The sequence below is a fragment of the Mauremys reevesii genome, linkage group 3 (assembly GCF_016161935.1).
Source record: "Mauremys reevesii isolate NIE-2019 linkage group 3, ASM1616193v1, whole genome shotgun sequence".
Taxonomy (NCBI): Eukaryota; Metazoa; Chordata; order Testudines; family Geoemydidae; genus Mauremys; species Mauremys reevesii.
In genome coordinates, this window is record NC_052625.1 from 198147087 (window position 1) to 198291265 (window position 144179).

The following is a 144179-nucleotide window of genomic DNA, read 5'->3' on the forward strand; positions in this document are numbered from 1 at the left end:
CTCGTCGAAGACTGGGGGACTTCCCGAATGGCCAACAGCAGGGCTGGTAGGAACTGGTCCCAGTAGCGGAGCTCCTCTGGTGGGAACTTTCGCATCATCCCCTTGAGGGTGCGATTGAAACGCTCCACCAGTCCGTCCGTTTGCGGATGGTATACTGACGTGCGGAGCTGTTTTATCCCCAAGATGGCGCACACTTGTCTCAACAGCCTAGAGGTGAAATTGGTTCCCTGATCCGTCAAAATCTCCCGGGGGAGTCCAACTCGTGCGAATATTTTTACCAGCTCTTTGGAAATAGCCCGGGCGGTCGTACTTCGTAGCGGGACGGCCTCCGGGAACCGGGTGGCGTAGTCGACCAGGACCAAAACGTACCGGAATCCGGCCGTGCTTTTCGGCAGGGGTCCCACAAGGTCCATGGCAACCCGCTCAAAGGGTGTCTCCATGAGTGGCATAGGGACCAGGGGTGCTCGAGGCACTCCTGGTGGAGCGGCGAGTTGGCATTGTGGGCATGAGCTACAGTACTTCTGGACGTCGGGATAGATCCCTGGCCAGAAGAACCGCCCCAGGATCCTTGCCAAGGTCTTTTCCTGCCCCAGGTGCCCGGCGGCCGGCACATCGTGGGCCAACTTCAGTACGGCCCGCCGGTGACACTGGGGGACTAATAGCTGAACCTGTGGTTCGCGAGTGCGGGAATCTCGGTCTATCCGGTAGAGTCGGTTGCGGCGTAGCTCGAAGTGGGGCCATTGGGCTGCCCGTTGGGGGTCCAGGATGGCCCCATCCACCGCCGCGAGCTGCTCGTAACAGTGGCCGAGCGTAGGGTCGGCTCGCTGGTCGCGGCAGAAATCGGTGTAGAGGTGGGGGTCCCGGGTGGGTCCCGTTGGCCCCTCCGCGTCGTCTGTAGCTGCGGGCTCTCTCTCAATGGCGTCCCCGGTGGACTCGGGTAGGGGCTCCCGGGGTTCCGCTTCTAGGGTCGGTGTAGCTCGAAGCACTTCCTCGAAAGCGGGCCAGTCCCGACCGAGGACAACGGGATACGCCAAGTGGGGAGCAAGGCCAACGGTTAAGCTCCGGGTGACCCCCGCGACCGTCAGGGAGACTCGGGCGCTGGGATACGGCCGAACATCGCCGTGAATACACTGCAAGTGTATCGGTTGCAGACTGGGGTCTGCTCGGGGTCCCAAGCCCTGGCGGACTAGTGTCTGGCCACAGCCGGAGTCGATCAGGGCCTCGACACTCCGGCCCCCAACAACTGCGTTGACGGTGAGTTTAGGATGCAGGGCCGGCCGGGCACGGTTGTGTCCTGCCCAGACCTGTCCGTAGCTACAGTCCATGTTGGGGCAATCCCTCTGGAGGTGCCCCAACTTCCCGCAACCAAAGCATGGACCGAGCTCAGGCCGGTGACTCCGAGCGGCCCTTTGGATTGGACTCCGGGACGGGCTTCGCCGGCCCCGGGCCCGGGACTGGGGCCGCCGGTCTTGTTCGGGTCCGGCTTCCTGCCACCGGGTTCGAGACTCGGGAGCGAGGCGAGCGTGCGGCCAGGCGGTCGCCCGGTGCTCGCGGGCTCCCCCTTTCTCTGGGCGGGCGGCCTCGGCTTAGTGCTGGGCCGCGAAGGGTTGGCCCCGTCGCCGTCTCGGCGGCAAGGAAGTCTTCCATAAGTGACACCGCCACCGCGAGCGTCGCCGGGCGATGGCGGAGCACCCAGGCCCTTCCCCGGGAGGGCAGGATGCTAACAAACTGTTCTAAAATGACTTGTTCGGTTACTTGTTCCGCGGTCCGGTGTTCGGGGAGGAGCCAGCGGCGGCCGGCCTCCTTTAACATCTGTGCCACCGCCGCGCCGGGCGCCGGAGGGGTACGCGTCTGGCCTCGGAATCGTTGCCGGAATGTCTCGGGCTGATGTCCAGTGCATCTAGGATAGCCGCTTCCCTGGTCATAGTCGCGCGCGTCCTCCGTCGCTAAGTCCCGGTATGCCGTCTGGGCCGCCCCGGTCAGGTACGGGGCCAGCAGTGTGGCCCAATGCTCCCGGGCCCACCCTGCGACTAGGGCCACGCGCTCAAAAGTGACCAGAAAGGCTTCGGGGTCATCATCCGGGCCCATCTTAGTCAAGCGGAGGGGAGCCGCCATCCGGGGGTTCCCTGCCCCCTCGCCAACCGGTCCTCCCGTGGGGCGAGGGGGGTTAACCAGGAGCTGTTGGAGCTGGGTCCCCAGCTGTTGTAGCAGCTGCTGCTGCTGCTCCATCTGGGCCGCGTGTAGCTCCTGGGTGAGCCGGAGGTGGGCGGCATCCCGCTGCTGTTGTTGCTCAAGCTGTGCGGCCTGCTGGTGCTGTTGCTGCTGCATCTGAGCAGCCTGCTGCCGCTCTTGGCCTTCCACAAGGCGCTGAAGTAGGCGCTCCATATCCATGCTTGGTCCTCGGGGGGGGGGAGGTAATCCTCTCCCCTCTGCTTTGTTACCCTTGCTCACAGGGTAGGAGTTCGTCAGTGGTCCTCAGAGAAGGCACCAGTGTAATCTGGCGCGTCGGGGCTCAACCCTCCTGCAGACCGGAGGGGAGCCACACCGACTCGCCCCTTGTCCCCTCTACGTGGGAAGTCCAGGCCCTCTGGAGCAGGGGGGCTGGATAACAGCAATCAATTTCAATATAAGTCCAGTCCCTCTGGAGCAGGGGGGCTGGATAACAGCAATCAGTCTCAATATAGATCCAGGCCCTCTGGAGCAGGGGGCTGGATAACAACAATCAGTCTCGATGTAGGTCCAGGTTCAGACCCTCAGGCAGGGGCCTCACCAGGCACAGTCACTAAGTATACGCCCCGGCCCTCAGTTAGGGCGGGCAGCCGGACAGCAGTCCTTGGGCGCAGACCCTTATAGCAGGGGCCGGGCACCCACACAGTCAGTATAAGCCCAGGCCTCTGGAGCGGGGGCTGGGCAACAGTAAAGTCAATACAGGCCCAGGCCTCTGGATCAGGGGCTGAGCGACAGCAGCGACAATATAAGCTCAGGCCTCTGGAGCAGGGGCTGGGCAGCAACAAAGTCAATATAGGCCCAGGCCTCTGGAGCAGGGGCTGGGCAGCAACAAAGTCAATATAGGCCCAGGCCTCTGGAGCAGGGGCTGGGCAGCAACAAAGTCAATATAGGCCCAGGCCTCTGGAGCAGGGGCTGGGCAGCAACAAAGTCAATATAGGCCCAGGCCTCTGGAGCAGGGGCTGGGCAGCAACAAAGTCAATATAGGCCCAGGCCTCTGGAGCAGGGGCTGGGCAGCAACAAAGTCAATATAGGCCCAGGCCTCTGGAGCAGGGGCTGGGCAGCAACAAAGTCAATATAGGCCCAGGCCTCTGGAGCAGGGGCTGGGCAGCAACAAAGTCAATATAGGCCCAGGCCTCTGGAGCAGGGGCTGGGCAGCAACAAAGTCAATATAGGCCCAGGCCTCTGGAGCAGGGGCTGGGCAACAGCAAAGTCAATATGAGCCCAGGCCTCTGGAGCAGGGGCTGGGCAGCAACACGCAGAGGGCTCAGACCCTTAGGCAGGGCTGAGCAGTAGTTCAGGTAGGCTTAAGCCTGAGCGCTGGGGTGAGGGGGAGACTGCCACCCGTGAATGGGGTGGCAGGGGGAACACAGGCCCGCCCACTCCACTGTGTTCCAGCCCGGGCCCTATTAGCGGCTCACGGCTGCTGGTCGGTGGGGTCCAGACCGAAACACACCGACATGGGTACCTCACTGTCCGTAGCCTGACAAGGGTCGGCTATCCCCGGGCTACACTCCATATCCCCCTCGGGGCCTACCTGCACACTTGTATCCGGTTCGGGCCAGCCAAAGGTCCTCGGCTCCTCCGGGTCTGGGCTTGGGGGGAGGTCTGGTAGTGCCTCCGGAAAGTCCGGCCAGGCCTGCTCCGGCGGTTCCTCCGGGAAGCAGGGCCGGGGAAGCCCCGGCGGCTCCTCTTCGGGGGGGGCGCAGGGGCGGTCTGGCGGGTGGTCCCAGTACCTGTCACGGGGCGGCTCGGGCGGCTCCTCCTCCTCGTAGTGGGTGCGGGGAAGCGGAGGCCAGTCTGGACAGCTGCCTTGGTTCCTAGACGGCTCCCGGTCAGGAGCTCCCGCCGGCACGTCTGCTCCCGGCGGCTGCTGGCTCCTGACTGAGCTCTGGCGTCTTCCTTTTATACTTCCTGTCCCGCCCCTTGACTTCCGGGGGGCGGGAACAGGAAGTGGTGTCTCAGCCCACTTGGGCGTCTGGCAAGGAGCTCCCTCTGCTGGACCGGAGGGGAGCCACACCGACTCGCTACAGGACCCTAAAAACATTGTGGTTTGAGTTGGTGATAACGAATTCTTTTTCGTACACAGAGGTCAAATCCAGCTTGCTCTCAGAAGCTGGAAAATTCTACAGTCTAAAAGATAATGAGTAAGATTGTCCAATGTGCCTCATCAACATGGGCTAAAGCAATCGAGTGAAGGAACTTTTCCATATCTACATTTAAGGGCTGAAGTTTCCATGGTTTGGAATCCTAAGTGATGATACGAGTAATTCTGGAATTTGACCCCTAATCCAAACTGACCTCACAGAATACCTACACAGCAACTAGACACCCATGGCTTGTCCATGCCAGGCTCCAGGCCTGTTTCATTGCTTTTTAGATGTCTGGGCTTGGGCTACACCCTGAGAAGTTGGAGTGTCTCAGAGCTTGAGCTGCAGCCCAAGCCCGGAAGTCTATTCAGCAAAGAAACACAAATTACAGCCCGAGCTCTCCAAGCCTGACTCAGCGGGCATGGGCCAGCTACGCGTTTTTTGTTGTTGTTGTTGTTGTCGTTGTGTAGACATCCTGTCAAATACCTGGGGATTTATCGTTCCTTGACCCACCTGGTGGCCATGGTAAATCACTCTGTTTTGGCCTATTTGACACTTTTTAGCCTTAACAGTTAGTCCTGCCTGCCTGATGCGCTCGAAGACTTTTTTCAGGTGCTCCAGGTGTTCTGCCCATGAATCAGAAAAAATGGCCACATCATCTAGGTAGGCAACTGCAGATTCTTCCAATCCTGCTAGGAGACCATCTACAAGTCTTTGGAAGGTGGCGGGTGCATTTCGCAGCCCGAGAGGAAACATATTAAATTCATACACCCCTGCATGGGTGATGAAGACTGACCTTTCCTTGGCGGGTTCATCTAGCGGTACTTGCCAGTACCCCTTGGTTAAGTCTAATGTAGAGATGAACTGGGCACGTCCCAATTTCTCCAATAACTCATCGGTGCGTGGAATTGGATAGTTGTTGGGACGAGTTACAGCATTTAGCTTATGGTAGTCCACGCAAAAGCGTATTTCCTCATCTGGTTTGGGAACTAGAACCACTGGAGATGTCCATACACTGCTAGAGGGGCGGATTATACCCATCTGTAGCATGCTTTGGATCTCCCGTTCTATAGTAGCTTGGGCATGAGGAGACACCCGGTAGGGTGGGATTCTAATTGGGTGAGCATTACCTGTGTCAATGGAGTGGTATGCCCGTTCGGTCCATCCTGGCGTGGCTGAGAACATTGGTGCAAAGCTAGTGCACAGCTCCTTGATCTGCTGTTGTTGCAGACGTCCAAGGGTCGCGGAGAGGTTCACCTCTTCCACGCCGCCATCACTTTTTCCTTCGTAGTAGACATCTTCACACCACTTACCATCATCTCCTCCCTGGGATGTAAACTGACAAACCTTTAAGTCTCTGTAATAAAAGGGCTATAGAGAATTAACATGGTACACTTTAGGCTTTAGGGTTGAGGTGGGGAATGTTATGAGATAGTTAACAGCTCCCAGGCGCTCTTGGACCATGAATGGCCCTTCCTATGCACTTCCATTTCATGGGCCTGTACCACCTTTATGACCATAACCTGGTCCCCTACTTTGAAGGAACATTCTCTGGTATGTTTATCATACCAGGCCTTTTGCTCTTCCTGAGCATCCTTTAGGTTTTCTTTAGCAAGGGCTAAGGAGTGTCGGAGGGTGCTTTGTAGGTTGCTTACAAAGTCTAGAATGTTAGTCCCTGGAGAAGGCGTAAACCTCTCCCATTGCTGCTTCACCAACTGTAATGGCCTCTTAACCTCGTGGCCATACACAAGTTCGAATGGTGAAAACCCTAAACTGGAATGTGGTACAGCCCTGTAGGCAAAAAGCAACTGCTGCAACACTAGGTCCCAATCATTGGAGTGTTCATTTACGAAATTTACGTATCATGGTCCCCAAAGTTCCATTAAACCTCTCCACCAGGCCATTGGTTTGGTGGTGGTAAGGGGTGGCAACCAAGGCCTGGTCTACACTGGGGGGGGGGTCGAACTAAGGTACGCAACTTCAGCTGCGCGAATAGCGTAGCTGAAGTCGAACTACCTTAGTTCGAGTTACTTACCCGTCCTCACGCCGCAGGATTGAAGTCCGCGGCTCCCCCGTCGACTCCGCCACCGCCGTTCGCGGTGGTGGAGTTCCGGAGTCAACGGGAGCGCGTTCGGAGTTCGATTGCTACCCGCCGACTACGGCGGGTAGTGAAGATGTACCCCAAGTGATTCACCCCATGAGCTTCCTACAGGTTTTTCATGGTCCCTGCCAGGAAATTAGTTCCCGAATTGGTAAGGATGTCAGAGGTCCAACCTACCCTGGGAAAAATGTCTGCTAAGGCCTGGCACACACTTTTAGCCCTGGTGTTCCTTAGAGCTACTGTTTCTGGCCGTCGGTTAGCAAAATCCATGAAAGTCAGTATGTACTGATTTCCTCTGGGGGTCTTCTTTGGGAAAGGACCCAGAATATCCACAGCTACTCACTGAAATGGGACCTCAATTATGGGGAGTGGCTGGAGAGGGGCTTTGACCTGGTCTTGGGGCTTTCCCACTCGTTGGCACACCTCACAAGACCGGACATAATTAGCAACGTCCATGCCCATTCCCTCCCAGTGGAAGGACTTCCCCAAACGGTCTTTGGTTCTATTCACCCCAGAATGCCCACTGGGATGATCATGAGCTAAGCTCAAGAGCTTTACCTGGTACTTAGTTGGAACTACCAACTGTCTTTGAGAATGCCAGAAAGAGTTTCCTTGTATAAAAGTCCTTGTTCTACAACAAACCGGGATCGGTTAGAAGAGCTAAGAGGCGGTGGGGTGCTCTGTGCCGCCACCCAAGCTTTCTGAAGGCTGTCATCTGCTTCCTGCTCAGCCTGGAACTGTTTCCTTGATGCTGGACACTTCAGTTCCTCCTTGGATTGTGGACTTGGACTTGGTCCCTTTAGAAGCGATGTAGGTGATGGGGTTGTTTTCATTGATTGTGAACCGCTCTCCGCTGGTGCACTATGTGATATTTCAAGCTCTGGCTGAGCCTCTGGGGTAGGGGTGTCTGCTGCTTCTGCCAGTTCAGGCCCGCTGGTGCCCTCTGGCGTTGGAGTTGTAGATGGGTTTGCAAGCTCTGGAGTCAGTGCTGGCAACGGTTCTGGTGCTGGTTGCTTTGCCAGTTCCAGTTCTGGGACTGTATTTACTACGGCTGTAACATTCATGGGTAGAAGATCCAGTTCCACCACCTCTGTCTGGGTCTCTGGTAACACAGACGGGGCCCTGGTGGACGGCTCAGGAACAGGGATGGGTGTGGAAGCTTGTTTGGCCTGGCTGCGTGTGACCATTCCCACCCTCTTGGCCAGCTTCATATTGTTGGCCAAGTCTTCCCCCAGTAGCATGGGGATGGAATAATTGTCATAGACTGCAAAAGTCCACTTTCCTGACCAGCCCTTGTACTGGACAGGCAACTCAGCTGTAGGCAAGTTTAAAGATTTTGACATGAATGGGTGAATTGTCACTTGGGCCTCTGGGTTGATGAATTTGGGGTCCACTAAGGATTGGTGGATAGCTGACACTTGTGTCCCAGTGTCCCTCCACGCGATAACCTTCTTTCCACCCACTATCAAGGTTTCCCTTCGCTCTGAGGGTATTTGAGAGGCATCTGGGCCGGGAGAGCTTTGGTTTGATTGTGGTGTAATGAACTGTAATCGGTTGGGGTTCTTGGGGCAGTGGGCCTTTATATGTCCCAGTTCATTACATTTAAAACATCGCCCAGCTGACTGGTCACTGGGCCGAGGTGGGTTGCTGGAGACTGGTGGGGTGGGACAATAAGGTGTCTGGGGCTTTCCTTGGGTTGTAGGTGGGGCTTTGGGTTGCCCCCGGTGATAGGGTTTAGTTTCGGTTTGCCCCCTCTGATATTCGCTCCAACTGCTAGTAGTTTTTTTCTTTTCTGCCACTTCCACCCATTTGGCTCCAATCTCCCCCGCCTCGGTTACAGTTTTGGACTTCCCATCTAGGATATACCTTTCTATTTCCTCAGGAATACCCTCTAAAAACTGCTCCATTTGCATTAGAAAGGACAGAGCTTCCAGAGATTCAGCACTTGCTCCTGATATCCAGGCATCCCAATTCTTTCCAATGCGGTAGGCGTGTCGGGTAAATGACACATCTGGTTTCCACCTTAGGGCTCTGAACCGCTGACGGGCATGCTCAGGTGTTAGCCCCATTCTGATTCTGGCCTTGGTTTGAAAAAGTTTATAATCGTACATGTGTTCCTTAGGCATTTCAGCTGCCACCTCTGCTAAGGGTCCACTGAGCTGTGGCCTCAGCTCTATCATGTACTGGTCTGTAGAGATGCTGTACCCATGGCAGGCCCTTTTGAAATTTTCTAAGAAGGCCTGAGTATCATCACCTGCCTTGTAGGTGGGGAATTTTCTGGGATGGGAAACAGTATCCGGAGAAGGGTTGTTAGGGTTGGCTGTTCCATTCTGCTTAGCCTTTTCTAATTCTAGGGCCTGGTTGTGGGCCTCCCTCTGGAGCTCCATAGCCCTCTGGTGGTCAGCCTCTTTGGTTTTCTCTTCTCTTTCTTTCGCCTCCATCTCTTTTTCTCTATCCTCCATAGCTCTTTTGTGGGCAGCCTCATCCCTGGCCATCTGTCTGTCATGTTCCTTTTGGCTCTCCTCAGCCTGGAGTTTGGCTAATTCCAGCTGCTGTTGGATGGGTTTTTTTTCTTTGCCTGACATTTCCCCCCGGGTCTACCTTAGCTATCTGGTAGCGGTGGCGGGGAGGGGGAACAGCTTGGAATCTTTGGTTCCTGTAATGTGACTCTTTAGAAAAAAAAGAAGTAAAACAGGTTTTTGTTACTTGCCTTTGCGAAATGTTAATGACCCTCCAGTGATCACAGCTGGAGCTTCCCTTCTAACAAAAAGCCCTCTGTTAGAATCTCTTATCTGTTTGCCTTCAGGGTATCTCTCCTTCACTGCTTCTCCAGCATCTCAAAAGAGGAAAAAATAATCTGGCTTTTGGTTCCTAAAAAATCCCTCACCGCTGCTCACCATGTCAAGGTTCCTTCCCCACTCTGAACTTTAGGGTAAAGATGTGGGGACCTGCTTAATTACCAGCTTAGATCTGGTATTGCTGCAACCACTCCCAAGCGCTAATTCCCTTCCCTGGATAGCCTTGAGAGACTCTTCACCAATTCCCTGGTGAACACATATCCAAACTAGGAGATGGGGGAAAGCCGACTGCTGCAGAGGAGCGTGTGGATCGGACACAGACTTCTCTTAGGGGAGAGTCTGATGATAGAGAATCTCCAGGTTATAGTCAGGAGCAGAGGACTGAAGAGTACAATGTAAGGGCTGGATCAGATGATAAATAGTCACATAAAAAAGAATCTGGCACATCAGAAAAAGGCAGGCTAATAAACAGGGACAAGTTTTTAAAGTGCTTGTACACAAATGCCAGAAGTCTAAATAATAAGATGGGTGAACTAGAGTGCCTTGTGATAAAGGAGGATATTGATATAATAGGCATCACAGAAACCTGGTGGACTGAGAGCAATCAATGGGACACAATCATTCCGGGGTACAAAATATATCAGAAGGACGGAACAGATCGTGCAGGGGGAGGAGTGGCACTATATGTGAAAGAAAGTGTAGATTCAAATGAAGTAAAAATCTTAAGCAAATCCACATGTTCCATAGAATCTCTATGGATAGAAATTTCATGCTCTAGTAAAAATATAACATTAGGGATCTATTATCGACCACCTGACCAGGACTGTAATAGTGATGATGGAATGCTAAGGGAAATTAGAGAGGCTATCAAAATTAAGAACCCAATAATAGTGGGGGATTTCAATTATCCCCATATTGACTGGGAACATTTCACTTCAGGACGAAATGCAGAGATAAAATTTCTCGATACTTTAAATGACTGCTTCATGGAGCAGCTGGTACGGGAACCCACAAGGGGAGAGGCAACTCTAGATTTAATCCTGAGTGGAGCGCAGGAGCTGGTCCAAGAGGTAACTATAGCAGGACCGCTTGGAAATAGTGACCATACTACAATAGCATTCAACATTCCTGTGGTGGGAAGAACACCTCAACTGCCCAACACTGTGGCATTTAATTTCAAAAGGGGGAACTATACAAAAATGAGGGGGTTAGTTAGACAAAAGTTAAAAGGTACAGTGACTAAAGTGAAATCCCTGCAAGTTGCATGGGCCCTTTTTAAAGACACCATAATAGAGGCCCAACTTCAATGTATACTCCAAATTAAGAAACACAGTAAAAGACCTAAAAAAGAGCCACCGTGGCTTAACAACCATGTAAAAGAAGCAGTGAGAGATAAAAAGACTTCCTTTAAAAAGTGGAAGTCAAATCCTAGTGAGGCAAATAGAAAGGAGCACAAACAATGCCAATTTAAGTGCAAGAGTGTAATAAGAAAAGCCAAAGAGGAGTTTGAAGAACGGCTAGCCAAAAACTCCAAAGGTAATAACAAAATGTTTTTTAAGTACATCAGAAGCAGGAAGCCTGCTAAACAACCAGTGGGGCCCCTTGATGATCGAAATACAAAAGGAGCGCTTAAAGACGATAAAGTCATTGCGGAGAAAGTAAATGGTTTCTTTACTTCAGTCTTCATGGTTGAGGATGTTAGGGAGATTCCCAAACCTGAGCTGGCTTTTGTAGGTGACAAATATGAGGCACTGTCACAGATTGAAGTGTCACTAGAGGAGGTCTTGGAATTAATTGATAAACTCAACATTAACAAGTCACCGGGAACAGATGGGAACACCCAAGAGTTCTGAAAGAACTCAAATGTGAAGTTGCAGAACTATTAACTAAGATTTGTAACCTGTCCTTTAAATCAGCATCGGTACCCAATGACTGGAAGTTAGCTAATATAACGCCAATATTTAAAAAGGGCTCTAGAGGTGATCCCGGCAATTACAGACCGGTAAGTCTAAAGTCGGTACGGGGCAAATTAGTTGAAACAATAGTTAAGAATAAAATTGTCAGACACATAGAAAAACATAAACTCTTGAGCAATAGTCAACATGGTTTCTGTAAAGGGAAATCGTGTCTTACTAATCTATTAGAGTTCTTTGAAGGGGTCAACAAACATGTGGACAAGGGGGATCCGGTGGACATAGTGTACTTAGATTTCCAGAAAGCCTTTGACAAGGTCCCCCACCAAAGGCTCTTACGTAAATTAAGCTGTCATGGGATAAAAGGGAAGGTCCTTTCATGGACTGAGAACTGGTTAAAGGACAGGGAACAAAGGGTAGGAATTAATGGTAAATTCTCAGAATGGTGAGGGGTAACTAGTGGTGTTCCCCAAGGGTCAGTCCTAGGACCAATCCTATTCAATTTATTCATAAATGATCTGGAGAAAGGGGTAAACAGTGAGGTGGCAAAGTTTGCAGATGATACTAAACTGCTCAAGATAGTTAAGACCAAAGCAGATTGTGAAGAACTTCAAAAAGATCTCACAAAACTAAGTGATTGGGCAACAAAATGGCAAATGAAATTTAATGTGGATAAATGTAAAGTAATGCACATTGGAAAAAATAACCCCAACTATACATACAACATGATGGGGGCTAATTTAGCTACAATGAGTCAGGAAAAAGATCTTGGAGTCATCGTGGATAGTTCTCTGAAGATGTCCACACAGTGTGCAGAGGCGGTCAAAAAAGCAAACAGGATGTTAGGAATCATTAAAAAGGGGATAGAAAACAAGACTGAGAATATATTATTGCCCTTATATAAATCCATGGTATGCCCACATCTCGAATACTGTGTACAGATGTGGTCTCCTCACCTCAAAAAAGATATTCTAGCACTAGAAAAGGTTCAGAAAAAAGCAACTAAAATGATTAGGGGTTTAGAGAGGGTCCCATACGAGGAAAGATTAAAGAGGCTAGGACTCTTCCGCTTGGAAAAGAGAAGACTAAGGGGGGATATGATAGAGGTATATAAAATCATGAGTGATGTTGAGAAAATGAATAAGGAAAAGTTATTTACTTATTCCCATAATACAAGAACTAGGGGTCATCAAATGAAATTAATAGGCAGCAGGTTAAAAACAAATAAAAGGAAGTTCTTCTTCACGCAGCTCAGAGTCAAAACTCCTTACGGTACCTGAGGAGGTTAAGAACATAAGAACATAAGAACAATGTTTAAAAGGGGACTGGATAAATTCATGGTGGCTAAGTCCATAAATGGCTATTAGCTAGGATGGGTAAGAATGGTGTCCCTAGCCTCTGTTCATCAGAGGATGGAGATGGATGGCAGGAGAGAGATCACTTATGTTCTTATGTTCTTAAGGAGAAATTAACCATCCCCCCTCCTTTCTCCCACCAACTCCTGGTGGATCCAGATCCAACCCCCTTGGATCTAAAAACAAGGAAAAAATCAATCAGGTATTAAGAAAAAAGGCTTTTAATTAAAGAAAAGAAAGGTAAAAGAAAACCCTTTGAGAGAGATTTGCATATCAGCTACTCTCACAGACAACAGATTCAAAACACAGAGGATGTTTCCCTGGGCAAAAACTTAATACACACAAAAATACCCAAATTTTGATAATTCCCTTCATGGTACCAAGACAAGTTACAAAGAAAATAAACATAAACCTATTTATCCCTTTCTAAAACTTACTACTCTGATAAGAGGCTGGTTCCTTCATCTTTTTCCCTCCAGCTGAAACTGAAACTCTAAACAAAGGAAAACTTCCCTCCTTCCCTTTGAAACATCTTGTTCCCCCATTGGTTCCTCTGGTCAGGTGTCAGCTAGGGTAGGTGATCTTTTTAACCCTTTACAGGTAAAAGAGGCATTAACCCTTAACTATCTGTTTATGACACTGTCTACCTGGTTTTTGTCTACCTGTAAAGGGTTAACAAGCAGTACCTGTGGACACCTGACCAGAGGACCAATGAGGGACAAGATTATTTTCAAATCCGTGTGGAGGGAAGGTTTTTTTTCCTGTTCTTTGTTTTTTAGAGAGTCTCTCTTGGGAATTAAGAGAGTCCAGACATCTTAATCAAGTCCTCCCAGGTTTCTGCAATAAATTCTTCTATTCAAGCTAGTGAGTATTAGCAAGGAACTAGTATTCTCATACTTTTATTTCTGTATTTGCAATTCTGTGTTTTGCTATAGAATTTCTTTAAGTCTGTACTGTTATTGCTTTTACTGAGAAAGAAGGGAGGGGGAATTCCCTCCAGAGATTGATAAGTTTAGACCCTGTATATTGTTCCATCTCGGTTACAGAGAGTGACTTTCTTTTTTATTCTTTAATAAATTCTTTTCTATTAAGGACTTGGTTGGTCTTTCCTTGGGTGGATTCTCAGGGAAAGAGGAGGGGGAGGTATCCCTCTGTAGTTAGATCCCGGTGTCTCTCCTAGGAAAAGGGAGGGGGGAGGAAGCAGGGGGGAATGGTTTATTTCTCCTGGGTATAAGAACTCCATGGATTTGGGGCTCTTGGGATCCCCTAGGATTTTGGGGAAGGATTGTGTCCCAATCCACGTACCTGATTGGGTGGTGGCAGCTTTACCAGATCTAAACTAGGATTTTAGTTTAGAGGGAAACCAAGGCAGGTCCCCACTTTGGAACCCAACAGCTCTAAGTGGGGGTGAGACCTATGACAGACACATAACCATGGAGCATCTGCTGGGCAACTCTGTTCCCACCATATGAACATAGCTGGAGCTCTCCCCTAACACCTGGGAAAGTGTTAGTACATTCTCCATTGGCTTTAACTTATCCATATTGCTCTGGTGGAGATCCTCCACAATATTCACAAGTCTTAGATCGATACCCATCCTTCTTAATTTCACCCAAATTTTGTTAAGATCAATAGAATCAGAGGCCATCTTTAAATCTACAAAAGCAGCATCAAGTTTGTACCTTTAACCACAGTATCTTAATAAATCATAGAAGAGAAAAGAAAACTATTATCATTTATGGCTCCACCAGCCACCTTCCTGAAAAAAGTATTGCTGTTTTTATCTAGCTTCTCTGTGTGTCTGGCGAGAACATCACAGGGAAAGGAGAGGAGTTAGGTGGCCAGCCAGGGTGACATGCTGGCTCTTTGAGTCCCACGGGGCAGGGAAGTATCCAGTTCCCCATGTCCTTTCTCTGTTGAGAAAGTGGCAGGTGAGAAGACAAGTATCTGCCATAGACAGAGAGATAGTTGAAATAGAGGGCACTGACTCTGGGATGAAAGGGACAGCTCACTGCCCTACATGGATTCTCATTCTTGGTCCGCTCTCCTCAACTTTTTGTATTTGGGGCCTAGAAATAAATGGAAATGGGGGGAAAGAAGAAAAAAGTGGCTGGGAGGGAGATTTCAAAGGGGGCTGTGGAGATTTCTGGGGGGGGGGTTATTTTGTAGTCTCTGGACCCTGCTTAAAATAAATCCCCCAAGAAATGTTGAGGTGTCAAAAGCCTTCATAGAACACTTAGACACAAAAGCACACATCCATATGCCAATGCTTCTTAGGTAAAGATGTATTCGAGGATTTCTCTCTGCATTAGTACCCTCATTTAAATTTAATAAGAGTCTTTCCAATGACTTCAAAGGGCTTTCGAAAAGGAAGTAGATGTTTGCTAGATGTAAATCTTCATATTAAAACTTCCTCAAGGCAGGGACTTGTCAACAGTGTTGCCCTGAAACTCTCCAGCAATTTGAATGGTGCTGTACAAATAATAATTATTATTATTAATAGATTGCAACATACAGTGAATAAATGTGATATGATTCAAAACAAGATTTAATCAGATCAGCATTTCTCAATCCATGACAGCCCATAAATAGGGACTCTCTGTCTCTTCTTTATCTTGGAGTCTCTTCTCTCCTGCGACGTTGAGTTCCCAACCAAATTTCAGTCATGAAGATACTTTACCTTCTCTTTGCTGTCTTCTTCCTAGTGCTGCAAAGCTCTCCAGGTAAGATCTAGATGAAATGAAGGGACAATATAGAAGGACATTTGTGAATCTGTACTAAGATTTCCTAAAACTTTGTAACATATTTTTTTCCATCTTTTTTTGGTGTTTTTTTTTCTGGTTTCATGAATTGTGGGACATCATAGACATTTGTTTGCAGAATGGTGCTAGGGTCAGAAGGGTGCCCTTAATTTGCCTATTAAAATCCATTGAGATTTGGCTGAACTATGACCTGCCATAATATGGCCAACGTTCTACTAGTGGGATTAGTTATTGCTCTTACGCTCATCAACGTTTTTTCACAAGGACCTGAAAGAAAACATACAATTATCACCTACAAAGACTAAAGGTGAGAAAAATTGAGACAGAGCCCTGATACAGAGGGATATGGATCACTTGGTAAACTGGGCAAAAGCAAACAACTGTACAGCTAAATAGAAATGTATGGCTTTAGGAACAAAGAATGCTAGCCACATTTACAGGATGGGGGACTCTATCCTTATAAGCACTAATTCTGAAAAAAAGAGTTTAGAGTTGTGGGTGGATAATCAGCTGAAAATGAGCACCCAGTACAATGCTACGGATGAAAGGGTTAATGCAATCATTGGATTCATAACAAAGGGAATCTCAAGCAGGAGTACAGAGGGTTTTTTTCCTGTATTTGGCACATTCAATTGTGACACTTCTGGAAAACTGTGTCCAATTTCGGTACCCACAAGTCAAGTAGGATGTTGATCAGTTGGAGAAGGTTCAGAGAAGAGCCAAAGCAATGATTAAAGGATTAGAAAATATGACGCATAGTGATAAACTCAAAAAGTTCAGTCTCTTTAGCTTAAAAAGAGAAGGTTAAGTGGTGACTTTATCACACTGTAAAATTACATATGTGAGGACCAAATATTTAAAAATGTGCTCTTCAGTCTAGTAAAAAAAGGTCTGATATGATCGAATGATTGTAAGTTGGACCTAGACAAATTCAGACTGGAAATAACATGTACATTTTGAACAATTACATGAACTAGCCATTGCCGCAAATTACCAAAAATCAAGATAGGATTCCACCCTCCATCCACCCAAAAATATGCTCTAATAATTGTTTAGGTGAAGTTCTATGCTCTATTTTATTCAGGAACTCAGGCTGCACGATCACAATGATCCCTTCTGGCTCTGGCACCTGTGAATCTATCAGCACTGAACTTGCATTGTTCAGTGTTCTTCAGCATGTCAAACAGAACTGAACATCTGTACCGGACACAAACAAGATGTGTCCTCTTCCTCTGGCCTAACCCAATGAAAATACCCTTTGTGCTAGGGGATTGTGACATGTGCTGGGAACCAAGAAATGGAATCTAACACATCTTCTGCTGATTAGGGGGTGAACTATTTAGGCTTTTTATGTACTTTATTATTAAGTGTTGTCTCAGCCCCCAGTGAGAGAATACACAGAATAGAAAGCAGATCTATCATGTTGAAGATGATTTTCACAATATCTTAGCGATAATGTCCCCAGGAAATATTGTGCCATAGTCATGTGTTTGACTTCATTACTGGAAATGCCAGTGTGTGGAGTTGGCAAAGTTTCTGCAGAAATGATAATGCACCTGTATGAGTTCTGTTTAACATAATGATTAATAATAAGAATTATTTCTTATAATACAGTTATCACCTGGGAACTCCAGTCATGGACTGGGACCCCATTGTGTCAGGTTCAGTTCTACTGTACAGCAAAGGCAAACTTCCTGCTCCAAAAACATTTCCAATCCAATTATCAGACAAGAGGGAAAACACAGACAGACAGGTGGAACAAAGGACACAATGAGACAATCCTGTTTAGGTCTTGGGCTCGTATCTGTGAGCAGTGGATACAGTAAGGAAAGCACAGGTAAAATCTAGTTAAAATATTATAATCTAAATATCATAAAGGACATTTGGACGACATCTCAAAACGACTGGCCTGTGTGGCATGTCTCAACCTGGAAATTGGCCATTGAAAAAGTATTCCCAAGTGCTGAGTATTCACAAGAACCTTTAGGCAGAGTCTCACAGAGAGTCAGGGATTCAGACTGGAAGGGACTTGTTCAAACCCTTCTGTTTCTAAAAGTCCCAGGCATCCAACCCAGTGCTGAGCTGGTTCAACCTTGCTCAGCCAATCACCATTGATGATACTGCCTGGTCCCTCTCTGTTAGCAATCAGAAAAGGTCAAAACCACATCAGTAGCCACTAAGAGAAGTTGGTGATGAAGGCAGCTACTTGCTTACCACACTGTACAGATGAGGAGCTGTGAAGGACATCCATGCTCAGTGCTACGGTTCTGAAGCCTGCGGTTGGGTAGCCAGCACATCTACTTCATTAACTCACTCTGTTCAGTTCTTAGGGACAGCTGTTACATGGGCTCAGAACCACAGACTTTTATATATTATTATTAAAGATCTAGGGAAAGGAGACACAGGAAGAAAACTGGGCTGACTTGACCTTATCTCAGTGAATGGGAAATTCAGTTAATGAGAAATGCCCGTTATGCTGCAAGCACAGCTCTTGTTTACCCTGCTGTGTGAATGAAAATCAAGACTCTTTTTCTCTGTGCAGGATTCACCAGGATGGTTCTACCTGCTGTTTCTGGTGGTCCCAAGACTCCTACTAACGTCCCACAATGTATAGGTATAGGGGGCTTCTGCTTCGGCATATGTCTCCACCCTTATAAACAGATGGGAACCTGCGATTATGGGGTCCCTTGCTGCAGAATTCCGGTAAGTTCAAATTCTGTTTCTAATGTCGATAGCTGTTGTTTAATGACCTTGGCACTACCCTGTGACATGGAGAAAAGGAACATTTTGTGTTGTCCTGCTGCTGGACTATCTGAGGTTCACATATTAGGATGACATTACAGCTGCTTTACCCAGGCTGCCTATGGCCTATCCACAGCCTGGAGCAGCCCAAAGAATCCACAGTGCTTAGTGCTACAAACATTGTCCCTCTTAGACCTGATAACACCTAGCACCATTCCAGGAGAATGCTTGCAAGGAGGGTAACACAGGGACAATTATGTGAGCCACGATTGCTCAGTTATTATTGAAATTCTTCCTCATCCTCTTTTAAAGTCCCTCTGTGTTGCCAACATAGCATCATAACAACAGCGTCTGTGACTAGACTCTCTCCTATGTCTACATTTTTCTTTCATTTTAGAATGTTTCTTACCAAAGGCTTTTAAGCGAAGTAAGCTGTCATAGGATAAGAGGGAAAGTCCTCTTCTGGATCAGTAAATGGTGTGATAGACCCAGGCCGGTTGGGTACAGCAGAATAGCAGAAGGCAGATATACTGGCCACTGAATTAACAGTTTTCAGTTCCCTGACTGACCAGAGCAGCGGCTGCTCCAGGCTAATGAGAACACCGGACTCTAATTAACCTGTAATGAGTCAGGTGAGGCCATTAAGCTAATGACCACCTGACTCTAATTAAGGCCCTGCTGATACTATAAAAAGGGCTCACTCCTGTCAGGCAGAGGAGAGCCAGGGGATAGCAAGTGTGACTGAAGGGCTGGTTAATAAAGACACCCTCAAACCATTGGTAAGGGAGCCCTAAGGTAAGGGTGAAGAAGGGAGAAGCAGGAGAGCTGTGGGGAAGTGGCCCAGGGAAATGTAGCAACTCTGGCAGTGAAAGGTCGGCTGCCAACAGCTGCTACCATTAGGGTCCCTGGGCTGGAACCCGGAGTAGAGGGCAGGTGCAGGTTCCCCCCCAACCCACCACTAAAGGAACATGTCCTGGGAGGCGAAGTCAGGCCCCTGTCAGGACAGGAGGCTAAACTGTTCTGAAATAAGCCCCAGGGACAACAGAGACTGTGGGAGTTCTCTCACCAACCTCCTTGCTGGCCTATGATGAAAAGGGCTCAGTAGACTGTAACCCTGGCCCTAGAGAGAGAAGGGCTATGTGGAGGGTCACAGTGATCCACTGAGGCAGCATAAACCGCCTAGAAGCGCAGGACCCACGGGAGCAAGGTCAGAGTTCTGCCACAATGGTTAAAAGATAGGAAACAAAGGGTAGGAATAAATGGTCAGTTTTCAGAATGGAGAGAGGTAAATAGTGGTGTCCCCCAGGGGTATATACTGGAACCAGTACTGTTCCACATATTCATAACTGATCTGGAAAAAGAGGTAAACAGTGAGGTGCCAAAAATTGCATATTTGCTCAAGATACTTAAGTCTATAGCAGACTGCAAAGAGTTACAAAAGGATCTCAGAAAATTGAGTGACTGGGCAACAAAATGGCAGATGAAATTCAATGATGATAAATGCAAAGTAATGCACACTGGAAAACATAGTCCCAGCTATACATATAAAATGATGAGATCCAAATTAGGTGGTACCACTCAAGAAAGACATCTTGGAGTCATTGTGAATAGTTCTCTGAAAACATCCACTCAATGTGTAGCAGCAATCAAAAAAGCTAATAGAATGTTGGGAATCATTATGAAAGGGGTAGATGATAAGACAGAAAATGTCATAGTACGTCTATATAATTGCATGGTACATCCACATCCTAAATATTCCATGAAGATGTGGTCGCCCCATCTCAAAAAAAGATATATTGGAATTGGAAAAGATTTATTATGCTCAAATTAATGTTGCAGCAGGGACAGGACTCAGAGAACAAGTTGGGAGGTGTAAAGAGACTTTCCCTGATAGTGTGGGCTTATCTACTCATAAACCGCTACAGTGGCATGGTGACCGGAGGGTTCTCCCACTTGGGCATAAGCTTTCATGGGCTAGAACCCACTTCATCAGAGGGGTGTCAACTTTTCTTACTCCTGAGTGACATAGATATGCTGACATCATCTCCTAGTGAGGACCAAGACTAATAGACCAGGGAGGCAGCTTGAGGGCAGAGGATGTGAAGCTCCCCTCTCCATGGCAGCAACTGCAGTGCTGCTCTCCTGCCCGCTTTACTGAGCATGTACAGAGTTCATCACCAGGTGGACTCCTAGCACAGACCTGTCTGCAAATCAGGATCTGGCTTTAGGCTTACATGAGCTGGGAGCCAGAAGTGGAACTTCTAGGCATTCTTTCATAATAATTTATTCCTCATGTAATTAACTAGTTGTTGTTTTAATTTTTGTCATGGACAAAAGTGTGTTTCATAAAAAAAATTGTGCATAGATGTGAGTTAATTTTTTCTACACTTTAGATATTTTTTGTTTTTATTTTTTATGTCATAAAGCTACTCAAATTTTTAAAGTTCATAGTTTTAATGAAACCCCACAATAGAAATTCTAATTTCTACATATTAAAAAATTTGATGAACATTTCATTATAAAATTTATATCATATTTACAACAGCTTCAATATTTGGTAAACAATTGATTCTTTTTTATGTCTGTATTGAATTTATTTATTTAACTTGTTCGGGTGTTGCTTAATTTTGTAGAATGTTAATAGAAAAGATTTAAAAACAAAATATAAAAATTGCCTTTCTGATTAGAGAGTAAGGGGTAAAGGGAGGGGAGATCTGTTTTCCAAAGTTGAGTATATTTACCTGGAAAGCCAGGTAGGCAGCTAGCTCCCATGTTTAGCTATATTTGACTATCTATTTTAAAACTCTGTAGAAGAATGTTGCAGTAGCTAAATGAATCCCCTGCTCTGCAGTTAACCAGAAATATCTGCATTCACCATTCAATGCTGGAGAAATTCCTGCTCTGACTTTGATTTGAAAGTAAATATAATAGTGGCCTTTTTTTAAAGGATAAAAACACAGAATCTGAGAAATTCTTTCCATTTCCCTTTTTTGCAGTGCCCTGCTTAGTGATGGCAGCAAAGATTATCCATGTAGGATCTCTGGGAATCTGTCAGATGACACCTTGCTTCTGAAATCATTGGATCCTTTTCATCTGGGGTATAAATAATCTTGCAAGCTGGAAAAAATCCACAGGGAGCCCTAGTATCACTCATAATAATTTGTTCTTCTCCTTTTAATAAAATTAACTGGTTGCGGTGGTGTATTGCAAATGTGCCTGTGAATGTTTAAATTGGGATGTGGAGGGCTGTTTTGCTTTTCTTTTCTATAAAAATCCTTTTCTTGTTATTTTAAATATTAAATATATAAAAAAATAAAAAGGACAGTCATAGGTTTAAGCCACCCAGGAGTGTTCCTAGATAAGGGACATACTTCTTTGTGTGTTGCAGTGAGTTCACATGGATAAATCTTTTCCTGTTCCTTCCTCCTTTAACAAATCTGTTTGGTTTGGGTTGTTCTGAGATTAGTTGGGCTCAGTCACAGCTTGGTTGCACAGCATGTAATGACCACTTCAGTGCTCCCTCCCCTCCCTTCCCCAACTCCCCACCATGAGGTCCCCTTCTCTTGTAGCTGAGCTTCCAGACATGGCCATGTGCGGAACACCTTTGCAAGTCAGGGTGTATCTGAGGCAGCCACATGGAGTCCTCCCATGGAGAAGGAGAAACAATGGAACCTTCAGCTGCTTTGTCATTTCTGTGGTCATTCTTAGATGCTTCACCCTAGATGAGAATGTCATGATGCTAGGCACTAAATATAATAAAGGATAGTCCCTGCCACAAAGAATTGACCATTGAAATAAACAGGAGAGACAAAGGAAGTGCCTTTAAGGCCACTCTACAAATGAGGAGACAAGATCAAGAGACAAAAAGTGACTTGTTCAAGGTCACACAAGGAGTCTGTGACAGAACTGGGAACTAAACCCAGATTTCTCTATCCTTTTTAATGACTGAACCAGAAGAGCACCCTTTCCGGTTATGCTTTACGCTGATGGGTTGGACCTGTAGGAGCCAATAGTACATGCAGGTGACAAGCAGCTCTCAGGGTTAGTCTCATTCACATTGTTCAGGTTTGCTGGCAATGGGGGGTTCTCCATGATGTGGATGGGGAAACTCCAGGTGCAGACAGGATGCTACCATAGATCCTGGGGTGCTTCTGTAGGCACTGTAGCTCAGCTTCCCTCTGAATTCCAGAAATAATTGACATATTCCCAGAGTCTTTAAAACAATAGCCCCTTGTCTTGGGAATGAATTTATTGAGATTCCTCAGCTCCCCTTCTAGTTTCAGGGATGCACAGCCCCCCTTGTCTTGGGCCTGTGTGTTCCCAGTCCTGGACTCCCTGGCCTGTAGACCCTCCCCTCAGGCTTGAGGTTTTCCCCAGCCTCCTTCCTTGGCCTGTCTCCTGGCTGAGTGCTTCCCTTGGCATCTCCTCCAGCAGCTCTCTCCCTGCCTGGGCTTGGAGCCTCCTGTTTGAGTCACCCACCTTAAGTCACCAGACCAGACCTGGCCTCTTCCCAGGTGGATCTAATTTCCCCCAAACACCTGTCTGGGGGGAGGCTCTTAGTATTAGGGCTTTCAAGGAACAATAGTTTAGACTGTCCCCTCCCCAAACACATCCCTTGCCCTACCAATCCTGGCGCTCTGTGCATTGGGGGTGCCAGAGACTGCAGATGGGTCATCCAGGGGATGGGAAGGCAAAGGAGGCCTTTGGGGCCTCTCCTAGAGGATTAAGGTACGAGGGGGACAAAGCCTGAGAGTTTCCTGTCCAGGGATAGATGGAAAGGGGGAAGAGGCATATAAGGATTTTTTGGGCTTCGAGGAACGTCAGGGTTAGAGGAAGGTGAGGTAGGATGGGGGGTGGTCAGACGGATGTGGGGGCAGAAGCACGTGAGAAGGACCAGGGGTTTGGGTCCCCTGGGAGCAGTCACCTTGGCGATTGAGGCACCATTTTCTGACACGGACCTCACTGGCAATGAGCGAGCCCCTCCTGTGAGGTGAGCAAGGAGCTGCTGCCTGAGGGAGCTGGACGTTTGGTTGGTTTGGGGATGTTCGGGTGTTGGAGATTTGGGGGGAACCAGGCTGAGCTGAGCCCTGTGTTGGGGGATCTAGTGAGCAGATGGAGAGTTGAAGCGGGTGGCTTTTCTGACCAGGGAAAATGGAACCAATCATTAGAACTGGGAGACCAAATACTGGAGAGAGCTGATGTCATAGGGGTTAGGGCTGTGCCAGTGTCTTGCTCAAGAAACAAGAAAAAGCAATAAGTGGTGATGGGTGGGGGGTTGTTCTGGTTTCTTTACTGGGAGAAATGGACTATCAATGAACACATGGCAACCCCATCCTTCCCTGGGCTTTGCTATAAATGATAGATCCTGGGGGAGGGGAGAGAAGGTATGGATGCCCAGAATGAGGTGTGTAGGCAGAATGAGTAGATAGCAGAGTGTGGGATGAATGGAGGTAAGTGATGCATTAAGTTGTATCTTGGGCAATATGGTGTAATGAGTGTGTGAGTGGAGAGAAAGTTTGAAGTGAGAGCAGCAAAGAGTCCTGTGGCACCTTATAGACTAACAGAAGTTTTGGAGCATGAGCTTTCGTGGGTGAATACCCACTTCGTCGGATCACATGCATCCAAAGAAGTGGGTATTCACCCACGGAAGCTCATGCTCCAAAACTTCTGTTAGTCTATAAGGTGCCACAGGACTCTTTGCTGCTTTTACAGATCCAGACTAACACTGCTACCCCTCTGATATTTGAAATGAGAGTGGGTGTGGAATGAATACTAATGGCGATATATGGTATGAATTCACCGAGTGGGTGTGAGCAGGAGAAAGAGGCAGTGTCCACAAATTCATATATATCTTTATGATATCAGAATCTACTAGCTTGTTGTTTCCTGAAGTTGTCAGGAATGCAGCTGGGAGTTGGAAGGTATGCATTTCGGAGGTGATATAATCTGTCGGGATTGAGCCTCTTCAGACCAACATTTATTATCTCTGAAACTGTCAGGGAGAATTACTTTTTCACTCATTTTATAGTTTCCAAACAGTAAAAATACTGAGCATTTCCCTCACTTTTCCTATCCTTTCTATTCCCTTCTTATGGTGGAGAAAATAAATTAGTAAAAAGGGAAAGAAAGGCAGGGAAAAAATCTGAAAAGTGAGAGTGGAAAACCAAATCTTTTCAGTTTCCAAAACCAAAACCCAAATGAAATTTCAACACGTAGAAAGGTTGTTTTAAAACACAATTGCTACACTGAGATATTTCTCAAAAAATTAAAGAATTTCTAACTGAAAATTTTCCTAGGAAAAAAATCAGTTTTCTGACCAGCTCCACTTAGGGCTATTTGTAACTATGTAGCTACAAGAATGTCACAATGATTCAAATCCTGAGTATTACATAAGCTGCACCACTTGAACGCAAGCCTCCCAGCCCCATAGACAGACTTGAGCTTGCAGGGCTCAAGCGACGGTGCTAAAAAGATCAATGTAGACATTGATGCTTGTGCAGCATAAACATAAGAACATAAGAACATAAGAAAGGCCGTACCGGGTCAGACCAAAGGTCCATCTAGCCCAGTAACTGTCTACCGACAGTGGCCAATGCCAGGTGCCCCAGAGGGAGTGAACCCAACAGGCAACGATCTCTCTCCTGCCATCCATCTCCATCCTCTGACGAACAGAGGCTAGGGACACCATTCTTACCCATCCTGGCTAATAGCCATTTATGGACTTAGCCACCATGAATTTATCCAGTCCGCTTTTAAACATTGTTATAGTCCTAGCCTTCACAACCTCCTCAGGTAAGGAGTTCCACAAGTTGACTGTGCGCTGCGTGAAGAAGAACTTCCTTTTATTTGTTTTAAACCTGCTGCCTATTAATTTCATTTGGTAACTCCTAGTTCTTGTATTATGGGAATAAGTAAATAACTTTTCCTTATCCACTTTCTCAACATCACTCATGATTTTATATACCTCTGTCATATCCCCCCTTAGTCTTCTCTTTTCCAAGCTGAAGAGTCCTAGCCTCTTTAATCTTTCCTCGTACGGGACCCTCTCTAAACCCCTAATCATTTTAGTTGCCCTTTTCTAAACCTTTTCTAGTGCTAGAATATCTTTTTTGAGGTGAGGAGACCACATCTGTACACAGTATTCGAGATGTGGGCGAACCATGGATTTATATAAGGGCAATAATATATTCTCAGTCTTATTCTCTATCCCCTTTTTAATGATTCCTAACATCCTGTTTGCTTTTTTGACTGCCTCTGCACACTGCGTGGACATCTTTAGAGAACTATCCACGGTGACGCCGAGATCTTTTTCCTGAGTCGTTGTAGCTAAATTAGCCCCCATCATGTTGTATGTATAGTTGGGGTTATTTTTTCCAATGTGTATTACTTTGCATTTATCCACATTAAATTTAATTTTCCATTTTGTTGCCCAATCACTTAGTTTTGTGAGATCTTTTTGAAGTTCTTCACAATCTGCTTTGGTCTTAACTATCTTGAGTAGTTTAGTATCATCTGCAAACTTTGCCACCTCACTGTTTACCCCTTTCTCCAGATCATTTATGAATAAATTGAATAGGATTGGTCCTAGGACTGACCCTTGGGGAACACCACTAGTTACCCCTCTCCATTCTGAGAATTTACCATTAATTCCTACCCTTTGTTCCCTGTCCTTTAACCAGTTCTCGATCCATGAAAGGACCTTCCCTTTTATCCCATGACAGCTTAATTTACGTAGGAGCCTTTGGTGGGGGACCTTGTCAAAGGCTTTCTGGAAATCTAAGTACACTATGTCCACCGGATCCCCCTTGTCCACATGTTTGTTAACCCCTTCAAAGAACTCTAATAGATTAGTAAGACATGATTTCCCTTTACAGAAACCATGTTGACTATTGCTCAAGAATTTATGTTTTTCTATGTGTCTGACAATTTTATTTTTTTTACTATTGTTACAACTTAGGTAGCCCACTAGCCCACATCTCCGCTGGAGACACAATCTCCACACTGCTGTGTGTAGCTCTCTACCTCAAGACAAGCTAGCGCAATTCTGTCTAGACTAAGTGGGATGATCACTCCCAGCTGCAGTGTAGACACAACACAGTCATTGCAAGCTCTTCTAGTGTAGTAGAACTTGGGTGAAGGATTTATAATAAGCCTAATACTTAGGCTTTGGTCCCTTTGGTCCCTGCTCCCATTCCCAGAATCTTGGCCCATCATCTCCTCACATAGCCTCCTCCACCTTTTTTGTGCTTTCGGACCCAGTCTCTCTGGTGGGAGAGGAGAGTGGGTCCGTGTGGGTCCCAGTGGTCCCTCTCACCTGGGACCAAGCCTAGAAGATAGGGACAAATCAACAACTGAAACTGTCATTGACTGGCTGGAGCATGGGCAGTGGCTCTTCCTGTGGCTCTGGGCCCTGGGACCCTCTGGCTTCCTGCTTCCCAGAACTTCAAGTTGCCATCTCCCTATGCTGCTTCCCCCACCTCTTCCACTTCTGGGCTCACTAGGGGAGGATAGACGGTGGCTTGTCAAGGACATTCCTGTGAATTTGTAGCCAATACAATGGGGTGTTTGAGCACTCTGCCCCCACCCCTTTATTGTACCACTGAATGTAAGGAATAGGAGGAACCCCCCCCCAAAAGGTATTGTGAATGTGTCTCCATAGAGAAAGAGTATATAATAGAATCAGAAAAATAGAAGATTACGGTTGGAAGAGACCTCAGGAGGCCATCTAGTCCAACCCCCTGCTCAGAGCACAACCAACCCCAAATAATCACCCATACTCTCTCCCACATTCACTTGCTTGACATGTATGCTGTCATTCTCCTCCCTGCGTATACATTAACCTTTCTGCCAGGGTGTGTCAGCAGCAACAAGAGTCGGGTTCAATATCTTGGGGTCCTCCTAATGTTACAAACAGAACTGGTGTGAGCCCCCACTCAGATTGGGAAGCCCCAGTGACCAGAAGTGGATCCAGGGTTTTTGCCTCCCTAGGTGGCAGCGCTCCTCCTGGCATTCGGCGGTGGGTGGGGGGTCGTTCTGCTCCGCATCTTCGGGGCACTTCGGCAGCGGCGGTTCCTGGAGTGAGTGAAATGCGAGTGAAATGCCGCCCTACACATCCTGCCGCCCTAGGTGACCACCTAGGGTCGCCTAGTGGAAGCACCGGCCCTGCCAGTGACCTATGGTGGACCCAAGGGTTGGTTGGGCCTTCCCCAGTCCAGCTACCCAGAGAAGGCACTGAGCCTGCTCTGCAACAGCAATCCTGAGTAACCCACGGTGCTGGACCCCCCTGAGGACACCACCTTGACTCTCACCAGAGGTGGAGTCTGGAAGTAGCCGGGGGCAGCCGACCCTCCTCTGGCTGCAGCACTGCCACAGCCCATGTCAGTGTGTTGCAGCCAGAAACCCCACTGACGCAGCAGTGGGTCTTCTGCTGCTGCTTGGGCCCCAGGCTGGGACACAGTGCAGCGGGTGGGCCTGCATCCCCCCTGCCACCCAACTCGCAGGTGGCCATCTCCCCCTCTCCCAGCCCTTTCGGACCCAAGGCCTGGGCTCACTGTTTATACACTGTTGTTGCTCAGCCTCTGCCTGAGGGCCTGAGCACCTGACTCACCATTGCCCTGCCCTGACCTAGGGCCTGGGCTGATGACTAATTGTGTTTATTTCTGCCCTCACACAGCCTGTGGAGGAAAACTCCTGCAGCCGGACTAATTCCCCACTAGACCTCTTCCCAAACTCAGTGAGGCGGTGGGGTCCCCGCCGCCTCAGAGACAAGCCCCAGCTAACCTCATTCCAGTCCACAAAGTAGTGTGTAGCTACCGGTGTCAGTGAAAAGCTCTGACAGAGAGGAGGCTGTGGGGAAAGAGTTGGCTAATTTCTGCCAGAGTGTTTCCCTGCTGCATCCCCAAGTCTTTTCCAGTAGTGGGGAAATGCCCCATCTATTGTTGGTTCCAATATCTTCAGAAAAGCCAGGTCATCTCTCAGGGTAGCAGGAACCCCCATTGAGTCTACATTTAAAACATTGTTCTGAAATCCTGCACAAAGAAAAAGAACCTTATTTTTTCTTTACAGAGCAGGGTAAATACTAATTGTGATTCCAGTCTGATGGGCATTTCCCATTCACTGATTTTTCCATTCACTGAGACATTTCCAACTCAGCTCAATTCTCTTCCAGTGCACTACTTTAACACAGCTTTAATACAATGGAATAGGATGTCGTTTTCTGCATATTCAATGGCTGGCTCTAAGAAGGGAACAAAGTGAGGTAATTAAACAGAGGTGCTTGCTCACTTGTTGCAGAGTTCCAATACCACAGCTCTGTGCATGGGGGTCCTTCACCCCCACCCTCTCACATTTAAGGGATGGAAAGCTAGTAATTCCCTGTCTCACCAACAGCCTTTAGCTGATGCTGTGTTTTTTTTTTACTATTTATAGGTCCTAAAAGTGATGTAACTGGCAGCATCATAAATGCTGATTGGCTGAGTAGAAGTGAAGCAGGTCTGCGCTGGATGGATGACTGCACATTTCAAAATTAGAGAGGATTAAATAAATCTCTTCCAGTTTGAACTTCAGACCTTTTGTGAGGCTCGGTACAGATATCCTTATGAAGATTCAAAAGACCTGAGCAGAGACAGGTTAGGATTAGCATTAGCTTTGGTTAGCTGCCAAATTCAAATCCTCCATGTCCCAGATTATTATTGCAGGAGCCTGCAAGGACACTGCTTGGTGCAATGAGCCACTCACTGGTTTGTTAGGAACAGCACTGTAATTATCAAATTAAAATAAAAATTAAAAGCAGATAAATAACACATCACAAAGAAATACTCACGCAAGCTGCCTTGCAGTCAATGCCTTTACTATAGTCAATACCTTTACATCCACTAATTCTTTGTGGATGGTCACAGGGCTGGATGCAAGAAGTGCATTCATTTCTGATGTGTTACAGGTCTGCACTGGATGGATGACTGCAAATTTCAAAATTAGAGAGGATTAAATACCTCTTTTACAGTTTGAACGTCAGACCTTTTGTAGGGCTCGGTGCAGATGTCCTTATGAAAGCTCAAAAGACCCAGGCAGCGACAGGTTAGGAATAGCATTAGCTGCCAAATTCAAATCCTCCATGTCCCAGTTTGTTTTTGCATGAGCCTGCAAGTATACTGCTTGGTGCAATGAGCCACTGACTGTTTTTTTAGGAACAGCACTAGGGCTGGATGCAAGGAGTGGTTTGCAAACATCAGAAGGTCTGCAGTGTGCATTCATTTCTGATGCGTTACATGGTTGTCGTTTTCATTTGATAATTACCAGGTCAAAATTATGGTTAATTCTGGTATGGAAGGAGCATGGATCTTCCTTGAGGGAAGGTGCTAATGGGTGTCAAGCATTCCCATTATTAATTCATTATGATTATATTATTCCTTATTAGGTGAGAATGTCCTTGAATCACCGGTGGTGCTGGTTGTCTGCCAGTGTAATTTAAGCTTGCGATGTTCCGATCTGCCTCTCTGTGGAAATGGAGCTGTGTTGAGAGCTGCTCAGAACAGAGCAAGCTGCTAACCTGATCAGGTGTGTATGGAGGAGTCTAAACCACTTGTAAATTTTCTTTACTTAAGACACAGTCTAGTATTTTTGTTTAGGAAATACAACTGGGTGTCTGGGGATTCTTCAAAACACAGCAAGAGAAACCTCCAAAAGTGAGGCCATTTAAGACACTTCTTCTTTCTCTCACATTCTTTGTCTCACACAGTCTCACACACATATACACACACACACACCCCTCCTCTCTACACGAGGCCTGAGTTCCTTCCTTCCATATACTTTGCGTTGTGATAGGGTCTACTAGGACTTTATCCCTTCAGACATCTTCAGGCAAATGTCCATTCTAATGTCATTGGATGAGAGAGAGAGAAGGGAGAGAGAGAGAGCGCGCACAATGGTAAGGTTAGGACACTACAAGTACTAAGGAAGAATTTAAAAGTTTTGTTTATTGTTTTTTATTATTAACAAGTATTTTATTCAAATTATTGTAAGCACTGAGGAGATAAAAATTCCTTGTTAAAAATTCAACACTCCCTCACCGCTTCAGATCATGGTTGAGAAACCCCACAGACATTTCTCTGGGGCCTACAAAGAGCCTTTCTGCAAAAGAGAGAAGATGACATGACGTTCCTGATATTTCTACGGTATAGAATAGGCAGGGGGGAAACCAACCAACCAAACATACAAACAAACAAAAAACAGATTAAAAAACATCACTTCTGGTTCTCTCCTAGTTGTAAAGAGGAAGAGAAGAGTACAGGCCCAATGCTATGTTCTCCTTTACAATTAACCTGCACTTAACCTGCACTTAACAATTAACCTGCACTAACCAGGATTTTGTACCTAGAGTGCATTAGAAAATGCCTGACCTGGTGCATAGCAAAGAATGGTCATGTCTTGCTAGTAAAAGATGAGGGTGCCTGTTCCTCAGAAAAATAATGGAGGCTTCAGTCTCTGAGGGAGGCTGGCCAGACCTCTAAGCCTACGTCTACACTACTGATTTGATTACTACCAGGGATTGAGAAAAAATATTATTTTTCCATGATAAAAATACTTTTTTTATACAGGTTTCAGAGTAGCAGCCGTGTTAGTTTGTATCCACAGAAAGAACAGGAGTACTTGTTAGTCTGTAAATTTGTTAGTCTCTAAGGTGCCACAAGTGCTCCTGTTCTTTTTTTATACAAAAGAGGGAAAATACCGTTCTCTCTCAGAATCTGGAAAATTCTACAATCTAAAGTACAATGAAGTATATTTTCCAACGCTCCAGATTTACATGGGCAAAAACAAAGATGTAAAGAAATTTTTCTATACTTACCTTTAAGGAAAGCAGTTTCCATGGTTTGGAATCCTCCTAACTGATTATATGCCTTACATAAATGAAGGTTTGATAACTCACTAAATACAGATAAAAAATATGAGCTCTTTTCAAAATAGAAAACCAAAAGGCAAACTTAGAATTATGAATCAGAGCCAGACCTTCTTGAGTAATATCTGTCTCTCTCTCTACGTGGCTGATTAAAATGTAATGACAATAAGGGAGTAATACAAAAACTCAACCTAGCTATAATAAATTGGAGTGTCTTATACCATGGAAATGAGTGCACAAGTTGTTCCTCCCTTTCCTGAAGGCAAAAGCAGGACAATCTATAATCTGGAAGAGTACAAATCTTACAACAAAATCTAAGAAAAGCAATACAACTCTACTACTGACAGAAAAAACACCTATCTTGGCTCGTGAAAATGAGGCTGTGTAGCAGATCGAGCACTCACCGGTGCAGTGCCCCCTGCTGGTCATCAGGGAATTAGCTCAATTCCAGCCTTGGAGTGGCTGGCCAGTGTCTCACCTGCCTCAGGCCCTGTGTCCCTCCCAGACCGCGGTGCCCCTTACCCTGGGGTGCTGCCCCACAGAAACATCCGCACTCTCTGGGTCTTCACTCCCAGGGGAACCCCCTCTCCCTATGCCCACCTTGCCTCAGTGGCTACTCCCAGTCATCATCTAGAGCCATTTCTCTGGGGCAGACTGCAGTCTGTAATGGCCACTCATCACTGGCAAGGGGGTTGGACCTGCTGCCTCTGCCTATCCCTGGGCTGCACCTCTGCAGCCCCAGTACCTCCTTAGGCCTTAACAAGGCCTCAGCCTGGGGAGTTGCCCGGCTGGAGCTCCCCAGCTCCTCTTGCCCTTCCCCAGCACTACGCTCCCAGGCAGCTAGGGTAGATTTAGATGAATTAAAAATCTCCTCAAAAAAATATTTTGAACAATCTCTAAGGCTGAGTGGAAGTGATCTATTATTGGGAGTGGACTACATCCACCCTGAGAATTGGCCCTGTCAACACTGGTTCTCCACTTGTGAGGTACTCCCTTCTCTTCATGTGTCATTATATAATGCCTGCATCTGTAACTTTCACTCCATGCATCTGAAAAAATGAGGTTTTTTACCCACGAAAGCTTATGCCCAAATAAATCTGTTAGTCTTTAAGGTGCCACCAGACTCCTTGTTGTTTTTAAGGCTGAAATGTGACCCCAATACCTCCTGCAGTATGTCTACACAGCAACTAGACACCTGTGGCTGGCCTATGCCAGCAACTCGGGCTTGAGGTGCTCGGGCTGTGGAGCTGTTTCACTGATGTGGTGATGTCTGGGCTCGGCTGGAGAATGGGCTCCAGGACTCTGCAAGGTCAGAGGGTCCCAGAGCTTGGGCTGCTGCCCAACCCCAGGAGACTACACAGCAATAGCCCCCCACCCCCACTCCACAGTGTGAGCCCCATGATACTGAGTCAGCTGGCATGGGCCAACCGTGGCTTTTTTTTTTTTTTTTTTTTTGCTGTGTAGACATACCCATAAAACATCTGCAATATTATTTTAGTATTAAAAATTCTTAGCGCTGTGGCAACTCTGCCCCTACCATATGAGCAGGTAAAACACCCTTGAGCAGAGCTAAGGGTCTTTTGTTTTAACTCTTTATGAAAATGGGATCAGTTGTCTGAATCATGAAACTTTATCCCTAAATATGCCAAAGCAGAAATTTGTTCTACAGGGAGCCTTCTATCGTCCACTCAGTTTGCAGAGGGTTCTTTCCAGAAATCACATCTTGATCTTATTATAAATGAGAAGCAGATCTTGAGAGTTAAAATAAGGAAAATTGAAATAACAACCAGCATAGGCCTCTAGGAGTTTGCAATAAAACAACCATGTCATCGGCATATAACATCAGGATAGATCTACCCTTAATGTGCGTTGGAGAAAACAAGTCTTCCTTCAAAACATCCACCACATCATTAAAATATAAATTAATAAGAAGAGGTGCTAGAACGCATCCCTGCAGTTACCCCTAGCAACTGGGAAAACATTAGGGCATTGGCTTTACTCTCCCCGTATTGCTCTGGTGGAGAGCCTCCAAAATATTCAGAAGTCTAGATCAATACCCATCCTTCTTAATTTCACTCAAATATTGTCTAGATTAATAGAATCAAACTTCATCTTTAAATCTATCAAAGCAGTATATCCTTTGTACCCATAACCATGGTATATTAATAAATCCTACGGAGAAAACAAAGCCATTATCAATTGTGGCTCCACCACCTTCCTGTGAAGGGTTAAAATCCATGTGCATTTTATATAACAACCTGGTATATGGATTGTGCCAGCTCTTTCTCAAACCCAAAGTCCAGAGTTTGGTCAAAAAACCACAGGCCTAGCAAATAGTAATTAGCTAAGAGAAAGCTGGGGAAAACAGATAATCTTGTTTTGCTAAAATAGGCCTGGTCAGCAAATTGCCAGGTGCTGGAGCTAAGAACTAAATAATTGTGCTTTATTCAGAGTTGCAAATTGAACAAAGGATTCCTGTTTCTATTGTGTCAGTCTCTCCTGTAGAGAACGTTCTTCCCACAAATCCAGTCTTGAGTTTATGAAAAGTTGGCACATGTCAGTATAAGATGTAGCATCCTTCCACCTCCCTTCCCAGGGACCAATGCCTGCCTTAAGACATAAAGGGGACAATCTTTATTGCTATATACTTTCACTGTTTCTTTGCTTTAACCCCTAGGAATGTACCTGTTGGACAATCAAAGGAGTTGCTCCATTCCTATGGACCCCCAAATCAGAATTCAACATATATATTTTATACTAATAACATTTTATCAAAGTATTAATTAAATGTTAACTTGCTAACTTGAAACCATGGGCAGAGACATTATGTAACCTGTTAACCATTGGCTAATGTGCTATTTTGTCTTGCTGCAAAACCTATCCCGGGGTGTGGAACTACCAACCCTGTCACTATCCCCTGCCCATGGAAAATCTATATATTCTATTGTAATCAATTGATTGACAGTGTCTCTGAGCCTAATAAGCCAGGTGACACTCCACCAGCGCTGTGTGTAATAAACTCCTATGCTTGGCCTCTACACAGTGTGGATTTATGTCCTTCAGTTTGGGGGCTCGTCCGGGATTCAAATTTGTGAGCTGACTGAGGATCTGAGACTGAAATCCAATAAGAGGTGAGTATGTTTACTTTACCACCTCATTAGGCCAGGGATAGAAGTCTCTCATTCCCTTTCAGACACATCTTGTTTCCTTTTTTAATTTGTGTGAAGGACCTTAGACACGTGCAGTCCAAGCAGAGGGGTTAAATAAGGGTACCACTTGGGAGGGAAGACTTGTGCAAGAGGGTCATGTACTGTTTAAACAACTAAGGGGTGTGTTACAGAGGACTTGGAAAAACCACCAGCAAGCGATTGGCAGTGAGTTAAGCCCAGGATTGGCTGGGTACGCAAGCGGTAGGCAGTGCAAACTGGTGGTCCATTTCCTCATTGCACGTAACATTGCAAGTCCTTGGGGTGTGCTCCCCCCCCCCCCCCCCCGCAGGCATGTGACGTACATGCTTTTGAATAGCACAAAGTCTCCAACCAATAAGTCTGGCGTGTGTGTGTAAGTGAAGACACATGAGGTATTAAAAAGGTGGGGAGACGTCCTCATAAAATTCAAGGCTGTGGAGAGTTGAGACCATAGCATAAAAAGGGGGAAAAGTAACTCCTCATATAGGCTGACAAGCATTTGCGGGGGAAGACACAATTTCCCTTCAAGGTCAGCAGCCGGGGTGACGAAATACCCACGGCGTCAAAAAGGGAGAGGCAATAATCAGTCCTCGAGAGTACTTGGAATATAAACATGTCAAAACTCAGCAGGCAGCAGCTAAAAAAGCAAACTACTCTGTAGCCGGACCAGAGACAGATCTGGTTACTTGCTGGAATCATCAGAAAAGTGACAAAACAGACAAAGCAGTAATAGTTATATTGGATATTCTTAACATAAAGGAGAAAGAAACTGCAAATTTAAGATCTCAAAACCAGGCTCTGAAAGATAAGAGCCTGTGCTCTAAAATATGTAACTGACTGGAAATTGGAAAAGATCCCAGAGAAAAAGAATTACCATGCCAGGGACGCACCTCCAGATTGGGAGGGGGAGAGCACACTCCTGGCATTTGCCAGCCAACTGCTCCACCAATTAACTATCTGTGGGAAAACTCAGTAGCACAAAGCAAAGGGGAGGAATCAGAACCCCCTCCATACATTTCTTCACATGACAGGCCAAATTTGAGCACCCACAGAGATAATAAAAGAGCACCACAAGGATTAATTGCCCCAGGGGAGCAAGTACAGCGTATGGCTCCAATCAAAACACAGCTAAGGAGGTTCAGAAATGTTAATGCGGAGGGTGAACCAGTAAGGGGACTTAGAACAGAAACAACTGAAATCTACCGTCCCTTCACCCCCAGGAAAAACAGGCACTACTGTCTGATTTACCCAAACTCAAGCGTGATAACAAGAATACTGAGTTTCTGGGACAAGCTGGATGGCCTGATTGAAATACATGGTCTCCATAGGAAAGTAGCAGCAACCACACCCTCCGAGGAAATTGTAGCGGTTCATGCAGTCAGAACCACTACCTGCTTCACATGCAATAAGCCTGGACATCTGGCACGTGACTGTAAAAATAAAAATAAAATCAAAACATGCAGTAATTGTAACAGGAGCTCGGGGGGAGTAATCAACCCCAGAGCTAGCTGCATTGAATGGGCCGAAGGGTCCAAACAGGAAAGATCATCTCAAAATATAGCTATGATTGGCAGTAATAGGGTAATAATACCAGAGTGGGGGGGAGTCCAGCAGAAACCCTGTGTTCCTTTCACCCTGAAGTGCGGGCAACAGATAAACAAGATTGTGGGCTAGTAAACATGAAGCCTATATCTGTAGCAGGACCAACTCACAAAGCCCACAGGCAGGACCCAATTAAACTGGAAGCCTTAAAGGCAGTTAAAAATATAGTCACTAATTTGGAATCTCGAGGAGTGATTAGAAAAACCACCTCCACAACTAACTCCCCAATTTGGCCTGTCAGGAAGCCAGACGGGCCCTGGAGATTAACTATAGACTACACCCACCTTAACCGGGTGACTCCAAAGGCACATCCGATTGTGGCAAGCCCTGCCACTATTCTGAATTTGCTAACACCAAAACACTCAGTATTTTCAGTCCTGGATGTAGCTAATGGATTTTGAAGTATTCCCCTTGCAAAAGAGAGTCAGGGGAAATTTGCATTTACAGTAGGAGACCAGCAGTACACTTGGACCCGAGTACCTCAGGGGTTCCATAATTCTCCCTCCATCTTCCACAGGGCAATGGCAGAAGTAATAGCACCAGTGCCTTTGGAAGGGGATACTGTGATACTGCAGTCTGCAGATGATTTGCTAATTGCCAGTTCAAATAAAAAGAACCATTAAAAAACCCTAAACAGTCTATTCATGTATCTTCACAAGGCAGGCGATTTTAGGGTTAAAGAAACCACGGGCAGTTAAGGAAGTCCGGAAGGTCCTGGGATTCCTTAATTTCTGTAGAACCTATATACCAGAGTACTCAGAGATGGTGGAACCAATTCAAAACCTCACTAGAGGGGGAAAACCTGCGAATGAGTTAGTGATATGGGGCACAGAGCAAGAAGAGGCATTTATAAAAATAAAACAGGCTTTAGCCTCTGCCCACCCAATACGGGAAAGCCATTCCACCTTTATTGCAGTCACAGCGGGACCCAGTACTCAGCTGTGCTAACCCAGCTTCAGGGAGACAGACAGCACCTGGTAGCATATACCTATCTACCATAAGACCCCCTGTATCCCAGGGATTACCCGAGTGCCTAGCAGCTCTAGATTGTGCTATGTGGGCTGTGAAAGCATGTGAATCATACACTCTCAGGAAAATTAGTGCTTCATACACCCCATACATTTATTAATCTCCTCAACACTGGGCGACTAAGATCTGTAATAGATGCCCGCAGGAATCAGTGGCAATCAACATTGTGCCTTCAAAACCTAACTTCTCCATAGTAAGAGATAAGGAAATAAATGTAGCCGAATGTCTGAACATAGAGGGAGAGGTACACGAATGTCTTATAGATAGAGAAGAGGAAGTGTTGAAAAGAATTAAAGAAGAGCCATTAGAGAATCCAGATATAGTTTTGGATGTAGATGGATCAAGCAAGTATGAAAATGGAGTGCCACACACCGGATGGGCAGTGGTACTCAGTAATGGGACAGTGATAGCGTCAGGTCGGATGGAAGGATCGAAGTCAGCCAAAGAAGCCGAGCTAACAGCCCTCACAGAAGCTTTGAGAGTGAGGGAAGGCAAGAAGCTCACTGTATACACAGACAGCAGATATGCATTTGCAGTAGTGCATGACTACATGGACGTGTGGTCACACAGGGATTTTATAACAACAACTGGTAAGTCAATTAATAATATGAAAACAGTTCAAAGACTAACAGAAGCTGCCACACTACCATCAGAACTAACAGTAGTAAAGATAAAAGCACACAATAAGATCTCGAGTGAGGAACAAAAAGGAAATTATTGGGCAGATAAGCGTGCCCAAAGAAATTGCACAAGGAAGTCCTATTAAGGTTTGTGCAGCTAGAGTGCCAGAAGAGGAAGGGAATTTTAAAAAAAAGCTATATGCAACCATAAGCCCAGAAGAAACAAGTAAATTGGAAGAACAAGGCTGTGTGTATAAAAATCAGCCCTGGTATGGGCTGGAGGGAGGCGGGGGAGGAGCTGGTAGCCCAGAAGTGCATACGGGCTCTACTGCTCCATGCCATCCACTCTCCAGCTCATCTGGGGTGGAGATAAATGAGGGCCACCCTGGAATACTGGTGGTGGCCAGCCATGAAAAAAGATGCTTTACAATTTCTCAAAAGATGTGTGACGTGTGCGCAAATGAATGTGGGTAAAAGGAAAAAGGTGCCTCTGAATCACCAACCACGACCAGAGGGACCGTGGCAATATTTGCAAATTGATTTTACTGGACCCTTGCCACAAAGCAGAGGGTACACTTACATTTTGGTAATTGTTGACACTTTTACCCATTGGGTAGAGGCATTCCCAACCAAAAACTGTACTGCTACAACAGTAGCCCCAATCCTACCAGAAGAAATAATACCCAGGTGGGGATTGCCACTGTCAGTAGACTCTGACCAAGGAACTCACTTTAGAGGGCACGTAATAAAGGAGGCATGTAAGGCACTAGGACTAAAGCAAAGATTTCATATACCATACCACCCTGAAAGCTCGGGAACGGTGGAAAGAATAAACAGAACAATGAAAACAACCTTAACAAACACAGTCCTGGATACAGGAGAAGGATGGGCTCGTATGCTTCCTGCTGTATTGTATCGAATCAGGGGCAGCCCAAATAGGCTGACTCAACTGACACCCTTTGAGCTAATGACAGGAAGAGCAATGAGAATGCCTAGCACTGTGATCCTCCCTGCGGGGTGGTCAGGGCTTTTTGCAGACAGGCTGCGGAACTACATCAAGGCATTGGACAGAGAGTTGAAGGATTTATACAACCAAGTGAATAAAAACCAAATCCATCTTGATAATAATAGCAGTCTTCACAAACCTGCATTTAAAGTTGGGGATTTGGTAATGTGTCCCATTTACCCAGAGGTTAAAGGAATTTTAAAGCCAAAATGGCAAGGCCCTATGAGGATCCTTCTAACTACTAATACATGTGCAAAGATTGGGGGGAAATTGGAAACATTTTGGCGTCATCAAAATCAGTTAAAAAATTTTAAATCAGTATCTGTCAATACTAACAATGTTTCCGCAGTGTCTCCACAGATGTCTCCACAGGTAAACAATAAGAGGTGAAAGAGAAAGGACTGAAGGGTGACCAGGACAACCAGAACGACCATGGCGAGGCTTCTGCTGTGACTCCTGCCATCCCTGTGGTGCATGAGGAAGGACGCAAGTACTGTGCCATGTGTGAAGGGGACTACAAAGTCTTGGGCTATCCCTCCTTTGAACACAATTACATGGCATATTGCCACAATGGCTTGGGAGGAAACACACAGACCTCGATACTGGAATTTGTGTGGGATTTTGTGGGAAAGAAACCAAACACTCATGAAAGATTATGTGCCAATTATACTGACATGGTACCAGTTGAGGTTGGGCCTGCTGAATCAGGATGGGGCTTACCACTTAAAGCATGGATGGAGGTAACCCCAAAGGCATGGCATACATTTGTTAAATGATGGCCCAAGTTAAAATGTCCACGACTGGTAACAATTAACCGGATTATCAGAGACAGAGTGGAACCACCCGACTGTGTGTCATGCCCTGAACAAATCCCTGTTCCAAAACCAGGATTAATAATGATAGGACCAGTCCTACCAGTTCTCACTTCAGTGGTATTCCACACTTACAGGGTCAAGGTGCATACTCCTTTAGAGGAAGTGAACAGACAATGTGCAAAAATCAGGCCTCAAATGAGTAGAAACGTTACTAGCCTAACAAACCAAATTGGTGAGCATTTAACCAGACAGAAGAGGGGATTACTAGATACCCTTGCAGAAAGGTTTGGTGCAGGAAATTCTGTGTATATGCCCATATAATGTTCTAACGAATCTATCTAGGTTCAAAATGGCCATTACTGAGAAACTGGTGCACACAGAGCTGGTCCAGATGAACGGTACCTACTGGTGTGTAACTGCCCAGAACCACTCCATTGAGCTAAATGGAAAGCCCTGCCCCTCGAGACATCCATCCGTGTGCATGACGGTCCCTCAGAAGTCAACCCTGACTGTTGATGGGACACGGCTCCACCGTACTCCGCCAATGATGGGTAACCTAACATGGGATCCGGAATGGCACTACGGCAGTAAGTATCTAGAGGAGGGTCTACAGGCCCTGCAGGCGAAGATCGAGGAGTTGGTGGCCGAGGCCCAGAGGCATATTGGGGAAGGCTGTCTGAGGTACACTCAGATGGGAAACCGTGGACCAGGCCGATGTGAAGTACTCGAAGGCAAGGAACCAGGCAGTGGAGGTTAAAGCAATGATTATGGGCAATGCCATCTCAGGTGACAAGGTCCCCCGGGGATGGATCTGAATGCTATTTTGTCAAGTTATGTGGGGAGTGCCTATCCTGACATTCCTGATGGTACTGGTGCTTTATCGGTGACTCCGCAATAGCTGGGTACATTAAAATTGGTATATTTGACCTTGCGGGTTAGGGAACCCTAGGGTCAAGAGGAGGGACTGAAGGGTTAAAATCCATGTGCATTTTATATAACAACCCGTTATATGGATTGTGCCAGCTCTTTCTCAAACCCAAAGTCCAGAGTTTGGTCAAAAAACCAGAGGCCTAGCAAATAGTAATTAGCTAAGGGAAAGCTGGGGTAAACAGATAATCTTGTTTTGCTAAAATAGGCCTGGTCAGCAAATTGCCAGGTGCTGGAGCTAAGAACTAAATAATTGTGCCTTATTCAGAGTTGCAAATTGAACAAAGGATCCCTGTTGTTATTGAGTCAGTCTCTTCTGTAGGGAACATTCTTCCCACAAATCCAACCTTGAGTTTATGAAAAGTTGGCACATGTCAGTATAAGATATAGCATCCTTCCACCTCCCTTCCCAGGGACCAATGCCTGCCTTAAGACATAAAGGGGACAATCTTTATTGTCATATACTTTCACTATTTCTTTGCTTTAACCCCTAGAAATGTACCTGTTGGACAATCAAAGGAGTTGCTCCATTCCTATGGACCCCAAATCAGAATTCAACATATATATTTTATACTAATAACATTTTATCAAAGTGTTAATTAAATGTTAACTTGCTAACTTGAAACCATGAGTGAAGACATTATGGCTAATGTGCTATCTTGTCTTGCTGCAAAACCTATCCCGGGATGTGGAACTGCCTACCCGGTCACTATCCCCCACCCATGGAAAATCTATATATTCTATTGTAATCAATTGATTGACAGTGTCTCTGAGCCTAATAGGCCAGGTGATGCTCTGCCAGCGCTGTGTGTAATAAACTCCTATGCTTGCCCTCTACACGGTGTAGATTTATGTCCTTCACCTGCAACAATTTTGCTATTTTTATCTAACTTCTCTGAGCGTATGGTGACAACATAACAGGGAAAGAAAAGAAGTGAGGTGGCCAGTCAGGGTGATGCACCCGCTCCCTGTGTCCCCTCTGGGCAGGGAACCATCATTGCCCCTTTTCCTGTCCCTGCAGAGAAAGCAGCAGATAAGGAGACCAGAGCCTTCCATCCATAGAGAGACAGTTGAAATACAGGGTATTGACTCTGGGATGAGAGGGACAGATCACTGCCCTGTCAAAATTCCTCATTACCGTGTTGATGTCCCCCTCTGCCTGGATTCTCATTCTCGGTCGGCTCCCCTCAACTCTTTGTATTTGGTGTCTGGAAATGAATGGAAATGGGAGGAAAGAGGAAGAAAGTGACAGGAAGGGAGATGCCAAAGGGTGTTGAGAACCTTTGTGGGGGGTTGTATTTTCCAGGCTCTGGACTCCAGTTAAAATGAATCCCGCAGAGAATCTTGAGGTACCAAATGCCTCTATAGAACCCTTAGACATTTTCTTTCATTTTTTCTGGCTGCAGTTTAAACCAAATCAATTCGTGTTCTCCAATTCCTGATACAATGAGACAAATCCTGAGAGGTGCTTAGCACCTGTGAATGCCATTGGCTTCCACTTTTGATGCATTAAAATGTATGTCTTTACTTTAGACACTTATTGTTAAAGCTGATGCTTGTTATAAAGGGAAAGAAAGGGAAAATTCATGGTTTTCTCCCGTCAATAACTGTATAATTCCTTAATTCATATATACAGAAAGAAATAGACTCGTACATTCCTGACACACACAATTGGAAACATGATTTACTTTATTTCTCATTTTCAAAAGTATTTTTAACCTCTTTGTAATGGGTTTCCATGCATGAAATTAGGAAATTTCCCTAAATACATGTCAAATATTGTTAAATATTGTAAAAAAAATACACAAATGCACACACCCTACTGCCAATGCTTCCCGGGTACAGCTGTCTTTTGGAATTCTTCTCTGCACAAGGACTCCATTATAAATTTAATGGGAGGCTTTCCATTCTTCTCAAAGGGCTTTTGATGAGTCAGTAATGGTGTAAATATTTAAACTGTAACTTCCTCAAGGCAGGGACATGTGAACTGTGTCTCCCAGAAATTCTCCAGGAATTTTTAGGGTGCGGTACAAATCATAATTACTATCATTAACAGATTGCAGCACACGCTCAATGCATGTGACCTGCTTCAAAACAAGTTTTCAATAAAGCAACATTTCACAATTCCCGGCAGTGGGTAAATAGAGCTTCTCCATTTCTTGTCTATTCTCTTCTCTGCAGTGATATCGAGTTCCCAGTTAAACTTCAGCCATGAAGATTCTTTACCTGCTCTTTGCTGTCTTCTTCCTGGTGCTGCAAAGCTCTCCAGGTAAGATCTTAACAAAATGAAGGGAGAATATAGAAGGACATTTGAGAGTCTGTACTAAGGTTTCCTAAAACTTTGTATCATATTTTTCCCAACATTTTTCTAAAGAGCTTTAGTGCTTACATAGGTTGCCGCAGATACTTGACATTTGATTGTAGAATTATCCTGGGTTAGAAAGGTGCCTTAAATGTGCCTATCCATTCAGATTTGACTGAACTATGAAATGTAATACTACCCCCAACTTTCTAGCTAGTGGATTAGCTCTTGCCACTATGCTGATCAATTTTTTTTTCTCAAAGACCTGAAAGAAAATATAAAATCACTTATAAAGTTTTCAGCTGACACAAATTAAGACACAGGGGACTGGTACAGAGGGATTTGGATCACTTAGTGAGCTGGGCATAAGAAAACAATCATACAGATAAATATAAATGTTTGGCGCTAGGAACAGAGAAGGTCAGCCACCATTACAGGACCAGGGACTCTATCTTGAGAAGGTGTGACTCTGAAAAAAGATTTGGGGGGTTTGGGTGGGTAATCAACTGAACATGATCTCCGAGCGCAATCTTTTGGCTAAAATTGCTAATGCAATCCTTGAATGCATAAACAGTAGAGAGGTTATTTTACCTCTGTATTAGGCGCCTCTGGTTGTAACCACTTCTGGAATCCTGTGTCCAGTTTGAGTGTCCACAAATGAAGAGGGGCGTTCATTTGGAGAGGTTTCAGAGAAGAGACACAAGAATGATTAAGGGTTTTGAAAGCATTCCTTATACTGATAGGCTCAAAGAGTTCAAGCTATTTAGCTTAATAAAGAGAAGGTTAAGAGGTGACTTGATATCAATTTATAAGTACATATGTTAGGAAAAGTATTTAATAATGGGCTCTTCAATGTAGTAGAGAAAAGTATTGCATTATCCAATGGCTGGAAATTGAAGCTAGACAAATTCAGACTGTAAAGAAGCTGTACATTTTGAACAGTGATAGTAATTCACCACCAGAGAAATTTACCTAGGATTATAGTGGATTCTTCATCATTGACAATTTTTAAATCAAGAAAGGATTCTTTTTTAAAGATACTCTGTAATAATGATTTTGAGGAAGTTCTATGGGCTGAGTTATACAGGAGGTCAGACTAGATTGTCACAATGGTCCCTTCTGGCCCTGGAATCTGTGAATCTATCAGCAATGAACCTGCTGTCAATCTGTCAGAACTGAACATGCATTGTTTGGTGCGCTTCAGCGTGCCAAACAGAACTAAACATCTGTATGGGACACATGCAAGAGGTATCTTCCTCTGGCTGAACCCAGTGAAAATACCCTTTGGGCTAGGGAATTGTGAACTGGGCTGGGAAGCAGGAGTCCATGGATTGGAATCTAATGTCTTCTGCTGATTAGGGTGAATTATTTAGGGCTTTTATGTACTTCACTATTAAGTGTTTCCTCATTCCCTCATGAGAGAACAGACCGTCTGAGAATGGAAATCAGATCTTTGATGTGACAGACCATTTCCCCAATATCTTGACCACACTGTCCCCCTGGAAATAATCTGCCAAGTTTGTGTGTTTGGTTTCATTACTGCAGAAATGATATTGCACCTGTATTATTAACATTATTAATAATATTTTTGTTATTTCTTATTATAGAGTAAGTAAGTAGGAGCCCAAATCAAGAACTGGGACCCCATTTTGTCAAGTTCTGCTCCATGCTCCAAAAAATGTACAATCCAAGTCTAAGACAAGAGAGAAAACACAGACTGAGCACAAGGAAACAATGAGACAATACAGTTTAGGTCTTGGGCTGGTATCTGTGAGTAGTGGATATAGTAAGGAAAGCTAAAATCAAGTTGAAAATAATCTAATCTAAATATCCTAAAGGACATTTGGGCTACATTCTAAAAAGGACCGGCCGGTCTGGCATGTCTAAACCTGGCAATTGGTCATTGAGAAAGTATTCTCAAGTGCTCAGTCTTCACAAGAATCTTTGTGCTAAGTCTCACTGACAATCAGGCGTTCTGTCTGGAAAGGACTTGTTGAAATCCTTCTGTTTTGAAAAGTTCCAGCCACCCAACCCAGTGTTGAGCTGGTTCAACCCTACACTGCCAATCGGCATGTATGATACTGCCTGGGTATACCGCTGTTTACAAACAGAATGAGTCCAATCCACTGCTGCAGCCACTAGGGAAGCTACTGGCTTTCCATCCTGTACAGGTGTGGGGCTGTAAGGGACACCCATGCTCAGTGCTATGGCTCTGAACCGTGCAGCCAGGGAGCCAGCACATCTGCTTAATTAACGTTGTCCAGTTCTTAGGGGCAGCTGTTGAATGGGCACAGAACTACAGACATTTATGTGTTAGGAAAGATCTAGTGAAAGGGGGCACAGGAAGATAACTGGGCTGACTTGACCCGGTCTCAGTGAATGGAAGATTCAGTTAATGGGAAATGCCCATCATGCCGCAATCACAGTTCTTGTTTACCCTGCTCTGTGAATGAAAATCAAGACTCTTTTATTTCTGTGTAGGATTCACCCAGTCTGAACCCAAAAACGTCAAAGAATGTTTAAGGGCTGGGGGCATCTGCTTCCCTTTTGGATGTCCCTTTAGTAAACGGATTGGACGCTGCAGCCCTGGGGTCCGTTGCTGTAAAAAAAGAGTAAGTTCAGGATTCTACATGGCAGACATCACTGTGTCAACAGAATATTTGTGTCTCTCTTTTCTATAGCTGCTATTTAATAACCTTGGAGGCTCAGCACACACGGCACAACCAAGGGACAAAGGAAACTGTTGTGCTGCCCTGATTCGAGACTACCTTGGAATTATATGTTAGAATAAGCTTACAGCTGCTCTACCCAGGCTGCCTATGGCACATCCATGGTCTGCAGCAACCCAAAGTGCTCAGAGCTACAGACACTGCCCCTCTGAGCACCACTCCAGGACAATGTTTTCAAGGAGGGCAGCACCAGGGCTGCCCAGAGAGGGGGGCAAGAGGGGCAATTTGCCCCAGGCCCCGGGCCCAGCAGGGGCCCCCACGAGAGTTGTTCAGGGCCCCTGGAGCAGGGTCCTTCACTCGCTCCAGGGGCCCCGGAAAATTCTCACGGGGCCCAGGCCCCCGGAGCTTCTTCGCTCCCGGTCTTCGCTGGTGAGGGGGGTCCTTCCGCTCTGGGATGGAAGGACCCCCCGCGGCTGAATTACCACCGAAGTGGGACCTGCCACCGGAGTGCAGCCGGGTCTTTGGTGGTAATTCAGCCGCGGGGGGGGGGGGGCCTTCCGTTCCGGGTCCCGCTGCCGAAGTGCCCCGAAGACCCACGGCTGGGGCTGCACTTTGGCGGGTCCTGCTTTGGCTGTAATTCAGCGGCGGGGGGGTCCCCGCCGTGGGTCTTTGGGGCACTTTGGCGGCGGGTCCCGGAACGGAAGGACCCCCTGCCGCCGACTTACCGCCGAAGCGGGGGGCCCCCCGCCGCCGAAGACCCTGGGCCCCCGGAATCCTCTGGGCGGCCCTGGGGAGCACAGGGATAATTATTTGAGTCACACATTGTTCAGGTATTGCAGTTACTCTCCCCCAAGCCCTTTTAAAGCCCCTTTATGTCGACAGAATGGCATCATAAGAACAGGGTGTGTGGCCAGACTCATCCCTATTTCTACACTGTTGCTTCATTTTAGAATATGCAAAACACCAGGGAATGACCAAAGTAAAGTCCCCAGGAGAGAGCACAAGGGATGTGTCTCCTCGGTGTCATCGGGCAGCACCTTTGATTCCAAAATGTCTGCTCTTGCTGACTTTAATGCTTAGTTTACCCAAACAACATAGTGGTTTCTGATTTGCTCTTAGGTCTCCTTTGTGGATATCGTTTCTGGATATGAAAGGCCTGCTGTCCTCAGACAGAGGGGAGTTGGTAGGATCTGTTGTGAGTCTCTCTGGAGAGAGAGAGAGTACAGGGAACAGCAGGAGGGCTGAGCTTGACAAAAAGAAATGGTTTAAAAACAAATCCTGCAAAAGAAAACTGGGAGGAGCTCAGAGAAGAGAATTCAGGAACCCTACATGAAAACAGATGAGGGGAAGAAATGTTCACTCAGCCACTGAAGAAGCCCAGAGAGTTTTGTGGGTTTTTTTTTCTTTTTTTGACTCTCCTTTGCCCCAGATGGGGGAGGTTTTGGTTCAGATGGGGGCTAAACAAACCATCCAACTGGAGATACTGAGTCGCTAACGAAGTCTGATCATGAGAAGATCAGTGTGGAGATAACCATGATTTTGTCATAATATAAGAGGTTGGGTTTTTTTTCAAATTACTCCACTCAAAAATGGTAGAACATTGAAATTCAGTTTGTGGCTGGGTCCTCACTGCAGAGTCCATCCAGAATGAACAAAAGGTTGAATATGTGAGAATTGCAGATCCAGCAGGTGCAGTGCAGCATTCTTGGAACTGTGTAACACAATATCTGGGTCCAGATCCTGCAAACTTCAGGAACTATATTGAGCATAAGGTTGCTACTGTGTGTGTTTGTGGGATGGAGGCACTTTTGAGCACATATGTGATGGATGCCTTGCCTTCATGGCCAGCACTGTATGGTTTCAACCAGAGCCATACAGAGCTAAACTCGCAAGTGTCTTCAGCTTGAACAAAAAAAGCCAGTAACAGACTCACAGCCTCCTCCAAGGTGGATGCATAACACACACTGGCCAGTGGGTCACACAGGTATATTATCAGATCTGCTCACTCTTCAAAATAATACAATAAGCACCACTTCACTTTAAGAATTTATGCTAAGTTCAGCGCTTAAGGTAGCTCACCAAATACTCAGAGACATTGCATTTCAGAGCAATTACAAACCTTGGTGACTTCAACGCTAGCATTGCTCAGAATTTCTTTGTACTAGTTTAAACATGAAGTTTCCTAGAGTAAAGTTAACTTGGTCACATTGCTTAACTGTAGCACATATTATCCCTCTTCTTATTACCTGCTAGATCTCCCCTTAAACTGTGCAGCAATCTCTAATTAATGTTGCAGCAGAGACAGGACCTGGAGAAGATGTTGGGAGGGGTGAGAGACTTTCCCAGACAGTATGAGCTTGTCTACACATAAAACGTTACAGTGGCACAGTGGCACTGCTGCAGTTGTGCCGAAGCACGTCAGTGAAGGGCTAGCTATTGCTACAGGAGGGATTCTCTCATCTGTGTAGGCGCTCCACATCCATGAGATGTGGCAGCTAGGTTGACGGGAGAATTCTCCCATCAATCTAGTGCCCTCTAAACTGGGTGGAGTGGTTTAATCACGTCACTCAAGGTTGTGGATTTTTCACACTCCTGAGCAACGTAGTTATACTGACATAATTTCCTACTGTGGACCAAGCCTAAAACACCAGAGAGGAAGCTTGAGGGCAGGGGATGCGAAACTCAGCTCTCCCTGGCAGAAACTGCAGTGCTGCTCTCCTGGCTGGTTTGCTGAGCCTGTACAGATATCATCACCAGGCGGGATTCTTAGCACAGAACTGCCTCCAAAACGGTCTGGCTTTAAACTTATGTGAGATGGGAGCCAGAACTGGAGTTTCTAGGCATTATTTAAGAATATTTTATTGATCAGGCGGATGAAGCAGTATCACCTCTCAATGGCTTCAAAGGCAGATGAAGGCTTCAATGTAGGAGAAACACCCTATCGTCTTGGACCTCCTTGGCACCGGACGCAGTTGCCACTTCCACCAACATTTGTGTGGCTTCTGGTGCACAATGGTTCCCCCTACATTAAACTACTCATGCACAAAAGAACTTTTCATAGAATCATAGAATATCAGGGTTGGAAGGGACCTCAGGAGGTCATCTAGTCCAACCCCCTGCTCAAAGCAGGACCTAATCCCCAACTAAATCATCCCAGGCAGGGCTTTGTCAAGCCTGACCTTAAAAACCTCTAAGGAAGGAGATTCCACCACCTCCCTAGGTAACCCATTCCAGTGCTTCACCACCCTCCTAGAGAAAACGTTTTTCCTAATATCCAACCTAAACCTCCCCCACTGCAACTTGAAACCACTAGTCCTTGTTCTGTCATCTGGTACCACTGAGAACAGTCTAGATACATCCTCTTTGGAACCCTGTAGCGGGGTAGTCACCCCGGTCCTGCCTGAAGGGGATAAAGCAGCTCTGGAGAGGGCTGCAGCGGGGGGGGGGGGGAAGCCAAGCTGATTGGGGGAAGCAGCCACAGGTGGGGCCACACCCCAATCAGGCCACAGCTGGCCCTGTAAAAGGGCTGAGGGCCAGAGGCTAGGAGACAGTCTCTCTAGCTTCCAAGAGAGAGAAGGACCTGGCTGCCTGGCAAGCTGAGAAGGGTATCTAGGGTGGAACAGTGCTGGGGAAGGGCTGAGGGAGCTGGGAAACACCAGCCTAGCAAAGCCCAAGGCTGCAGGCCGAGTTAAGGGCCCACAAAAGGGTACTAGGGCTGCAGAGGGGCAGCCCAAATATAGGCAGAGGCAGCTGATCCAACCCCCCGGCCGATGATGAGTGGTTTACACACTGCCATCTGCCCCAGGAAGCGGGGGCTAGATGATGAGTGGCAGTAGCCACTGAGGCAAGGTGGGGATAGGGGGTTGGGTTTCCCTGGGATGCCGAGACCCTGAACATCAGAAAAACATCAGAATACATCAGAAAAACAAAAGTTTTCCACCAGCCAGTCCCTGGTCAATCATCAGACCAGCAAGGATGATCTACATCGACAAAGAACTGGAAAATGTAGAATATTTTGCCTATCTTAGCAGCTATCTCTCACAGAGGGCAGACAAATGTCAAGATTCAGCCCAGAATTCGCTGTGCCAGCCTTGCCTTTGGCAGACCATCTTGCCAGGTGTTCAACAATCATAACATCAGAACACGTACTAGACTTTTAGTTTATAAAGCAATGGTAATCCCAATTCTCCTCTACATCTGTGAGACTTTGGTGACTTATAGAAAACATCTGAAAAACCTGGAATGCCAGCCCCAACACTTTCTTCGGAAGATCCTCAACATAAAGTGGGAGGATCATCATACTAATGTCAGTGTCCTCACAGAGGCCAACGTCTTCAGTGATTATCCAACACCAGCTGAGGTGGAGCAGGCACTGTGTGTGCATGCATTATGTATGCTTACCAAAATAACTGCTGTACGCCCAACTCACCAAAGGAGAAAGGAAATGGGGAGGCCAAAAGAAATGCTTTAAAGACACCCTCAACATAAACATCAAGAGATGTGGCATCGACACCACACTGGGAGACAGCAGCCCAGGATAAGGATAACTGACAAGACTTGTCAGAGAGGGAATGTCCACTTTTGAGGAAAATCACCTTGACCTGGTCGCAGAAAAGAGCCAGAAAAAAAAGGAAAGACAACTGTCACGCAGCAATCGCCGCCCAACCCTGTCTTCCAACACCACCTGCACTGTCTGCCAATAAGACTATGGCTCAAGATTCGGACTCAGTCACCAAAGGACTCATGGAAAATAAAAATTGAAAGAGATCATCCTTAACCTCGAGGGATTGCTGACGATTGATCATGTAATTCGGTATTTTATTTTTTTTTTAGTTTTTGCTATGGGCATAAGTGTGTTTGATAGAAAAACTGTTTATGGGTATGAATCACATTGTTCTACAATGTATGTATTTGGGGGGTTATTTTTATATGTCATAAAGTTAGTCAAATTTGTTACCCGTCACAATTTCTGATTAAATTAAATGTCTACATTTTTTCAAAATTTTGATGCAATTTCAATGACAAATTTGAACCATATTTACAATAGATCCAATATTTAATAAGGAGTGGTCCTCCCCCCTCCCCCATGATATTATTGATTGATTGATTTATTTTAGGTTGTTGCTTAACTTTTTTTAGAATGTTAATCAGTCTTTCTTACTAGAGCATAAGGGGTCCAAGGAGGAAAAAGTATATTTACCTTGTAAGCCAGGTAGGCAGCTCACATATTTAGCTATATCTGATTATCTTCAGTAAAACTCTGTAGAAGAATGTTTCAGTAGAGAAATGAATCCCCTATTAAGGAGCTAACCAGGAATATCTACACTCACCATTAAGTGATGGGGAAATTCTTGCTCTGCCTTTGATTTGAAACCAAATATAACAATGTCCTTGTTTTAATGGATATAAACACAGAATCTGAGAGTTTCTTTCCTTTTCCCTTTTTTTAAGTGAGTGATGGCAGCAGAGATTGTCAGTGCAGGATCGCTGGGAATCTGGCAGACAACACCGTACGCTTCTAAAATCCTTGGATCCTTTTCATCTGGGCTGTAAAGAATCTCACAAGCCGGGAAAAATACACAAGAAAACCCTTGTATCACCCATAATAGCATATTCTTCTCCCTTTAATAAAAGTAACTGGTTGTGGTGGTGTATTGCAAATGGGCGTATGAGTGTTTTCATTGGTGCACGGAGGCTGTTTTGATATTTTTTTCCATAAAAATCCCTTCCTTCTACTTATTTTAAATTAAATATATTTAATTTAAAATAGTGACTGCCATATGCTCAAGCCACCCAGGGGTGTTCCTAGACAAGGGGACATACATATTTGTATGGTTCAGTGAGCTCACCTGGATAAATCTTTGCCTGTTCCTTCCTCCTTTGTCAGAGGAGTCCGGTTCAGTCACAGCTTGGCTACACAGTGAGCAATGTCCACATCAGTGCTCCACAGAATGTCGACCCTCTCTCTGCTCCCCTCACCTCCCAAATCACACCACGAGGGCCCCTTCTCTTGTAGCTGAGCTTCCAGACAGGGCCAAATGCAGCAGGCTCCCAAGAAGAAATCAGAAGGGCAGCCAAGTCCCAAAGACTCAGGCTTATAGAAACCAGACTAACTTTGCTAGTCTGGGTTTAACTGAGGCAGCAATTTGGGGTGCTCCCATGGAGATGGAGAAACAATGGAACTCACAGCTGCTTTGCATTTCTGTGCAGCAGCAGCAAAATATTGTTACCTCCCGCTTTTTTCCACAAACCAGCTCCATTTCTCATCTGCCTTGCTCCCTATTTTCCCTCACAGCCCTTATCATGACCACTGCTGGGACCAGCCCTGGAGGGACTTGTCTTTTATGGGAAAAAGATAAAAAACTGATAATGGAATATAGTGTAAAATGGCACCTTGTCCCTAGATATCAGCTAGAACAAATGAAAGGCACTTTCTAGGGGAGAAGAAAATAGAATAACAACTCACCATTTGGATTCTGAGATGAAAGCATTCTTCAAAGATCATGCTTATCCGTCTAGGAAAAGGCTAAATTTTACGACAGGATCCTGCAAAGATACCTGGTATTTTCCAAATAGAGTGAAGAGGAAAAGAGTAAAATAAGTCTCTTTCTCCCCGAGCAGGAATAAATTTGACCTCTTGAAGTCGAGGGGGGATTCATTGGACTTTGTCACTTGAGAGGCCTTGGAGTGGGAAAATGTTCACTATGACAAAAATGCTGAAATTTTGTTAAACAAACTGAGAGAGCATAAAGAATTTATCTTTTGGGATGATAAAGGAAGCTTCATGTAACAGTGTGTAGTGGTTGTGGGGTCTCACATGCTTGATTTAGTCAAGGGGGTAACTGGTGCTCATTCTCTCACTAAGAAGAGGCCTCCTAAAGGGTGGGATGTTTTTATGAAAGCCATGGCAGAGATGAATGAGCCCACATCCGTTGTATGACATGTGACCAATAAAGAGCCTTTAGAGCCTTTAGAAATAGGTCCAGATCCTGCCAAGGATCAAATAAGAGTAGAAGCTGAAATTCGCATCACCCCTTTTAGAAATGTACCTCCTACAAATGGAGGCTGTTTAAAAGGCCTGACTGGTTAAGAGAGTGAAAAAATTACTTGAATGAAAGACATGTGCTTTATCTGTTTTTAAACCCTCCAGCTTTTTTGGTGCACAGAATATGTGGAGATATACCTATCTTGTAGAATTGGAAGGGACCCTGAAAGGTCATTGAGTCTAGCCTCCTGCCTTTGCTAGCAAGTCCAGATCTTGTCCTAGAGCCCTAAGTAGCCCCTTCAAGGATTAAACTCACAGCCCTTGGCTTAGCAGGCCAATGCTCAAACCACTGAGCTATCTCTCCCCTCTGTGTTTAAATGCACAGTAAGAGAGACATATCTGGACATGCTGAAACACGTCTGCGGCACATCTGGACACACCTGAGTTTTTCCCTTTTACATATTGCACCACCATATAGTCTTTTTCTGGTAAATCATCTGTAAACAATTTTAAAATTTGATCAAAAGATAAAACCTTACTTAAAAAAAATGCAATCATAGATACAGGTTACAAGTGAGGTTTGTAGCTGTCTCTGGTGAAACAAATTTTTAGTAGTGTTACAGTTTTAAAAGGTCATGATAGATTTAGAAAAGAAGTTACTGTCTGGGGGAAATCGCCAGGTCCCTCTTTTGGTAAGGAGAGGATCAGCCATTGTTCCTTAGGCCTGGTCTACACTAAGGGGGGGGGGGGTCGAACTAAGGTACGGAAGTTCAGCTACGTGAATAGCATAGCTGAACTCGAACTACCTTAGTTCGAACTACTCACCCGTCCAGACGCCGCGGGATCGAAGTCCGCGGCTCCCCCGTCGACTCCGCCACCACCGTTTGCGGTGGTGGAGTTCCGGAGTCGACGGGAGCGCGTTCGGAGTTTGAACTATCACGTCTAGATTAGACGCGATAGTTCGAACTCCGAGAAGTCGAACGCTACCCATCAACCCGGCCGGTAAGTATAGACATACCCTTAGGTAAGTTATGAGTGGAGGTGTTAACAATAAGCCCCAGAGGTCTTCTGGACACAGAATCCTAGAAAAAACATCTATAAAAGAAGCGGCCTTTGATAAAATATGTGTTACCTGCATGGAGTTCATAATCCCATATAGTGAAACAGGAAGCTCTTTCTGTGGTGGACCACGACTACGTTATCAAAAAACCCATAAACCAGAGGTTCTCAAACTGTGGTCCGCAAGCTCTGTTCTGGTGGTTAGTGAATAGCTCCCTCTAAGGTGCATGCCTGTGCAGCTGCACACAAGAGAATGAATGGCCACCTACTGAATTAGTGAAGCATGCAGGTGTAGCTCCACTAATTAGGTGCCTGGATCCTGGAGAAGACGCATATGTAAGGTGAGGTGGTGGCTTTGGGGGGAATAGAGGGTAGGTGGGAGGGGGCAGTGGGGTGAGAAGAGGGGGTGGGGAGGAAATTGGGACATGCAGGGCTGTGGTGGCCAGAGAAAGAGGTGCCTTTCCCCAGCTCCAGGGCTGTGGCTGTTGGGGAATGACAGCCCTTCTTCCCAGCCTCAGCTCTGTGACTGCTGTGGCGGGGAAGAGACCCTCCTCCTTCCCAGTCCCAGCTCAGTGGCTAACATGGCGGGAGAGAGAGGGCACATCCATTGCATTAGAAAGGTAAAACTACTGATATTAAAATATGAGTTGTGTGCTTTTATTTGTAGAACAAAATACTGTTAATTATTATTACATTTCTTTTTATATAGTGCTTATATACAAAGCGCTTTACAATAGTTAGCTAATGGTACAAACAACATTGGGAAAAATCATTGGTCTGCCGAGGCCCTCAGCAATTTTCAAGTGGTCCACATAAAAAAAGTTTGAGAACCACTGCCATACACTATCATTGTAAACTAAATCTCTGCTCTCAGGTTTCAATTTAAAGTTCTGTTAAACCTCTCTATGATCCTTGCCTTGACTTCATTATGGGTAACAAAATGGTGTACACTTTGCTGTTTAATCAAAGACTTTAAAGCTTTGTTTAAAAACTCTTTTCATTGATCTGTCTGTAATTTTTGAGGCCTTGTCTAAATACCTTTTAAACACCTTTGCCACCTCTTTCCCCATCTTATTCTTTAGGGATATCACCCAGATCTATTTGGACAAAATTACTATCACTGTTAAAATATATTTACTACTATCACTGTGCTTAGAGTAGGGGGCCATGTCGACCCAATTCGCCTGCCATTGTATTTCCACATCAGACACAACTTTTTTCTTTTAAATTCCATTCATACTGTCTTGTACAAATTATAAGCATCTTGAACTGTAAGCCAAGCTGCAGCCTGCTTCCTTATCAAAGTTTTACCATGTTTTATTAGCAGCATGAACTAAGGGTGTTACACCCCCAAAACTCCCAACCTCCCAGGATAGTAATACATTTTCCTTAGTATGCCGTCAGTTGTGACCCATCTCACTTTAAAACACAAGCTAGGATTTTTTTTTAAATTATTTTTATTTAACATAGAAGCAAGGCACCATATTTTACATTAATTCTTAAAAGTGGAGTAATATGTGGAACTGTTATAGGTGTTTTTGCATTTTATATTTGATTCCGACAGTGGACTGTGCACATTTTAATAAATATTTAAGGGGTTTTGACCCTTAAGGAAGAGGTTTTGTCATGTACAAAGTTTTTTAATCTATTTTACAAACACCTCCTACATACCAGCCAGCCCACCTTATTTCCAAGGCCTGTCAGCAGCCACATCAGATCTGGTGACTCTTCTACCTTCCTTATCATTTTGACAACTTTGGTTACAGTTTCAGTGGTCAAGGTAAGACCTTTCAGATTGTAGCCTAAATAATTATATTTAGGATCTGTGCCTTGTTCGGTTTAGAATAAATGTCTCATCTCCTAAAAGATTTCTGCATTCCCCCAAACACACAAGTTGTGTGGGAGGGATAGCTCAGTGGTTTGAGCATCTGCCTGCTAAACCCAATCCTTGAGGGGGCCACTTAGGGATCTGGGGCAAAAATTGGTCCTGCCAGTGAAGGCAGGGGGCTGGACTCAATGACCTTTCAAGGTCCCTTCCAATTCTAGGAGATTGGTATATCTCCAATTTGTTTTTTTTGTTTTTGTTTTAATTGTGGCGGCATTGACTAGTTGAGTCTATCATACAGGCGTCATACTTATCAAAAAACTGCCCTTTCAAATAGTACTAAATGGTTTTTACTACAACAGCCCTAATAACAGCAGTCATAACATCATTATTACAGCTCTACTGGTCAACCTCCTTACTTTTTGTAGTGATATTTTAAAAAAATCTTCCTTCTTGCAAAAGCAGCATGTGCATATCTTATTTATTCTTCCTGAAGTATTCTTATATGCTTTAACCTCTTCATCCTCTGAAGATGTCTGTCAGAAGTAAAGAAATAGATATGTTTTAAATTCTTTGTTGCAGCCCATTAAAAATTACAAAAAAAGACAAAAAAAATCAGTCCTACCATCATCTGTTCTGGGAACCACCTGTCTTCCCCTCTCACCTGTCTTTGCTCCATGTGGAAATTAAACATACAGATGTGCTTAATCCCTTATCATTGTGAAGCTTTTTTCTTTCAGAATACTCTAAGCTGTTTTACCACGTCATGAACTTCTGGATCTGCATCTGACAGCCACTTGCTGCAAACCCAGGCTGTGATCCTGCACAGAGCTGGCTTGGTTAAACATAAAAACAAACAAAAATAAAAACATTTTGAGCGCAGAATATAACATTTTTTGTGCCTGTAAAAACTTTCAGCTGCTTTTACTGTACCAAAGTCCCACAGTATTCTTGCCAGCAAGTTAAAGAAGTATGGGCTGGATGAATGGACTATAAGGTGGATAGAAAGCTGGCTAGATCATCAGGCTCAACGGGTAGTGAGCAGTGGCTCCATGTCTAGTTGGCAGCTGGTATGAAGTGGAGTGCCCCAAGGGTCGGTCCTGGGGCTGGTTTTCTTCAATAACTTCATTAATGATCTGGAGGATGGTGTGGACTGCACCCTCTGCAAATTTGCAGATTACACTAAACTGGGAGGAGTGGTTAATACGCTAAAGGGTAGGGATAGGATATAGACAAGAGACCGAGTGGCTAGGCAGCAGTTATGCAGAAAAGGATCTGGGGTTACAGTGGATGAGAAGCTGGATATAAGTCAACAGTGTGCCCTTGTGGCCAAGAAAGCTAATGGTTTTGGTCTGTATAAATAGGGGCATTGCCAGAAGATCGAGGGATGTGATAATTCCCTTCTATTCAGCCTTGGTGAGGCCTCATCTGGAGTACTGTGTCCAGTTTTGGGCCCCACACTACAAGGAGGATGTGGAAAAATTGAAAAGAGTCCAGTGGAACGAAACAAAAATGATTAGGGGGCTGGAGCACATGACTTATGAGGAGAGGCTGAGGGAACTGGGATTATTTAGTCTCCAGAAGAGAATAATGAGGTGGGATTTGATAGGTGCTTTCAACTACTGAAAGGGGGTTCCAAAGAGGATGGATCTAGACTGTTCTCAGTGGTACCAGATGACGGAACAAGGAGTAATGGTCTCAAGTTGCAGTGGGGGAGGTTTAGGTTGGATATTAGGAAAAACTTTTTCTTTAGGAGGGTGGTGAAGCACTGTAATGAGTTAACTAGGGAGGTGGTGGAATCTCCTTCTTAGTGTTTTGTCAAGCCTTCTTACAGGCTTGACAAAGCCCTGGCTGGGATGATTTAGTTGGTGTTGGTCCTGCTCTGAGCAGGGGGTTGGACTAGATGACCTCCTGAGGTCCCTTCCAACCCTGATATTCTATGATTCTATGAAAGTCGCCATCTGCCCGTGACTTTCAGCCTCAGTATCTGCTGATGGTCCCTCAGCTGCCATGTCCACATATATAGGCTCTTCTTCCACCACCACCTATAAAAACATAAATATATTTAACTTCTTATAATTTTTAACACTTTGTTATAAAATAATACAGGCTGTCTTATCTCAGCCGTCGAGTCTGTTTCCTCCATAGCTGGCAAGAAATGTCTCTGCACTCTCTCTTTTTCATCCTTTCTCCTCATTTCCAACTGGTGGTGAAATCAAAAAGTCTTCCTAGTTCTTCAGTTCAATTTTACTTTGGAACATGGGGTTCAGTATCTGATGCCTCTTTAGCAAATAAGTGTAAATGGATTGTCTCTTCTGAAAATACACAAGTGAACACAAAGACAATTTAGGCTTCTTGCCTTCTGTAGGCATTTTGTAAAAGGATACACTTGCAATCTATAGGTTCCCAATATGAAACCCCATTTGCGAAATAGTACAGTTTTATACAAGTCGGTCAAAGGATTATTGGCTAGAATGTTTCAAATAGTCCATTTCTAATTAGCTCAACAAAAGAGTGGGAATTGTTTTAAATGGACCAAAGGTCAATAGCCATGTCATGATTGATTGAGGAAAATGAATTCTATGACGTAGCTATAGTACAGCTTCTGACTGGACCAGCCAAGAGGCGTGATTTGCCCCCAAGGCTCACTGACCTGGAATTGTTGGCGGAGGTAGCCACCGGGGTAACCTAGTCTTCTCTCCTCTCTCTCAGCTGTGTGCTAAGTGACACAGGCCTTCTTGCTGATTTAAAACTTTCTCTCTTTCTAAAACAGCCTTTTGCTTTTCTCAGCTGTTCTCTCTCACTTGTTTATTTTCTCTAAAAAATCACATCATTTTTCAGACTTTATTTCAAAATACCTTTTTTATTTTCTAAAAAGTCTTTATTTTTCTCTAAAGAACTTTTAAAATTCTCTTTCTTGTCATAATCCACTTTATTTAATATCCTAAATGTATAACCCTTATTTTTTTTCTAAAAAGCTCATATATTTTCTTGAAAGCACTTTTAAAACTCTCTTTTTGCTGATGTTCTTCCCGTCATGATCTGCCTTGTTTTCTAAATTATATACAAATATATATTAAAAGTATTTTTTCTCTAAAAACAACTTTCGCTCCTAACCTTCATGTGTAAAAGCACACTCAAACTATTGCCCATAAAAAATAAAAACAAAAGTGTACATGTCCAGATATGAGACCGACGGGCAGGCCATATATACAAAAGGGGCATGGAAAACTCTCAAATTTCTATGTGATAAATGCTATAGAGTGGTGATTGATTGAGTAGGGTCCAACAGGTTCAACACTGGGATGGATGGTTGCAACATTTAGAAACTGAAGGATTTGAACAAATTCTTTCCAGTCTAAATGCTTGATTCTCTGTGGAACTCTGCACAAACATTCTTGTGAAGACTCTCACTTGGGAATACTTTCTTGATCACCAATTGCCAGGGTTAGACAAGTTAGAATGGCTGGTCCTTTGGGAATGCAGTCCAAATAACTATCATCACCTCCTCCTTCTGGATATTTAGATTAGAATATTTTGAATTGGATTTTAGCTGGGCTTTCATAGAATATCCACTCAACACAGACATAAGCCCAAGATGTAAACGGTATTGTTTCATTGCTTCCTCCTACTCCAACTAGCTCTCTGTGGTTTCCCTCCTTGTATACATGGATTATAAATTATTTGGTGCAAGGAGTGTGTCTTTGTTGTACATTAATAGAAAGTCTGAGATAATAAGGTCCTAGTCTATGACTATGACTCTTAGGGCTGAAAGTATCATTATTATTATTATTATTGTTATTGTTATTATTATTAAACAATTAATAAAATAAATAATAATAATAATAGTAATAATACACATGCATTATCATTTCTGCTGAAACTGTTCCAACCCCACACAGTTGCATTTTGAGTAATTAAGACAAGCACACAGATATGGCAGATTATATCTGGGAGACCATGTGGCTTGGACACTGGGACATTAATCTGCCACATCAAAGTTGTAGGTTTCATTCCCAGACTGTGTACTCTCTCCTTAAGGCATGAGACATGGTTTAATAATATGGGATGTGAAAGCCCTGAATAATTAATATTAGTCAGAAGTAGAAATTAGACATTTGTTCATGGTCTCCTGGTTCCCAGCCCAATTCACCATCCCCCAGACCAAAGGGAATTTTCATTGGGTTAGGACAGAGGAAGAGGACACAAGCTGTATGTGTCCCAACTTCATGTTCATTTGTGTTTGGCATCAGTGCTACCCAGAAGGTTGGGGTGGAGACAAAGGCAGTTTGATGAGTGCTCCCAAAATGACAGTGGTACAGCTGGGCCAAATTTGAGTTAGAGGCATTTTGACCCTTTAAACTATGTGCACTGACATCTCTCTTGAATTGTGGACACAAGAAGTGGACACAATATTCCAGAAGTGGTCGCACCATTGCCAAATGCAGAAGTAAAATCCCCTCTGTACTTTTACTCGACATTGCTTGCTTATGCCTCCCAGGATTCTAGAACTTTTGGCCACTGCGTTGCAACAGGGAGTTCATGTTCAGCAGATTATCCACAATGACCCCCAAATCTTTTCCAGAGTCACTGCTTCCCAGGATAGACTCCCCCATCCTGTAAGTATGGCCTACATTCTTTTTCCCATATGTATACGTTTCTATTTAGCTTTGTTAAAACATATATTGTTTTCTTGTGCCCAGCATATGAAGAGATCCAGATTGCTGTGCATCATTGACCTGTTTTCTTCACCATTTACCACTTCCCAATGTTGGGTGTCTTCTTCAAACTCTGCCAGTGATGATTTTATGTTGTAATGAGTATGATGTAATGAGTGTGTGGGTGGAAAGAGAGGTTGGGGTGTGAGTGTGTGGGGAAATTAATGCACTGTGTGGGTGTGAACAGGACACACAGGCAATGAGTTCACAAATTCATATACGTATTTATGCCAATCAGAGTCTACTGGGATGTTGTGTATGTAATCTGGCAAGGACTCAGCTGGGCGTTGTCAGAGATATAATTGGGAGTTGGTCCAGTCAGTCGGGTTTTCCTTCAACTGTCTGGAAATGAACATCTTGCTCCTCAGGGGCAGGGTCACATTCCTCTCCACAGTGATCTTGCATACCTCTGCTTCACTCACATCAAGTGTCACGGCAAACTGCCTCTCCTGACGGTACAGAGACCTGTCTAGAGGCTTAGCTAAGACCACATACTGTCTGCAGAAATCAGTCCTGACTAGCCTCCTTGGGTAGCCTCTGCTACATCCAGAAATTCACAAGCTAGAAAGCGGGTGTTTAAAGTGACTGTTGTTTGCCACATTCTCGTGATCTTGAGTTGAGTTTGGTTTGCATCCTTGAAAACCTCACTGAAAATCTGCCCAAATAAATTTGTTAGTCTCTATGGTGCCACAAGGACTCCTCGTTGTTTTTACTCTCACTAAACGTGTCCTCAGCTGCCATATTTCTGACATCGCAAAATATTTTTGAGGTTTGGTTCTGTCATTAAGTAGCTACAGGTGCGAGCTGCTGAATCTGGCCATGCCTGGAAGCTTTGGCACAAGGAAGGAAACCAGAAGGGGGATGTTTCAGATCAGAGGGGTAGTTGGGTTTGGTCCTGCTTTGAGCAGGGGGTTGGACTAGATGACCTCCTGAGGTCCCTTCCAACCCTGATATTCTATGGTTCTAAGAAGGTCTAGATACCATGGAGCGCCAAGACAGAGGTTCCACATATAGTCAAGCTGTGACTGCAAGCATCTCCTCAGAGAATAACAGAAGAGAAAAGGATTTGTTATGTGTAAGACACATAGAAAAGTACCAATACTACCTCATTGACTAATAAACAGTTGCATAGAGCATGGTGAGTTAAACATCCATGAGCGGATTAACATGCCCTTGTGATTTAATATTTTCTTTAGGTCTAGTTTCAAAAATGAAAAAGTGGAATTTTATGGAGAAAAGTGACAGAAATAGTTCCTGTCCTCACTGGAACACACATGTTCACCTCTCAGCAATGTGACTTCACAATAACTTGATTTTATTAAAAGGAGAGAAACAGCCTTTTATTGGTGACTGAGGTTTTTCTTTTTAGAGTGCTCCAGCACACATGGTTCCCCTACAGCCCAAACAACACTACTTCAGGCCTCCATTGAAGCAGAATCCAATCATTTTAGAAGCGCAGGGTCATCTCCCAGATTCCCAGAGGTGTCGCTTGGAAAATCAATCATCAGGGAGGCTTTCTGCCTAAAGCAAAGAGACTCTCAGATTGTTTGTTTATAACCACAGGAATGGGAATATATATTGTTTGATTTCAGATCAAACGGTGCAGGTGGAATTTCCCCATTACTGAATAATTACTGATGCACCTTGGTTAATGTAGTGTTGTTGTAGCTGTGTCAGTCCCAGGATATTAAGGAGACAAAGTGGGTGAGGTAAATTTGAAAGCTTGTCTCCCGCACCAACAGAGGTTGATCGATCAAAAGACATTATCTCGCCCACCTTGTCTTGTCTTAGCTAAGCCACATAGTCTTTTTCATCAGCAAAATGATAATAAAAGTGCTGCTTTGCCTCACAGGTGTGTTAACCTGAAAAATATGTTAAGGATTTTGATGTGCTAAGATATTTCAATTGTGCTGGCCTCATATAAATATTAGATAGTTAGATAAATATTTGTGATTAAATACAACATTGGGAATTTATTTTGCCCAATGCAATCTTCTACCAACACAGTTTGTGAACCTCAGAAGGTCTGCAATGTGTGCTCATTTCTGATGTGTTACATCACTGTCATTTTCATTTGGGAATTACAGAATCAAAATTACAGTTAATTCAAGAATGGGTGTCAAGCATTCCTATTATTAATATATTATAATGATATTCCTTATTAGGTGAGACTGTCCCATGTAACACTGATGGTGCTAGTTATCTGCCAGTCTAATTGAGTCCAAGTGTGTCAGGATCTGCCACCGTGTGGAAATGGAGCTGTGTGGAGAACAGCTCAGAAGAGAAAAAGCTGCTGATAGGTGGGGGAGAGGTCAAAACTACTTTCAAATTTGCTTTAGTTAAGTCAACATCTACTATTTTGTTAAGGAAATCAAAGTGGGTGTCTGGCCATTCTTCAAGCCACAAGAAGAAAAACCTCCACAAGTCCAGCCATTTAACCCATCTCAGCCTCTCTCTCTCTCTCACACACACACTTTTTTTGTAAGGGGACCGTTGCCCCCTTACTGAAGCTTAGTTGGTTGACTAGCCCCCAGTACCAAAAGAAAGGGGAAGGGTTGATGGAAAATCAGGACCCTGAGACTGACAGCCCCCAGAGGCAAAGGGAAGAGGCCAGTGCTCCAGATCAGCCTGATTGACAGGGTGGGAAGGCTGATATGGGAGTCAGGAGGCCAGGGGTCCTGTCCTTTGTGTGAGCTGGAACTGCCTGGGCCAGAGTGGGTAGAGGAAAGGACAGAGCTGCAACCAGAGCTGAGCAAGGGAGCAGAGCCGCACCGGCCAGAACCAGAGAAGCAGCCTGAGCTAGGAAGAGCAGCAGCAAGCATCCTAGAAGCAGCCCAAGGAGCAGACCTTGCTGGGAGCAGAGCTGCCGCAACCAGATCCAGAGGAGCAGCCCAGGGAGCTGGAGGTGGAACAACAGCAGTGCTGTGGCTGGAGCAGTCTGGAGCCAGGTGTGATGAGCAGCTGGGATGACCAAGAGGGGACCCTGGGCAGTGGGCCCAGCACAGAGAGACACCACCAGCCTAGAGGCCTTGCAGGCTAGACCTGGAGGGGGATCGTAACCCCGATGGGGGGGCTGATGCTGGGAAGAAGGATCCTGCCACCTAGAGCCTGAAGGCATGTGGCTACTGCCAGAGGCTAGTATCCAACCCACTGCATTCCTGCAGCACAGCCAGGACCTGGGAAGGAGGCCTGGGACTTGGGAGGAACAGACTGAACTTCCCTGACATTCCAGAGATGCCTGTTTGTGATTTCCTTGTGCCACAGAGCAGGGTGATGTGTTTTCCTTTAACCTTTCCCATTTTGTCTGAATTTTTATAATTGATTGCTGCTTACTAAATTGTATTTGCTTTGAACTGTATGTAATGATCAGTGGTCAGGGAAGTGTCTAGTGCAGAGAGAGCTCTCTGGAGTGGGGACACCCTAGCCCCTTTCCTAAGTGACCATGACAAAGTTAGGGGTCGGGCCCCCCAAGAATCCTGGACCCAGTCTTGTTGGGGTTATGAGGACTCTTCCACACAGAAGAGTAAAAGGGGAGTCCTCGAGGTCCAGCAGGGATCTGGGTAAAGAAAGTGGGAGTGAGGACTCAGATACTTTCACTAGCCCGCTTCGCTGGTGTAGTGAATAAGCTCCAGGAAAGTTCACCACAATGGAGGGACTGTTCCCCCGCTTACATTGTCCATGCTTTGACATGTCCCTAGCCTCTGTTAGTCAGAAGCTGGGAATGGGTGACAGAGGATGGATCACTTGAGCAGCGGTCCCCAACCTTTTTGGCACCAGGGACCGGTTTCGTAGAAAAAAAAATCTCCGCGGACCTGCCCCCTATCTGACCCCCACCCACTTCCTGCCCTCCCGACTGCCCGCCCCCCTCAGAATCCCCGACCCATCCTGCTCCTTGTCCCCTCACCATCCCCCAGAGATCCCCACCACCCTGGGACCCCACCCCTGCTCCCTGTTCCCTGACTGCCCCAACCCCTATCCCCCCCGCTGAGTCCTGACAGACCCCACCCAGAACACCCACAATCCAACCCCCCCCCATTCCCTGCCCCCTGACCGCTCCCCCAACCTCTCCCCCCAACCTCCCCCTCCCTGTCCCCAGGACTCCCTGCCCCTTAGCCAACCCCTGGCCCCAGCCTCTTACCCCAGCTCCCTCCTCACCCGGGCCTCAGCGCCTCGCCCGACAGCTGCAGCGCGTCTCCGGCGGGGCCTGAGCTCCGTCCCGCTCAGAGCCACGTGGTGAGGGGGGGGGGCTGGGAGCTCCATGCCGAGCGGAGGCAGCTGAGCTCAGCCCGGAGCTCGCAGCCCCGCCCCCTCACCACACGGCTCTGAGTGGGGCGGGGCTCAGGGGCCCCGCCGGAGACACGCCGCTTGATGTGCGAGGGGTAGGTTCGCGGCCCGGTTCCTAACAGGCCGCGGACCGGGGGTTGGGGACCCCTGACTTGATGAATATCTGTTCTGTTCATTGCTTCTGAAGCACCTGGCACTGGCCACTGTCAGAAGACAGGAAACTGGGCTAGATGGAACATTGGTCTGACCCTGGATGGCCATTCGTATGTTTCTTATGTTCTGAAGAAACACACACACACAGACACACACACACCATAGCCATCTCCCACAAGAGGCCTGAATTCCTTCCCTGATATTCTTTACAGACACTTTGTATTGTGATAGAGTCCATTCAGCTTTTATGCCTTCTGACATATTCAGATAAACAGCAAACATTATGCCATAGAACCAGATAGACACATACTGTGGGGGAAAGGGGGAGGGAGATGGTAATGTTAGGACACCACAGGTACTAAGGAAGATGTGGCGGAGCGGGGACCTCAGAGCCCCTTTGTGGCAGGGGTAAGATGGGGTGCCGGTGCCCCGCCACTCTCAAGTCCTTACGTCCGCCTCACTGCGGGAGGTCTGTGATGGCCTCTTGGCCTTCCTTCCTACTATCACCCCTGTCCAGCGGGGTAGCGGACAGGGTCTATATTAATTCCCTTAGTGGGGTAATGCGGCCTAGTGGCCAGAGTCCATCTAAACTCCCTTACGAGAGGGGTAGCAAGGCCTAGCGGCCAGAGTCAATATAAACCCCCTTATGGTTCGGGGGTGAGGGGGATAGGGGGACTTGGGCCCACCCTCTCCACCAAGCACCGACTCAGGGCCATGGCAGGCTCCCCTTGCCACTCACTCAGTGGGGATCTGCCCCCAACACACCGAGCGTCAATACAGCTCTAATGCTGTTTGTCTCTAGAGTTCCCCTGGGTCACTTCCTACCATGAATACTTGCTCATCTGCGGCGGGGAGTCCTCCGCTCTGTTCCTCTCTTGTGGCATCCTCCGGCGGGGTCTCAGGTAGTGCTTCGGCTTGGCTGACTCCTGTATCCTGGCTCACAGGCCCTCCCTCCCTTCCCCTCCGGCGGTCAGCCCAGACTGAGCTGGTCTGCAGGCTTTTATATCTGTTCTCCACTTGGAGCATGCCCAGCAGAGCTTCTGGGGCTTGGCTTCCTCTGCCAGGAAGGAAGGGTTAATCCCTTCTGTACCAGTGTGGGGCCACTCTGCCCCGTCACAGAAGAATTTAAAAAACCTTTGTTTATTGTCTTATTATTAACAAGTATTGAATTGAAATGATGTTTAAGGAGTTCAGAGAAAAATGTCCTTGCTAAAGATTCATCAACCCCTCAATTCTTCTGCTTGGGAGTTGAAGTGCCTTCTAGCAAAAGAGGGAAGACCAGATTTGATTTTCGTGATGTTACAAAGGTATAGAACAAAAAAGAACAAAAAAAAAAGCCCATCCCTCGCTCCCCCCACCAACACCCCCCCCTTTAAAAAACAAAACCCAAAAAAACCCTGGTTTTCTCCAAACTATAAAGAGGCAGAAAACAGCACAGGCCCAATGTAATGCTCCCCTTTACAATAAACCTACACTAACCTGGGTTAAATATCTACAGTGCCATAGATAATGCTTGACCTAGTGCGTAAAGAAGTGCCATGTCCTGCTACTTAAGGAAGGGGGCTCCTAACCTTGAGAAGGTATTGGAGGCTTCAGTCTCTAAGGGTGGCTGGCCAGACCTCTAAGATAGTGGGAGAAGGAGTGGGCCACAAACCACCCTGTAGAAAGTCAGCAAAGTGATGGGCCATATCCTCAAGATGCTGGGAGAGAAGGGTAGGAGGTGACTGGCCTCCCCCAAGAACAGAGCACAAAGCAAGAGGGAGGCATGGGGCTGTTGGGAAGTAGGGTTTTGTAGTGAGAACCCTCTGGGATATGAGGTCTGAAGGGACACAAGGGGAATATTTAGCCTCCTGTCTTCCTGATGGATGGAGTTTTGGGGGCAGGATCTGGCAAGGTTCACTCCAACTTCCAGCTGGTTCTGAAAAGAGGCCAAGGTGAGTTTAATTGTCAGAAGAAGGGGAAGAGGAGGCATTTTTAATTTTTTGTGCAGCAGGGTGTTTATTTTATCTGGAGCAGTTCACGCATCCCCACCTGTGACACCCAAATTGTCCTGCTCTCTCAAAGTCACGCATGGTCCTCAGTGTGACAGCTAAGTGCCAGTTAAGGCAGATCCTTGGATTCCAGTCAGCAGCCGGAAGTGACCCAGATGGAGCATCGTCAGCTGTGGGAAATGTGTGGTGTATTGAAAATTATATCACAGTTGTAAGCTGTCACTTTATATGCTCCTGCTCCTGGCTGCAGGCTGGGGAAGCGAGTGATCTGGGCTTTGCATGCAATCAGCAGCCAGCCAGCCTACAATGTCAGCATAACAGTTGTGCCTGTTATGCTGACACCTCCCTGCAATTTAATTTAATTTGATTTAATTAAGTGTCTGTTGTGAATACAAAAATACAAATATGAACAATTTAAAACGACAGGCACATCCATATAATGCATTAAAATGTTAGTCGGGACCTCCTAAAATCTCTCTTCTTCAGCACTCTAAACGGGCAAAAATCAACACCAATTTGATTATGTCCAGTGTCTGAGAAAAAACTAAAAAACATTAACCTTTGAGATGGTATTTTTTTTTAATACAAAAGAGATTAAATCCAGTGTGGTCTCACAATCTGGAAAATTATACAATCCAAAAGAGAATGTGGTAGATCTTCTAGGACTTCAGCTTTACATTGACAAAAATGAAGATGTGAAGGAACTTTTCCTTATTTGCCTTTATGGGCAGCAGACCCTATGGTGTGGAATACTGAGTATGTGCCTTACAATAATGAGGATTTGATAACTCATTCAACTATGGTTCATAAACATGGGCTGTCTTCAAAGTAGAAAACCAAAAGGCAAATTAAGAATCATGAATCCTAGCCAGATCTTCTTCTTGGATGATATCTATCCCTGTCTATTTGAGTAGTTGATTAAAATATATTGACAATAAGTGAGTAATAGAGAAACACCATCTAGCTATAATAAATTGGAGGGTCTTCTACTGTGGAAATAGACTGCACAGGTTTCTCCTCTATACCATGAAGGCAAAAATGGGGATATCTAGAATCTAGAAGAGTACAGATCTCAGGCCACACTTTAAGGAAAGCAATACAACTCTACAACCAGCAGAGAAAAAAAACACCTAGATTGGCAGGGTAAAATTTAGGAGAATTAAGTCTCAAAAAATTTGATCCCCAAATCAAACTTGGATCTTGTAGGGTATCTGTAATATTATTTTAGCATTAAAAAGTCTTAGTACTGAGGCAACTCTGTTCCCACCATAAACAAGGATAAAACAGAGGACCACTTGACCAGAGCTAAGGGCATTTTGTTTTAAGTCTTTATGGTAAGAGGACCAGCAGCCTGAATGACGAAACTTTATCCCAAACTATGTTCTTCTATCTTCCACTCAATTTCTTGAGGGCTCTTTCCAAAAATCATCACTTGGTCTTATTATAAATGTGGCCCAGGTCTTGAGAGTTAAAATAAGAGGAAAACTGAAATAACAACCTGCAGAGGCCTTTGGTGTTGGTGATAAAACAAGCATGTCAGATGCATATAATAACACCGGGATAGATCTACCTTTAACAGATATTGGAGAATTTTTTTTTCCTTTAAAACATCCACCACATCATTAATATATACATTAATGAGAAGAAGTTCTAGAAGGCAGCCTTAGTGTTCTCCCATAGAAATAGGGAAAATGATAGAACATTCTCCATTGGCTTTAGTTCTTACTTTATCCATCTTGCTCTGGTGGAGATCCTCCAAAATATGCAGAAGTCTTTCATTGATACCCACGCTTGTAAATTTCATCCAAAGATTTTCTAGATTATTAGAATCGAATGCCATCCTTAAATCTGTAAAAGCAGCATACCATGCGTACCATTAACCACAGCATATTTATAAACCACATTGAGTAAAATAAAGCTATTATCAATTTTGGCTCTACCAGCCACCTTCCCGGAAGAGCATTGCTGTTTTTATTGAAATTCTCCATATGTACAGCAAGAACATAACGGTAATAAGAGGAGAGAGGTGGCCAACCAGGGTGATGTGCCCACTTCTTGTGCTCCCACTCGGCAGCGAAACATCCAGTGCACTTTGTCCTGTCTCTGTGGAGAAAGAGGCTAGTAAGGAAATCAGGACTCTCCATCCCCAGAGAGATAGTTGAAATAGAGGCCAATCACTGGGTATGAGAGGGACAACTCACTCCCCTGTCACAGCTCCTCATTGCCCTGTTGATGTCCCTCTCATCACGGATTCCCATTCTTGGTGCTCTCTTCTCAACTTTATGTATTTGGTGCCTCCAATTGGCTTTTAAGGAGGTGAGGGGGGAAGAGAAGGAGATGACTGGGCAGGAGATTCCAAAGAGGTCTGTGACAGGTTGTGGGCAGTTGTATTTTGTAGGCTATGGCCGCTGGTTAGAATGAATCCCCCAGGGAACATTGAGGTTGTTGTGTATTTGGTTGTCATGGTTTTTGTTCCTATGGCAACTGAGTTAGAGTTTTATGGTCTGTAAATAAAATGGAGGTTTTGGTTAGCTGTCTGCTCTCTGGCCTCAAGTGATTGCTTCCTACACCGGCTGCCCCAAGGATACAACACTGGCGACGAGGGTGGGATCCTGGTGCTGCTCCAGTAACAGAAGGAAGTAGAAGTCAAGGTAAAGACCAAACAAAGAAAAAAAGCTGCTGTTTGCACTGACTGTGAAAGTGAAACTAAAAATCATGGCTACTCTGACCAGGCCCCTGGAGCCTTTTGATGAGAATACAGAGCAGTGGCATGTGTATACTGAGCGTTTTGAGCTTTTTGGTATTGCAAATGACATTACAGAAGCGAAGAAGGTGACAATATTCTTAACTGTTGTAGGAGCTAAGACCTACTCTCTGCTACGCAGCTTACTACACCCTGTTAAGCCAGCAACTAAATCTTTACAGTGACATTGTGGAAATCCTGGGGTCCCATTTTTCCCCAAAACCACTGGTAATTGCTGAAAGATATAGGTTCCACAAAAGAGACCAAAAGGAAGATGAAACAGTTGTACAATTTGTAGCCATTCTAAAAAAGCTAGCAGAACACTGTGAATTTAAAGAGATGTTAAATGATGCCCTGCGTGACAGGTTAGTGTGTGGCCTCTGCAGTGAAGCTATACGGAAGCGCCTACTGACAGAGGCTCAGCTTACATTACAGAAGGCTGTTGATATTGCTGTCTCCATGGAACTGGCTACAAGGGAGGCACAATACGTCGGTGCATCCCCTAGGGTGCAAAAAGTGTCACAAGAACTGACCCACAAAACGGTGCAGAGTCAAGAATGTTACCGCTGTGGTAAGCTGGGTCACCAGGCATCAGAATGCTGGTGTAAGGACCTGGTGTGTCGACACTGTGGCAAAAAGGGACACATTGAGTATGCCTGTAAGCAAAAGAAAAAGAGGCCTGTGGTCTGGCGGACAAAAAGAGGAAACTTGCATACCCTAGAGCAGACCCAGGATGATCAAGGTGACACTTCCTCACAAGAGGAAGTGCCACTGCATGTTTTGTCTTTGGCAGCGGGCTCACATGAATACTGGGTAACCCCCTTATTGGAGGGCAAACCTATACGCATGGAACTAGACACCGGTGCAGCTGTCTCGCTGGTTCCTGAGACTGTGTATAAGGAAAAGCTACAGCATCTTCCGCTTAAGGCAACAAAAACTGTTCTGAAGACGTATACAGGTGAAGCTGTGCCCATGTTGGGCACTATTGATGTTAAGGTGGAGCTCAATGGACAGGCGGCTAAATTGCCACTGTTTGTGGTGAGAGGTAACTACCCAGCCTTAATGGGTAGGTCTTGGCTTGGGAAGATTCAGCTGAACTGGGCAGAAGTGCACCGGATGACTAAAGAAGAAACCAGTCTAACCCCTATACTAAGGAAACATGCTGCTGTTTTTGGAGATGATTTGGGAAGTATGAAGGGAATCACTGTGACATTGAACATTAAACCTGGCAGTCCACCAAAATATCTAAAAGCCCGAACTGTGCCATATGCCATCAGGCCAAAAGTTGAAGCAGACCTGGAGCGCCTGGTCACCAATGGAGTCCTAATACCAGTTACCCATAGCTCATGGGCCACTCCTATCGTTCCAATAGTGAAGAAAGATGGCTCTCTCCGGATTTGCGGTGATTTTAAAGTCACTGTCAACCCAGTGTTGTGTGCAGAGCAATACCCGCTTCCCCGCATCGATGACCTCTTTGCAGGCCTGGCTGGGGGACAAAAGTTCAGTAAGATTGATCTGAGTCAAGCATATTTACAGATGCACGTCGATGAAAAGTCCCAAGAGCTGTTGACTATTGTGACTCATAAGGGGCTTTATCGATACTGTCGCCTACCCTTCGGAATAACATCGGCTCCCGCCCTGTTCCAGAGGGCTATGGACCAGATCTTGTGTGGCTTGTCAGGAGTTCAGTGCTATCTGGATGATATCCTGGTCACTGGAAGAAATGAAGAGGATCACTTAAAGAATTTAGAGGCTAACCTACGAAGACTGGAAGAGTATGGCCTACGAGTTCGCAAAGACAAGTGTGAATTCTTCAAGCCCTCTGTTGAATATTTGGGACACATCATCGATTCTGCAGGTCTTCATAAGGCCCCTGCAAAAGTTAAAGCTATTGTGGAGGCTCCCCCACCTCGAAATGTAAGCCAGCTGCGCTCATTTCTAGGACTACTGAACTATTATGGAAAGTTCATCTCACAGTTAGCCACACTGCTAAAACCACTTCACGAGCTCCTTGGGCAGAACAAGGCCTGGAAGTGGACTGAAGCCTGTGATGTTGCATTTAACAAAGCTAAGGATACATTGTTAAATTCTGAAGTTCTAACGCACTTTGATCCATCCTTACCCCTGCAATTGGCCTGCGATGCCTCCCCTTATGGAGTGGGAGCAGTCGTGTCACACATTATGCCTTCGGGAGAAGAGAGACCTATTGCTTTTGCTTCACGTGCTCTAAGCAAAGCAGAAACTAACTACGCCCAAATCGAACGTGAGGCATTAGGAATTGTTTTTGGAATTCGGAAGTTTCATCAGTACCTCTTTGGGCGAAAGTTTACTCTTCTTACAGACCATCGACCTCTGACGTCAATTTTTGGACCCTACACAGGCATTCCCCCATTAGCTGCTAGTCGTATGCAACGTTGGGCATTGATACTTTCAGCACACACATATGAAATCAAATATCGGAAATCCACTCTGCACGGCAATGCAGATGGCCTCTCGAGGTTGCCTTTGCCGGTCAAACATCAAGATAGTGCCCAAAAGGAAATCTACTTTGAACAGGTAGAGAATACACCCATCACTGCTACTCAGATAAAGAAGGCAACTCGCGTTGACCCAGTATTGTCCCAAGTTATGGACCTGGTGATGCATGGAAAATCTCGACAAACCTCTCCGGTCTCATCCGACCTTGTTCCCTACATGTCCAAACGGATGGAGTTATCGGTCCAATCTGGTTGTTTGTTGTGGGGGAGACGTGTCATTATTCCATCACCACTGAGATCACAGATGTTAGAACAGCTACATTCCGGTCACTGTGGAATAGTGCGCATGAAGGAAATTGCACAAAGCTATTTTTGGTGGCCTGGATTGGACAGCGTTATTGAAGAGAAGGCAAAAGCTTGTATGTCATGTCAGGGTGTGAGGAATGCACCCCAGTGGGCACCCCTACACCCATGGGACTGGCCTGAAAACCCGTGGCAACGTATTCACGTTGACTTTGCTGGCCCCCTTGAAGGAAGCATGTTCTTGGTGGCAATAGATGCACATTCTAAATGGCCAGAAGTCTCTATAATGCAGTCCACTTCTGCAGAGAGTACTATCCAAAAACTACGAGGACTCTTTAGTCGTTTTGGTCTGCCAGAACAACTTGTGAGCGACAACGGACCGCAGTTCGTTTCTCAGGAGTTTCAAAATTTTATGAAGGCAAATGGGATACACCACCTCACGTCAGCACCATATCATCCGTCCACCAACGGATTAGCTGAAAGATTTGTGCAGACAATGAAAAACACTTTGAAATCAGCAAGGGGACAACACTCCATTCAAAAGCGTCTGGATATCTTCTTACTTTCCTACAGAAACACCCCTCATGCTACGACCCAGGCATCCCCAGCCTTTCTAATGTTGGGACGACAGCTGCGCACTTGCTTTGATTTGCTGAAACCTTCTGAACCCCGACAAACTGTGCAACATCAGCAGCAATATCAAGTCATCAGACGGGCACCCAGAGCAAAAGACCGAACCTTTAGCCCGGGACAGCCAGTTTTGGCTCGGAATTATACTTCCAGAGCTAAATGGGTCCCGGCCACAGACATCACTCAAACAGGACCTGTTTCCTACACAGTCCGGACTGCAGAGAATGTTACCTGGCGGCAACATGTAGATCAGCAGTTGCCAGGTCATGCCAGTCCTCAGGACCCATCTGCAGTTGAGGGGTCTGACTTCACCTCTTCTGGTGAGGCACCGAATCACGAGTCACCTGTTCCTGACTGTTCTCCTCCATTACTGCCGGCGGCTGAGATACCCCTTTGCCCAGCACGAGCTGATACCACCTCCTCACCCGTTCGTGCTGCGGACCCTGAGCCCCTAGTGCTTTCGGGTGCAATAACACCAGAAGTTCGCCGTAATCCACCTAGAGACAGAAGGCCTCCTCATCGGCTGGATCTCTAGCTAGGGCGAACCCACGGTTATGGGGCAAAATAATCCCCAGGGTTTAGCCGGGAATGGAGGCAGTCTACCCTCCTTCTCTAGTCTAGGTGTGTTTTTTTTTATTTAGGGGATGTTCTTATTAGGGGGGGAGGAATATGTTGTGTATTTGGTTGTCATGGTTTTTGTTGCTATGGCAACTGAGTTGGAGTTTTATGGTCTGTAAATAAAATGGAGGTTTTGGTTAGCTGTCTGCTCTCTGGCCTCAAGTGATTGCTTCCTACACCGGCTGCCCCAAGGATACAACAGAGGTGTGAAATGCCTGTATAGACTCTTTAGAAATTTTCTAAACTTTTTCCTGGCTGCTGGTTAAACCCAATCACTTCTTTTTCTCTCCCTCCTGAGAGAGTGAGACAAATCCTGAGAGGGGATTAGCACCTGGAAGTGTCACTGGCTTCCATATGTTTGATGCATCAACATTTTATGTCTCTACTTTAAACACTTATTGGTTATTGTTCAGGCTGATGCTTGTTATAGTGGGGAAAGAAAGGGAAAACTCATGGTTTTCTCCCATCACTTATTCCTCAATTTAGACATACAGGGAAAACAGATAAACAAAAACCCCCATACCTTCCGGGCAGAAAGAATCTTCAATGTTATTCACTTTATTTCTCATTTTGAAAGGGAATTTTACCATTTTGGAATGGGTCCTGATACATAAAATTAGAAAAATTCCCTAAATGCAAGTAAAATATTGATAAATATTGTACAAAACAAACACACAAATGCACACACCCTACTGGGAAGATTCCCAGGTGCAGCTGTGTTCGGGAGTTCCTATCTGCATTAGGGACCTAATTTCAATGTAATAGGATGCTTTCTATGGACTTCAAAGGGCTTTCAACCAGGCATTTGATGTTTGCTAGATGTAAATATTTGTCTTGTAACTCCTTTACACAAGGAATTATTAATTGTACATATCTGAAATTCTGCAGGAATTTTTATTGCGTTGTACAAATAATAATCATTAATATTAACATATTGCAGCACAAACTTAATTAATGGGACATGCTTCAAAACAAAGATTTCAACAGATCCACATTTCACAATCCCGGTATCCCAAAATAGAGACTCTCCATCTCCTGTCTATCTTGCAGTCTCTTCTCTCCATCAGCACTGAACTCCCAGCCAAACTTCAGCCATGAAGATTCTCTACCTGCTCTTTGCTCTCTTTTTCCTGGTGCTCCAAAGCTCTCCAGGTAAGATCTTAATGAAATGAAGGGAGAATATAGAAGGACATTTGTGAGTCTGTAATAAGATTTCTAAAAATTTTGTATCATCATTTTTTTCCAGCTTTTTTTTCCCAAAAAAGAGTTGTATGATTTTCAGCAGATACTTGACATTTAACTGGAGAATGGTCCTGGGGTGAGAAAGGTATCTTTAATGTTCCTATTAAGATCCAGTCAGATTTGGCTGAACTATGACCTGTAATAATATCACCAACGTTCTACCTAGTGGAGTCCTACAGGGATTTGTTCTTGCCACCACACTAGTTAAACTTTTTATAAAGGACTTGGGAAAAGAAAAACATAAAATCATCACCCATAAAGTTGGCAGGTGGCAAAAATTAAGGGACAGGTCACTCATACACAGGGCCGGCTCTAGCTTTTCTGCCGCCCCAGGCAGAAAAGAAGAGCGCCGCCCCCCGCCCCCCAGCGGCGCCGACCGCAGCCGAGCCCCGCCCCGGGCGCGGCCCGCGGTCCGCAGCCCCCGCCCCCCGAGCAGCGCAGCGCCACCCGCGCACCCCCCGCGGGAGGCGGCCTGCAGCCCGCGCCCCCGCCCCCGGGGGAGACGGAGAGCCGCCCGCGCACCTCCCCCAGCCACGCGCCCGGCCCGCGGCCTTAGCCCCGCCCCCTCCGGAGCAGCGCAGCCTGAGCCCCGAGCAGCGCGGGCGAGCCCCAGCGGCGCAGAGCGCCGCCTAACCCGGCCCCCTCCCGGGCGGCGCAGCCTAAGCCCCTGACCGGCCCGAGCCCCGCCCCCAGCGTCGCGGCCGCCGCCCAAGCCGCCCCCTCCCGAGCGGCGCGACCCGAGCCCCCACCAACGGCGCGGCCCGCCCTAATCTCCACCTCCCCACCAGCGGCGCGGCTGGCGCCGCCCCCTCCTAAGGCGCCGCCCCAAGCATGTGCTTGGTAGGCTGGTGCCTAGAGCCGGCCCTGCTCATACAGAGGGATTTGGATCACTTGGTAACTTGGGAACAAGTTAACCATCATACAGCTAAATCTAAATGTATGGATCTAGGAATAAAGAAGGTTGGCCACAGTTATAAGATGAGGGACTCCATCTTGGGAAGCAGTGACTCTGAAAATGTTTTGGGGGTTGTGGATGGATCATCAGCTGAAAAATGCTAAAAGGCTTAATAATTTGGATGCAGAAAGAGGGAAATCTTGAGTAGGAGTAAAGAGAGTATTTTACCTCTGTATTTCGCACCTCCTGGTACCAGTACTGTTCAAAATATTAATAAGTGATCAGGAAAAAAGAGTAAACCATGAGACGGCAAATTTTGTAGGTGATACAAAATTACTCAAAGATAGTGAAGTCCAAAGCAGAGTGCGAAGAGTTACAAAGGAATCTCATAAATCTGGTTGACTGGGCAATAAAATGTCAGATGAAATTCACTGTTGATAAATGCAAAGTAATGCACTTTGGAAAACATAATCCCAACTATACATATAAAAAGGTGGGGTCTACATTAACTGTTACCACTCAAAAAAGCGATCTTGGGATCATTATGGAGAGTTGCCTGAAAGCATCTGCTCAATGCACAGTGGCAGTAACAGAAACAACTAACAGAATGTTAGGAACCATTAGGAAAGGGATAGATAATAAGACAGAAAATATCATGATGCCTCTATATAAATCCCTGGTATTCCCAGATCTTGAATACTGTGTGCCGATCTGGTCGTCCCATCTCAAAAAAGATATATTAGTATTGGAAAAGTTACAGAGAATGGCAACTAAAATGATTCGGGGTATGGAACAGCTTCCATATGGGAAGAGATTAAAAAGACTGAACATTTTCAGCTTGTATCCTCTTCCTCTGGCCTAACCCAGTGAAAATACCCTTTCGTCTAGTCTTTGGATTGAAGAGTTTGGGAACCTTCACTTGAGATAACAGGCTCTGTGCATATCCTTTTCCTCTGATGAAATGACAGATTTCCTAATAGCTTGTATTGTCCAGGAGGATACTGATCAGTACAAGATGCACTTTCTGGGGGATGAGGCTGGGACTAAGAGTTGGCTGGTGTCACTCTATGGGATAATTCAGGAGTGTCTTGCTAGAAGTTTTCTTCTAATTGAGCTGGGAGTAACTTTGCATGCTAGGGGCTGTGCACGAGCAGAACCAGTAATGGTTGCTTTCACAGCAGAACAGTGTAGGAGGCATCACAAGTTGGAGAAATGAGGGAATACGGCTGTTCAGTGATCCAGACTCTACCCTGGGGAATGTCACAGTGGATACTATAAGGAAAGTACAGCTAAAATCTAGTTTCAAATAGTCTAATATTAATATCCGAAAAGACATTTGGGCCACATTCTCATAAGGGCCAACCTGTCTAAGCTTGGCAATTGGTCATTGAGTAAGTATTCCCAAGTGTGGACTCTTCACAAGTTTGTCTGTGCCGAGTCTCGCTGACAGTCAGGCGTTCTGACTGGAAGGATTTGGTTTAAACCCTTCTCTTTATAAAAGTTCCAGTCACCCAACCCACTGCTGAGCTGTTTCCACCCTGCTTAGCCAATCCATATTTAGATACTGCCTAGGACATCAGTGTTTGGAATCAGAACAAGTCAAAACCATGGCAGCAAACCACTGCCCCACTCTTAGTTGGTGATGAAGGCAGCTGCCTGCTTTCCATCCTGTACAGCTGTGGGGCTGGGAAGGACACACATGCTCAGTGCTACAGTTCTGAAGTGTGCAGCCTATCTGCTGAATTAATTCACTCTGCTCAATTCTTAGGAGCAGCCATTGAATGGGCCCAGAGCTACAGATGTTTCTATATTATCAAAGATCTAGTGAAAGGGGGCAGAGGAAGATAACTGGGTTGACGTGGTCTTGTCTCAGTGAATTGGAAATTCAGCTAATGGGAAATGCCCGTCATGCTGCAATTACAGTCCTTGTTTACACTTATGTGTGAATGAAAATCAAGACTCTTTTTCTTTGTGCAGGATTCACCCAGTTCATCAATGACCCCGTTAGTTGTAGACGTTTTCGGGGAATCTGCCTCCATTCATGTTTCGGCAATTTAAGACAAATTGGAAGGTGCGGTTTCGGGCTGCATTGCTGTAGAAGAAGGGTAAGTTCAGGATGCCACAAGGCAGACATTATTGTGTAAACAGAATATTTGTGTCTCTGATTTCTATAGCTGCTGTTTAATGACCTTACAGGCTCAGAGCACAAGGCACAACCCTGAAATGGGACAAAGGAAATTTCTGTGCTGCCCTGATTCTAGACTATCTGGGGTGTACACATTACAGTTAGAGTCAGGGCCGGCGCTTCCATTAGGCGACCCTAGGAGGTCGCCTAGGGCACCAGGATTCAGGGGGTGGCATTTTGTGCGCTCCTCATGGGATGCACGGGAGCTTCCAGTTCCTCTCCTGTTGTGCCACTGAAGAAGAACCTTCTGCCGACATGCTGCAGAAAACAGTGGCAGGCAATTGAGCAGCTCAATGACTGCCGCTGACGTCTGTGGCATTTTGGTGGATGGTCCTTCTTTGGCGGCGCGATGGGAGCGGAACCAGAAGCTCCCGCGCGCCCCGTGGGGAGCTCACAAAATGCTGCCCCCGAAATTCTGCCTAAGGTGCCAGAAACCCTGGCGCCGCTCATGGTTAGAGTAATCTTATAGCTGCTTTACTAAGGCTGCCAATGGTCTGTCCACAACCCAGAGCAGCCCAGAGTCTCCACCGTGCTCTTTATATATATAGTTGGGATTATGAGAGGAGCTGAGCAGAAGAGAATTTGGGAGCCCTACATGAAAGCAGCGAATGGAGAAGAAATGGTCACTAGGCCCCTGAGGAAGCATCTCTAGCCCAGAGAGTTTTGTGTGATTTTTTTCTTTTTAATTTTATTTTGCCCCAGATTGGGGAGGTTTTGGTTCAGTGGTAGCGGGAAAGGAGGCAAAGCCACCAACCCAACAGGACAAATGGAGGCACTGGCCAAGTCAGTTGATGAAAAGCTAAACTGCACCCACACAGGATGGATATTACTATGATTTTACAATAGAAAAAAGTGTATTTTAAATCATTCCACTCAAAAATGGAAGGACAATTAAACTCAACTTGTGGCCTGGACCCCACTGCAGAGTCCATCCAGAATGACACAGTGTGAAAAACTGGAAATGAACAAAGTGATGAACATGTGAGGATTTCAGACAACCAGGTGCTCTTGAGCTGTGTTAAAGAACATCTGGGTCGAGATGCTGCAAACATGGGGAGCCGTTTTATGGATAAAATTGCTCCTGTATGTTTTTGTGGGACAGAGGCACTTTTGAGCACATGTGTGAAGGCTGCCATGACTTCTGGGACCAGCTCTCTGTGGTTTGAACCAGAGCCCTCCAGGGCTAAATGCTTCAGTGTCTTCAGTTTGAGCAAAAGACATTTTTGTTCAAAAGAGCCTTACAGGTTCCAGCTGGAGCCTGTAACAGACTCTCAACCTCCACCGAGGGGACTTCGTAACACACATTGACCACTGGGTCACTCGTATACAGGGCCGGCTCCAGGCACCAGCCTACCAAGCACAGGCTTGGGGCGGCACCTTGGAGGGGGGCGGCGATCGGGCTTTGGTGTTCTTGTTTTTGGTTTGAGCGGCGTGATGAGCCGCTCGGGGAGGCGGGGGCTAGGGCCACGGGCCGCGCCGCGGGGGGGGGGGGGGGCTAGGGCGGCGGGGGCTAGGGCCGTGCCGCTCAGGGGAGGGGCGGGGGCTCAGTCCGCGGTCCGCGCCGCTCGTGGGGGGTGGGGGCTAGGGCTCGGGCCGTGCCGCTCGGGGGGGCGGGGCTAGGGTGGCGCTCTGTGCCGCTGGGGGGGCCGGGGGCTCGAGCCGCGCTCACGCGCCGCTCGGGGTGGGGGCTCAGGCCGCGCTCCGCGCCGCTCGGGGGGGGGGGCGGGGGCTCGGGCTAGGGCCGTGCCGCTCGGAGGGCGGGGGCTCGGGCCGCGGGCCGCACCGCTGGGGTGGGGGGCGGCGCTCTTCTTTTCTGCTTGGGGCGGCAGAAATGTTAGAGCCGGCCCTGTATCCTGGGAACTTTACCTTGTCCTTCTCTGTTATTTTCTATGTTCTAAAATGAAGCAACAATGTAGACATGGGGATAAGTCAGGCCAGAGACCCTGCTTTCTATGATGCCACTCTGGTAAAATATAGGGACCTTAAAAGAGGTTGGAGAAGAGAACCTGCAATACCAGAACAGTACATGACTTATATAATTACCCCAATTCTGACCTTCTTGCTAGCACTGTCTTTTGGTGGTGCTGGATATTATGGGGTCTATGAGGGGTAATATCTGTAGCACTGAGTACTCTGGAGATTCTTGGTTGCTTCAGGCTGTGGACAGGCCATCGGCAGACTGGGTAACGCAACAGTAAGGCCATTCTAACATATAAACCCCAGATAGTCCAGAATCAGGGCAGTACAAAACTCTTTGTCCCCGTGCCATGTGTCTCAGCCTCCAAAGTCATTAAACAGCAGCTATATAAAGGACAGACACGGATAATCTGTTTACACAGTAATGTCTGTCGTGTGGAATCCTGAACTTACCAGCCATTTACAGCAAACGCACGCTATTCCGCAGGTTCCAATGGGATAAGAAGGGAAGGGACATCTCCTAAAGTAGGAGAAGCCCCCAGTACTTAGACATCAGGGGATGGTAGTGATAGGACCCTGGGTGAATCCTGCACAGAGAAAAATAGTCTTGATTTTCATTCACACAGGTCCAGTCTGCTCAATTATCTTCCTATGCAGCATTTCAGTAGATCTTTGTTAATAAGTAAATGTCAGTAGTTCTTTGCCCATTCAACGGCTGCCCTAAGAACTGAACAGAGCGAGTTAATTCAGCACATGTGCTGGCTCTCTAGCTGCATACTGCAGAACCATAGCACTGAGCATGTTTCCTTCACAGCCCCAGAGCTGCACAGGATGGAAGGCAGGAAAGCCTGCATCAGCAACCTCTCATAGTGACTCCTGACTCCTCTCTCCCCACATGGATGAGACGAGCCCCTGACTCCCACCTCTCCAACTATCAAGCCCTCCCTGCCTCAACAGACAGCATTCAAGCATTTCCCACTACCCAGCCCCTCCTATCCCCCACCTCCATTTCCTTCTACCACCAATTTGCTCTGTTCAGTGTGTGGGTAGAGAAGTTCTGTACATCTGGGGAAAGGAGAGATTATGGTCTCCTCATTAAGGGAAGGGAGGGGGAATCTATTTACATTTCTAATGTGCCCTTTAGTTACCCTCTGACTGTAAGCGCTGTGTGCTAATCATTAGACCAAGGTTGCTGCAGACAGCTATTCCTCCACATGGAATGTCAGCCTGAGAGTGGGAACCAGCAAAATCATGGAATGAGGCAGCCTCTACTTAGTTAATGTGACAAGACATTCTGTTTACAGCCTCCATTTCTGAATTTTGTCTGTGTGATCCAGTGGCAGATGTTAATTTCTGACCACCATTGGTCTGACATTATCAAGGATGAAAGAGCAACGTATAAGAAAGACAGAAGTATGGTAAAAGACCACCCTGGTTTAACCAGGAGATCTCCAATGACTTGAAATTCAAAAAAAAGACTCACTTCAAAATTGGAAACCAGGTCAAATTACAAAGGAAGAATATATAGAATTAAATCCTCTGATGTTGCTCATGGAAGGTGCTAGCTAATATTTTGGGTTTGGTCCCCAATTGTGGTATCCAAAAATGACCTTCTCAGCAAACATTAAAGGGGGGTGGGAGGGTGGGGGGCAGAGTTCAAATTCTTTGTCTATACAAAGACATTGAAGAACAACTGTTTGTGAGGGACTTTTCCATACTCCTGTTTATCTGCATCCCCATCCAAGGAAGAAACAACAAGTTTGTCATCATCACGTATGATAAAGCTCATTATGTCCCGGTCAGTAAACATCACATTGACACCATCACCACTGAAATACAGACAGACCAGAACAGCCACGTGTCATTTTGCTTTGAGAAGGTGGCCATCAAGCTGCACCTGCGCTCCCGGAGACAGCAGGGCTTTTAAAAAGGAAAACAGTACGGTGACTCTAAACTATTACAGAGACACCCCAACCCCAACTACAGAAACTATTACAATCCGAGGTTGGATATGTCCTTCTTAGATATCACAGAGCCCCTGTGATGTACTTTCCACATGTTAAAAGAGAGATATTTTAATCACCATGGTTTTAGTTCACTGATAGAACCACTCTCAACAGGGCGCCTATGGCCTCGAGGTGAATTCCTCTGTGGCCTCTATTTGCAGTCAATTGGATGTCATGTTGAGAGACCACCTCATAAGCCAAAGCAATAACTGTTACCCTTACAGGGTCTTTATCGAATCAGTGCTAAATTACAGTGACAACACACTTACCACACTGTTTTCTGTGGGCCTGTTATACAAAGATACTCCTGGACAAGGTGAAGCAATGGAGCTGGATGGTGAGAATCAAGTGTTTTTGAGACAGGCAAACCTGACAACCCAGAATAGGAAGATACAGCTGCTGGGACACCTACATAGCTACCTGTTTTTTCAAGAAAAACTTCTGTTGAACGGTATGGATGTAAAAATAAAACTGACACACGGTAATGATGCCTTTTGCTTAATGGGTGATGAAACTAAGGTTGGTCCACACTAGAACTTTAATTCGAATTTAGCAGTGTTAATTCGAATTAACCGTGCACCCGTCCACACCACGAAGCTATTTAATTCGACATAGAGGGCTCTTTAGTTCGACTTCTGTACTCCACCCCGACAAGGGGAGTAGCGCTAAATTCGACATGGCTCTGTCGAATTAGGCTAGGTGTGGATGCAAATCGACCTTAGTAGCTCCGGGAGCTATCCCACAGTGCACCACTCTGTTGACGCTCTGGACAGCAGTCCGAGCTTGGATGTTCTGACCAGCCACACAGGAAAAGCCCCGGGAAAATTTGAATTCCTTTTCCTGTCTGGACAGTTTGAATCTCATTTCGTGATTGGACATCGGGGCGAGCTCAGCAGCACCGGCAACGATGCTCTCCAGCAGAGGAGTTCATGTAATCTCTGAATAGAAAGAGGGACCCAGCATAGACTGACCGGGAAGTCTTGGATCTGATCGGTGTGTGGGGCGAGGAGTCTGTGCTTTCGGAGCTGCGCTCCAAAAAACGGAATGCAAAGACCTACGAGAAGGTCTCCAAAGCCATGAGAGACAGAGGATACAGCCGGGATACAACGCAGCGCCGCGTGAAAATCAAGGACCCCAGACAAAGCTACCAAAAAATCAAAGTGGCAAACGGACGCTACGGGGTCTGCCACCACTGCCCCTCCAGTGACCGTGGACTCTGACGATGGGACAGTGTCGACGGCCAGTTCCTCGGCGATGTTCGCGGATGGGGAAGATGAGGAAGGGTTTGTGGAGGACGAGGCAGGCGACAGCGCTTACAACGCTGGTTTCCCCGACAGCCAGGATCTCTTCATCACCCTCATGGAGATCCCCTACCAACCCTCCCCGGCCGTTAACCCGGACCCTGAATCAGGGGAAGGAGCAGTGGGTAAGTGCTTTAAACATGTAAACTTTTATTCTTAATATAACAGGAATCCGAAGTATGTGAAAAGAAGGTCTCTCTATATATATGGGGATAGAACAGAAATCATCCTGGGAGATCTCCATGAAGCTCTCCATGAGGGAATCGAAAAGCCTCCACAGGAGGTTCCTGGGGAGAGCTGCCTTACTGGGTGCTCCGTGGTAGCACAATTTTCCACACTAGGCTTTATTGAGGTATTCTGGGAGCATTGCCTCAATAATACTGGCATCATAGACCCCTGCTTTGTGCTGGCTTTCACGCAGCATGCACTCTCTATCTCCTTCAGTGACCCTCCTCAGGGTGATCTCGCTCGGCGACTCCTGCATCTAATTAGGAAAATTACCGTAATGTTACGCCTGGTCCAAAGTATTTTTAAAAAATCTCTGGACAGACGGCGTAGCAGAGAGTCAGCACGCTGCTGCGTGACAAGCATAACGGAAAGCCAAAGAATCAAATGGATGCTCATGGAGGGAGGGAGGGGTGGAGGGACTGAGGACGCAAGCTATCCCACAGTTCCCGCTGTGTCCTAAAATCATTTGCATTCTTGGCTGAGCTCCAAATCCTTCTAGGGTCAAACACAGTGTCCGCAGTGGTTCAGGGCATAGCTCATCAATGTACAGCCACCCCCCACCCCCAGAAGGAAAAGGGAAAGAAATCGTTTCTTGACTCTTGTAAATGTCACCCTATATGTACTGAATGATGCTGGTAGATGCGATGCTGCGGCACGCTACGGTAGTATCCTCGCCACTCCCCCCCCCCCGGCCTCATGGGTGGCTGACGGTACAAAATGAGTAGTACCCGTCCTCATCATCAGCCTTGTGGTAGATGGTGTAGTGCAATAGGACTGCTACCCGTCCTCGTCATCAGCCCATAAGTAGACGGCCTGCTAACCGTCTTCATCATAGCAACAGGGGGCTGAGCTCCATCAGCCCCCGCCCTTCATGTGTAAAGAAAAGATTCTGTACTGCCTGGACTATCATAGCAGCTGGAGGCTGCCTTACCCTCATTTGATTTCCCTAACAAGTCACTGTTTCTTATTCCTGCATTCTTTATTACTTCAGCATACAAATGGGGGGACACTACAACGGTAGCCCAGGAAGGCTGGGGGAGGAGGGAAGCAACAGGTAGGGTTGTTGCAGGGGCACCCCCTGTGAATGGCATGCAGCTCGTCATTCCTGTGGGATCTGACACAGAGCGGCTGTGCTCTCTAGTTCTCTGATACACTGCAACCCTAGTACAGTTGCCCCATATTCTAGGCGGGACTGTTTCTATTTTTAGATACCATAAAGGAAGAATTGACTCGGGGAGTCATTCCCAGTTTTGTCTTTTGCGCCCCCGGCTGATCTCGGCCAGGGGCACGTATGACAGCAGTAGAAGGTATAGTGCAATAGGACTGTTAACCGTCCTCATCTTGCCAATTTACAATGGCATGGTAGATGGTACAGTATGGCTGATAACCATCTCTGCTGTCATGCAAAAGCAAACTAATGCTGCTGTGTAGCGCTGCTGAATCACCTCTGTCCGCGGCATCTAGTACACATACGGTGACAGTGACAAAAGGCAAAACAGGCTCCATGGTTGCCACGCTATGGCGTATGCCAGGGCAATCCAGGGAAAACTGGCTCGAAATGATTGTCTGGCGTTGCTTTCCCGGAGGAAGGAATGAGTGACTACATTTACCCAGAACCACCCGTGACACTGAAATTTGCACCATCAGGCACTGGGATCTCAACCCAGAAGTGCAAGGGTCGGGGGACACTGCGATGGGGTGGAACAGGGGCAGAGTTTATGCTTTCCGGATTGTCTGCTGCAGGAGTGCGGACGAGATAGGTGCTGTGCATGGTGTTGTTCACAGACACAGACTAGACTGTGTTCATTGTTCGCAAAAATGTATCTTTGCAAGGAATTCACTCCCTTTTTCCCATCACACAGCCTCGACTGTCTCCAGACCTGCCACAGCATCCCCCTCACAGAGGCTGGCAAAGATTAGGCGGCGAAAGAAAAAGACACGGGACGAGATGTTCGCTGAAATTATGGGGTGCTCTCGAGCCGAGGCGGACCAGCAGAGCCAGTGGAGGGAGTCCGTCTCTCTGTACCAGCGCTCACACAGCGAACGGGAGGAGAGGTGGCGTGAGGAAGACAAGCAGGCGACTCAAACGCTGCTTGGACTAATGAGGGAGCAAACGGACACACTCCGTCGCCTTGTGGATGTTCTGCAGGACCGCAGCCAGGAGGACAGAACCACCCCGCAGTATATCTGCAACCACCCTCCCCCGCCACAAAGTCCCATACCTCCCGTCACCCAAAGTAGCCAGAAGGAGTGGCGCCAGGGGCCGTGAAAACTGTCACTGCACCCCAGCAGAGTGCTCAAGTGCCCAAAAGCTCTCATACCCTAAATTTTGAGAATTCCTTCCCTTCCTGACTCACCCAAGCCCCAATCCCAGTTTCATCCCCTGACTGTCTGGTTAATTATTAAAAATACTTTGCTGTTAATTACTGTTTCCATCATGCTTTTTTACACAACGCTGCGTTTGAAGGGGTGGGTGGGGAAGGGGGTAGTGTATTGCATAGGACAGTCACCTTTAGCAGGGTACAGAGACGGGTGCAGGATCAGCAGCAGGTCACACACACAGTGCAGTCAGTAGGCACCCTGGTCGGTATGGGAGGTGGTTTGCAGGTTCTGTGTGGGTGGGGGGGTACGTGACTTTGTAGCGGGGGAGGGGGGTTACAGATCTCATGCAACGGTCCCTGTCCTGGAGCACAGAGCCACGCAGCAGAGGAATCTGTATCCGTCCTCCCCCGCCACAAGGCCACATAGCCCTCGCACACAGAGTCCCAAAAAGGAGGGATGGCAGGCTCCGTTGAAACAACCAGTCCGGCACTGCAGACCGCTCTGGGAGCAGGAGCCTGTCATTCCTCGAGTTTAGAGGCGGTCTTTATATCACCGCACACCCTACCCAGCACAGTCTGCGTCCCAGTTTCAACCCTTTAACGCAAAGTCATCAATAAAGAAACCTTTGTAAAGTTACAGTGGAACATGTATTTTATTTTTAAACCTGTGTTGGAAGTGGGGGAAGCGGGGTGGACGGGGTATGTAACTGCAGATGCTAGTCAACAGTAACTTGGTAAAGAAACAGGGGCAGGTTCAGCTTCTCTGTAAAGAAACTGAACAGTCACAGGTCACGCTGCTCGCTGCTCGCTGGTACTTGAAGAGTTCCTTGTCGCTGTGCAAGGCGCCTGCATAGGGCTTCACGAGCCAGGGTATTAGTGGGTAGGCTGGGTCCCCGAGGATCACTATAGGCATCTGCACATCCCCAAGAGTTATTTTGTGGTCTGGGAAGAAACTACCTTCCTGCAGACGTCTAAACAGACCAGAGTTCCTGAAAACACGCGCGTCATGAACTTTGCCTGGCCACCCGACGTTGATGTTGGTAAAACGTCCCCCATGGTCCACCAGTGCTCGCAGCACCATTGAAAAGTAGCCCTATTTCTCAGCAGCTGACTTTGGAAGAGGTGGACGATAAGGTGCGAGGAGTTGACAACGGCCATTACTGCAGCGGGCTCCGTGCTCGCAGTGCTGTGATGCCCGCGCAGTCACTGAGCAGAAAAGTGCATGAACAGATTGCCCGCAGGCGCTTTCAGAGAGGGAGGGAGGGAGGGCGTGATTGATGGTTCAATGATGACAGTTACCCAAAACCACTCTCGACACATTTTTCCCCCCAGCATGCATTGGGGGGAAATCCCAGAATTCCAATGGGCGGCGGGGAGTGCGGGAACTGTGGGATAGCTTCCCACAGTGCACCGCTTCCAAAGTCGACGCTTGGCCCGTTACTGTGGACTCACACAGTCGAATTAGTGTCTTTAGTGTGGATACACAAATTCGACTTCATAAGGTCGATTGCACAAATTCGAATTAAGTTGATTCGAAATAGTCTTGTATACCCTAAAGGTTATAAACTGGATTATATCAGTACTGCAATTTTTAAAGAAAGTACAGGTGGCCCCGGCACCATCTGGATCAGGTGGAGGCCTGCTTAGTGCTAATGCTGAAACAAAACCAGAAGATGTGGAAATGGCAAAAGTGCTAAATGACGTTTTGGTTTTCACCAAAAAGGTTAGTACCGATTGGACATCTAACAGTGCATGTCAATGAAAATGAGGTAGGATCAGAGGCTAAAAGAGGGAAAGAACAAGTTAAAAATTACTTACATCAATTAGATGCCTTCAAGTCACCAGGGCTTGAAGAAATACATCCTAGATTGGTCAAAGAGCTGCCTGAGGAGGTATCTGAGCCATTTGCGATTGCCTTTGAAAAGTCATAGAAGACAGGAGAGATTCTAAAGGATTGAAAATGGGCAAATATAGTGTCAATCTATAAAAACCTATATAAGGACAAACTGGGGAATCACAGACCAGTCAGCTTAACTTCAATACCCAGAAAGATAATGGAGCAAATAATTAAACAATCAATTTACAAACACCTATAAGATAATAAGGTGATAAATAACAACATGGATTTGTCAAGAAAAAATCACGTCAAACCAGCCTAACAGCTTTCTTTGACAGGATAACAAGCCTTGTGGATAGGGGGAAGTGGTAGATATGATATATCTTGACTTTAGTAAGGCTTTTGATTCTGTCTTGCACGACCTTCTCATAAATAAACTAGAGAAATACAACCTAGCTGGAGCTACTACAAGGTGGGTGCATAACTGGTTGGAAAACCGTTTCCAGAGAGTAGTTATCAGTGTTTCACAGTCAAGCTGGAAGGGCATATCAAGTGGGGTCCCACAGGGATCAGTTCTGGGTCTAGTTCTGTTCAATATCATCATCAGTGATTTAAATAATAGCATAGAGAGTATATTTTAAAGTTTGCAGATGATACCAAGCTGGGAGGGGTTGCAAGTGCTTTGGAGGATAGGATTAAAATTCAAAATGATTTGCACAAACTGGAGAAATGGTCTGAAGTAAATAAGATCAAATGTAATAGGGACAAATGCAAAATACTTCACTTAGGAAGGAACAATCAGTTGCACACCTACAAAATGGGAAATGACTGCCCAGGAAGGAGTACTGCGGAAAAGGATCTGGGGGTCATAGCGGATCATAAGCAAAATATGAATCAGTAGAGTAACTCTGTTGCAAAATCATAGTTCTGGGGTGTATTAGAAGGACTGTCCTAAGCAAGACACAAGAAGTAATTCTTCCACTGTACTCTGCGCTGATTAGGCCTCATCTAGAGCATTGTGTCCAGTTCTGGAAAAGATGTGGACATTTCAGGAAAGATGTGGTCAAATTGCAGAAAAGCAACAAAAATGATCAAAGATTTAGAAAACATGACCTATGAGGGAAGAATAGAAAAAATAGGTTTGTTTAGTTTAAAGAAGAGAAGACTGAGAGGGACATAACAGTTTTCAAGTCCATAAAAGGTTGTTACAAGGCGGCAGGAGAAAAATTGGGAGGGGGTGTGGGCGCTGGCCAGGCAGCACTTACCTCGGGCGGCTCCAAAAAGTGACCAGCACATCGCTCTGGCAGAAGCTCCTGAGGGTGGGGGTGAGGGCGTCTCTGTGCACTGCCCCTGCCTGCAGGCACCGCCCCCGCAGCTCCCATTGGCTACAGGTCCCAGTTAATGGGAGCTGTGGAGTTGACACTCGGGTTGGGGGTGGTACGTGGAGACCACTTGTCCCCCAGCAGGGGCCACAGGAATGTTCCGGCCACTTTTGGGAGTGACATGGAGCCAGGGCAGGCAGGGAGCCTGCCTTAGCCCCACTGCACTAACGGGCTTTTAGTGGCTAAAATCTCCTGGTTCAGCTTCAGTAGGCTCCAGGACATGGGGAGGGAGGGGGAGGATCTGATCAGTGAAGCACGCAGACCCCTTGGACTAGCAATGGGGACCGCCTAGGGATCCAGAGACCCCAGTTTAAGAAACACTGGCCTAGGGAGTTTGTGGATTCTCCATCACTGGAGAGTTTTAACAGCAGATGGTCTAGATAATACTTAGTCCTGCCATGAGTGCAGGGGACTGGACTAAGTAACCTCTTGAGATCCTTTCCAGTCATGCATCCAACGAAGTGGGCATTCACCCACGAAAGCTCATGCTCCAATACATCTGTTAGTCTATAAGGTGCCACAGGACTCTTTGCTGCTTTTAGAGATCCAGACTAACACGGCTGTCCCTCTGATACTTCCAGTCATATGATTTTATGATTCTAAATGCCACCTGGACTCTGTGATGATTAAAGTGTCTAGTGTCACAGGCAGCGGGGTCAATAACCAGGAGAATCTATTATTGGGGCAGTTACCCAGATTGTTTGCCTTGGTTTTCTGGAGAAGGATACATTCAATGGATATTACACTAAAACCACTTTCACTTTAACATTATGATATTAATTTTTTGGCCTTATATTTGGATGGTGAAGAGATAAGAGCTAAGCTTCTGCAACCATACTTTGGGGGTGGGAACTGTTGAGCGAGTACACAAATCTGGTACCCAGACAGCTGGTAAACACATGAAAGATTGAGGAGTGCTTGTAGCACCTTAGAGACTAATGAATGTATTTGGTCATAAGCTTTCGTGGGCTAAAACCCACTTAATCAGATGCATGCATTGGAAAATGCAGTAGAAAGATATACATATATATATATATACACGGAGAATATGAAAAAATGGGTGTTGCCATACCACCTATAACAAGACTCATCTACTAAGGTGGGCTACTATCAGCAGGAGGAAACAAAAACTTTTGTAGTGATAATCAGGATGGCCCATGTCCAACAGTTGACAAGAAGGTATGAGTAACAGTAAGGGAAAATTAGCATTGGGAAATAGTTTGTTGCAAGGATAGGATCCTGGGTTAGTGTTTTTGTTGCGTGGTGTGTGGTTGCTGGTGAGTATCTGCTTCAGGTAGGGGGGGCTGTCTATAAGCGAGGACTTCCCTGTCTCCCAAGATCTGTGAGAGTGAGGGATCGGCCTTCAGGATAGACTGTAGATCCTTGATGATGCGCTGGAGAGGTTTTAGTTGGTGACTGAAGGTGATGGCTAGGTTGTTTACCTTTTCACCAGATTATAAAACTGTATTCTAATGACTTAGTTCAAAATGACCAGATGATGATGAAAGTGCCAAATGGTTAAAGTGTTATAAAATTTCCTGTGGGATTAATTTGACTGAAGAACAAACCTACCAAATACCAGCATCACGAGGGATCCTGACAAACTCTTTCAATACCTATTTTCCCCCAGTTAAGAAATTTCATCCTCTGACTTGACTGTACAGTGGAGTGAACAACATTTAGTAGAAGAACACATGAAAGGTCAAACGCATCCCGTAGTTCTTCTGGATGCGTCAGTCCACTCAGAAACTTTCACTCATGGCTCAAACCTGCTCTTGGGGTGGGCCTACGGTGTTACTAGAAGGTTTGGATCTGACTATATCAAGCCAATTATATTACCTACAAATAAAGTTTTTAATTTTAAACCTTAATTTAGAATTTATTTGAACCAGTAACAAAGGTTATGATCCACCCAAGGTGCTTGTCTCTGATATACAGAGGGCTCCCCAGAGCAAGTTAGCCTTGCTGATACTTGAAAAGACACAGATACATCCCTCTGATTAAGAATAGGCCCACAAGCAGTAATTTTTCGAAACGAGTGGGAGGAGTTTTTAGAGCAGGTCACATGCCACCTCTTATTTTAGGTTACGTATCAATTGCTGCTATGGGACTTGCCCTAATTCATCAAACTCCTCTTGGGGCTGGCCTATGGGTCATCCAACAGGCCAGAGATAGGCATAGAATCCAGGTTTCCGGTGTCCCAGGCCTGTGCTCTAGCCACTAGGCCACATTGTCTTCCCTGGTCATATATTAACCCCTTTTCTCACACAATGTCTTTTCCCAGTAAAGACAAGTCCCTCCAGGGCTGGTCCCTGGAATGTTCACCATAAGGGCTGTGAGGAAGACACGGGCACAGAGCAGGGGGAAGGGCACTGAGAGAAGGACCTGGTTTGTGGAGAAAAGCTTGAGGTAACTTCAGGGGCACCATTTCAGATTGTGGTGTGTGGAACATTAATCGTGTTTCCTGGGGCTACTTAGACACCTGAAAGCTCTAGATTTTGCATATAAGGTGATGGGCCTACAAAAGGGCGGGGTCAGCTCAAAATTTTTTAAAACAGATGAGGGTTCAGGCAGGGAGTAACTAGTGACTGTGTGCAGCCATAGAGGTAGCTCAGGTTCCAGGTGGGGGGATGTACTTCAGGGTCCAGGCAGGAGATTGCCAGGGGCTGTGTTCCTGGAGGGCTGTAGCTCAGGATGCAGGGAGGGGCTGTGTCGAAGGAGGTGCTGTTGCTGCGGGGCCAGCCATAAACTTGAGGGGGGGAGAGATAGCTCAGTGGTTTGAGCATTGGCCTGATAAACCAAGGGTTATAAGTTCAATCCTTGAGGGGGCTACTTAGGGATGAGGGGCAAAAATTGGTCCTGCTAGTGAAGGCAGGGGGCTGGCCTCAATGACCTTTCAAGCTCCCTTCCAGTTCTAGGAGATTGGTCTATCTCCTATTATTACCTAACTCAGTCCTTAGATGGCACAGTGGGGTCAGCTCTGCAGGTCAGTGGCTGGGGTGAGGGGCATGTGCTGCCCACCCACTTCCACAATGGGCAGAGGGAAGGGAACACCCTGATATCAGCCCCTACCCCATTCTACATAGCCTATCTTCAGGTGAGGAGCAACATCAGCTGTGGCCCCATGGTGGGGGGCATGGCTGCAAACAACAGCAGAGCAGGGCAGTGGGGGCAGGAGGAGGAAGGGCAGCATCTTCCCTACTGCTGCACATTTTCCCCAAATCTGGTACAAAACAGGGGACAGGAGGCCTTCCCTAAATGGTGTCCTCAGGGTAACAATACTTTGTTTCTGCACAAATACAGAAAGCAGCTGTGAGCTCCATTGTTTCTCCTTCTCCATGGGAGGACCCCATGTGGCTGCCTCATTACACCCTAACTTGCACTTTTGCAGGTTTCTAAGTTTAGGTCTTTGGGATTTGTGCTGCCAGTCTGGCTTCTGCATGGGATTCTGCTGCACAGGGAAGGTCTGGACGCTTAGGCACAGAAGGGGACCTCATGATGGAGAGGATTGGGAGGCGAGGGGAGCAGAGGGAGGGTCGACATGCCATGGAGCATTGATGTGGACATTACACACTGTGCAACCAAGCTGTGACTGAACCCAACTCCTCTGACAACACCACAAACTGAACAGCTTTGTCAAAGGACCAAGGGAAAAGTAAAGATTTATCCATGTGAGCTCCCTGAAACATATAAATATGTATGTCCCCTTGTCTAGGAACACCCTGGGTGGATTTCACATATGGGAATGACCATTTATTTTATTTATATTTCATTAAAATAAAAGAAGGAAGGGATTTTTATGAAAATAGCAAAACAGCCCCCCTGTGCCAATCAAAACACTCACAGGTACGTTTGTGATACACAACAACAACAAGCTAATTTTATTAAAAGAAGAACAAGCTATTAGAGGTGACACAAGGGCTGGCTTGTGAATTTTTTCCAGCTTGCGAGATTCTTTGCAGCCTAGATGAAAAGCATCCAAGGGTTTCAGAAGCAAAGCGTTGTCAGCCAGATTTTCTGTGATCCTGCATTGACAAGCTCTGCTGCCATCACTCACTGCTAAAAGGGAAGAAACTCTCACAATCAGTGTTTATAGCCATTAAAACAAGGACAATATAACGTTACATTTCAAATGCAAGGTAGAGCAGGAATTTCCCCATCATTTAGTAGCATGTACGTATGTAACACCCACAGATCTTGGTTGTCATTCGGCGCGATCAAACGTTGGGCCTTGGAGCTTAGTGCATGAGCCTGTATCTCATGAGCGTAAAGCCAGCTGACCGTTAGCTAAGGTTGTAGAACAGACTCAATTTCTCTATTATATCTAAACATGTACTGGCTGACCACCTGGCTTCTGAAGTAAATATGCCGGACTTCTGAACATGGATCTCCCCTCCCTTTACCCTTAACTCTCCAGTAAAGGAGGCAGATTCTCATTTTCCTACGAAAGTCCTTCCTATTAACATTCCACACTGTTAAAGTGACAGCCACCAAATATAAAGTTGCTGAGTGATTAAAAAAAGAACCCCAGCAAATTAAACAAAAACTGCTGGAAATATCATGTACAATATCATAAAAATGTTCATCAAACTTTTAAAAAAAGTTGAAATTTGAAATTCCATTGAGGGGATGAATCCAAATTGTGAATTTTAAAAAATATTGACTATCTGTATGATATATAGAAAAATAGGTAAGATGTATCACAACGTGAGTCACATCCATGTTCAGTTTTCCTTTCAAACATACTTTTGTCTATAGCTAAAACTAAAACAATAAATATTTAATTAGAGGAGAAATACATTATTCTTCAAGAATGTCTGGATTATTCTGTCTGCCAGCTCAGGTAAACCTAAAGCCTAACCCTATTCAGATGGCAGTTCCTTACCTGATGATAATCTCTGTACATACTCAGTGAAGCGGCCAGGTGAGTAGCAGTGCAGTTGCTACCACGGAGCTCCTATCTTCACATCTCCTACCCCAAAATGCCTCTATGGTACTTTAGGCCTGGTCTACACTAGGAAATTTGGTTGGTGTACCTACGTTGCTCAATAGTATGAAAAATACACACCCCTGAATGACACAGTGAAACCGACCTAACCCCTTATGAAGACAGTGCTAGGTTGATGGGTGCATTCTCCCATTGACACACATACCACCTGTCGGAGAGCTGCAGTGCCTACACAGATGGGAGAACCTGTCCTGTTGGTGCAGGTAACGTCATTTTGGCTCAATTGCAGTGGTGTTGCTGTGCCACTGTAGCAGTTTAGGTGTAGAGAACAAAGCCAAACTGTCTGGGAAAGCCTCTCACCCCTCCCAAATTCCTCTCTCAGTCCTATCCCTGCTGAGACAATAATTTGAGCATGCTGGGCACCTTGTACAAAGCTAAGGGGAGATCCAGCCCTTAACAAGAAGAACACAAATAGAATTGGCTACAGATAAGCAATGAGAAAAAGTTAACAACTTTAGGAAACACCATGTTTAAATCAGTAAAAAGAAATTCTGAGCAAGGCTATTATTGAAGTAATCAAGGCTTGTAACTGCTGTGGAATTCTAAAAGGAGAAATGCAAAGGCTACGAGTAGGTACTGAGCTACCTTAAAGACCAAAAGTAGCATTAATCCTTAATGTGTACTAGTGCTTATTGAATTGCATTGAATAGTGAGCATATCTGATAATATATGAGAGGCCCAGTGGTCAGTGTGTGTTACGAAGTCCCCTCGGTGGAGGCTGAGAGTCTGTTACAGCTCCAGCTGGAACCTGTAAGGCTCTTTTGAACAAAAATGTCTTTTGTTCAAACTGAAGACACTGGAGCATTTAGCCCTGGACGGCTCTGGTTCAAACCACAAAGAGCTGGTCCCAGAAGGCATGGCAGCCTTCACGTATGTGCTCAAAAGTGCCTCTGTCCCACAAAAACACACAGGAGCAATTTTATCCTCAACACGGCTCCCCATGTTTGCAGCATCTCGACCCAGATGTTATTTAACACAGCTCCAGAGCACCTGGTTGTCTGAAATCCTCACATCACTTTGTTCATTTCCAGTTTTTCACACTGTATCATTCTGGATGGACTCTGCAGTGCGGTCCAGGCCATAAATTGAGTTTAATTGTTCTTCCATTTTCGAGTGGAATGATTTAAAAATACCCTTTTTTCTATTGTAAAATCATAGTTATATCCATCTTGTGTGGGTGCACTTTACCTTTTCATCAACTGACTTGGCCGGTGCCTCCATTTGTCCTGTTGGGTTGGTGGCTTTGCTCCCTTTCCCCCTACCTCTGAACCAAAACCTCCCCAATCTGGGGCAAAATAACATTAAAAAGAAAAAAACCCACAAAACTCTCTGGGCTAGATATGCTTCCTCAGGGGCCTAGTGACCATTTCTTCCCCATTTTCTGCTTTCATGTAGGGCTCCCAAATTCTCTTCTGCTCAGCTCCTCTCATAATCCCAACTATATATATAAAGAGCACAGTGGAGACTCTGGGCTGCCCTGGGTTGTGGACAGACCATAGGCAGCCTTAGTAAAGCAGCTATAAGATTACTCTAACCAGGAGTGGCACCAGGGTTTCTGGCACCTTAGGCAGAATTCAGGGGGCAGCATTTTGTGCGCTCCCCACGGGGCGTGCGGGAGCTTCTGGTTCCGCTCCCATCGTGCTGCCGAAGAAGGACACTCCACCGGAATGCCGCAGGCGTCAGTGGCAGTCATTGAGCTGCTCAATTGCCTGCCGCTGTTTTCCGCAGCACATCGGCAGAAGGTTCTTCTTCGGCGGCACAACGGGAGCGGAACCTGAAGCTCCCGTGCGCCCCGTGGGGAGCGCACAAAATGCCGCCTCCTGAATCCTGGACCCCTAGGCAACCTCCTAGGGTCGCCTAATGGAAGCGCCGGCCCTGACTCTAACTGTAACATGTAAACCCCAGATAGTCTAGAATCAGGGCAGCACAGAAATTTCCTTTGTCCCATGTCAGGCTTGTGCCGTGTGCTCTGAGCCTGCAAGGTCATTAAACAGCAGCTATAGAAATCAGAGACACAAATATTCTGTTTATACAATAATGTCTGCCTTGTGGCATCCTGAACTTACCCATCTCCATCTACAGCAACTCTGCACAATACCACAAATTCCAATAGGTCTGAAATAGGGGGGACATGTACTGTAGCAGAATCCCCCAGCAAGTCTACAATCTGTGGGGTTGGTGATGGACTGGGTGAATCCTGCACGGAGAAAAAGAGTCTTGATTTTCATTCACACATAAGTGTAAACAAGGGCTGTGATTGCAGCATGACGGGTATTTCCCATTAACTGAATTTCCAGTTCACTGAGATGAGGCCACGTGAACCCAGTTATCTTCCTGTGCCCCCTTTCACTAGATCTTTCACTCTGCTTTGGACTTCACTATCTTTGAGTAATTTTGTATCACCTACAAAATTTGCCGTCTCATGGTTTACCCTTTTTTCCTGATCACTTACTAATATTTTGAACAGTACTGGTACCGGGAGGTGCAAAATAAAGAGGTAAAATAATCTCTTTACTCCTACTCAAGATTTCCCACTTTCTGCATCCAAGTAATTAAGCCTTTTAGCATTTTTCAGCTGATTATCCATCCACAACCCCCAAAACATTTTTCAGAGTCACTGCTTCCCAGGATGGAGTCCCTCATCCTATAACTGTGACCAACCTTCTTTGTTCCTAGATCCATACATTTATATTTAGCTGTATGATGGTTAACTTGTTTCCAAGTTACCAAGTGATCCAAATCCCTCTGTATGAGTGACCTGTCCCTTAATTTTTGTCCCCTGCCAACTTTATGGGTGATGATTTTATGTTTTTCTTTTTCCAAGTCCTTTATAAAAATTTTAACTAGCGTGGTGGCAAGAACAAACCCCTGTAGGACTCCACTAGGTAGAACATTGGTGATATTATTACAGGTCGTAGTTCAGCCAAATCTGACTGGATCTTCATAGGAACAGTAAAGACACCTTTCTCACCCCAGGACTACTCTCCAGTTAAATGCCAAGTATCTGCTGAAAACCATACAACTCTTTTGGGGGGAAAAAAAAGCTGGAAAAAAATGATATAAAATTTTTAGAAATCTTAGTACAGACTCACAAATGTCCTTCTATATTCTCCCTTCATTTCATTAAGATCTTACCTGGAGAGCTTTGCAGCACCAGGAAAAAGAGAGCAAAGAGCAGGTAGAGAATCTTCATGGCTGAAGTTTGGCTGGGAGCTCAGTGCTGCTGGAGAGAAGACACTGCAAGATAGACAGGTGATGGAGAGTCTCTATTTATGGGCTACCGGGATTGTGAAAGGTGGATCTGTTGAAATCTTTGTTTTGAAGCATGTCCCATTAATTAAGTTTGTGCTGCAATCTGTTAATAATAATGATTATTATTTGTACAACACAATAAAAATTCCTGCAGACTTTCAGGGACGTACAATTAATAATTCCTTGTGTAAAGGAGTTACAATATGAATATTTACATCTAGCAAACATCAAATGCCTGGCTGAAAGGCCTTTGAAGTCCATGGAAAGCATCCTATTACATTTGAATGAGGTTCCTATTGCAGAGAGGAACTCCAGAACACAGCTGCACCTGGGAATCTTACCAGTAGGGTGTGTGCATTTGTGTGTTTGTTTTGTACAATATTTATCAATATTTTACTTGCATGTAGGGAAATTTCCAAATTTTATGTATCAGGACCCAGGGCCGGCTCCAGGCACCAGCCTACCAAGCACGTGCTTGGGGCGGCAACTTGGAGGGGGGCGGCGAGCGGGCTTTAGTGTTCTTGTTTTTGGTTTGAGCGGCATGATGAGCCACGGGGGGGCGGGGGCCGCGCCGCTCGGGGGCGGGGGCTCAGTCCGCAGTCCGCGCCGCTCGTGGGGCGGGGCTAGGGCGAGGCCGTGCCGCTGGGGGCGGGGTACTCAGGCCGCGCTCTGCGCCGCTCTGGGGAGGGCCTCGGGCTTTGCTCCGCGCCGCTCTGGGAGGGCGGGGGCTCGGGCCGCAGGCTGCGCCGCTCGGGGGCGGGGCCTAGGACCGTGCCGCTCGGGGGCGGGGCTCACTCCGCGGTCCGCGCCGCTCGTGGGGGCGGGGCTAGGTGAGGGCCGTGCCGCTCGGGGGCGCGGGGCTCGGGCGAGGCCGTGCCGCTCGGGGTACTCAGGCCGCGCTCCGCGCCGCTCGGGGGGGCTCGGGCCGCGCTCCGCGCCGCTCCTGGGAGGCGGGGGCTAGGGCTAGGGCCGTGCCGCTCGGGGGGGCGGGGCTAGGGCGGTGCTCCGCGCCGCTGGGGGCGGGGGCTCGGGCCGAGCTCCGCGCCGCTCGGGGGAGGGGCGGGGCTAGGGCTAGGGCCGTGCCGCTCGAGGGGGGTGGGGGCTAGGGCTAGGGCCGCGCCGCTGGGGTAGGGGGCGGCGCTCTTCTTTTCTGCTTGGGGCGGCAGAAATGTTAGAGCCGGCCCTGCTCGTGTATTATCAGATGTGCTCACTATTCAATGCAATTCAATAAGCACTAGTGCACAGTAAGGATTAATGCTACTTTTGGTCTTTAAGGTAGCTCAGTAACTACTCGTAGCCTTTGCATTTCTCCTTTTAGAATTCCATAGAAGTTACAGGTTTTAGAGTGTCGGGGACTCGAACCCCAACAGCGAAGTTCGTTGTCTGACCGCAGAGTTACAGACAACACCAGCAAGGTCCAAAACAAAAGCTCTTTATTGACAAGTGCACGTGTCAGTAAAGAACTGCTCGTATCCGAAAAGAACCAGCCCCCCCCAACAGCTTAGTATTAGCTTATATAGACAGTTTTATTACGTCATAAATTATTCACTTCACACAACCCATATCCCACCCCCCTTTGGTTAGTAACAAACCCTAATAACAAAGCACATCTGTCTTTCTTTATAATGTAAGCAAGTTGTGATGCCCCAGCAACTTTCTTATCAGCATAGTTGCCAAGCACCAGACACTGGAAGACAGGAGTTAACGCAGCTGGTAACTTGAGGAATGCACCTCCCTTTCGTATCTCACTTTTTCCCAGGGCTTTATGAAACATGCTGACTTCAGTCAGATTGACATAACTGGTTTTTGTGCTACATCTTTATTCAGGCCTAACTTGCCATAAAACCATGACAACCAAATACACAACATATTCTCCCCTAATAAGAACATCCCTAAAAAAAAAAAAACACACTACTAGAGAGAGGGAGGGAGGGCCTCCATTCTCCCGCTAAACCCTGGGATTATTTTTATTTAATATAACCGGGTTCGCCTTCTAGAATCCAGCCGATGAGGAGGCCTTCTCCTTCTGTCTCTAGGTGGATTACTTCTGGTGTGCGAACACCATGCACCCGAAAAGCACTAGGGGGCAGGGGTCCGCAGCACTAGAGAGGTGAGGGCTGGGCAAAGTGCTCAGCCGGGCAAGTATCTCAGCCGAGGGCAGTACAGGAGGAGAACAGTCAGGAACAGGTGACTCGTGGAGGTGAGATCACCAACCCCTCAACTGTCAGAGGGTCCTGAGGACTGGTCCTGAGGACTGGCATGACCTGGCAATGATCGGCTGCGCCGTAAATCGCCAGGTAACCGCCGACTGTGATTGACTGTGGTCCTTGGAGTGATGATGATTGTGACCCATTTAGCTTGACCCATTTAGCTCTGGAAGTATAATCTGATCGAAAACTGGCTGTCCCGCCGGCCTTGCTGGGTGTTTGGATCTGGGGATGATGCTGCTGATGATGCACAGTTGCATTGCTTTTGTAGCACAGTTTGGAGTTTTCAGGGATCAAAGCAGGCGCAGCAGGCATCCATCCCAATCCCAGGCTGGGGATGCTACCTGGGGCATGAGGGGGTGTTTCTGTAGGAAAGTAGAAGATATCGAGCAGCTTTTGAATGGAGAGTGTTGTCTGATTTTCAAAGCTTTTTTTCATTGTCTGCAATATCTCTTTTCAAACTACAATGGAAACTGGATGTGTGATGGTGATGACATGTATCCCATTGGTGTCATAAATTCTTGAAACTCTGAATTTTTCTTGAAACTCGAACCAATCCGTTGTCTGCTGTGTTGTTTTTGGCAGACCAAAACGAACCAAGAGTAAGTTTTGGATAGTACTGCAGTTTGCATGCAGAAGTGGGACTGCATTATAGAGATTGCACAATGCATCCTTAGCTTTGTTAAATGCAACATCCACAGGCTTCAGTCCACTTCCCCCTTGTTCTGCCTGCCCAAGGAGCTCAGGTTTTTTTTTAAGTGTGGCTAACTGTGTGAGAACATAATTCCATAGTAGTCCTAGAATCGATGATGTGTCCCAAATATTCAACAGAGGTCTTGAAGAATTCACACTTGTCTTTGCGACAATCCCCCCTTTGTCCCTAGAGGACCAATGGGACTCTTGGGACAACAAATGATCGCTTGGCAGGGCACAACCGGGTTACGGTTTCTTCAGTTGCAGATGAAGCTTCAAATCGCCTTCAGGGGTAACAGTTCATTGGTCTGGGGCACTGACTATAAATCAGTTAGGTATACCAAGGGGTCTAATGTCCCAGATGTCTCGGTAAATAATTCAGTCCCACACGCCTCCTCCCCATGGACCCAGCAGGATCTGGTATGTGGGAGCCCACACCCACCCTAACCGGTCCAAATGCTTGGAAGGAGCACTGTGAATGTCCACTCTTCCATCCAGAAAGTGTCCAAGTATGTCTTCATGACCACAGATCAGATGGTACTCCTGTGTGTCTGTAAGGGCAGTGGGCCAAGTCCAGTGCTCAGGATCAATTTAAACATACTAGATCCCACTGCAATGCCTTTCCAGCCTCAGTGATATTTAGTACCATCTCTGTCAGTAACTTCTGGGTCACAGAACTAAGGGTGGAAATGACATGTAACTCACCAACTGCAGCCTGTACTTAAGATAGCTGAGCATCAAAAATAAATCTAGTGGCCTTTTCTAGTTGGCCCAATTTCTCATCATTTTCGTGGCCTTTAAGAATATTCCAAATGGCAGTGTGCCATTGGCCCCTAGACCACAGGGATTTGGTCAATTCTCTTTCTTTCCAGAGGAAATAACCCAGGCCCTCTGTTGTGCTAATCTAATGGCAGCCCCTTGTGAGCAATCTGGGTATGTAAAAGCGATCTGAAAACTGGATAAGGACAATGCTATTCAAAATGCAATGAGGGAGGGCAATACATGCTGAAGGATTTATCCAAAACACAGGGCGCAGCCTGTAGAATAAACCCCAAAATCCAATTAATACCACAGTTCCAAACATAAGTCCCACAAATTTCTTCCTGCCAGTGTGTAATTGTTTGTTTCTTCACCAGGGTCAGTTCTTAATGTTCTTTTTGGTCAGGAATTCCTGGACTTTGGCAATGTCAGTGGAGTGAGTGTTTTTTTCTTCTTTCCCAAAACAGATGTAGTTTAGCATTCTACAGGGAAGAGATGATGAGTACATCACCCTGTAATGGTTTTGCTTCTTTTAGAAAAATTCAAAGGCACAATAAATTTGTCCGTGGACAAGGGAGAGGTTCAACCAGCACGTTACCTTGTCCTTTTGCCATGCTGTTCAGAAGCACAATAGAACTAGAAAAAAAGAATAGGCTTATCATCAGTAGGAGAATTCTTCTGAGGTGGAGGGGTCTTTTTGCAGAGAGAATCCTGGGTCCAAACAGTCAGTCTTTGGCACTTCACAGCGGTGGTGGTAGTCAGCAGGACTCAATACGGGCCTTTCCAGCATGGAGCCAAGGCAGTCTTTCGTTGATGGATCTTTATGTAGACCCAGTCTCCTGGTTCCAAGGGGTGGGAGGGCTGCTAGGATCTTTGGGTTGTTTCTTCTTTACCTGTGAGAAAAGAAACCTAACACATTGCATTAGTGTCTTTGCAGAGTTTACAAATTTTATAGCTGCATGGGCAAATTTAAGTCCCCCCCTTGTTCCTTTTGAGGGTTAGCCAAGTCTTAGCTGTGAGGAGTGTCCTTGAACAATGTCAGTGTCTCAGCTTTAAACTGAGCATGTTATCTATTTTTTTTTTCAGTCAACTTGGTGTTTTTTTTTCGCTTCCCTTCTCAGCTTTTTTTTTTTAACCTACAAAAAAAAACTTTCATGTTTTACGTATACACCTGGTGTTAACAATGAACACATACACATTGCTGTTATACAGTACATTAGTCTTATCTAATATATGCCACATATACCATTTCACTAAAATAATGTTATTACAGAACTTGAGAACAACAAACCAAGACAAGCACACCCACTTCGATGAGTTCATTTAATACAAACTGTAGTCCAATAGCTTTCCACCATCCCCAGCCCTCTGGCTAGAAGTCTGAGGTAGCCAGAAGGATCCCATGTACAATATGGGGAGTGGGTTAACTTTCCATGCCCTTGCTTTCAAAGACTGTTAATATGCAAATTTCAATAACAATTGTCAATTAAAAGGTTTGGCCAATGTAGTATCTTTCTCCTACTTAAGAAAATGTATAAGACTTTAGTATATCACATTTTTCTGATGCATCCAAACACTTTGTATTCTAAGTTGAACAAAACAAATATCTGCATTTTAATCCAACACTGCTGCTTGATTTTAAATCAGACCATCCCTTAAAAATATTAAACACATCAATTTTGGCCACAGGACGAACACCACAAGACAGAACATAGAACACAAAACAGAATTTGTACTGTGCCAGCAAATCATGGTACGGTGAATGCTGTTCAGCCGGCATCAGTGTTCTCTGATTATCTGAAAGACAGAAACAGAAGTCTACCCCTTCTGGGCAGGCAATCATTACTAAAAATATACAAAGACTTTTGTTGATTTTAGGCAAAACAAGGGAATTACCCCATATTAATTAGATAATTTGCATCAATACAGATGCTTGCTGGCTCACTTTTTACTTGTAACTCCTGCTTGTAAACACTGAAAGAAAACATCATCACTCACAGTGCTCTTAGAGCCTAATACAATTTTAATTACATAGCACTGGATACATTCTTCAGCTAATTTAACAAAATTGTTCATAGCCAAATGATTGCAATCTAATAATTTCTTTGCCTGAATTTATTTACAAACATTTCAAAGACACCAAGAACTTTTTACTTTAGTACGTTTACAAAGTTCAACTGCTGTTCCCTCCAGCAACTATAGAGTTAACTTTTCACTGTGCCTTAAATCACTTGCTTGTCCTTTCAACAGCCACTTACCAACTCAGATCACCATTCCAAATATTCTTCTGAGTATATGAACCCCTATGCGTATACTTACTTACCCTGTTCTTGTTTTTTCACTACACTCTAAAAGTTTCCAACCTGTTCTCCAAGCTCTCTGTCTGTTGCCTGGCCGCCTGGGCCCGATCCTTTTTTTTTTTTTTTTTTTCTGAACCGTCTCTTTCCATGGGTACCAACGTATTGCACTACCAGTTAGCTAGGAGGGTGGGCTTTTTAAGTAGCCCCCACCGTTCTGGTCCTTTCCCTAAAACATTTCTACTCACAAAACTACTCGAGTCCTCCCCTGTGAGACTTGCCACCTGGGCAAAACACATGGCCCACTGGCGTTGAACTATTCAATTTCCTCTTGTAGCAAACACACTGCTGTTACGACATATGCTGAGCACAAATGGTTAAATTTTAACAAGTCCCTGAAGGACTGGTACTTGCTTAGCCAGGGCTTCCTTTTCTAACTGGAAATCCTGTCTCAAGGCCTGCAACTTGCCCTGGCGCAGGTTTGAGTTGCCGCCTGGTTCATGATCCATGCTCTTAATTGCTCAATTCTAGTTATCAAGTACACATCTCGGCCCTTTTCTCCAACTACTCTATTGCCCAGTCCTGCTACGACTGGGGGCAGATCCACCTGCCACCCTTCCGGTCAACCAGGGTGGAGAGAAAAATGCTAAACCCCTCTCCAGTTCTCAGACTTACTGCAGCTGAGAGTAGGCTCACCTTTAATCATGCAATCCTCAACATATAACACCAAAAGTACCAAACAAAAGAAACACAAAACAAAGGTAAAACAGATAGATGGTGTAAATTCTATAGGGCTCCCCTATTCTCAATTGCTCACCAAACTGTGACAAATTTGTTACCAATTTATCTACTGCAGGACGTTGGGGGAACACACCATATAATCAAATTTTAAAGCTTAATTAAAAATAATAAAACAACAATGAAGAGTGTTGGGAACGCTCCCACATTACTCAGGAAGAACATGAATACTTTAACCCTTAAGCCACTTTAATACTCACACATGTCCAAACTGGCCACGTCTGTATAACGTTCAGAGAAAGGGAATAGGCAGACGGGAGATTATCCTGTATACAGCTTGTCCAGAATTTCCAACATGCTTCTGCTCTTGGGAGAGCTGTTTTTTACACCCTGGAATCTCCTGCAGTGTCTCTTTTAGAGAGTCCAGTTCAGATTCCAGCCCGTGGCTTCTCCAGTTTCACCAAGGCAAGCTGAATTTCAAATTAACCCGTTCCTAGACAAATTGCTCACACTGTGTCAGAGGCTTTACTTTGGTGATTAAAAGCTCCTTTGAGATATATGATCTTATCTAGATTGAAGGTACCTTCTAATGGGCATTGTTTAGATAGATTTTCACGCGTGTAAAGATTCCAATTCTCTAAATACCTGCAGGTTTTAAGACCATAATGTACGTACATGTAACATGCTGGGGTACCCTTAGGGGGTGAGGTGGAATATTTAGACTATCCCTCCCCCATTTTCCACACACACACACACACACACACACACACACACACACACACCAAGGCCATTATTTCCTATTACCACGATGCATCATATCTTGCTGCACAGTCAATAAATTCAGATGGCGTGAGCCCAAGAGAGACAGACGTCCCCACGGACAGTCTTCCTCCCAGTGTGGCTCTGGGGCATATGCTGGAGGATTTTTACAAGAGCTCTCCATACAGCTTTAAACATACAGCTCCAAAAGCTACCTGGTTCCAGAAATCTTCTTTCAATCTTTAAGTATTAGAGACAATGGGGCGTCCCCCAGGCACTTACTGCCAACTTGTTCCATTTTCTAAGGGGACTCTAACCCCTCTTTCCCGCGTCAAGGTAAAGGGACTCTAACCCCCACCTCCCGCGTCGAGCGCTCACTTACCTCTCCAGGGGACTCAAACACCTGGATTGGACTCAAACCCAGGCTGGGACTCTAACCCAGACTACTTGGATCCTGTGCAAACCTGGACTGGGACTCTAACCCAGACCTAAGTTGTCAGGGACTCTAACCCCGACAATCTGCACTGGGACTCTAACCCAGGCAACCTTAACCCTACTCAACGGGTAGGTGGATGTTGCTGGATTTCTACGAGCTTCAGCTGGTTCACAGAACTCGCCTTATCACCGACGCAGAGATCAGATTACCAGGCAAGGCTCCTCTAAATCAGAGATGCGCGCTGCGTTGCCTCAGAGTCTGATCCCCCGCCGGAGAGTCAGACAAAGTCCCGGCGGAGTCGCCAAAGATGTCGGGGACTCGAACCCCAACAGCGAAGTTCGTTGTCTGACCGCAGAGTTACAGACAACACCAGCAAGGTCCAAAACAAAAGCTCTTTATTGACAAGTGCACGTGTCAGTAAAGAACTGCTCGTATCCGAAAAGAACCAGCCCCCCCCCCAACAGCTTAGTATTAGCTTATATAGACAGTTTTATTACGTCATAAATTATTCACTTCACACAACCCATATCCCACCCCCCTTTGGTTAGTAACAAACCCTAATAACAAAGCACATCTGTCTTTCTTTATAATGTAAGCAAGTTGTGATGCCCCAGCAACTTTCTTATCAGCATAGTTGCCAAGCACCAGACACTGGAAGACAGGAGTTAACGCAGCTGGTAACTTGAGGAATGCACCTCCCTTTCGTATCTCACTTTTTCCCAGGGCTTTATGAAACATGCTGACTTCAGTCAGATTGACATAACTGGTTTTTGTGCTACATCTTTATTCAGGCCTAACAAGAGTAGCAGCCGTGTTAGTCTGTATCCGCAAAAAAAACAGGAGTACTTGTGGCACCTTAAAGACTAACAAATTTATTTTAGCATGAGCTTTCGTGAGCTACAGCTCACTTCTTTGGATGCATAGAATGGAACACACAGACAGGAGATATTTATACATACAGAGAACATGAAAAGGTGGAAGTATGCATACCAACAGGCAGAGTCTAATCAATTGAGATGAGCTATCGTTAGCAGGAGGAAAAAAACTTTTTGAAGTGATAATTAAGATGGCCCATAGAAGGTGTGAGGAGAACTTAGAAGTGGGTATTCACCCACAAAAGCTCATGCTGCAAAAGGTCTGTTAGTCTATAAGGTGCCACAGGATTCATAGAAGTTACAAGCCTTGATTACTTTAGCCTTGGTCAGAATTTCTTTTTACTAATTTAAACATGGTGTTTCCTAAAGTTGTTAACTTGTTCTCATTGCTTATCTGTAGCCAGTTCTGTTATATCCTTGGGGCAGCCGGAGTAGGAAGCAATCACTTGAGGCCAGAGAGCAGACAGCTAACCAAAACCTCCATTTTATTTACAGACCATAATACTCTAACTCAGTTGCCATAGCAGCAAAAACCATGACAACCAAATACACAACATATTCCTCCCCCCCTAATAAGAACATCCCCTAAATAAAAAAAACACACACTAGACTAGAGAAGGAGGGTAGACTGCCTCCATTCCCGGCTAAACCCTGGGGATTATTTTGCCCCATAACCGTGGGTTCGCCCTAGCTAGAGATCCAGCCGATGAGGAGGCCTTCTGTCTCTAGGTGGATTACGGCGAACTTCTGGTGTTATTGCACCCGAAAGCACTAGGGGCTCAGGGTCCGCAGCACGAACGGGTGAGGAGATGGTATCAGCTCGTGCTGGGCAAAGGGGTATCTCAGCCGTCAGCAGTAATGGAGGAGAACAGTCAGGAACAGGTGACTCGTGATTCGGTGCCTCACCAGAAGAGGTGAAGTCAGACCCCTCAACTGCAGATGGGTCCTGAGGACTGGCATGACCTGGCAACAGCTGATCTACATGTCGCCGCCAGGTAACATTCTCTGCAGTCCGGACTGTGTAGGAAACAGGTCCTGTTTGAGTGATGACTGTGGCCGGGACCCATTTAGCTCTGGAAGTATAATTCCGAGCCAAAACTGGCTGTCCCGGGCTAAAGGTTCGGTCTTTTGCTCTGGGTGCCCGTCTGATGACTTGATATTGCTGCTGATGTTGCACAGTTTGTCGGGGTTCAGAAGGTTTCAGCAGATCAAAGCAAGTGCGCAGCTGTCATCCCAACATTAGAAAGGCTGGGGATGCCTGGGTCGTAGCATGAGGGGTGTTTCTGTAGGAAAGTAAGAAGATATCCAGACGCTTTTGAATGGAGTGTTGTCCCCTTGCTGATTTCAAAGCGTTTTTCATTGTCTGCACAAATCTTTCAGCAAATCCGTTGGTGGACGGATGATATGGTGCTGACATGATGTGGTGTATCCCATTTGCCTTCATAAAATTTTGAAACTCCTGAGAAACGAACTGCGGTCCGTTGTCGCTCACAAGTTGTTCTGGCAGACCAAAACGACTAAAGAGTCCTCGTAGTTTTTGGATAGTACTCTCTGCAGAAGTGGACTGCATTATAGAGACTTCTGGCCATTTAGAATGGGCATCTATTGCCACCAAGAACATGCTTCCTTCAAGGGGCCAGCAAAGTCAACGTGAATACGTTGCCACGGGTTTTCAGGCCAGTCCCATGGGTGTAGGGGTGCCCACTGGGGTGCATTCCTCACACCCTGACATGACATACAAGCTTTTGCCTTCTCTTCAATAGCGCTGTCCAATCCAGGCCACCAAAAATAGCTTCGTGCAATTTCCTTCATGCGCACTATTCCACAGTGACCGGAATGTAGCTGTTCTAACATCTGTGATCTCAGCGGTGGTGGAATAATGACACGTCTCCCCCACAACAAACAACCAGATTGGACCGATAACTCCATCCGTTTGGACATGTAGGGAACAAGGTCGGATGAGACCGGAGAGGTTTGTCGAGATTTTCCATGCATCACCAGGTCCATAACTTGGGACAATACTGGGTCAACGCGAGTTGCCTTCTTTATCTGAGTAGCAGTGATGGGTGTATTCTCTACCTGTTCAAAGTAGATTTCCTTTTGGGCACTATCTTGATGTTTGACCGGCAAAGGCAACCTCGAGAGGCCATCTGCATTGCCGTGCAGAGTGGATTTCCGATATTTGATTTCATATGTGTGTGCTGAAAGTATCAATGCCCAACGTTGCATACGACTAGCAGCTAATGGGGGAATGCCTGTGTAGGGTCCAAAAATTGACGTCAGAGATCGATGGTCTGTAAGAAGAGTAAACTTTCGCCCAAAGAGGTACTGATGAAACTTCCGAATTCCAAAAACAATTCCTAATGCCTCACGTTCGATTTGGGCGTAGTTAGTTTCTGCTTTGCTTAGAGTGTGTGAAGCAAAAGCAATAGGTCTCTCTTCTCCCGAAGGCATAATGTGTGACACGACTGCTCCCACTCCATAAGGGGAGGCATCGCAGGCCAATTGCAGGGGTAAGGATGGATCAAAATGCGTTAGAACTTCAGAATTTAACAATGCATCCTTAGCTTTGTTAAATGCAACATCACAGGCTTCAGTCCACTTCCAGGCCTTGTTCTGCCCAAGGAGCTCGTGAAGTGGTTTTAGCAGTGTGGCTAACTGTGAGATGAACTTTCCATAATAGTTCAGTAGTCCTAGAAACGAGCGCAGCTGGCTTACATTTCGTGGTGGGGGAGCCTCCACAATAGCTTTAACTTTTGCAGGGGCCTTATGAAGACCTGCAGAATCGATGATGTGTCCCAAATATTCAACAGAGGTCTTGAAGAATTCACACTTGTCTTTGCGAACTCGTAGGCCATACTCTTCCAATCTTTGTAGGGTAGCCTCTAAATTCTTTAAGTGATCCTCTTCATTTCTTCCAGTGACCAGGATGTCATCCAGATAGCACTGAACTCCTGACAAGCCACACAAGATCTGGTCCATAGCTCTCTGGAACAGGCGGGAGCCGATGTTATTCGAAGGGTAGGCGACAGTATCGATAAAGCCCTTATGAGTCACAATAGTCAACAGCTCTTGGGACTTTTCATCGACGTGCATCTGTAAATATGCTTGACTCAGATCAATCTTACTGAACTTTTGTCCCCCAGCCAGGCCTGCGAAGAGGTCATCGATGCGGGGAAGCGGGTATTGCTCTGCACACAACACTGGGTTGACAGTGACTTTAAAATCACCGCAAATCCGGAGAGAGCCATCTTTCTTCACTATTGGAACGATAGGAGTGGCCCATGAGCTATGGGTAACTGGTATTAGGACTCCATTGGTGACCAGGCGCTCCAGGTCTGCTTCAACCTTTGGCCTGATGGCATATGGCACAGTTCGGGCTTTCAGATATTTTGGTGGACTGCCAGGTTTAATGTGATTCCCTTCATACTTCCCAAATCATCTCCAAAAACAGCAGCATGTTTCCTTACTATAGGGGTTAGACTGGTTTCTTCTTTAGTCATCCGGTGCACTTCTGCCCAGTTCAGTTGAATCTTCCCAAGCCAAGACCTACCCATTAAGGCTGGGTAGTTACCTCTCACCACAAACAGTGGCAATCTAGCCGCCTGTCCATTGAGCTCCACCTTAACATCAATAGTGCCCACCATGGGCACAGCTTCTCCCGTATACGTCTTCAGAACAGTTTTTGTTGCCTTAAGCGGAAGATGCTGTAGCTTTTCTTTATACACAGTCTCAGAGACCAGCGAGACAGCTGCACCGGTGTCCAGTTCCATGCGTATAGGTTTGCCCTCCAATAAGGAGGTTACCCAGTATTCATGTGAGCCCGCTGCCAAAGACAAAACATGCAGTGGCACTTCCTCTTGTGATGAGGTGTCTCCTTGATCATCCTGGGTCTGCTCTAGAGTATGCAAGGTTCCTCTTTTTGTCGGCCAGATCACAGGCCTCTTTTTCTTTTGTTTACAGGCACACTCAATATGTCCCCTTTTGCCACAGTATCGACACACCAGGTCCTTACACCAGCATTCTGATGCCTGGTGACCCAGCTTACCACAGCGGTAACATTCTTGACTCTGCACAGTTTTCTGGGTCGGTTCTTGTGACACTTTTTGCACCCTAGGGGGTACACCGATGTATTGTGCCTCCCTTGTAGCCAGTTCCATGGAGACAGCAATATCAACAGCCTTCTGTAAGGTAAGCTGAGCCTCTGTCAGTAGGCGCTTCCGTATAGCTTCACTGTACAGGCCACACACTAACCTGTCACGCAGGGCATCATTTAACATCTCTTTAAATTCACAGTGTTCTGCTAGCTTTTTTAGAATGGCTACAAATTGTACAACTGTTTCATCTTCCTTTTGGTCTCTTTTGTGGAACCTATATCTTTCAGCAATTACCAGTGGTTTTGGGGAAAAATGGGACCCCAGGATTTCCACAATGTCACTGTAAGATTTAGTTGCTGGCTTAACAGGGTGTAGTAAGCTGTGTAGCAGGGAGTAGGTTTTAGCCCCTACAACACTTAAGAATATTGGCACCTTCTTCGCTTCTGTAATGTCATTTGCAATAAAAAAAAAGCTCAAAACGCTCAGTATACACATGCCACTGCACTATATTCTCATCAAAAGGCTCCAGGGGCCTGGTCAGAGTAGCCATTGTCGGGGACTCGAACCCCAACAGCGAAGTTCGTTGTCTGACCGCAGAGAGACAGGCAACACCAGCAAGGTCCGATCAAAAGTTCTTTATTGACAAGTGCACGTGTCAGTAAAAGAACAGCTCGTATCCGAAGAGAACCAGCCAGCTCTTTACAGCTTAGTATTAGCTTATATAGACAGTTTTATTACGTCATAGATCATTCACTAGAACAATCCACCCACTTTGTCTAACAACTAGAAATTAGACACCTTTTAATATATACGCATGCCTAGTCTCTACAATATTGAATTGTTAATATCTCAACAAGCGCCAAAGGTTAGGAATGCGAGGGAGTTAAAACACACCGAACACTAAACCAAGGAGTAAGTCAGAACTGTGAGATGCTTGTATGTCTTATCAGTTCCTCAGACAGTTTGTTTTTCAATATAACACAGCTGGTCCCAGCCCCTTCACTGATCTCACTGTTTTCCCAGGGCTTTGTGAGACAATGCTGTTTCTCAGTATTTTCCACTCTGAGATTACCCAGAAACCTCTAGATGCTTAACTCCAGTCAGATTGGCACAACTGGTTTTGTGCTACATCTTTATTCAGGCCTAACACCATGATTTTTAGTTTCACTTTCACAGTCAGTGCAAAGAAGCAGCTTTTTTTCTTTGTTGGTCTTTACCTTGACTTCTACTTCCTTCTGTTACTGGAGCAGCACCAGGATCCCAGCCTCGTCGCCAGTGTTATGTCCTTGCGGCAGCCGGAGTAGGAAGCAATCACTTGAGGCCAGAGAGCAGACAGCTAACCAAAACCTCCATTTTATTTACAGACCATAATACTCTAACTCAGTTGCCATAGCAGCAAAAACCATGACAACCAAATACACAACAAGTTCTATGTGTGTTCTTCTTGTTAAGGGCTGAATCTCCCCTTAGCCTTGTACAAGGTGCCCAGCATGCTCAAATTACTGTCTCAGCAGGGATAGGATTGAGAGAGGAAGTTGGGAGGGGTGAGAGGCTTTCCCAGACAGTTTGGCTTTGTTCTCTACACCTAAACTGCTACAGTGGCACAGCAACACCACTGCAATTGAGCCAAAGTGACGTTACCTGCACCAACAGGACAGGTTCTCCCATCTGTGTAGGCAATGCAGCTCCCTGAGAGGTAATATGTGCGTCAATGGGAGAATGCATCTATCAACCTAGCACTGTCTTCATCAGGGGTTAGGTTGATTTCACTGTGTCACTCAGGGGTGTGTATTTTTCATACTATTGAGCAAAGTAGTTACACCAACCAAATTTCCTAGTATAGACCAGGCCTAAATAACCATAGGGGCATTTTGGGGTAGGAGATGTGAAGATAGGAGCTCAGTGGTAGCAACTGCACCGCTACTCACCTGGCCGCTTCACTGAGCATGTACAGAGATTATCATCAGGTATTATCATCAACTGCCATCTGAATAGGGTTAGGCTTTAGGCTTACCTGAGCTGGCAGACAGAATAATCCAGGCATTCTTGAAGAATAATGTATTTCTCCTCTCATTAAATATTTATTGTTTTAGTTTTAGCTATGGACAAAAGTATGTTTGAAAGGAAAACTGAACATGGATGTGACTCACGTTGTGCTACATCTTACCTATTTTTCTATATATCATGGAGATGGTCAATATTTTTTAAAATTCACCATTTGGATTCATCCCCTCAATGGAATTTCAAATTTCAACTTTTTAAAAAAGTTTGATGAATATTTCTGTGATACTGTACATGATATTTGCAGCAGTTTTTGTTTAGTTTGCTTGGGTTCTTTTTTTAATCACCCAGCGACTTTATTTTTGGTGGCTGTCACTGTAACAGTGTCGAATGTTAATAGGAAGGACTTTTGTAGGAAAATGAGAAACTGCCTCCTTTACTGGAGAGTTAGGGGCAAAGGGAGGGGACAGCCATGTTCAGAAGTCCGGCATATGTACTTCAGAAGCCAGGTGGGCAGCCAGAACACGTTTAGATATAATAGAGACATTGAGTCTGTTCTACAACCTTAACTAACGGCCAGCTGGCTTTAAGCTCATGAGATAGAGGCTCATGCACTAAGCTCCAAGGCCCAACGTTTGATCACGCCCAACGACAACCAAGATCTGTGGGTGTTACATACGCACATGCTACCAAATGATGGGGAAATTCCTGCTCTAGCTTGCTTTTGAAATGTAACGTTATATTGTCCTCGTTTTAATGGCTATAAACATAGATTGTGAGAGTTTCTTCCCTTTTTGCAGTAGAGAGAGTGAGTGATGGCAGCAGAACTTGTCAATGCAGGATCACAGAAAATCTGGCAGACGACGCTTTGCTTCTGAAACCCTTGGATGCTTTTCGTCTGGGCTGCAAAGAGTCTCGCAAGCTGGAAAAAATCCACAAGGCAGCCCTTGTGTCACCTCTAATAGCTTGTTCTTTTAATAAAATTAGCTTGTTGTTGTTGTGTATCACAAATGTACCTGTGAGTGTTTTGATTGGCACAGGGGGGCTGTTTTGCTATTTCTTTCCCATAAAACTCCCTTCCTTCTTTTATTTTAATGAAATATAAATAAAATAAATGGTCATTCCCATATGTGAAATCCACCCAGGGTGTTCCTAGACAAGGGGACATACATATTTATATGTTTCAGGGAGCTCACATGGATAAAACTTACTTTTCCCTTGGTCCTTTGACAAAGCTGTTCAGTTTGTGGTGTTGTCAGAGGAGTTGGGTTCAGTCACAGCTTGGTTGCACAGTGTGTAATGTCCGCATCAATGCTCCATGGCCTGTGGACCCTCCCTCTGCTCCTCTCGCCTCCCAGCCCTCTCCATCATGAGGTCCCCTTCTCTTGTGCCTAAGCGTCCAGACCTTCCCTGTGCAGCAGGCTCACATGCAGGAGCCAGACTGGCAGCACAAATCCCAAAGACCTAGACTTAGAAACCTGTAAATTTGCAAGTTAGGGTGTAATGAGGCAGCCACATGGGGTCCTCCCATGGAGAAGGAGAAACAATGGAGCTCACAGCTGCTTTCTGTATCTGTGCAGAAACAAAGTATTGTTACCCTTGGGACACCATTTAGGGAAGGCCTCCCGTCCCCAGTCTTGTACCAGATTTGGGGAAAATGTGCAGCAAAAGGGAAGATGCTGCCCTTCCTCCTCCCGCCCCCGCTGCCCTGCTCCGCTGTTGTTTGCAGCCATGCTGTCCTGCCCCCTACCATGTTGCTCCTCACCTGCCGATAGTCTGTGTAGAATGGGTTGGGGGCTGATATCAGGGTGTTCCCTTCCCTCTGCCCATTGTGGAAGTGGGTGGGCAGCACACGCCCCTCACCCCAGCCACTGAGCCGCAGAGCTGACCCCACTGTGCCATCTAAGGACTGAGTTTATGGCTGGCCCTGCAGCAACAGCACCTCCTTGGACACAGCCCCTCCCTGCACCCTGAGCTACACCCCTCCAGGAACACAGCCCCTAGCAATCTCCTGCCTGGCCCCTGAAGTACATCCCCGCCTGGAACCTGAGCTACCTCCATGCCTGCACACAGCCGCTAGTTACCCCCTGCCTGAATCCTCAGCAGTTTTAAAAAAATTTGAGCTGAGCCCCCGCTTTTGTAGGCCCATCACCTTATATGCAAAATCTAGAGTTTTCAGGTGCTTAAGTAGTCCCAGGAATCACGATTAATGTTCCGCACACCACAATCTGAAATGGTGCCCCTGAAGTTACCTCAAGCTTTTCTCCACAAACCAGCTCCTTCTCTCAGTGCCCTTCCCCTGCCCTGAACCCATGTCTTCCTCACAGCCATTATGGTGAATGTTTCAGGGACCAGCCCTGGAGGGACTTGTCTTTACTGGGAAAAGGCATTGTGTGAGAAAAGGGGTTAATGTATGAACAGGGAAGACAGTGTGGCCTAGTGGCTAGAGCACAGGACTGGGACACAGGAAACCTGGATTCTATGCCTATCTCTGGCCTGTTGGGTGACCCATAGGCCAGCCCCAAGAGGAGTTTGATGAATTAGGGCAAGTCCCAGAGCAGCAATTGATACGTAACCTGAAACAAGGGGTGGCATGTGACCTGCTCTAAAAACTCCTCCCACTCGTTTCTAAATAAATATTATTTCTGTTTTCAAAAAATTACTGCTTGTGGGCCTATTCTTAATCAGAAGGATGTATCTGTGTCTTTTCAAATATCAGCAAGGCTAACTTGCTCTGGGGAGCCCTCTGTATATCAGAGACAAGCACCTTGGGTGGATCATAACCTTTGTTACTGGTTCAAATAAATTCTAAATTAAGGTTTAAAATTAAAAGCTTTATTTGTAGGTAATATAATTGGCTTGATATAGTCAGATCCAAACCTTCTGGTAACACCGTAGGCCCACCCCAAGAGCAGGTTTGAGCCATGAGGGAAAGTTTCTGAGTGGACTGACCCATCCAGAGGAACTACGGGATGCGTTTGACCTTTCATGTGTTCTTCTACTAAATGTTGTTCACTCCACTGTACAGTCAAGTCAGAGGATGAAATTTCTTAACTGGGGGAAAATAGGTATTGAAAGAGTTTGTCAGGATCCCTCGTGATGCTGGTATTTGGTAGGTTTGTTCTTCAGTCAAATTAATCCCACAGGGAATTTTAAAACATTTTAACCATTTGGCACTTTCATCACCATCTGGTCATTTTGAACTAAGTCATTAGAATACAGTTTTATAATCTGGTGAAAAGGTAAACCACCTAGCCATCACTTTCAGTTGCCAACTAACACCTCTCAGGGGCATCATCAAGGATCTACAGTCTATCCTGAAGGCCGATCCCTCACTCTCACAGATCTTGGGAGACAGGGAAGTCCTCACTTACAGACAGCCCCCCTACCTGAAGCAAATACTCACCAGCAACCACACACCACACAACAAAAACACTAACCCAGGATCCTATCCTTGCAACAAACTATTTCCCAATGCTAATTTTCCCTTACTGTTACTCATACCTTCTTGTCAACTGTTGGACATGGGCCATCCTGATTATCACTACAAAAGTTTTTGTTTCCTCCTGCTGATAGTAGCCCACCATAGTAGACTAGTCTTGTTATAGTTGGTATGGCAACACGCCGCTCTGGGGGAGGAGGGGCGGGGGCTCGGTCCGCGCTCCGCGCCGCTCCTGGGAGGCAGGGGCTAGGGCCGCGGGCTGCGCCGCTCGGGGGGGCGGGGCCTAGGACCGTGCCGCTCGGGGCGGGGCTCAGTCCGCGGGCCGCGCCGCTCGTGGGGCGGGGCTAGGGTGAGGCCGTGCCGCTCGGGGGCGCGGGGCTAGGGCGAGGGCCGTGCCGCTCGGGGCGCGGGGCTCGGGCCGCGGTCCACGCCGCTCGGGGTACTCAGGCCGCACTCCGCGCCGCTTGGGGGAGCTCGGGCTTTGCTCCGCGCCACTCGGGGGGGGAGGGGCGGGGGCTCGGGCCGCGCTCCGCGCCGCTGCTGGGAGGCGGGGCCTAGGGCTCGGGCCGGGCCGCTCGGAGGCGGGGCTCGGGCCGCTGTCCGTGCTGCTCGGGGACGGGGCTCAGGCCGAGCTCCGCGCCGCTCGGGGGAGGGGCGGGGGCTCGGGCCGCGCTCCGCGCCGCTGGGGGGGGCGGGGCTAGGGCTAGGGCCGTGCCGCTCGAGGGGGGTGGGGGCTAGGGCTAGGGCCACGCCGCTGGGGTAGGGGGCGGCGCTCTTCTTTTCTGCTTGGGGCGGCAGAAATGTTAGAGCCGGCCCTGCCTGTAGCCAATGGGAGCTGCAGGGGCAGTGCCTGAAGGCAGGGGCAGTGCACAGAGACCCCTTAACCCCCACCCTCAGGAGCTTCTGCCAGAGCGATGTGCTGGTCACTTTGTGGAGCTGCCCGAGGTAAGTGCTGCCTGGCCAGCGCCCACATCCCCTCCCACACCCAACCCCCCTGCCCCAGCCTTGAGCCCGCACCCCGCACACAAATTCCCTCCCAGGGCCTGCACCCCTCACCCCTCCTGCACCCAAACTCCCTCCCAGGGCCTGCACCCCTCACCCCTCCTGCACCCAAACAGCATCCTAAAGACTGCACCCCTCATCCTCTCCTGCAGTCAAATTTCCTCCCAGACCCTGCACCCTCTCCTGCACCCCAACCCCCTGCCTCAGCCTGGTGAAAGTGAGTCAGAGGGGGAATGGAGCGAGCGGGGGCAGGAAAAGGTGAGGTGGTGGTATTACCTTGGGGAAAGGGGTTGAGTAGGTTAGGGCCTGGGGTAGAGCAGGGGAATTTGGGGATCCCCCCAAAATATTAAATCAAAATGGAGTTCCTCGAGTTGCTAACGTTTGAGAACCGCTGCTCTAGGCAATTTATTCCAGTGTTTAATCACCCTGACAGTTAGGAACTTTTTCCTAATGTCCAACCTAAACCTCCCTTGCTGCTATTTAAGTCCATTGCTTCTTGTCCTAATCTCAAAAGTTAAGGAGAACAATTTTTCTCCTGCCGCCTTGTAACAACCTTTTATGGACTTGAAAACTGTTATGTCCCTCTCAATCTTCTCTTCTCCAAACTAAACAAACCTATTTTTTCTAATCTTCCCTCATAGGTCATGTTTTCTAAATCTTTGATCATTTTTGTTGCTTTTCTGCAATTTGTCCACATCTTTCCTGAAATGTCCACATCTTTTCCAGAACTGGACGCAATGCTCTAGATGAGGCCTAATCAGCGCAGAGTACAGTGAAATAATTACTTCTTGTGTCTTGCTTAGGACAGTCCTGCTAATACATCCCAGAACGATGATTTTGCAACAGAGTTACTCTACTGATTCATATTTTGCTTATGATCCACTATGACACCCAGATCCTTTTCTGCAGTACTCCTTCCTCGGCAGTCATTTCGCATTTTGTAGGCGTGCAACTGATTGTTCCTTCCTAAGTGGAGTATTTTGCATTTGTCCCTATTACATTTGATCTTATTTACTTCAGACCATTTCTCCAGTTTGTGCAAATCATTTTTAATTTTAATCCTATCCTCCAAAGCACTTGCAACCCCTCCCAGCTTGGCATCATCTGCAAACTTTAAAATATACTCTCTATGCTATTATTTAAATCACTGATGATGATATTGAACAGAACTAGACCCAGAACTGATCCCTGTGGGACTCCACTTGATATGCCCTTCCAGCTTGACTGTGAAACACTGATAATTACTCTCTGAAAATGGTTTTCCAACCAGTTATGCACCCACCTTGTAGTAGCTCCAGCTAGGTTGTATTTCTCTAGTTTATTTATGAGAAGGTCTTGCAAGACAGAATCAAAAGCCTTACTAAAGTCAAGATATATCATATCTACCACTTCCCCCTATCCACAAGGCTTGTTATCCTGTCAAAGAAAGCTGTTAGGTTGGTTTGACGTGATTTTTTCTTGACAAATCCATGTTGTTATTTATCACCTTATTATCTTATAGGTGTTTGTAAATTGATTGTTTAATTATTTGCTCCATTATCTTTCTGGGTATTGAAGTTAAGCTGACTGGTCTGTGATTCCCCAGTTTGTCCTTATATAGGTTTTTATAGATTGACACTATATTTGCCCATATTCAACCCTCTAGAATCTCTCCTGTCTTCTATGACTTTTCAAAGGCAATCGCAAATGGCTCAGATACCTCCTCATGCAGCTCTTTGACTATTCTAGGATGTATTTCTTCAGGCCCTGGTGACTTGAAGGCATCTAATTTATGTAAGTAATTTTTAACTTGTTCTTCCCTCTTTTAGCCTCTGATCCTACCTCATTTTCATTAACATGCACTGTTAGATGTCCAATCGGTACCAGGGGCGGCTCTAGGCACCAGCTAAACAAGCAGGTGCCAAGGGCGGCAAAATGTAGGGGGCAGCATAAGGCTGGGGCCCCAGCTCATCCCACTGCTGCGAACCCAGGAGCGGCCCGACCTCTGCAGCCGGGGCAGGGCCGCGCTACTGGCTCTCGCTTAGGAGGGTGGGGGGTGGCCACTGACCGCGGGAGAGCAGCACGAACAAGCCGAGCAGGAGCAGCCCGTCCTCTGCAGCTGGGGCAGGGCCGCGCTACCGGCTCCGCTTGGGGGAGAGGGATGGCCCCTTACCACGGAAAAGCAGCAGAACCCGGTAGCGCGGCCCTGCCTGGCTGCAGAAGACGGGCCGCTCCTCCTCCACTTGTTCGCGCCCAGTGCCTCAGCGCGTCCTAAACAGCGCTGCAGCCGCGTGGCTCTGGGGGGGCTGAGCTCCGCCCCGCTCCGAGCTGCGTGGTAAGGGGGCGGGGCTGTGAGCTCTGAGCTGAGCGGCTCCTCCCCTTACCACGCGGCTCTGAGCGGGGAAGAGCTCAGGCACCTCAGGAGCCATGTGGCTGCAGTGCTGTTCGGGGCCACTTCTCGACACGCGCAGTGAGCCAGGGGTAAGCGGCCGGGGCCGAGGGGTTGGCTAAGGGGCAGGGAGGGGGCAGAGGTTCTGTGAGGGGGGGGCGGTCAGGGGACAGGGAAGTGGGGGTTGTATGGGGGGGTCTCGGGGAGGTGGTTGTCAGGAGACAAGGAGCAGGATGGGTCAGGGATTCTAAAAAATCTCATCTCATTTCATTTGAAACATTTAGCAGGGTTTTTATTTGTTTGTTTGTTTTTGTTTTTCTGCTTGGTGAAACAAGAACCAAAAAAGCCTCCAAGGTTTTCAATTTGTTGTTACCCCTCTACCCTGCCTTCTTTTTCTCCCTCTTTACCTTTTTCTCTTCCCGCCCCGAGAGGGAAAAGGAGGCGAGGAGAAGGAAAGGCCAAGAGAGAAAAAGATCAATGAAAACCATTTGTAAAGACTTTAATCATAGAATCTCATAGATTTTAATTTAAGTGGAAAACAAAAGTTGAATGAAACAAAATTTTTCTGCACATTTTTTCTTAAATGTTGTTTTGATTGAACAAAAAAAACCACACAGGCTTCTGTATGCTCCTTATGCCTCCCCTGAATGGCCCACTGGCCTGAGTTCAGTTTCATAGGGGGCACCTGCTAAATATATCTTGCTTACCTTAACCCTCAGCTTCTCACCCAGCCTCTGTCCCAGTGCCTAGATATCTGGCTGAAACTATTACTTTTGCTGGATGGGATGAGCACATTCCTCCTTCTGATCTATCACTGAGTCACTCCTTGGGCAAAGAAAGAAAATAGTGTATTTCTGCTCTTCAGATTAACCACAAGATATTTCTACATTATTTTAGTCAAGTATGTGCTTGGCCTGCCTTCTACGGCTCAGTCATGTGCAGGTAGGGAAATAGTGGGTGAAAAACTGGTTGGAGGACAGTTATCAATGATACACTTTCAAAGTGGTAAATGTGTCCAGCAGTCCCACAGGGGTCAAGCACTATTCAATATTTTCATAAATCAATTGGATAAGGAGTCGAAAGTTTACTTCGGCAATTTGCAGATGACACCAGGCTGGGAGGGGTTGAAAGCAATTTGAAGGACAGGATTAGAATTTGAAATGCCCTTGATAAATTGGAGGATTGGTCTGAAATCAGCAGATGAAATTCAGTAAAAACGAGTGCAAATTACTGCACTTAGGAATGAAAAATCAAACGCATAACTACAAAATAGGGAATAACTAGCTAGGCAGTAGTACTGCTGGAAAGGATCTGGGGATTATAGTGAATCACAAAGTGAATGTGTCAACAATACAATGCAGCTACAAAAGAAACTAATATCATACTAGGTTGTTATGACATATGATGCAACCTCGTGCAGTATCTCTGGGGATACATACTGTATTAAGTTTATGAATGGTGTATGTATCACTGTGGGCCAGGGACTGTATGCAACTTGGGGCAGTGGAGGAGAGTGAGGGGGAATGATACCACAGCTCCTTCAGGAACTAAAAGCAGTGGATGGTGATTTAAGGTGAATCACTCAGGTTGTAAAGACCTCCAGAGAGGTACCATGCCTGGGGACACTTGCCTAAACCGGTTCAAACTAGGTTTTCCAGAGACCAACGGACTAAGAAAGGATGTTTGGCATAAAAAGTCCACATTTAAACTGACTCAGAGCCTTCTTTTGATTCAGCAGGCAGACAAGTCCTTCTGACCAAAGACGAAACCCTTCCAGAAGGGCTGGAAGAACTTTGGTTTACTAGGGCTCCCGTCACATTGAGCAGTGACATCTGATAAGCTTTTATCAGATGTGGGAGGGATAGCTCAGTGGTTTGAGCATTGGCCTGCTAAACCCAGAGTTGTAAGCTCAATCTTTGAGGGGGCCACTTAGGGATCTGGGGCAAAAATTGGTCCTGCTAGTGAAGGCAGGGGGCTGGCCTCAATGACCTTTCAAGGCCCCTTCCAGCTCTAGGAGAATGGTATATCTCCAGTGATTACCTTTTATTACCCTTTTACAGTGTGTTATAAACATACAGTTAAGGGTGAATTCCTCTTTTGCCTGTAAAGGGTTAAGAAGATCACATAACCTAGCTGACACCTGACCAACAGGACCAATAAGGAGACAAGATATTTTCAAATCTGGGAGGGAGGAAAGTCTTTGTCTGTCTGTTGTTGTGTGTGCTTTTGCCGGAGAAGGTCAAGGAGGCAAGCCATCTAACTCCATTAAAATTAAAAAGTTTTGGATTTTTTTTAAGCAGAATTTTTTTGTTGTTCCTTTAAACAATCAGACACAGCAAGCAGCAAATATTTGGCCACACACTTCTGAAACCCCAAAAAGTTTTGACGGAAAATATTTGTACAACCTTTTTAATGAGCTTTAGTGCCTTTTAGCACTAGCTGATGCTGAGAACCAGTGATACCTTGTAAAGGTGACTTGAAAAGAAATTCTCAAAACTGGGTTTGTACTGAGATGCAGAAGGTTTTTAAATGTTTATTTTTCCCAGGGCAACCGGGGGGGGGGGCAAGTGTGGCAATTTGCCCCAGGCCCCACAGGGCCCCCCACGAGAATACAGTATTCTATAGTATTGCAACTTTTTTTTATGGAAGGGGCCCCCAAAATTGCTTCGCCCCAGGCCCCCTGAATCCTCTGAGCAGCCCTGGTTCGCGCTGCTGCAAGCTGAGGAGCAGCCTGTCCTCTGCAGCTGGGCAGGGCCGTGCTACCGGATCCTGCCTAGGGAGTGGGGGTAGCCGCTGACCGTGGGAGAGTGGCGCAAACAAGCTGAGGAGCGGCCCATCCTCTGCAGCCGGGGCAGAGCCGCGCTACCGGCTCCGCCTTGGGGGTGGTGGCCGCTGACTGCGGAAGAGCAGTGGGAGCCAGTAGCGCGGCCCTTCCCCGGCTGCAGAGGATGGGCCGCTCCTCCTCGGCTTGTCCCCACCGCTCTCCCACAGGCAGTGGCCACCCCCCAGGCGGGAGCCGGTAGCGCGTCCCTGCTCCGGCTGCAGAGGACGGGAGGGACATGACGCCCGGGCGGGCCGCTCCTCCTTGGCTTGTCCCTGCCTCCTCCCCTCTGCGCCGCCTCCTGCCAGGGGACAGGAGAGGGGAGCAGAGCGGCAGCCCGGGCTGAGCCCAGCTCGTGCCAGGACCAAGGATGAGCGGGGCTGTGATCCAGCAGCAGCCCCAACCCCTGGCCCTGGGAGTGGTGGTGACAGGAGCTGAATCCGCCTCGGGCCAGATCTGCAGCAAGGTGAGAGTTGGGCCAGGCAGGAGGGTTTTGTTAAAATTAAATGTTAAAATTACATTAATAGGAAATGTTTTTTTTTCACTAACTACAACTTCTCTGTTTTCATTTTTTTAAAAACTTTAAACAGTCAAAACAAAACTGCAAAGTGCAAACATATGTAAAAGCAAAACAAATTTGGGGGGAGGAGGGGGCAGCCAAAATTTTTTTTTGCTTGGGGCAGCAAAAAACCTAGAGCTGGCCCTGATCGGTACTAACCTTTTTGGTGAAAACCAAAACGTCATTTAGCACTTTTGCCATTTCTACATCTTCTGTTTTTGTTTCAGCATTAGCACTAAGCAGGCCTCCACCTGATCCAGACAGTGCCGGGGCCACCTGTACTTTCTTTAAAAATTGCAGTACTGATATAATCCAGTTTATAACCTTTAGTTTCATCACCCATTAAGCAAAAGGCATCATTACCGTGTGTCAGTTCTATTTTCACATCCATACCGTTCAACAGAAGTTTTTCTTGAAAAAACAGGTCGCTATGTAGGTGACCCAACAGCTGTTTCTTCCTGTTCTGGGTTGTCAGGTTTGCCTGTCTCAAAAACACTTGATTCTCACCATCCAGCTCCATTGCTTCACCTTGTCCAGGAGTATCTTTGTATAACAGGCCCACAGAAAAAAGTGTGGTAAGTGTGTTGTCACTGTAATTTAGCACTGATTCAATAAAGACCCTGTAAGGGTAACAGTTATTACTTTGGCTTATGAGGTGGTCTCTCAACATGACATCCAATTGACTGCAAATAGAGGCCACAGAGGAATTCACCTCGAGGCCATAGGCGCCCTGTTGAGAGTGGTTCTATCAGTGAACTAAAGCCATGGTGATTAAAATATCTCTCTTTTAACATGTGGAAAGTACATCACAGGGGCTCTGTGATATCTAAGAAGGACATATCCAACCTCACATTGTAATAGTTTCTGTAGTTGGGGTTGTGGGGGGTCTCTGTAATAGTTAGGGTCACCGTAGTGTTTTCCTTTTTAAAAGCCCTGCTGTCTCCGGGAGCGCAGGTGCAGCTTGATGGCCACCTTCTCAAAGCAAAATGAGATGGTTTTGTTCTGGTCTGTCTGTATTTCTGTGGTGATGGTGTCAATGTGATGTTTACTGACAGGGACATAATGAGCTTTATCATACATGATGGTGACAAACTTGTTGTTTCTTCCTTGGATGGGGATGCATATGAACAGGAGTATGGAAAAGTCCCTCACAAACAGTTGTTCTTCAATGTCTTTGTATAGACAAAGAATTTGAACTCTACCCCCCCCTTAATGTTTGCTGAGATGGTCATTTTTGGACACCACAATTGGGGACCAAACCCAAAACATTAGCTAGTTCCTTCCATGAGCAACATCAGAGGATTTAATTCTATATATTCTTCCTTTGTAATTTGACCTGGTTTCCAATTTTGGTGTGAGTCTTTTTTTTTAATTTCAAGTCATTGGAGATCTCCTGGTTAAACCAGGGTGGTCTCTTACCATACTTCTGTCTTTCTTGTACATTGCTCTTGCATCCTTGATAATGTCAGACCAATGGTGGTCAGAAATTAACCTCTGCCACTGGATCACACAGACGAAATTCAGAAATGGAAGCTGTAAACAGAATGTCTCGTCACATTAACTAAGTAGAGGCTGCCTCGTTCCATGATTGTGCTGGTTCCCACTCCCAGGCTGACATTCCATATGGAGGAACAGCTGTCTGCGGCAACCTTGGTCTAATGGTCAGCACACAGCGCTCACAGTCAGAGGGTAACTAAAGGGCACATTAGAAATGTAAATAGATTCCCCCTCCCTTCCCTTAATGAGGAGACCATAATCTCTCCTTTCCCCAGATGTACAGAACTTCTCAACCCCCACACTGAACAGAGCAAATTGGTAGTAGGAGGAAATGGAGGTGGGGGATAGGAGGGGCTGGGTAGTGGGAAATGCTTGAATCCTGTCTGATGAGGCAGGGAGGGCTTGATAGTTGGGGAGGTGGGAGTCAGGGGCTCGTCTCATCCATGTGGGGAGGGAGGAGTCAGGTGGGTTTTGAGGCTGTGGGTGTGTCAGCTGGAAATCAGGTAACTGATGTCTTGTCTTCACTGTTAATAGGGTGACCAATTAGCAAGTGTGAAAAATTGGGATCAGGTGGGGGGTAATAGGGACCTATATAAGAAAAAAGCCCTGAATGTTAGGACTGTCCTTATAAAATAGGTGTGTCTATGCAATAACAATCTTCTCCGGAGATCTTTTCCCCGTGTTTGTCACTATATGCCAGGGCAGAGTTCATTCACACTCTCCTTATGATAGGTTCACCTAATAAATTAAGCTATTTCTGTGCAATTGTCAACAAGCAGATAATCAGGCCTTGGTTGTTTAGACTTAATAACATTTCTTTTGGTTCATACTTAGAGATATTCACTTCTCAACATGTCAAGTAAATGTATCACTTCTACAATATAAAACAAAGGCCTTTTTTCCCTTTTTTAATTATCAGTTAGACATAAATATGTATTACACTATAACATAGATAACATTGTAGGATGTATTTGCAATACTCTTTGAGGTCAGATCTCTTCGGTAATAAAACTTCCTCAAACTGCACACCCTGGTTACAAAATGCTCATTAGTCTCTCTCTCTCTATATATATGGAATAATATAATTATAATATATTAATGACAGGAATGCTTGACACCCATACTTGAATTAACCCTAATTTTGACCCTGTAATTCCCAAATGAAAATGACAAGCATGTAAAACATCAGAAATGAGAACACATTGCAGACTTTCTGAGGTTCACAAACACTTCCTCACATCCAGCTCTGTCACCAGCCACAAAGAAGCTGAGGCCTTTCTCTAGAAAAAAGTATTCACTGCTAGGCAGCATGCAGTAAGCTTTTATTTACAACGTGTAAGTCTGCTTTTAATACTAATTAAAATGTGGTAATTACAGTGTTGTTTCTAACAACCAGTCAGTGGCTCATTACACCAGGCAGTGGCAGTGAAGGCTCATACCATAATAAGCTGGGACATGGAGGATATGGATTTGGCAGCTAACGTCACCCACTCTGCCTGGGACAGGGTAAGACTTGCCAGGATTGAACCCAGAGCTCCAACAACAGCGCAAGAAGCACAATGACTAGACGCACGGCCAGATTCTGCCACCCTCCCTCACAGGGAATAGTTCTTGGTCTGTGACTTGTGAAACTGAAATCATTAGCACTTGATTTGGGGTACGGCACGATGCAATGTAAGTGTGCCAGATCCTAGCCGGTAAAAACGAGCAGCTTTCCTTCGCTAAGTGAAAAACTAATAGTTATCAGGGTACAGCTGCTCCTCCACCTCACTGATTCCACAGTGGACATCAGGAGGTCCAACTCCATTGTAGAAGCCATAAAAAGGTTCTTCAGTTTTAATGCCTGAAGCTGTAATCCTGTCACTTCTCATTCTCTTCTCTCTCAATACTTTGAATGAGACAATTCCTGAAAAGGTGCTTGGTATCTGCAGGGACCATTGGCTCTTCCATGTCCCTTGTAGCAACATTTTGAGTCTGCACTTTTCGTTCCTGGATCTAGTAGGGTCCAGTTGGTTCTGAAAGAGACCAAGGTCAGGTTAATTGTCAGAAGAAGGGGAAGAGGAGGCATTATTATTTTTTTTGTGCAGGAGGGTGTTTATGTTATCTGGAGCAGTTCACCCATCCCCATCTATCACACCCACATTCTCCTGCTCTCCCAAAGTCTGCCATGGTCCTCAGTGTGACAATCAGGTGCCAGTTAAGGCAGATCCTTGGGTTCCAGTTAGCAGCTGGAAGGGACCCAGATGGGGCATCGTCAGCTGTGGGAAATGTGTGGTGTGTTGAAAATTGTATTACAATTGTAAGCTGTCACTTTATATGCTCTCGGTCCTGCCTGCAGGCTAGGGAAGAGTGTGATCTGGGCTTTGCACACAATCAGCAGTGAGGTGGGGTGAGTTGTGTCTGTTTTTACATTGCAACCTTCCTGCAATTAAATTTAATTGGATTTTATTAAATGTATGTTATGAATAAAAATATGAACAGTATAAAACCACAGCCACATCCAGAGAATGCATTATAATATCAGGCAGAACCTAATAAAAACTTTCTCAGCACTACTCTAAAAGGGCAAAAATCAACACTAATGTGATTATATCCAGTGACTGAGAAAAAAACTAAAAAACATTAATGTTTGAGATGGTGATAATTTTTTTATATACAAAAGAGATTAATTCCAGTGTGGCCACACAAGCTGGAAAATTCTACCATCCAAAAGAGAATATGGTAGATCTTCTAACACTTCCGGTTTACCTTGGCAAAAATGAAGACATGAAAGAACTTTTCCTTATCTACCTTTATGGGTGGCAGTCCCTATGGTTTGTAAGGCACTGAGTATGTGCCTTACATAAATGAAGATTTGATAACTTATTCAATTATGGTTCTCTTCTCTTGGAAGTAGAAAACCAAAAGGCAAACTGCTCACTGTTCCATGGGTTGCTCCAACATGCTGCAAACTGCTCCACTCTGCCAGCTGCTTAGCAATCGATTCACTGGGTTTTGGCACCCCCTATCACAGCCCCTCATTGCCCTGTTGCAAGTGCACCTGCAAGTGTCACTGGCTTCCATATGTTTGATGCATCAACATTTTATGTCTTTACTTTAAACACTTATTGATTATTGTTCAGGCTGATGCTTGTTATAGGGGGGAAAGAAGGGGAAAACTCATGGTTTTCTCCCATCATTTATTCCTCAGTTTAGACATACAGGGAAAACAGACAAACAAAAAACCCCATACCTTCCGGGCAGAAAGTATTCACAATGTTATTCACTTTATTTCTCATTTTGAAAGGGAATTTTACCATTTTGTAATGGGTCCTGATACATAAAATTTGGAAATTTCCCTAAATACAAGTAAAATATTGATAAATGTACAAAACAAACACACAAATGCACACGCCCTACTGGGAAGATTCCCAGGTGCAGCTGTGTTCTGGAGTTCCTCTCTGCATTAGGGACCTCATTCAAATGTAATAGGATGCTTTCCATGGACTTCAAAGGGCTTTCAACCAGGCATTTGATGTTTGCTAGATGTAAATATTCATATTGTAACGCCTTTACACAAGGAATTATTAATTGTACATCCCTGAAATTCTGTAGGAATTTTTATTGTGCTGTACAAATAATATTCATTATTATTAAAAGATTGCAGCACAAACTTAATAAATGGGACGTGCGTCAAAACAAGACTTCAACAGATCTACATTTCACAATCCCCGTAGCCCATAAATAGAGACTCTCCATCTCCTGTGTATTTCGCAGTCTCTTCTCTCCAGCGACATTGAGTTCCCAGCCCAACTTCAGCCATGAAGATTCTTTACCTGCTCTTTGCTGTCTTCTTCCTGGTGCTGCAAAGCTCTCCAGGTAAGATCTTAATGAAATGAAGGGAGAATATAGAGAGACCTCTGTAAGTTTATACTGAGCTTTTCTAAAATTTTTATCATAATTTTTTTCAAAATTATTTTCCAAAGTGCTGTAGAGCTTATATGTTTTGCAGCAGATAATTGACATTTGGTTGCAGAATAATCCTGAGGTGAGCATTCAATTTGGCTGAACTATAACCAGTAATAATATCTCCAACATTCGACCTAGTGGAGTCCTTAAGGATTGGTTGTTGCCAACACAATAGTCAACATTTTTCTCAAGGATGTGAAAGAAAACATAAAATCATCACATATAAAGTTTTCAGGTGACGAAATGAAAGGACTGATCAGTGATACAGAGAGATTTGCATCAACTGGTAAGCTGGGGGTAAGGAAACAATATGTGTTTTCATACAGCTAAATATAAATGTCTGAATACTGGAACAAAGAACATCGAGTACATTTACAGGGTGAGAGACTCTATCCTACAAAGCAGTAACTCTAAAAAAAGATTTGGGGGCTGTGGGTGGATAATCCACTGAACATGAAATCCCAGTACAATGCTGTGGCTAAAAGGGTTAATTCAATCCTTGGCTGTATAAAGAGCAAAATATTAAGTAGGGGTAAAGAGGTTATTTTACCTCTGTATTTGCTACCTCCAGTTGTGACCACTTCAGGAACACGGTGTCCAGTTCTGGTATCCACAAGTCAAGACGGACGTTGTTCAGTTGGAGAGGGTTCAGAGAAGAGCCAGGAGAATGATTAAAGGATTAGAAAATGTGCCTTATAGAGATAGATTCAAAGAGGTCAGTCTATTTACCTTAACAAAGAGGTTAAGGGGAGACTTGATCACAATTTATAAGTCCCTATGTGAGGAACAAATATTTTATAATGGACTCTTCATGCTAGTAGCGAAAGGTATAATGTGATCCAATGGCTGGAAGTTAAAGCTAGACAAATTCAGACTGGAAACAACGTGTACATTTTCAACAGTGAGAAAAATTAACCATTTGAACTACTTAATAAAGATTGTGGTGGACTCTCATCCCTGACAATTTTTAAATCAAAATTGGATGTTTTTCCCCCTAAAAGATACCCTCTAAGAATTGTTTGGGGGAATTTCTATGGTCTGTGTTCTACAGACGGCCAGACTAGATGATCACACTGGTCCCTTCTAATCCTGGAATCTGTGAATCTGTCAGCATTGGATGTGCTATGAATCTCTTAGACCTGAGCATGCATTGTTTGGTATGCATCGGCATGCTAACCAGAACTGAACATCTGTGTGGGACACATACCAGATGTGTCCTCTTTCTCTGACCTACCCAAGGAAAATACCCTTTCATCTAGGGCAGGGATAAGCAACCTTTGGCACATGACCCATCAGGGAAAGCCGCTGGCAGGCTGAGATGGTTTGTTTACCTGCAGTGTCTGCAGGTTTGGCCAATCGCAGCTTCCACTGGCTGTGATTCGCCGTTCCAGGCCAATGGGGGCTGCGGAAAGTGGCATGGGCCGAGGGATATGCTGACCGCCGCTTCCCACAGCCCCCATTGGCCTGGAATGGTGAACCGTGGACAATGGGAGCTGTGATTGGTCAAACCCGCGGACACTGCAAGTAAACAAACCTTCCCAGCCCATGAATGGATTTCCCTGATGGGCCTCGTACCAAAGGTTGCTCATCCCTGATCTAGGGGATTGTGAACTGGGCTATGAGCCAAGATATCAGGAATTGGAATCTATTATCTTTTGCTTATTTGGGTGATTATTTAGGGCTTTTACATTATTTATTATTAACTGCTGCCTCATGCCCCAATGAGAGAATAGACAGTCTGGGAAGGAAAACCTGATTTTTGATGTGTCAGACCATTTTCCCAATGTCTTAGCCATATTGTCACCCAGAAATAATCTGAAATATTGTTTGGCTTGTTTGACTTCATTACTGGAAATGCCTTTGTATGGGGTCAGAATGGTTTCTGCAGAAATAGTGCACCTATATTATTGTTGTTTATTATTGTATGCTTCTAGGAGCCCCAGTCAGGTTCTGTTTTTCTGCACAGTAGAATTTACAATTTACAAAGAATTTAGAATCTAAGTATCAGACAAGAGAGAACACAAAGAGACAGGTGGAGCAAAAGGAAACAATGAACAATGAACAATACTGTTTAGATCTTTGGCTGATATCTGTAAGTATTGGATACTTAGTTTAAGGAATATAATTTTAAAAAAATCAAATCTAACTATCCTAAAGGGCATGTGGATGACATTCTCAAAAGGACCGGCCTGTCTGGCGTGTCTGAATCTGACAATTTGTCATTGAGAAAGTATTCCCAAGTGCCGAGTCTTCACAAGAATGTTCGTCTGTGAGATTCTTCACAATCAGGCATTCAGACTTGAAGGGACTTGTTCAAACCCTCCTGTTTCTAAAAGCACCATCCATTCAACTTTAGTGCTGAACTGGTTCAGACTTCCTGAGCCAATCAGCTTTTATTATACTGCCTAGTACATCACTGTTAGCAATCAGAAAGAGTCAAGAGCATTGCCGCAGCCACTATGAGAGGTTGGAGATGCAGGCTTTCCTGCTTTCCATCCTGTGCAGCTGTGAAGGAAACATGCTCAGTGCTATGGTTCTGCAGTATGCAGCTAGAGAGCCAGCACGTGTGCTGAATTAACTCGCTCTGTTCAGTTCTTAGGGCAGCCATTGAATGGACAAAGAACTACTGACATTTACTTATTAACAAAGATCTACTGAAATGCTGCATAGGAAGATAATTGAGCAAACTGGACCTGTGTGAATGAAAATCAAGACTATTTTTCTCTGTGCAGGATTCACCCAGGCTCCTATCACTACCATCCCCCAATGTCTACGTGCTGGGGGCTTCCCCTCCTTTAGGAGATGTCCCTTCCCTTCTTATCGCATTGGAACCTGCGGAATAGCGTGCGTTTGCTGTAAATGGCCGGTAAGTTCAGGATTCCACACGGCAGACATTACTGTGTAAACAGATTATCCGTGTCTGTCCTTTATATACAGGGCCGGCTCCAGGCACCAGCCTACCAAGCACGTGCTTGGGGCGGCACCTTGGAGGGGGGCGGCGATCGGGCTTTGGTGTTCTTGTTTTTGGTTTGAGCGGTGTGATGAGCCGCTCGGGGCCGGGCCAGGCCGCGCCGCTCGGGAGGCGGGGCTAGGGCCGCGGGCCACGCCGCTCAGGGGCGGGGGCTAGGGCCGCGGGGGCTAGGGCCGTGCCGCTCGGGGAGGGCGGGGCTCAGTCCGCGGTCCGCGCCGCTCGTGGGGGGCGGGGGCTAGGGCTAGGGCCGTGCCGCTCGGGGGGGGGGCAGGGCTAGGGCGGCGCTCCGCGCCGGGGGGGGGGAGGAGGGGGTTCGGGCCGCACTCTGCGCTGCTCGGGGTGGGGGCTCAGGCCGCGCTCCGCGCCGCTCGGAAGGGCGGGGCTAGGGCCGTGCCGCTCGGGGGGCGGGGGCTCGGGCTAGGGCCGTGCCGCTCGGGGGGCGGGGGCTCGGGCCGCGGGCCACGCCGCTGGGGTGGGGGGCGGCGCTCTTCTTTTCTGCTTGGGGCGGCAGAAATGTTAGAGCCGGCCCTGTTTATATAGCTGCTGTTTAATGACTTTGGAGGCTGAGACACATGGCACGGGGACAAAGAGTTTTGTACTGCCCTGATTCTGGACTATCTGGGGTTTATATGTTAGAATGGCCTTACCGTTGCGTTACCCAGTCTGCCGATGGCCTGTCCACAGCCTGAAGCAGCCAAGAATCTCCAGAGTACTCAGTGCTACAGATATTACCCCTCATAGACCCCATAATATCCAGCACCACCAAAGGACAGTGCTAGCAAGAAGGTCAGAATTGGGGCAATTATATAAGTCTTGTACTGTTCTGGTATTGCAGATTCTTTTCTCCAACCTCTTTTAAAGTCCCTATATTTTACCAGAGTGGCATCATAGAAAGCAGGGTCTCTGGCCTGACTTATCCCCATGTCTACATTGTTGCTTCATTTTAGAATATAGAAAATAACAGGGAAGGACAAGGTAAAGTCGCCATGATAGGGCATGGGGGATGTGTCTCCTTTGTATCATTGTTCACCACCTTTGAGACCAAAAAGCTGCTCTTTATGACTTTAACAATTAGCTTACAAAAAAGAACTATGTACATGTTTTGAGCTATGTTTCAGTGTCTGTGTGTAGGGTCTGTCATACACCTGAATAAATTTATTGAATCTATCTCAGAAAAGCTAGAATAACTACCCCATGTTGACTTCTGCTTGGTGCTCATACTTTTAAACCTTTCAGGATTTTTATATGTCACTCTCCCAGTCAGGGATGGAGGAATCCTATTTTCAACAAATAACTGAGGATAGATTCCGCTATGGAATTTTCTTGCCAGCACGCACCATAGCTGTCATAGCTGCCCGTCTGATTCCATTATAACCCCTTCTTCTCACTTCCTTGTCCATTTCTAGAAAGGTCTCCTTTGTGGATATCATTTCTGGATTTGGAAGGGCTGCTGTCATCAGAGTGAGGGGAGTTAGTAGTACCTGTTGTAAGTCTCTTTAGCAAGAAATAGAGCAGGGAAGAGCAGGAGGACTGATATTTACAAAGAGAAATGGCTTAAAAATGAAGCCAGAATAACACAGTGTGACAAATTAGAAATTAACAAAATGATGAACATGTGAGAATTGCAGATCCAGCAGATGCAGTGCAGCATTCCCGCACCTCTGCTACAGAACATTTGGGTCCAGATCCTGTAAACTTGAGGTGCTTTGTCGAGAATGAAGTTGCTCCTGTGTGTGTTTGTGGGATGGTGGGGGCCTTCAAACACATGGTGTGATGGCTGCCAGGCTTACTTGGCTAGCACTCTGTGGTTTGAACCAAAATGCTCATGTTTCTTCAGAAATCCAGCTTCTAACTGAGAGGTGGGCAATCTGAGGCCCACGCCATGTCCCGCAGCTCCCATTGGCTGGGAACAGTGAACCACAACCACTCGTAGCTGCAGGCAGCCTTGCCTGTGGACGGTCAATGTAAAAACGTATCTCATGGCCTGCTAGTGGATTATCCTGACGGGCCATCTGCAGCCCGCAGGCCACAGGTTGCCCACCACTGCTCTAGCTGGAGGCTGTAACAGACTCACAGCCTCCACAGAGGGGGATGCATAATACACTCTGACGGATGGGACACACATTTCTATTATCACATGTGCTCACTCTTCAATGGAATTCCATAAGTACCAGGGCACTTAAAGGACTGATATTACTTTCACTCCTTAAGGTAGCTCAGTACATACCTGGAACCTTCACATTTCTCCTTTTAGAATTGCAGAGCAATTATAAGCTTTGGTGACTCCAATACTAGCATTGTTCAGAATCTCTTTTTTTACTAATTTAAACACGAAGATTCCAAGCTCATTCTCTCCCTGTTCTTCTTGTTACCTGCTGGGTCTCTTCTTAAACCAGTGGTCCCCAACCTTTTTCGTCTGGTGGGCACCAGACGATGAGCCACGGAGGACCGTGGCGGCGGATGAGCATCCGCCGAAATGCCGCCAAGCGGCATCATTCAGAGGCGTAGCCTCCAAAATGCCACCGAATTTCAGTGGCATTTCGGCGGATACTCGTCTGCTGGCCAGTACGTGGGCGCACTTAGATGCCCCGGTGGGTGCCATGGCGCCCACGGGCACCGTGTTGGAGACCTCTGCCTTAAACTATGTAGGATGCCCAGCATGCACAAATTAATGTTGCAGCAGAGACAGGACTCAGAGAAGAAGTTGGGAGGAGTGAGAGACTTTCCCAGACAGTGTGGGTTTGTCTACAGCTAAACAGCTACTGTGGCACAGCAGCGTTGCTGCTGCTGTGCCAAAGTGCTTCAGTGAAGAGGCTGCATACAGCGGCAGGAGGCAGTCTCACATCGGTGTAGGCACTCCATCCTCCCAAGAGGCGGCAGCTAGGTCAACCTAGTGCTGTCTGCATCATTGGTGAGGTTGGTTTACATGTGACAATCAGGGGTGTCGATTTTTCACACTCCCGAGTGACATAGTTGTGTTGACATAATCTCCAAGTATGGACCAAGACTCGTATACCAGGGAGGCAGCTTGTTCTGAAGTTAGCCATATTTACTTCAGAAGCCAGTTCACATGTTTAGACATAACCGACTAACTTCATTAAAATTCTGTAGCAGCATGTTGCAGCAGGGAAAATTAACCCCCTGCTCTGGAGCTAACCAGGGATATCTGCACTCACCATTCAGTGATCGGGAAATTCCTGCTCCACTTTTGATTTGAAACACAATGCCATATTTTCCTTGTTTTAATGGATATAAACATATAATGTGAGAGTTTCTTCCTTTTTTGTAGTTCTCGGAGTAAGTGATGGCAGCAGAGAATGTCAATGCAGGATCACTGGGAATCTGGCAGACAACACCGTACGCTTCTAAAATCCTTGGATGCTTTTAATCTGGGCTGTAAACAATCTCACAAGATGGAAAAAATCCACAAGGGAGCCCTTGTGTCACCCCTAATAGCTTATTCTTCTCCTTTTAATAAAAGTAACTGGTTGTGGTGATGAATTGCAAATGGGCGTATGAGTGTTTTCACTGGCGCGCGGGGGCTGTTTTGCTATTTCTTTTCCATAAAAATCCCTTTTTTCTATTATTTTATTTTAAATATATTTAATTAATGCTCCAATACATTTATTAGTCTATAAGGTGCCACAGGACTCTTTGTTGCTTTTTACAGATCCAGACTAACACGGATAACCCTCTGATACACGTATAATATTAGCAAAGAGTCCTGTGGCACCTTCTAGACTAACAGACGTACTGGAGCGTGAGCTTTTGTGGGTGAATACCCACTTCGTCGGATGCACCCACGAAAGCTCATGCTCCAATACGTCTGTTAGTCTATAAGGTGCCACACGACTCTTTGCTGCTTTTACAGATCCAGCCTAACACGGCTACCCCTCTGATGTATAACATTGATACTTTTAATGATGATCTTTTATTTCCTAGTAATAAAATGAATATGGTAATTATAGGTGAGCTGATGGAGTTTGCTTCTGAAATAGGTGAGAGCAAGTAAGCCTTTACAAAATACATACCCCTAAGAAACCTGAATATTATGTGCATTTTGAAAAATGTGATTTTGTCAGGGGAGGAAAAAACTAAATGATAAATTTAAATTCCAAGTGTATGGTTCTCTTTTAAAAACTCCCTGATAAACTGCAAATTACCACCCTGGTGTGGTGTGGTCAAATGTACCTTTGTTAAAGCACAATTCTTTTTGGAGGCTTTTGAGGATGCTACCAAAAAAACCCTGTCTCTGTTGGTGGATTTAACCACTTCAACATCCAAAGGCTACAGACCGGCTCTGTATATACATTTTAATAAAAAAACCCATAAAAACAGTAATATTTACCAACCCCTCACCGTTTTAAAATAAGAACATCCCTCTGACAAGAATTTCTAGTCATGTGCAGAGAAATCTGGCTCTTTCAAGACTCCTCATCAAAGCCAGACTGCAGCAAAGGAAGGCTAATCTGTGCTCGGCCTCTCACAACCTGGCAGCAGCCATCTCTGAAATAGCGCTTAACGCTTTAAAGTGAAATGTCCTCGTGAAAGCCAAACAAGAAAGCATACTTAACTGGGGGCGTCATCAAAAAAACCTGAGCAATAAGAGGCTGCCTGTTGCAGGGTGGACCCCTGCTCCTGCCCTGAAGGGCTTAAAACAGCCCTGGGGGAAGTTTGTGGCTGGGAGCTGCTAAGCTTGGGCTTGGCTGGGGAAAGTAGGCTCAGCTGTGGCCATGCCCCAGTTGGGCCCAGCTGGCCCCTATCAGAGGCTGTGAACCAGAAGCCCAAACAGTCTCTCTCTAGGTGTAGAGTGAGATGGGCCTGGCTGCAGGGAGCTGGACACAAGGTACCTGAGTGAAGCAGGGCTGGGGAAAGGCAGAGGAGCTGGGGAGCTCCAGCCTGGAAAGCCCCAGGCTGCGGCCTAGCATTGGGCTAATAGGTACTGGGGGTTGCAGAGGGCAGCCCAGGGGGAGGCCAAGGCAGCAGGTCCAAACCCTCCTTGCCAGTGATGAGTGGCTGATACTGCAGCCTGCCCCAGGGCGTGGGGCTAGACAATGACTGGCAGTAGCCATTACACTGAGGCGAGGTGTGGCTAGAGGGTGGGGGTTCCCCGGGGAGGGGAGACCCTGAGAGAAAGGGGTTACTGCCAGGGGGCAGCACCCCATGTAAAAGGGCACCGGGTCCAGGGAGGGGCATGGGGGCCAGAGGACAGGCAGATCACTGGCCTGCAGAGGGCTCCCTGGAGCTGGAACGAGCTAATTCCCAGGAGTCACCAGCAGGAGGCACTGCAGGGGTGAGTCCTCTCGTCTACACTGCCCCTCAAAAAAATAAAAAGCTGATTGTAAAACAGGCCTGGGGCATTTACTGGTCCTTTGCACTCCCTCTACTGTCAGGAGTTCTAAATAACTGATAATGGAACACGCTGAAAAATTGTACCTTGTACCTAGACATCAGTTAGAACAAATGAAAGGCACCTCTAGTGGTGAAGAAAATATTAGAACCAAAATAACACAAATTGGATGCTGAGATGAAAGATATTCTTCAAAAATCCAGTTTATACAACTATGAAAAGGCTAAACTTTACAACAAGATCCTGCAAAGATACCTGGTATTTGCCAAGCTGGGAGAAGAGGAAAAGAGTAAAATAAATCTCTTTCTCCCCAGTCAAGAGCAAATTCGACTTCCTGAAGTTGAGGAGAGCTCATCAGACATTGTCGCTCCAGAGGTCTTGGAGGAAGAAAATGCTTGTGATGAGAAAAATGCTGAAATGTTGTTAAATAAACTGAGACACCATAAAGATATTTCTTCCTGAGATGACAAGGGAAGCTTTGTGTAGTAGGGGGGAGTGGTTGTGGGCTCTCACATGCTTGATTTAGTCAGGGGGAGTTGCGGGTGCTCATTCTCTCACTAACAAGAGGCCTCCTAAAGATTGGGATTTTTTGAATACCAATAGAGAGTAATTGGAACCTCTAAAAAGAGGTCTATAACTTGCCAAGGGGAAATAAGAACAGAAGCTGAATGTAGCATCCTCCCTTTTAGAAATGGACCTTCTAAAAAGTGGCTGTTTTAAAAGCCTGACTGGCTAATTGTGCAAAATAAATACTTGAACAAAAAAACATGTGCTTTATTTGTTTTTAACCCCACCAGCTTTACTGATGCACATCTTCAAATTCACAAGAAGAAAGACACAGCTGCACACGTTGAAACATGCTTAGGGCACGTCTGGACATGCCTGACTTTTTACCTTTTACTTACTGAACCACCATATGGTCATTTCTGGTGAATCATCTGTATACAGTTTTAAAATCTGATCAAAAGATAAACGTTACTACCTTTCTTTTAAAAATATACAATGATATCTGCAGGTTACAGTTAGAGGGTCTGGTAGCTGTCTCTGGTGAAACATGACATTATTAGAGTTCTGATTTGAAAAAGTCATGATCAATTTAGGAAAGAAGTAACTGTCTGGGGGAAATCCACAGGAGTCAAAGAACTTGCTTAGTCCCTGTTTGGGTAAGTAGAATGCCAGGCAGAATTCCTGGGGTAAGTTATGGAGGTGCGTATTAATAATAAGCCCTAGAGGTCTCCTGGACACAGAATCCTAGGGAAAATATCTAAAAAAGAAGCATCCTTTGATAAAATACGGGTTAACTGCACAGAGTTCATAATCACAGACAGTCAAACAGGATGCTCCTTCTATGGCTTACCTTGAGTACATTATCAAAAAACCCTATACACTCTCATGTTGACTGTAGTTGCGAACTAAATCTCTGCTTTCAGGTTTCGAGTTTTAATAAGAGAATAATGATCAATCCATTCCTGGTCTGGGGTCAGATTGAAGGCGTACATCATGTAACTCTGGGCAAATTTACCAAGGTCAATCAAGAATGTTCAGTCTTTTACATATTTCCCAATATCCTGCAAGAGCTGTATGTACTCCCTCAGGCAGATTCCATTCTCAAAATGGGGTTGTAGGGTTTTAGCCAGCACTTGTTCTCCAACCACATATAAGGCCACACAATTAATTTCATAATATTTAAAGTTAGAAGCATGATTGTCACTGAAGGCATCACTATCTATAAACCTGATAACGAGCTGTTTGGGTAACTGTTCCAAAAAGAGGTTTTCTTGATTACTGACATGCCTGCCAGCTGGTATACTGAACATTGGCATGCCTACCCTGTGTACAGGGTTCTTAGCGTTGTCAGTCATTAGAGCTTCTGCATGGCACAAACGGACCCCCAGTGTAACGTTCACCGAGAGGCTGAAATAATGTGCACTGTATAATTCTGCTCAGCATTCCCACACGTGAGGCAAAAAACATCTTTGCTTTGGCCTGGTCTACACTAGGACTTTAATTCGAATTTAGCAGCGTTAATTTGAACTAACCGCTCAACTGTCCACACCAGGAAGCCATTTAATTCGAACTAGAGGGCTCTTTAGTTCGAATTTGGTACTCCACCCCGACAGGTGGAGTAACGCTAAATTCGACATGGCTAGCTCGAATTAGGCTTGGTGTGGATGCTAATCGAACTTAGTAGCTCCGGGAGCTATCCCACACTGCACCACTCTGTTGACGCTCTGGACAGCAGTCCGAGCTTGGATTCTCTGGCCAGCCACACAGGAAATGACCCGGGAAAATTTGAATTCATTTTCCTGTCTGGGCACTTTCAATCTGACGTCCTGGTTGGACATCGGGGTGAGCTCCGCAGCACCTGCAACGATGCAGAGCTCTCCAGCAGAGGAGTCCGGGCAATCCCAGAATAGAAAGAGGTCCCCAGCATGGACAGACCGGGAAGTCATGGATCTGATCGCTGTGTGGGGCGAGGAGTCTGTGCTCTCGGAGCTGCGCTCCAGCAAGCGGAATGCAAAGACCTTCGAGAAGGTCTCGAAAGCCATGAAAGACAAAGGATACAGCCGGGATGCGATGCAGTGCCGTGTGAATGTCAAGGACCTAAGACAAGGGTATCAAAAAGTCAGAGCGGCAAACGGACGCTCCGGAGCCAAGCCCCAGACATGCCGCTTCTACGAGGCACTGCATGCCATTCTAGGTGGGTCTGCCACCATTGCCCCACCAGTGACGGTGGACTCCGAGGACGGAATAGTGTACCGGGACAGTTCCTCCTCGATGTTCACCGATGGGGAAGATGAGGAATGGTCTTTGGAGGACGGTGCAGGCGACATCGAACCCACTCCCGCTTTCCCTGACAGCCAGGATCTCTTCATCACCCTCACAGAGATCCCCTACCAACCGTCCCTGCCCGTTAACCCGGACTCAGAATCAGGGGAAGGATCAGGCGGTAAGTGCTATAAACATGGAAACATTTATTTTTTAAAAAACAGATATATAAAAAATAGAAATACTATATAAAAAATTTTAAATCTCAAACTATACAAAAAGTAGGTCCACACATATAGGAATAGAGCAATAATCCTCTTGGGACAGTTCAAAAAAGCTCTCAGAGAGCAGCTCGAAAAGCCTCCACAGGAGGTTCCTGGGGAGAGGTGCCTTATTGGGTGCTCCATGGAAGCACACTCTTCCGCGCCAGGACATCCTAATGTACATAGGAACCATTGCCTCCACCAGCATTGCTGCATATGGTCCTGGTCTGTGCAGGGCTTCCCTTAGCATCCGCTCTCTCTGACTCCGAGTAACACGCCTCAGGGTAATGTCGTTCTGGAAGTGCTGCATCTAATTAGGGCAATTAGTGTACTGTTACTATTGTGAATGGTAGACTTTTACTTTGCATAAGAATGACCCTCGCTTAACAGCCACGTGTTGGAGGCCACAGAGGAAAAGCATACAGTGATCTTTCCCGTGCACTGCCGGGAGGGGCTGGAAAAGGCTCAGACTTTCTGCTTTCGAGATTGCCTTTACCGGGAGGGCACAGCTATCCATTAACTGTTAAGCAGACTCTACTGTAAGGCTTACCAGGACTGGCTGCTAGACGGATTCAGCTGTCCCTCCCCGCTTGGCGTCTCTCCTGTGCAAGACCGCAACCACTGAAAGCGTATTCCGAAATCTCGAACTTGGCCTGAGATCTCGTGAGACTAGGTGCCCTGTATGGTCTTGTTCACAGAAACTGACTAGACTGTGTTCACTGTTCGCAAACATGTATCTGTTCAAGGAAATCACTTACTTTTTCCCATCACACAGCTTCGGCTCTTTCCCGGACTGCCCCGTCATCCACCTCGCAGAGGCTGGCTAACATTAGGCGGCGAAAGAAAAAGAACAACGACATGTTCGCGGAACTGATGGCCTGCTCCACAGCCGAGGCGGCAGAGCAGAGACAGTGGAGGGAGACCCTGTGTCAGCAGCATCGCACACACATCGAACGGGAGGATAGGTGGCGGCAGGAAGACCAGCAGGCGACTCAAACGCTGCTTGGTCTAATGAGGGAGCAAACGGACACGCTCCGGCGCCTTGTAGATGTTCTGCAGGACCGCAGGCAGGAGGAGAGAGCCCCCCTGCACTGCATCTGCAACCGCCCTCCAACGCCAAGAAGTCCTGTCCCCCCCTCACCCAAAGTTACAAGAAGGAGGGGCGGTAGGGGCCGTGAGAACTGTCACTGCACCGCAGCAGAGCGCTAATGTACAAGACACCTCTCGCGCTCTAAATTTGTAGAAGTTCTTCCCTTACAGGATCACCCAGTCCCAAATCCAAGTTTCAACCCCCCACTGTGTATAACATTATGAAAAGTGGTTTGCTGTTACTCTCTGTTTCCATCACGTTTCTCGTGTCAGAAGACTTTGTGTGTAGGGGGGGGGATTTTTAATTGCAGTGCATAGCCCACATTACCAGGGTACAGACTTGGGGGCAGGGTCAACTGCAGGGCACACACAGACTGCAGTCACTAGGCACCAGGGTCAGTCTGTGTGGTGTATGCTGCCCCGGGTCATTCGTTGATGTGTATGCTTGTCCAGGGTCCTGGCGCCTGCCATCCCCGAATGTAAAGGCAGGCTTCCCTTACCATGCACTTCGACTGTAGCCACGAGCCTCTCCGCTGCCCTGAGCCCCAAAAAGAGCCCTCATCCAGGGACAGATACTCACCCGTCCCCCACACCTCTCACCCCTTCCAACGCCCAAACCCACAGCCCACAGCCATCATGCAAACCCCTATCCAAAGACGGCACCCCTCGCCCCTTCCTGCAAACCCACCCATTCCTGCAAACCCACCCCTACATGCACAATCACTGTAAACCGTCCCCCACCCCACAGACCTATGTAGGAGCAGGAGGCTGTCCGTCCTGTATTGGACAAGCGGTCTGTACATCAGTGCACACCGAACCCAGCACAGTATGCTTCCATGTTTCAACCCAGGAACAGAAATGCAAAGTCAACAAAAGATTTATTATTAATTACTGTTACATGTCATTAGTTTTAAAATGTGCTTTGGAAGTGGGGGAAACTTGGAGAACCGGGTTTGTGAGCTCAGATCTAACTCGACACATACAGACACAGGCCCATGATCAGGCTCTCTTAAAATCAAGTGGACAGTCACAGGTTACCCTGCTCTGCGAGGAAACTAGCTTTCAAAGCCTCCCGGATGCACAGCGCTTCCCGCTGGGATATTCTCTCGGCACGGGTGTCTGGCTGATCGTAAACAGCAGCCAGGCGATTTGCCTCAACCTCCCATCCGGCCAAAAAGGTCTCGCCCTTGCTCTCACACAGATTGTGGAGCACACAGCAAGCAGCAATAACTACGGGGATATTCTTTTTGCTGATGTCCGAGCGAGTCAGTAAGCTCCGCCATCTCCCCTTGAGACGTCCGAAAGCACACTCCACGACCATTCTGCACTTACTCAGCCGGTAGTTGAAGAGTTCCTTCTCACTGTCCAAGGCGCCTGTATAGGGCTTCATGAGCCAGGGCATTAGCGGGTAGGCCGGATCCCCGAGGATCACTGTAGGCATCTGCACATCCCCAACCGTTATTTTGTGGTCCGGGAAGAAAGTACCTGCCTGGAGGCGTTTGAAGAGACCAGAGTTCCTGAACACACGCGCATCATGAACCTTGCCCGCCCACCCGATGAAGATGTTGGTAAAACGTCCCCTATGGTCCACCAGTGCTTGCAGCACCATTGAAAAGTAGCCCTTTCGGTTAATGTACTCGCTGGCCCGGTGGGCTGGTGCCAGGATAGGGATGTGAGTCCCATCTATAGCCCCACTGCAGTTTGGGAATCCCATCGCGGCGAAGCCATCTATGATGACCTGGACGTTTCCGAGAGTCACTACCTTTGAGAGCAGTTGCTCAACGATTGCGTGGGCTACTTGAATCACAGCAACCCCCATGGTAGATTTGCCCATGCCAAAGTGGTTCGCTACTGACCGGTAGCTGTCTGGCGTGGCAAGTTTCCAGAGGGCTATGGCCACTCGCTTCTGCACACTCAGGGCTGCTCGCATCCGTGTGTCCTGGCGCTTCAGGGCAGGGGACAGGAAGTCACACAGTTCAAGGAAAGTGCCCTTACGCATCCTGAAGTTTCGCAGCCACTCTGTTTCATCCCAGACCTGCAGCACTATGCGGTCCCACCAGTCCGTGCTTGTTTCCCGGGCCCAGAATCACCGTTCCACACCATGAACTTGACCCATTGCCACCATGATCTCCACGGCGCGGCGTACCCTGCTTTGTGAGAGGCCTGCACCACTCTCCTCACCGTGCTGTGGAAGAGGTGGACGATAAGGTGCGAGGAGTTGACAACAGCCATAAGTGCAGCGATGATCACAGCGGGCTCCATGCTCGCAGTGCTGTGGCGTCTGCGCTGTAACCGACCAGAGAAGGGCGCGATCAGATTTCCCGCCGGCGCTTTCAGGGAGGGAGGGCGTGATTGACGGTTCAATGACGACAGTATCCCAAAACCGCCCTCGACACATTTTTTCCCCCAGCAGGCATTGTGAGCTCTACCCAGCATTGCAATGGGCAGCGGGGACTGTGGGAACTGTGGGATAGCTTCCCACAGTGCACCGCTTCGAAAGTCGACGCCGGCCCCGTTAATGTGGACTCAGAAGTTCGAATTAGTGTATTTAGTATGGATACACAAATTCGACTTCATAAGGTCGAATCCACAAATTCGACTTAAGTAGATTCGAAATAGTCCTGTAGTGTAGACAAGGCCTTTATGTGTGAGCTTCATTTTCAAGTTCACGCCATTGAGCAGCAGTTTTTCTTGGGGAAAAAACAAATTATGGTGTAGAAGCACCAGCAAATGCACCTTCCTGCCATGGGCCATTAGTTCGACCCTGCATATAAAACTCCTGTTACCCACTCCATCCAAAATGGTGCTCTCGTGGACTCTAGCTGTGTCTTTCTGAAACCCTCCTAGGGAAAACTGTATAGTAAGGGTGTTATGGCTGTATAAAGGGTCTGTAAGGTTAATAATTGTTGCTCTGGCTAATCAGGTGGGCATCTAAAGTAACATCAGGCTGCTTAAAAACAGTGGCGATGGGGAAGTATTTTAGGGCAATACCGACATGTTTACCAATGTCTGACACGTCTTCTTTTATAACCTTGCAGCACGCATATAAGAGTGTGATCCTGACATCTAAGTAAGGATCTCTATGTTCCTATGCCCCAAAATCAAAAGAGGACCTCTTTGTGTTATACACAGTATCTTGTATTTTCTCCTCTTTGTATTTTTTGAGTTGACTAACGGTTGATAGCCATGCCATGATTGGTTGAGGAAAATGCATTCTGTGATCTAGCTATAGAATAGCTTCTGTCACAATGAAGTGTAAGGTCACATCATAGAATCATAGAATATCAGGGTTGGAAGGGACCTCAGGAGGTCATCTAGTCCAACCCCCTGCTCAAAGCAGGACCAATCTCCAACTAAATCATCCCAACCAGGGATTTCTCAAGCCTGACCTTCAAAACCTCTAAGGAAGGAGATTCCACCACCTTCCTAGGTAACCCAGTCCAGTGCTTCACCACCCTCCTAGTGAATTTTTTTCCCTAGTATCCAACCTAAACCTCCCCCACTGCAACTTGAGACCATTACTCCTTGTTCTGTCATCTGCTACCTCTGAGAACAGTCTAGATCCATCCTCTTTGGAACTCCCTTTCAGTAGTTGAAAGCACCTATCAAATCCCCCCTCATTCTTCTGGAGACTAAATAATCCCAGTTCCCACAGCCACTCCTCAGATATCATGTGCTCCAGTCCCTTAAACATTGTTGTTGCCCTCCACTGGATGCTTCCTAACTTTTCCACATTCTTCTTGTAGTGTGGGGCCCAAAACTGGACATAGTACTCCAGATGAGGCCTCACCAATGCCAAATAGAGGGGAATGATCACGTCACTCGATCTGCTGGCAATGCTTCTACTTATAGTGTCCAAAATGCCGTTAGCCTTCTTAGCAACAAGGGCACACTGTTGACTCATACCCAGCTTCTTGTCCACTGTAACCCCTAGGTCCTTTTTTGCAGAACTGCCGCCTAGCCACTTGGTCCCTAGTCTACATCATAGACTACTTTTTTCCTCTACTCTAGCTTACCAGCGTTAACTAAGAAATGTTCAGCAGAGACGTCATCTCAAGTTCATATAACAGAAAACAAAGGATTGGTTTAATAACGGCTTTCTGAATGTAACTGAACAAAATCATCTGGGGCTAACCTACCATCAACGTCATCAAGAATTAAGTGTATCACCCCTAGCAAGGCTTTCACAACCCACTGACTTGAATTTCTTTGCTCAAGAATGACAAAACAAAAGTCCTCACAATACACAGCACTTGTAAATCTAGGTAATGTCCATCGCCAGCTTCTCACTCGCTCTATACACACATCAGTTTGAGGATTGGAATTGTCAAGCATGTTAATTGGTTTCTCCACAGAGCCATCAGGTGTGTCTTCAACATCAGACACTGAGTGACAGTCTACCACGGCAACCACAGTGATCATCAGTAGGGCCACCCTTACTCAGGGCCGGTGCAACCACTAGGCGAACTAGGCGGCCGCCTAGGACGCCTAGTAGTTGAGGGCGCCTAAAAGCCTGCTCAGGCGAAGAGGTGGAGTGGAGGTGAGCAGGAGTGGGGGGGTGCAGGGAGGGCCGCCTGCACTAACAAGGGGGGGCGCACAGGGGAACCGCTCCCCACCTCCACTCTGCCTCCTCCGCTGAGCACACAGCCCCCGATCTAATTCTCCTCCAATCGGTGCGGCAAACCTGGGAGGGGAGGAGAATTAGAGCGGTGTCAGCATGCTCAGCGGAGGAGGTGGAGCGGAGGTAAACTGGGGCCGGCTCCCCAGACGGGGTTAGCTACCGTGGAGTGGGGGCTCCACAGGCAGGGTTAGCTACAGTGGGGGGTAGCTGCTCCGGG

The 144179-nt window shown here is 46.3% G+C and overlaps 4 long non-coding RNA genes across 4 annotated transcripts; 1 reads left to right on the plus strand and 3 right to left on the minus strand.

Annotated features, from left to right (window-relative positions):
• Positions 1 to 41848: 41848 nt before the first annotated feature.
• On the minus strand, positions 41849 to 55741 carry LOC120400251. Its single transcript, XR_005595644.1, has 8 exons — positions 55574 to 55741; positions 55329 to 55445; positions 51507 to 51598; positions 50890 to 50953; positions 44809 to 44970; positions 42963 to 43003; positions 42459 to 42636; positions 41849 to 42345 (listed from the first exon to the last, which is right to left on the minus strand). It is a non-coding gene; the product is annotated as an uncharacterized LOC120400251 (long non-coding RNA).
• Positions 55742 to 67979: 12238 nt separating this feature from the next.
• On the minus strand, positions 67980 to 68477 carry LOC120400250. Its single transcript, XR_005595643.1, has 2 exons — positions 68257 to 68477; positions 67980 to 68158 (listed from the first exon to the last, which is right to left on the minus strand). It is a non-coding gene; the product is annotated as an uncharacterized LOC120400250 (long non-coding RNA).
• Positions 68478 to 91548: 23071 nt separating this feature from the next.
• Positions 91549 to 110533, minus strand: LOC120400066. The gene is made up of 2 exons (XR_005595506.1): positions 110479 to 110533; positions 91549 to 92199 (listed from the first exon to the last, which is right to left on the minus strand). It is a non-coding gene; the product is annotated as an uncharacterized LOC120400066 (long non-coding RNA).
• A 167-nt stretch (positions 110534 to 110700) lies between these two features.
• LOC120400065 lies at positions 110701 to 112273 on the plus strand. The gene is made up of 2 exons (XR_005595505.1): positions 110701 to 110957; positions 112063 to 112273. It is a non-coding gene; the product is annotated as an uncharacterized LOC120400065 (long non-coding RNA).
• The last annotated feature ends 31906 nt before the right edge of the window (positions 112274 to 144179 follow it).